Source organism: Uloborus diversus, chromosome 4 (assembly GCF_026930045.1).
Source record: "Uloborus diversus isolate 005 chromosome 4, Udiv.v.3.1, whole genome shotgun sequence".
Lineage (NCBI taxonomy): Eukaryota > Metazoa > Arthropoda > Arachnida > Araneae > Uloboridae > Uloborus > Uloborus diversus.
The window spans coordinates 69,027,009-69,154,231 of record NC_072734.1 but is presented as its reverse complement, the minus strand read 5'-3'; the positions used below and the strand labels follow the sequence as shown (position 1 = coordinate 69,154,231).

Genomic DNA, 127,223 nt, shown 5'->3' with positions numbered 1-127,223 from the left:
ATGATCAACCGGTAGCTACCGTAACGTAAGCATTGAGAGCGTTTCAAAATTCGCCGCCGGGAACATTGGGCGCCGAGCATTTTGGACGCCGGAAACATTGGGCGCCGAGCATTTTAGACCCCGGGAATACTGGGCACAATATGCTCGGCGCCCAATATGCGGCGCCCAATAGTCGGCGCCCAATCTTCCCATTTCGATCGAGACATTAGGTGAGGGGGTGGATTTAGGAATCTCCCTCAAAAATGTTTGAAAATTTAAATTTCCGAATAATTTTTGAAGATTAGGAAACTAAAAACGCATTTTTTCTATTTTTGATGATGTACGGAGAAAGGTCAGGTTTCGGGCGGTGGCCCCAAAACACTTTTTGAAAATAAAGTTTAGAAAGCAAAATATTCTGTCATTTTACATTGAGAAGTTAGAAGAGGAGGGGTGCTCTTCTAGCTCCTTCAGCTGTCCAGCCTAAAATGCACCTTTAGGTAATGTTTGCTTACATTAAAGAAAGTGTGAAGGTGCTTAGAATCCTTCCTTCCTGGAAATATTTTGCCTTTGAGGCTCTAAAAATTCGATATTTATACATATTTTAGAAAGGGATGGAAGATTCGTGAGCTCCTCCAAAAACCTCCATTTAAAGCTATCATCACGTTATAAATTAGGGAGGGAGGGGGTCCTATCAAAAATCGCTTGTAATTGAAGTCCCAAAAAAATTCATTTAAGTTGTGATTTTAAGAAAGTTAAGTGATAAGGGCTGGATAAGCTAATTTCAGTTGACATTTTGCCCAAATAAAAGACTTAAAATGCAATTTTTTTGCTACATATCAAGGCATTTGTGAAAGGGCATGGGAAAATGGGGTTCTCCCCCTAGTTTCGAAATTAAAGCCATAAAAACGAAAATTTAGGCTCTCTTTGGTCTTGTGAACAATAGGTATACTCTGAAAACAGCAGCATTTAGAGATCGTCCAAGTGTCTGTAGTTAGAATCAAGAAATGATGTAAAAGATGGAGAAAAATTTTGGAAATAAAAGTTTTGTTTCGAGGATAGGGATATAATTTAGCTCCCAATTAAGAACTATACTTCTTTTTCAGTAAAACACATGTGTTAAATTTTGTTATCTTCTCATAATATTTTTTCTTTTTTTTTCTTTAAAAAAAATCCTATAATCACAAGGCTTTGGGAGGGGCCATGGCCCCCATGGCCCCCCTATGGATCCACCCCTGATTCGGGATTGAATAAGTAACAAGATATGAAACATGTGAGTCACAAAAATTTATTTCAAATAATATGTTACAAACGTGAGAACCATGATTTTTCCATTTTTAATACAGGATGTGGCAAGGAACTGAATTTGACATATTTTGGCATTCCTCCTCCTCTACCATTTGCTAGAAATTTAAAAATTTAAGGTTTGTAGCCACGCGTTTCCAAATATTCAAGGTTTTCAAGCACTTAAAAATGAAATTAGTTTTTTCAAGCAATTTCCATTTTTTAAGAAACGAATCATGAATTTTTTTTGGAAGTTAGGGACCCACTTCAAAGCAAGGGCCCTAAGCAGTAGCTTGTTTATCTTATAGGCAAATTCGACCCTGTTTGTAATTCACTCTTACCTGCAAATTTTGGTTGATTTTTTGTAATTTTTACGAAAATTCGTCAGTTTTTACGGTTAAAGGATTTTTACGATTTTACCAATCTTTGTTAGATTTTTGTAGACTTCTATAAAATTTCAGTAATTTTTTGCAAAAATTTTGATGACTCAATTATTTAAATTTCAATAATGACAAGGACGGACTCACTTAGACTTAGATGATTATGACTCACCTTACTTTTAAAATTTATAAAGTAAGTAAAATCGTACTCTCCCTCTAAGTAAAAAGAATAATTTAATCAGAAAGTTCAGATAACTGAAATTTATTCAGTTTGCGGTAGTATTTATTTTCTCTCTCTCTCTTTAAAAAAAAGAGAGAGGGGGGGGGGACTATGTTTTTCAGAATTTCTCGAAAGACCAATTAATCTACTAAGAGCATAAATATTATGCACAAATATACTTGAAATGTGGACACAAATCATAACGAGTAGATCGTTAGATTAGCGTGAATGGGGGGGGGGGAATTTTTTTCCCTTTGCTTTAGGTTCTAATTTGTTAAAATAATCGTCAGTTATTATAAGTGTTGCAGCTTAATGTATAGCTCATTTATCCTATATTTTCGTTCATATACTTGTCCAAATGGTTTTCAGTCCAAAATAGTGAATTTAGACACATTTTCAGCACCCCAGTGACAGCTGTACTATTTGTATTCAATGTTCGTTTTTTTCCCCCTTTTTCTTTTCTCCCATCAGAAAAGGACATTCGCTTTTCTCTTCATTTTCATTGAACTATTCAAAAAAGAAAAAGTCATGATTTTTTGTATTAAGATTTTAGAAGATGTGTTGTTACTATATAAAGTCCTCCCAAAACTGGGGGGCATTGCCCCGTATGCCCCCTCCCCCCTATAAACCCACCCATGGTGCCCTTCTGAACTATTCAAAAAAGAAAAAATAATAGTAATTTTTTTAAAATTTTTGGAAGATGTGTTGTTACTACATAAAGTCCTCCCAAAATTGGGGGGGGGGGGCATTGCCCCCTCTGCCCCCCCCCCATAAATCCGCCCATGAGGGTTAGTGCAGAAAAGTTTCGTGTTTCGCCAAATTTACCTTAAATAATATTTTATTTAATTAACAATTCACGTGCAGCTAATAATCGCTCGCAGTGAACAATCACCAAACGCGATAACTCGCCAGAAAAGACAGCAACTCAAATAACATGCGCTCCGATCCAAAATGGCTGATCTTAGCTGATGCGCCGACTCGTATATATAGGGGCCTTAGTGTACGCGATTGTATTCTGAAAAGATAAGAGATAGAAAATTTATCTTTTTATACTTGTTTATTTATTTTCATTTTTACTTTCAAAAGAAATTTCAAACTTTTGATTTTTGGTTAAAAAATATTAAATTATCATGCGATAAATTCCTTTAATGTTATGGATTTTTGTTGAGTTTGCAACGTTTCATATCTTTCACCGTAGTTTCATTGTTTTAACTATAGCTTATAAACAATCTAAAATCTAATTGTTTTTATTTTAATGTATGCACGTATTTTCTTCGTGTGTCATTTGCTTCTGTAATTGTTAGTAGTAAAAGTAAGTGAAATATGGGCGGATTTAGGCTGGGGGTAAGGGGGGGGAGTGTCCATTCAGTCTTTAGAGGGGTTTACACAAAGTAACAACACCCTTTTCAAAATCTTAAAAGAAAAAATCATGACTTTTTTTTTCTTTTCTGAATAGTTCAAAAGTGAAAATGAAGAGAATAGCGGATGTCCTTTTCTGAGGGGGAAAAAACACCTTACACTTTACACTTATGTGTTAAAATCGACTATTTTGAACTGAAAGTCATTAGAGAAAATATATAAATGAAAATATTCGCTGAGCGAGCTATACGTTCCGTTGCAATATTTTAAGTAATCGACGATTATTTGAACAAATTAGAAGCTAAAACAATAAATTTAAAAAAAAAGGAGAAGAAGAAGAAGAAGAAACGGATTTACCTATAAACTAGGCAAGCCATAGCTTAAGGCACCTGCTTTGTTAAAAGCCCTTTCTCCCAAAAATTTCATGATTTGTTCCTAAAAAATGAAAAATATATGAAAAAATTAATTTCATTTTAAAGTGCTCGAAATCTATGAAAATATGGAAAAGTGTGTATACGAACCAAAAATGTTAAAATGTACAAAAAATGGGAGAGGGTAAGGGGAGAAATGCTAAAATATGTCAAATTCAGCTCCTTGCCACATTCTGCATTAAAAATGTAAAAACCATAGTTCTCACGTTTCTGTAACTTGAGATAAATTTTTGTGACTCACATGTTTCATATGTTGCTGTTTATTTAATCCCGAATGCAGTATTCTGGAAATTCTTTTGTATTGCTTACTTTTATCTTACTTCAACTGCATGATGTTAATCTGCTTAACCCGAAAAAAATGTATTATACTAACACTAGAACACTCCTTTTCGTTTTCTGCTCTACTTTCAATTGAAAAAAAGTTGTTTTAATGAGAAATCTATAGTTTTTTTTTCTTTTAAACTTAAAATAGTTGTTTCTTACTAAGCTAGAACAATACTGTAAACTTGCACAATCTAATAATAAATTTCAGAGACTGGAAAGGGCAAATGAAGTGTCTTAAATAATTTTAATTGTTCTAGAGTCCTTGAAAAGAAGTCTTAGAAGTTCCTGAGCAAAGTGTGCTTCAATTATATTTCTTATCAAATGTATAAATTATGAATTATTGTCCAAGTGGGCAGCATGTTACTCTCTTGTTACCTATTTTCTAAATCTGTGCACCACTTCTGTTACAGTGTTTTTTTACTACTGATAATTTTGTATTTAATTCATTGTTGTATTTGTGGGTGGGTTGGGAGCGTGATCGAAAACTAATTGAATTGAACCGACAGACGATGGAAGGAAATAATAATGCATAATATTCTCTTTTCTCTCGCTTTTTCCCTGCTGTCATTGATTTGTCGACCCGAAAACAATTTTTACTGTGTGAATCGTAATTTGCAAAACAGTATGTTTACGTTTGCCTACTTTTTCCCCGAGATTTTTGCTATTCCAATTACCCCTTACAGGGCTTCAAAATGCAGAATTTTATACTATTTTACAAAACTTTCGGCCCCCCTAAAATTGAAGATATTCCATACTCCGTTTAAAAGAGAGTTCTACATCCCTCTCTTGACACTATTTCCTCTCTTAAGTTCAATTCAAGAAGGACAGCAGGCAACACATTAATAAAACGACACAAAAAAGTCGGGCATGGCCTTCACAGAAAAAATGACTACAACATAGTGGGGGTCGCCGCCCACACTATGTTGTATTCTTTTAAAAAATGGCCTTTTTTTGCTACAGACAGAAAACATGTCCGGACTACAAAAGAGACCCAAAACCTGAAATAGCTTAGGGCTACGGAAAGGATAAATCCCACCCCTGTTCCTGGAAAAAAAAAAAAAAACTGCTAATGAAATGTGATATGTTTCAGGAGAGAATAAATGAGTAACAAAAATGATTATCTATCACCTATTAAAACAAAATTTCGCACAGAGTCGCTAAAACACTAAGCACGTCCCTGCTTGCGGTGATTAACAATTTTAAAGAAAAAGGTAAAACATTCCGTTCCACGTGTTTTCTTTGGGGAAAATTACAAGCTTCTTACAGTTTGTGGTGTAACGTAATTTCAGAGGAATAGAAAAGAAAGTTTCCCACAAACACGATGAAAAATTATTGCCATTCATTAAGCTTCAAAGCAAGTTATGGGTCATTCTTCAAAAAGTGTAACTTTTCTGTCGCACGCCTTTTACAGTAAAAACTACAAGGAACAATTCATTTAACAATGATTTTTAATTTCATCAAAAATATATCTATTTAATCCCGCCAACAACTTTTTGATAATAATTTTTATTTTAGTATATTTTGGCTCACAACATGTGAATTCTCACCTCCATGGCATGTCACACACCTTTCTGTGAAGACGCAGACATAACTTCTTTCTGGCTCCGACTCTGTAGTCCTGATTCCCATTACTTTCATCTTGACAGCCGGTGGCGCAGCCAGAGTGAAGTTTTGGGATCAAAAATATTCATTGAATCCTTCGTTTTAACACATAGTGCCAATTCCAATACGGTAGTTTATGTACATATAAGGGTGATTATGACTAAAAAGTCCCTTCCTGTAGGTAATTTCTGGCTGCGCTGCCGCAGTGTTAGCTCTTTTTTTTTTCAGCATTGATCAAGAAGAATAGCAACGATCGTCGTATTTCAGGGAAGAAAAATTATAAAGTTTCCTCCTGTAAAATGGTGTACTGATGTGGGAAGGAAGTACACCATTTAGCAGTATTTGCACAGCAGAAATAAGTTTTTGTGATATTTGAAGAAACGCATATTGGATTCCACACAAGCAATAGAGAAATGTTGGACGCTTGTTTCAAGCTTTATTACCAGCGAAAACCAAACAAACAAGTTTATTCAAAAAAAGATGAAATACAACAAATGACAAAATGCAAGGAAAAAAAAAAAAATTGCAAGTTCTGCCTTTTACCATCCCTCGGCAGAGTTGTTATTATGTTCAAGGGCAATTTGCTGTCTAATCTCTTGATCGAACTGCAAATAAAGTGGGAGGTCTTTTTTCCGTTCCACATCTGAAAGGTTTCTTGCTTATGTGATCGTCATTGCGGCTTTTGGTCCTGCTACGTGAACTTCATAACAATATACCGTCGCATCAGAGCAACATTAAACCATCTAACCTCAGAAATAACACTAAGATATCCTACTGTTGTTCTGAGGCGACGCACAGTGTGGCATAGTGGGCAAAAATCCACCGAACTCGCGGGTTTTGAGCTAGGATCTTCTATTATGGCTCAAAATGCGGCAAAATTCTTCGACTCTTTCGTAGTGGTGCTACAATTTTGAATTTCTTAACCCCCTTAGCTCCGCAGAGCTCAGAATGGACCCAAGTCGCGATTTTAAAAACTAAAAAGTATGACCATATTTTTTCCCTGATATGTGGCTCAATGCTTAGTATAAATCGAGGAATTGGATAATAAGACACGACTTTTGATCGCTGCCGGGTGTTTAGAAATGCTTTTTTCCACCGTATAAGTCATAAAAACATTATTTTTCAGGTTTTTCCGTTGAAAAAATGGGTTTTAACGGTCTTTACACATCTCCCGCGCAAGAACAAATATATATTTTAATTCCAATCTGCAAGTTTTCAATCATTTTCCAAAGTTCAAAAGGCAAAAACCTCCCTAAAACACCGAAAAATTGCTCAAAGTCCGAATTTCAGCTCGAGATTCTACCATTGTCCACGGAAATACATCTGTGCAATAGCGGCAAACAGCTTATTTCATATGTATACATTTATATGTATACATTTTGAGAATAAATCGTCTGCGTTCGAATAAAGACCTTTACATTTAAACTTTCCGAATGCTTTTGATGTTTTAAAAAAAATTAATGTCTTAAAGTAACAGTTGAGCAAATGTGTAGACGCAATATTAGTATGTTTGTCTGTTTCCTTGGATTAATCGCAATATTCGAATTGTAACAGGTATGTTCACTCTTTTACATAAGTATACAAAATAGAAAACTTTGTCCTCTGTTACATAAATAAGTATTTAAACAAATTATGTAAATTACATTTTTTTAAAAATTAGTTTCTGCGTGTAAGACCAACAAAACAATATAAACTTTAATATAAATTCAATAAAACTTTATAACAAAGTTAAAATTACATGTCTTTACTGTTTTTCATACAGAAAGTGAAAGCTAATGGACATATATTTGTAAATATGTGTTTTTTAAATTAAATACAGTGAAGTAAAATCATATAGTTTCATTAATCCTTTCATCCCTACCTTAAATTTTGCTGTATTATAACCTATAAATGATGTTGTTAGGAACAAAACTGGGCTAAAAGGGTTCATCTGAGCATTAATTGTTTAGTTTAAAACACATTGAAATTTTAACATGTGTTTTTACATTTTAAGTTAGAATTCCAACAAAAACACTTACGTAAAAGAGTGAACATTACGATTATTCCGAGGAAACAGACAAACATACTAATTTTGCGTCTACACATTTGCTCAACTGTTACTTTAATATATTTAACTTTCTTAAAAACATCAAAAGCATTCGGAAATTTTAAATGTAAAGATTTTTATTCGAACGCAGACGATTTATTCTCAAAATGTATACATATAAATGTATACATATGAAATAAGCTGTTTGCCGCTATTGCACAGATGTATTTCCGTGGACAATGGCAGAATCTCGAGCTGAAATTCGGACTTAGAGCAATTTTTCGGTGCTTTAGGGAGGTTTTTGCCTTTTGAACTTTGGAAAATGATTGAAAACTTGTAGATTGGAATTAAAATATACATTTGTTCTTGCCCGGGAGATGTGTGAAGACCGTTAAAACCCATTTTTTCAAGGGAAAAACCTGAAAAATAATGTTTTTAATGACTTATACGGTGGAAAAAAAGCATTTCTAAACACCCGGCAGCGATCAAAAGTTGTGTTTTATCATCCGATTCCTCGATTTATACTAAGCATTGAGCCACATATCAGGGAAAAAATATGGTCATACTTTTTAGTTTTCAAAATCGCGACTTGGGTCCATTCTGAGCTCTGCGGGGCTTAGGGGGTTAAGAAATTCAAAATTGTAGCACCACTACGAAATAGTCGAAGAATTTTGCCGCATTTTGAGCCATAATAGAAGATCCTAGCTCAAAACCCGCGAGTTCGGTGGATTTTTGCCCACTATGCCACACTGTGCGACGATGCGAGGGTCATTCAATAACTAAAGAGACAAATTGGAGTGGGGAAAAGACTGTTGGAGGTACAAGTTTGATATACTTAAGATTTTAAGTTATAATCCCTAAGATGAATTCTAGTCCGCTAATTGATCAACATTGCTCTGAACCTCAAAATTAAGAAAAATGATGACGGGTCTTCTTGAAAATTTCACACTGGTTGAACAAAGTTCTGTGATTCGTTTTTTGATTACTGACTAGCCGTCTTCGACTAGTCAGCAAGTCGACCTTACTGCCTACGGCGGCTCGTGCAACACGCCTGCGACGCGTTGGTTTACATCGCCGAAGCCAGTGTACTTAGGGAGCTTCAACCCCTTCTATCCGCCTGCGGCGGTACAAAACTTATAAGGCAGTACATTTATTTTCGGCGCAAAAGCAAGCCGAAACGCGCCTTATTAGGTTTAGATTTTATTTAGGATTATTTAGGATTAGAGCAAGATTATTACCTTTTTTATTTATTTATTTATTTAGTTATTTTTTATTGTTAAGATTACTATTACAGAGGAAACAATAAATTTCATTCCCTTTCGGAATTTGATGAAGCCACCACTTGATTTTAAGAAAGTTCCTAGGAAAACACGTTATTTTCAAAAAAAAAAAAAAAAAAAACACTTTTCTTAAAAGAAAGTGACAATAAGAGTAAGAAGAGAAAGGTCTCAAAGGGTTGGCAATTTTTTGCTCCTTTTCAGGATAACATTGCTGGGTTTCAACAATTGCTTTGATTGGTCATTAATTACAAAATTTTCTTTAAGACAGAATGAATTTCTTGTTCCTTTTATAAAAGCACTTATTCACAATTCAAATAATAATTGCTTGTATTTACTGTTTTATGTCATCAAATTCCTTGAAATAATGAGTTTCCCATTTAGTCATACATTTTAATGAAAGGTTTTTAATTAATAAACTGATGTCTAGGCAAAGCCTTTCACATTTGCATCAAAAGTAATGATTTATGATGCACAGTATGGTTAGTCTAATGTAAAAAGGGCCATTTTATCTAATCGTCCTCGATTAGTGAAAAAGGGAGTCATCCGAATTTGGTAATGTAGCAGTACCATCTAGGGAAGGGGAAGGGGTAAGTCTTGCCTGTGTTCCCTGGGCGGCAACTTCTGAGTTTCTCAACATTAAGTGATTCGCTCAAGCACGGATCAAAAGGGAACTACCTTTAAGAAATCAAAGATACCCTAAATTTGCGTTTCTAAAATTTTAAATAAGGAAAACTTCCCCAACCTTTACGCTCCTTCCTACTGTTACAAAGCGTAAAATGCATTTTCAAGACTTTAAAATTGTAAAATTTCCAGTGGGGAGCCACGTTTACCATCCCTTTCTCCCTTAACTTGGTCAAACATAGCCTCAAACAGAGTTTATGGAAGCTCTATTTTCAACTCCTCCCCCTCCCCTCCTTCGCTGTCTAACGTTGCCAAAGATAGCTTGAAAATGTGTTGTGAGGTCTGATCCACCAAAGACCGCTTAAAATTGCTTTGTTAAACACTTAAAAAATGTCACATTTTTCGGTAAGACAACCGAACTTTCCTATCCCTTAACGTCACCATCAGCCCAATCACCAAACAGCCCAAAAGTGCAGTTTTAAGCCATGAGTCTCGAAACATTTCCAAGTGATAACGCCCACCCCGTACCTTCACATCTCATCTTTTAACCTAATACTAAGTTTTTAAAATTTCAATACCATCAAATTCCTGATAGCAGTCAAACACTTCAAGCAGGAATTAGTAAATAGAGGGAGCAAGTGCAAGCATTGGCTCAGCAAAAGATGACCCACAGACCCCAAGTCACGTGATCTGACAACGGCGAATGGTTGGCACGTTTTGCGTGAACCAAGCAAAAGAAACCTGATTTCTTCCAATGTTTTGCTTTAAAATCTCTCACGTGCCTTGGGGTCTTCGATTCAAAAAACGAAAGTCTTCATTCTCTCTGTTTTATCTCTTATCAATGGTCAAACCCTGGTTCTTCCTGTAACGTGATTAAAGATAGTCTAAAATGTGTATTTAGGACATCAATTTCGAACTTTAAAATCCCCATCTCATTCAATGTCTCCAAAAATAACTTAAAGTTGTGTTTTTGAAAATTCAATTTCAGAAAAATTCTAAGGTATTAACCGCAAATGTGCACGAAATCAGAAAACGTTGTCATAGTTGGCACCGAATTTCGTTTTTGGAAATTTCTGAGGGTAGCCTGCAAAGCCTTTTTTTTCTCTCAATGATGAGGAGCGTAAAATGAGAAACAATTTCGAAAAAGATTTCGAGTGGGAAATCCCTCTCCGAACCCACTCTCATAACGTAGTCCGACAAACAACGACTAAAGTCGCTTTTGTAGGACGTCATTTTCAAAAAGTTTGAAGGGGAGACGGGAGAGCCATCTGATTCCCAACATTTTTGGAAATATTTGCCCTCCCCCCGCTTACGCCACCAAAGATAAAAGTTAATTGACTTAACTTTTGAAACATCGGCATTGAAAAAATTTCCAAAGAACTCCCGAACGTTTCCTGTTTTCTTTAACGTTATCAAAGATAGCCTAAAATTTATTTCAAATTTGAAAGTATTTCGGAAGGAAAATCCAGTCTTTGTTGGTGTTCGGGGGAGCACTTACACCACTAGATACAGCCTACACTTACGTGTTTTTCAGGTTAGTTGAAAAATTTTCCAAACAGAAACCTCTTCCCCAATATCTTCGCGTATTCAAAAATAGCCCAAAAATTGCTTTTATGGCACTTTAATTTCGGAAAATTTCCTTGAGAAGTCCTGACCCTCTGACGTCACTAAAGAAAGCATAAAATTGATTTTAATTTAAAAAAAAAAAAAAAATCTGGTGGGAGCTCCAAGCCCTTTTCGATTAGCGTTACTAAAAATTGCTGAAATTCCAAATTGACATAACATTTGAAATTTTTCGGTGGGGCTCTGAATTCCTTTGTTTTCCTTCCGCATGAAAAATATGAAGGACAAAAAATGTTTATTTTCTTCTTTATTAAAATCTTATTGTTATTTTAAATACTTTGGCTCTTTAGTGTTTTTGCTATTTCCCATCAAAGGGGTGGAAAATTGAGGAACCGCCCCAAGCGGCAGAAAGTGTAGCTTCGTCACTGATGGTTGGTTAGTTAGATTGGGGTTTTTGACGCAAGAGCCTTAGTAGGCTATACTGCGCCAAACGATGAAAGCAGTATGAACCCTTGAAATTTTTACAAGTGGTTAGAGCAGTTCAGAAGCGGTCGCGAATCCGTGTCTCGTTCTTGCCGGCCTCCTCACTTCAAACTCGAGTTGTAACGTACAGTTAACAGCCAATACTACTCAGATATGCTGCTGAGTGCTGAAGACGATGAAGCCAGCCATGAGAGAGAAACGTCGTGGATCTCAGAGGAGAGGTATGATTCACCAGCAAGACAACGCACGTCCTCCCGTTGTTCAATTAACCCGTGAAATAGGCTGGGAGGTACTGCTTCATCTCGCTTATAGCCCCGATTAAGCACCCTTTGATTTCCATTTGTTTGGTCCACTGAAGGAAGCATTTCGTGGGAAGAAGTTGCAGAAAAACTTGTGAAAAATGGATGTCGAAAAATTTGTGGGAAATTGGCTCCGACACCAATACGAAGACTTCTTTGCAGTTGGTATAAAAAAGCCAGTAAATCTTGGGAACAAGTACATAAATGTTGATGGTTATTATGTTGAAAAGTAGGAAAAGTCTTATTTTGTAGAATTAGACGGTTTTTTTTCTCCAGGTCAGTTTATTTCTTTAATTACTGAATGAACCTCCTATTTTCTTGTTTTCAAAAGTCTCCAAGTCATATTCTTGCTGTGATATTAGATGATTTGCGGATGAGAGTCCAATGATTATCTCTGAAATTCTTGCTTGGGTATTATCGAGCATTAAGCCTTTCTAATGCGCATTCCAATGCGTGAAATCAGATTACTGTTGTGTACTCCATGGTGGATCGGATAAGAGTGATACAGGTGAAACAATTTAAAAATTTCGGTTAGTGAAGACATAAAAAACCAAAACATGGCAAAAAAAAAAAAAAAACACACACACACACACACACACATAGAAATAAGATAATATTTTCCAATTCTGTAACAAGCCAGATTATTCAAAAAAAAAAAAAAAAAGAAAAAAAAGGAGGATTTCACTGTTTTTATGATTTTTTTACTGTTGCCTCATTTTTTTAAAAAAAAAATTCTATTGAAAAGAAAACAGTTTCCACGAATACTACACGATAAGAAAAGCAATTTATTTCTCTGCTTACACCTGACCTCTCCATTCCAAAATCCATAAAATTTCACGAAAAGCGCAGTTCCTCCCTCCCTCCATTTTACGTCAAATTTAAGTTTTGTCAATTAATAGGAATCCGCAGTGACGTTCATATGACTATAATTATGAAGAAGAACTTGTTTTTAAGAAACGGTGATTCAGTAGTATGACAATAGTACTGGTACAATAGATCAGGGTTGTGTAAGTGATTTGAATTCACATCGGACTCCAGAATTAGCCATATTAGCGTCACTGATGATCCTTAATAATTGACAAAAGTTTGTTTAAAATTTACGAAAAATGTGCGTGACCGTTAAATTTTATGGATTAGGGGAATCGAAAGGTGATCTGTAAACAGAAAAATTAATTATTTTTCTTGTATCTATCCATTGTAATGTTTTTTTCTCTTAACATTGACAAAATAAAATAATAACATTAATAACAACAAAATAGAAAAAAAAATGGCAGAAAAAAAGTAAAAAATAATTTAAAAAAAAAAACTGTAAAATGCTCATTTTTTTCTAATATTCAGGTTTGCTGCAAGATTGGAAGTTCTTAAATCCGAAGGAACCAAAACACACTATCAGTAAAACTATTTAAACATTTAACAAAACCTCAAAAGCATTGTTTTACAAATGTGTAACAATTGTTATACATATTGTTACGCATATGCCAAATACTCCTTGTTTTGAAATTTCAATTAATATCCACAAAACATAAATGAATAAATAAACACTCGAACGAACCTGCCGGAAGTCGAGATGTCAGTTCAGCTGGAGCTGAGTTCATTTCGTTTTTTCACACCAACCAGCCAAGATAAAAAACACATGAAAAACTAATTTAAGTTGATAACTTATTTCTGAATTTTGACAAAATCAAATCGGTGCTAAATAAATTTTGCTTTAAAAATAAAACTGGTATGGAAAAAGATAAAAATAGAAAAAAAAAAGACGCATTCAGCATTCAATTTATCAAGTACGGGATGCTAATTTTTGTGACTGCAATACCCTCCCCCCCCCACCCTTTCCAAAAAAAATTGCAGCTGCAGTCTTTTTAGAGCTATATACAGCATCAATATGAAGTACGTAAAAAAGAGCCTGTGCTTAAGTTTTTGCTAATGGAAATAAAATAGGCTTTTCGCGAGCACTTACCGACTTCTGAACTTTTGTTAAGGGTGACGGGCAGATTTTTTTTTTTTTTATATCGTTTTATACGCAGCGTGAAATATGGTTTTGTCGTAGCTTGTATTTCGAGAGACAAAAACGAGAGGGGAGGAAAGTACGGTTTAGAACGGCACCGTAGAAAAACTACAAAAGAACGTTTTCAAAATAGAATGCTCCAGTTTTTCAATACAACATCGAGGTACCAAATTTTATTTTGTATGGCAGAGTGACCCGAGTTAATTTTTTTCCTCATTCCCTTTTCAGTGTTTTTAGAAAGTAATATATTTCACAGTTCAACTTTTTTCCCGTCTAGCTAAACTGCTGTTTCGAACCGGGATAGTTGGGCCTGCCAAATGGCGAAGGGAAATAATAAATGAAGTTTTATGGAATTTATGAGGAATCTAGCTTGGGGTGGCTTTAAAAATTCCACGAGGGAAGTAAAATATAGGCAACCGTCATGGGGAGCATTATATATCAGGAATATTTTTGAACTCTTTTGAGAAAAAAAAATTCAGTTCGAAGTTAAAATTCAGTATTGAAAAAAAAAATAGTTATTGATTGAATTAAAAAACGAAAATCTACTCTCTTTTTTTCCCCAAACTAAAAGAAGAAAGAACTGATTAGTTAATTCGAAAATAAATTTTCGAAAGAAGTGCAAGCCTCTTTGACGCATCTGCCTTATTATTGAAAATAATTTAAATTGAAGAAAATCAGGAATTGTAGTGAGTGGCTTCGAAAATTGAGGACTAATTCATCAACAGGGAACATATCCTTTCTCGAAAAATGTTCAGGAGGAGCAAAAAACATGTTAAACCGACAGCGATATAGTTTTATCATAATTTTCTGAGTTTAGAATTGAACACAAAAGCATAACATATGTCTCTGAGTTCGAAATTTTCGTACAAAAAATAAAGGAGATGTCGCCATTTAAGTTTTGGATATGTGCAATTTTGAACGAAAAACCTGAATGCTGATTGCTATAATTTCACTAAAACCCTTGTATATCATCACTTTATATTCTCTTATCGATGTATGTACTTGAACCTAAAACTAAAGGATGCAAATTCAGAGATTTCAAACATGTGCTGGTTTTGCAAAAGAAAAGTTTTCTTTAAGAAAATTCAATCAAGATACATATAAAAACAGATCAAGATACAGTGAGAAGAAAATTGATGCAAATGGACTAATTTTAAGTTTCGAGTAAAACGCGTTTAAAGATAACGTCCTAGGTAGACTTTCATTGAAAAGTTTTTCTAAATCATGCTGTATAACTGTACCTTCCAGAACTGCTAGTACTGTCTCTTGCCCTAAGACAGAGGCGAGGTTCACTTACCATTTGTACTGTTTTCTCCAAATTTTTAATTTTGTCACCTTACGTCCCTTTTTGCTTCTCACTGCCTCATATGTTCTCTTTTGTTTGAAATAGAAACTGTATGGAGTGGATTTCTTGTCTTCAGATTGAAAAGTCAAACTTTATCCTTTAATAAACTAGGATTTTTTTTTTTTTTTTTTTTGGACTTCTGGAGACTAGGGGGATCGATTCGATTAAGGCTACCTGAAGGAAAAAGAAAAAGACAAAACACGAGTTTTTCCTAGAAGAGGATATATTCCCTTTTGATAAATTACTCCTCAATTACGAGAGATATATAAAACAAGGGAAGGAGCACTTCTTTGTAATACTTTTAAACATTTTAAAATAAAAAAATCATCCTAGTTAAACACATACTTGAACTATCGTTTGAATAAACGAATAAAAAAATAAACAAATTAAACGTTTATTGAATTGAAAAGATATATTTATACAGATAATAGTTTATTTTCCATTTCGCTTTGTTAGCTAATATTTGTTAAATCACTTTTACGATTTTACTACCGTTGACTTTTGAAAAAGTTCTTCAAAAGCTTAACTTTACAGAAGTAAAGCTTTTGAAGATTTACTGCTAGTTTAGAAGATTTTTAAAGAAGAATTATTATTTTTCTCTTATTTGCATAATTGTCTTCAATTTACACATTTCAAAATTGTTTGGGAAAAATACATGGTATAAAGAAAAAACAAACAAACAAACAAACAATATAGTTAAAACTGTTTTCATACAATGTTTCTGAAAAAATAATGGACAAAATTTTTCATTTGCATTGCTCCAATTTCGTCATCAATTAGCTCGAATGGGCTATCATTTGTCGTACTTTCAAAATATTTACTACAGTCAAAAATGCTAACAGGGGTTTGCAACAATTTCTCCTCGCCTCCGAATTTTCTTTGGGTTAAGCTAATGGAATCTACGCAGTTAAAGGTACAAATATTTAATTTTTTTTTTAAAGAATGTAATGATTATTTTATAATTCCCAATAAAGGAGATTTTCTTTCCACTTTCAAATCAAACTTTCGTAACTACTTTCACAAGACGCAACACAAACCAGTGCTTCGCCACAAAGCTGCATGTTCTTATTTTTCTTTTCTTCTACTTTTTTATGAGTGATAAAAGAAATATTGTGTTTGTTAAGAAAAATTATTGACTTTTTTTTTGTATAACAGCATGCAGATTAGCCCATAGAATAATATAATGTATTATACAATATCACACATTTATATAAATGTATTTTTTACGAGTTTGAGGGAAATCATTCATGATACTCATTGTCTTGATTCGACCCGTGTTCCATGTACGTCACAAACAGTGTTGCCAGATTGGGGGAAATTTCCCCATTTTGGGGAAATCTGGTGCTCTCTGGGGAAATTTTGGGGAAATGGGTTTTGAGGGGAATTCTTTGGAGAAAAATTTTTTCCTTGGAGAAAACCTGGGGGGAAAAAGAACCTCGGGAAAAAAGATTTTTTTTTCGTATTTAAATTCTCGTCAAGAAATAGTGGGAACATTGTTTGTATCAATCAGCGTTGGGTTAGCTTTGCTCAACTTTATGGAATTCGCATTTCGCATTGTGTGGAATATTATGCTATGGAATTCGCATTAATGTTCTGCGTGAGTAACTAGTTGATACGTGAAACAGGTAAAAATAAGTGTAATGAAGAGTGTTCTTGGATAAATATATACAAAAATCATGGTTTAAATGTACATACAGAAGCAGAGTAGTAAATGCGAGTAGAAAAAATATATTTGGTTATTTCTTATCTCTCGGTCAGGCGCTTGTATTTATAACAAGTGGCACTCGCACGGGTTTGCCCGTAGTAGAAAGAAAGAGGTCTTTTGGTCCCCCTGTATATTTACAAATAATGCATGATGAATTTCTCGCCAATTAGCTTGCCCAGGTTACGTTGCGCGTAGTAGAAAATTAAAAGGTCTTTTGGTCCTCCTGTATATTTACAAATAATGCATGATGAATTTCTCGCCAATTGGCTTGCCTACGTTAGGTTCCACGTTATGATAACTTGGTAATTTACTCGTCCATCTTATGATAATTTTGCTCGGGAAAATGTTCTTAAACTTGTAATAGAAAAAGAACAAAATCAAATTTCAAAAAATCGCTTAAAGGTGCACACCCCCATGCTACAAACTAATTCTTTGCCAAATTTCTTGAAAATCAGTCGAACGGTCTTGGCGCTATATGCGCGTTTGAGATCCTGATAGACAGAAAGAGATCCGGACAGTGAGATATCCAGACAGAGAGACTTTCAGCTTTATTATTAGTAAAGATAAAGAAAGATAAAGACAAAAAAAAAAAGCGAAAATGTGAAGGAAAAAAAAGTTGGAGAATTTTATAAGAAAAGTTGGCTATTTGGGGAAAAAATTTTTTTTTTCAAGAGACAAAAATATTACAGGAAGTCGATTCATTTTATGAAAATATTAGTGGAAAAATAATTTTTGCATTTGGGGAATTTTGGTAGAAAACATCGCTTTTTGGGGAAAAGTTGGAAGGGAATTGGGGAAATCTGGATTTGACCATCTGGCAACACTGGTCACAAAAAACTTATATTTGTATAAGTAGGGTACGCCGAATAGTGAATGAAAGCGCAATTTCATTTCCGAAAATTCATAGCATCGGTCGTTAAGAACTTGCATTTGGCACATAACAGTAAAAAACCTTGAAGGTGATACATGAAATTATTTAACGAAAATGGGAGAATATTTAAGGATCGGCTTCACTTTTTTATGGGGGGGGGGGGTAAATTAAAGTGAAAAAAACAAACCCTCAACCCAGTGAGTGAATATTCTCAAAAGAGGATAAACGCAGTGTGTTCAAGAGGTTTTCTTTTTGGAAATGTATAGAAGTTGCTACTGCCAATCCATATAAGAAAAATGTTTTAAAACCTTATTATTTTAGGAAAAAAAGAAAAAAACGTGCTGTTCATTTATTCGCAACTCCAACGAACTATAGGGGGCACTGCAGTCACTGTCTAATGGTCGACTTAAAAACTAAAACAAACGCATGTGGTAACGAAGAAAATGCCAAAAGTGTTGTGATTTTTGTTCGTATGTATGATATTTTTTGCTTTATTCTTTTTAAATTAATTTTCAAAGTCTTGTGGATATTCTGGCCCACGTAGAAAGAAATGAGAATTCAAGAAGCATTACTAAACGTCAAAGATTAATGCAAACTACGTAGTTCGTAGTTCTAAGCAGCTATTTGCACGATGTTGAATTCGATATTTATCAATTCTTGATAAAACTAAATAATAATTGTGGCCTGACAAGAACAACAATTAATGCCAGAAAATTCAATATGACATTACGAATTATTATCGAAAGAAGATGATACTTCTTTGCCTTGCTTGGCTAGCGCTTATTGTTTTGCATTTGTTGCTGAGTTATTTCTCTCGAATTCCCGAATCGGTTAATTTAAAATTTTTCTGTTTCGATTTTTCTAATTTCTGAGTTACGATTTAATTATGTCAAGTTATGCAAATCATCTACAGAATTCTTACGGATATATGGTGGTAGTTTTCTTTTCAGTTGATTGACCATTACTTCTTGTTTACTTATCGAATTCTGTAATCTTACTACCATTTTATTCCACTCATGATAAAAATTAAAAATGGTTTAACTAAAAACGCGAAATCTCGCCAAGGCTACTTTGCTCGCACAATACTAAAACTATAACCCTAAACAAATTTGGCGAAACCTTTCAGCTGAGAATAAAAGGAATAAAGTAAATTCTTTCTCGGTGAAACATTTTTCATTTTGTTCTACGATAATATATTCAAGAAAATATTTTGCATACCGTCCATTCCAACTAAATGCTGCTGTAAAAGATGGTTAGTTAAATTAATTTAAGATTAAAAAAAACTCATATTCTTACAAATTCATACAAAACAATAATATTTTTTTTACCTTGTATAACGTTATCCAAGTTTGTTAATCCAGTTTTCGCTTTCACCATTTTCAATCAACTCATATTTTAGAAGGAAATAAGGAAAACTAACATTATTTTGAGAAGCTCGAGAATACTACTTAGGGACGAATTAATTTCTGTAGCTGAAAGCAAAATAAGACTCATCGATTGCGTTAATAAATACTCAGAACAAACTGTCTGTGTTTACGTCAACAGACACACGTGGAACGCAACGTGGCAATGTTTTAGTTTCATCGGCAGTTTTGTAAATCACCGCAAGGTAGCGTATTCGAGCGCTGGAGTTCCGAATTAGTGAGTTTACATTGTCACGATATTTTACAATGCTTTTCAAAGAACTGCTAATAAACATTTTGGAACAAATTGTTGATAATTCAAATTTTAATGGCCCATAATAGATTGTTCTTTTATAGTTGAAGACTTTATTCGAAATAATTTTCCTCCATGAAATTTACACATCAAACCTACGCTTATTTTAACAGATGCAATCACTTTTCCAAAATGAAAAGTTACACTGAATAAGGAAAACGCTATTAAAAGGGAAAAGCTTGCATACATTTGGGGAAAATGCTTATGCAGAGGGAAAATGCATTAAGTTCCCCGGTAAAAGAAAAAAATTGCTGAAAAAATCTCACTATATAAAAGGTCGACTTTTTTCTCTCTTTCTGTTGAGCTATTGTTATGTCTATTAGATTCCGTTTACTGTGCCCGACGCCTTACACAAAAGCCATTTTTATGCTTTGCTTAAAGTTTTTCTTTTCAATTTACACAAATAGATTTTGGAATAATTGATGAAACGGAGAAAGATAAACCAATTTATTAAAAAAAGTAATTTTTCTTTCTTTCCATTGAATTTTTCCGAAATAGAGAGAGAGAGAGAGAAAAAAAAAAAGAAGAAGAAGAATTAAATTTTTATGTGTTTAAAATTTTTTCTTGAAATTTACTGCGCTAAAGAAGTAATTACTCCAGAATAGATTTCAGAAAATAATTAGATTTTATAATGTAATTATCAAAGATTTGTCTAAAAATATAACAAGTGCCCCTTTAATGGATTAAGGCATTTTTTGAACAATTCAAAAAATTTCAACACTTGCGGGAGAATCTCAAAATTTCAAGACACCAACAACACTAAAAATTATTTTTTGGTATAACAAACAATTGAAAAGAAATGTAGTTTCTGAATATGTTCTTAATTATTTATTGGCTTCAAAAAGAGGAAAAATTTTATAAAATTAGAAATACCGTCTGAAATTGTCACACTGAATTGAATTGAAATGAATTATCAAGGCGGAAATGTTTTTACTGTGAAGCAATGATTTTTGAGACGATTTTTTTTTTTAATTTTCATTCTAGAGTTTTAATTTATTAATTTTATTTTTGGCAACGGACAAAAAAGAAGGAAATTGCAAGCGGTTTTATTTTTTCTGAAATTTTTTTATTTTTGAGGGTTTTTTTTACTTATTTTTTATTTAACTTTATAAAGTTACTTATTTATTTATTTATTTAGTTTTTGGCAACGAAGGAAACGTAAAATCCGAACACTCTATTTTTACGTGAAAGAAGGAGTTGCAAACGATATATATACTGGATATGCGAAAAATCCTTGATACATTTTAAAAATCCATAAAAAACGAACAAATTGTCGTATGAATATGCAGTTTGCGTCATTTTACATCACAGGTTTTAGAGTTTTTATGATATCTTAAAAGAGAAAAAAAAAGTGTAATTATAAGTAATCGCTGTATTGTAACAGAAAAAAAAAAAAAAACCGTCATGTGAGGTGTTCAATCATTTTATTAAACAGAAAACAATACTTTTCGTTACTAGAGTTCAATGTGTGTACTTTTTGTGCACATGGGATGAACTTGAGCAAGGACGAATACAAGGCAGGGGCGATGGGGGCGATCACACCTCCCTTGATGGACTCTGCACCGTTGGAGGAAGTGAAAAAAAGGCAAATATAGGTCATCTTTGATGATGTTACGGCAACGTATGACAAGTTCGAAACTCTCTCGCAGAAATGTTCGAAATTAAAGTTTCAAAAAGGCAGTTTTAGAAGATCTTTGGTATTGTTTTGATGAAGAGAGGTTTTGCGGCCTTCTCCCAGACATTTTTTAAAATTTAAGTCATAAACTAGTGATTGTAGATCATTTTACGAAGTGTTAGCGGAAGGAATGAGGTTCAGGTAATTTTTCGAAATTGAGGTTCTCAAAAAAAGAAAAAGAAAAAAAAAAACGGAATTGAGGTTTGAACGATATTTGATGATGTTTCGATAAGGGGGTTTCGAAACATTCTCTTGTTCTCTTGAAGTTATTACGATATTAAAATTATGAAAGCGCAATTTTAGAATACTTTTGGAAACGGAAAATGGGTCAGGGGACCTCTTCTCTTCCTCCTAAGCTAAATCTATAAATTTTTGTTGTTTCATTATGTTACAAATTATGTGTGAATCGGATACGTAGTAAGAGGCTTAGAGGTAAGTAAAAAAAATTAATCGCCCCCTCCTTCAGAAATTTCTGGATCCGTCCTTGAACTTGTGTACCATTTAAATGTGGTTCGAGCAACATACGGTGCACACCGTCAACTCCAGTAATGAAAGGTATTGCTGTCTGTTTAACAAAGTGATTAAACACTTCACGACGTTTGTTCTTACTGTGACGATACAACGATTGTTTATAATTAATTGTTTTATTTTTTCTTTTTCGCTTTTCCCTTTTTTCTTTTATTATTATAATTATCATTATCATTTTTTACGATGTCTTAAAAAATTCTTGAACCTGTGAAGTCTTATGGCGCAAACTGCACATACATACAACAATTTGTTTCTTTTCTATTCTAGCTTTACACCGAAAAAGAAGTGGGACAAAAATGTAAAACAAACCCCCAAGAAAAAAACCAAAGAGTCATTTTTACTGATTTTTTGAAACATTTTAGGGAGTGTTACCCCATGAGCGTCCAACTTGCTACAAATGTTCATGCTCTTAAACTTTATACCTCTCTAGCCCCTCGGAAGAATGTTTATCGTTAATATAATACTCCCTTCCCCTCAAATATATATATATATATATATATATATATATATATATATATATATATATATATATATATATATATATATATATATATATATATATATATATATATATATATATATATATATATATATAAATAAAAAATATGAAAGTGTCGAAAACTGAAAAAAAAAAAAAAAAAAAGAGGGATGCTATTTCCAAAAAGTGGCTGATGACCAGTGGCGGCTCGTGCCTTAATTTAGTGGGAGGGCCAGCAGTTATGTTTATGAGTCATTCTTCAAAAAGGAACTTTTCTGTCACAGGGCTTTTACAGTAAAAACTTTAGGGAACAATTCATTTAACAATGGTTTTTAATTTCATCAAAAATATATCTATTTAAATCTGCTAACAATTTTTTAATAATATTTTTTATTTTAGAAAATTTTTGGTTCACAACATGTGAATTCTCACCTCCATGGCATGTCACACAACTTGTGTGACTGTTTTTGTTGCTTAATAACGTGTTTAATTAAAAGTATATACTTATTTATTTATTGTTCCTTTCACAAGTTTCTCAAATACTGATTGTTTAAGTATATTTAATTTTTTAATATTGATTTTTAGTTCGTTTTAGTAGGACAAGGGGTCATAGTAAATTCTCACCTCTGTTACTTAAACACAAAATGCCATCCCTCATTAACACGTGGAAGTAATGAAATCAAATTTTATTTTCCATGATACAAGGGAGTCCCCTTGTTTATTTTCAGCCATAGTTGAAGTTGTGAGATTTTTGTCGAAAAACAAAAAGATAGATTTTGCTTCAAAAACTTGGTATGGTTATTCTGACTTCTCATCTCCGTGAACTTGAATTTCAGGGATGTAAATTTATGTAAAAAAAGAAGTGAACTTGTTTTCATATGCTTAACATGGGCAGATTGTAGCAGCGAAGAAAAAATAATTTCCCATGAAAAATGTATCAATTAGGTTTATATTAATGGAAAGATCCCCACCTCCGTGACAGACCATATCAATGTCATTATTTCTGAGGTGAAAATAACTGATGGGGGGGGGGGAATACATCAATAATAGGCATTCTACCAAAATTATAAATTGCCAGTATATCCTCAAATCTACTAAATACTGTTTTTTAACATACATTTGAAACTACTAATTAAGCCGTACTTTAATTAAGAGAGCTTAATATTATATTCCCACTAATCATTAAAACAGCTGATTATTTGCACAACTAACAAAATTATTACTTTGATATTAAATTGACCTCAATTTTTTAATATTAAAAGTTTTTTCTTTTTTATTTCCTTGAACAAGGCATTTTTTATTTTTTTTTAATTTATGAGTAAAATAATTGAAACTTAGCTGGGCCATTGTTTCTGTTTACTTCTAGAAGATAACACTTTCATGTAAGAATGAAAAAAAAAAAGAAAACAAAAGGCTTCGAAATTGAAAAATATTTGCGTTCCTTACCACTAAAAACACCCCCGCAAAAAACGGAATTGCTAGGTGAATTAAATTATTTTCAGGACAGGCATAAAAAGGTATGCAACAATATTTACAAAAATACTTTAATTACAATATAAGCATCTGGACTTAACAATTCAAGCAACCTTAAAACTAAAACATGGATAACTGACAAATCGCGTCTAAACTGTCTGAACAACAACAAAAATAATATAAAAGAAATGAACAGAATATTTCTATTGCTGCATTTTTTACTTATCAACTTTCAAATTTAACTTTTGTTTTATCATCATCATTAAATAATTTTGAGTAAGAGTGGCTGAAAAATTAATTACGGTCACACATGTACCCTTAACAAAATATTTAATCGACTAGTTATGGACACAATAACTTGAAAGGATCTTAAATATTTTAACTAATGGCAAAATTATACCTATATGATAGAAAAAAAGTTAAGGTACACGTACCAATAGAACTGCGATCAGCTGAAAAACAGCAATATTATTTCTACAGCGTCTCTCGATTTTTTTTTTTTTTTTTTTTTGGACATTCGGACCTGCAAAAGCTTTAAAAAAAGAAAAAAAATTCACGCGGACCTGTGCTGTTTTTTTTTTAAACTTGTAAAAAAAAAAAATGTTCGCGAACCGTTAAAAACTAGTAAAAAAATTTACGAACGGCTGAAGTCCCCCCCCCCTCCTTTTTAAAAAGTAATAATAATAATAAATGAATAAGTAAATACAGAAATAAAACTCTATTAAATAACTGTTACACAAATATTTAAATGTTACGACAAGAAGTAACTATGGTAAAAAAAAATGGACATAAGTAAAAAAAAGTTGCTGAGAAATCATAGAAAATTATGAAAATTAATCTCAAAACTGACGTAAAAGATTTAGTGTTCGATAATATTATCATTAGGTATTATAAAGTTTTCTTTTTTTTTTTTTTTTTTTTGCGTGGGCGACCACCAAAAAATCTGAGGACCAGTCATTTTTTTTTTTTTTTTTGGGCCGGTGCGGTCAGACTACCGGACTGCTCTACTATTCGAAAGTCCTTACACAGAAATTGAGAATAAGCATCTCCAACCCCAAAAACAAACAAATAGTTATGTATGCGTTGTAACACAAATGCACTGAATCTCGTGAAACCGGCAATTTCCATGCTATATATAGTAATAGCTGTTGAAGAGGAAAAAAATTAAGACTAAAAAAAAAAAAACAGAAGCGGAACGGTATGATAAAAGGTTTTCCCTGAAACATGGGCAGGGGGCAGCTGATTCTCTGCCCTTTTACATGTTACTCTATTGAGCGAAGTTGCTACTCTTCCTCGCTGACCTCTACTCTTCCCTCCAAACCGCTATAGACAACTACGATTTCGTTCGGGCTCGGCGAATTTTGCCCACCCTTGAGTTGCAATGAATTCCTTCGGGTGTTGTCACCCGCCGTTTTTCGCTTTCTGATTCAGTCCTTGCGATTGGCTAAGGGCAGAGGCGTGGTTCTTAGTTTCGGGGGCAGCTTCGAGCGAGCCCATAGTTCTCAAAGCTGTGCACAGCGCTAAAATTAATGGGATTTAAAAACTTTCTGGTTATGTTTATAGATATTCGGGGAGGGGGGGGGGGCTAGATGTTGGAAATCTCTTGTTCGCCATACTTTTTGCTTTTTTAAACTGGAACACAAAACCATATTTTTGTTAATAATGTATTTTATTAATTACAATTTTTTTGGGTGGGCCGGGCCCACCCTGCCCATAATGACGAGCCGCCCCTGATGACAGGAGTAATCGGTGATCATATGTAGATTCAAAGGGAAATTCCATATAAGAATCGGCAAGAATGGTGTCAGAAGTATTTTGAAGTTTTTTAATTTTTTAAAAATTGTTTTGTAGCATAGTGTTGTTTTTGTGTGATAAATGCTTCAGGGTTATTTCATTCGAAACAAGAAAAATCATTTCAAAATTTTATAAAGAGCACAAAGATGTAAACTTGCTACGAGAAAAGAAAGAATGCTTGTGGTTGCTTTTGGAACATTTGTGAGAAATTACACGGTCTTTTTCCTTTCTTTCTCTCTCCCTTTTTTATTATTTTTTTCAAAATCCGAATTTTCAGCATAAATGTCCAAATACTTTCTGATCGTAAGAGGAATAAAGTAATACATTCAGGATTGAAAAATTTGCATTATAAGCACCCCATATGTGAGAGTACTACCAAGAGTTGCTAGTATAAGGTCTTTACGAAGATAAAACAATCCTAAAGCAGTAAAACCAACCCGAAGTTTTAAAATTTTCAATTCGTCCAATAAAATCTTTACATACATTGCGCTCGAATAGCAATAGAGCAGTTCATTATCTTTGAAAATAGCGTCCAAAACGCACCTTTTCATTTCAATAAATTCATCTTCTGCGTAGGAGGCCGATAACACTAAACAGATAAATACACAAACGAAAAGTAATATGTTGCTGATGGTAAAAATTGTGGCTGACAGCTCATTCTCAGCATCATGTAGCACCAGTTCACCGACGTAGTAGAAAATATTGCAAACCCAAAAACCAATCAGGGTAAATATGATTGAAGATAGTGCATCTTCCACTGCATCCAATATAGCAGCCATTTTGGATAGAATAGTCAAGCAGTTCGAGTACTTGTAAATTTGTTGTTCTTGTTCAAGGATATTGAGGAGTTGGCGGTGGTAAATTGTCATTATATTTTCAGCCGACGCATACACCAAAGAACAGAATGATACCACCAGAACTGGAAAGCAGTAGAAGGACAGCACCCTGCATATGAAAGTACAGCCTAATACCAAGTACGCAATTGTTTTTGAGATACTTGTACTTTTATCATTTGAAATTAATCCGAAGGAATAGAAATATTCCAAACGAGCCCTTATTTCTGGTTCAGCATATATGTCTCTCATTATTAGACAGCTATAAACTAGCGAAAAAACACCACTCAGATACAATGATATTTTCAATATTTTAAGTCTTTGTTTTTCTTTCAACACTTCGTCAAAGTTTTGCAGGTGAGCCACTACCGTTATCATTTTCAAGGAAGCCTTGTATCTCAGCAATATTAAAAGAACAAGATCAATAGTCTGCATGACATTCCTTTTCCATTTGCCGCCTCTGTGGAAAATAAATATCGAGACTGCAAGAAAGTTGAAAGATATAATGTCCCAAAACACTTTCAAAATTCTTAAAATGACTTTGGGTTCTTTCTTGTTGTGATAAATTCCAAAAAACTTTAACCCAGTAAGAAGCATCTTAAAAAACCAAACATTACTGAATATTCCATGAGTTCGATATGTTCTTCTACACTTTTGCTTGACCGTTAGTACTTCTTTGAATTGTTTCTTCATCTTTTATTATTTATGCAGTAAAGTAATTTCCCAAGTTTATTTTTGGAGACTTTCAATTTGGGATTTGTTTATAGTTTACACTTTGTTATTTAAAAAGCAAATATCTTACCAAGTTGACTTCAGTTCCACGTTAGCTTTCAACTTACGATTTGTTTGAAAAAATAAACGCATTGACAAGGCAACTCCATTTTACTTCAAGATATCCTTCAATGTAGGATTTGTCCTCAGAAGAGTAAATATTTTACCAAGATAAGTTCGGGAATTGGAAATTTATGTCTCATCCAGTAAACAAGGGCATCGGCGAAAGTAAAACTGCAAATGATGTTCTTGCAACAGATATTTGTTTTATATTCGTGTCATCTTCCGTCAAAAAGTAAAGTAGAAAGTCGGTCGCCAATTCACTTGAAAATCGCTTTTCCGATAACTCAATAAATTGTCTCATAATAGATGAAAAAGATAGGATCATGAAAGAGAAGGCAAAATTTCGCTGACAAACAATTTTCACTGAACAATGCAATAAAAAACATTCAGAGAACTGACCAATGATGAATCGAGAACAAATGTTTTGAATTAAAAAAAAAAAAATCGCTCCTACACACGAACCGTTTTGTCTATTATTGGATCTCTTTTGCAATGCTTCAAGTAGTACAATAATATTTTCTCGTAAGGGAACAAATAACTACTCAAAAGTAATGCCTATTGCAATTCAAAGTCACATATTATTGCTGACAGAAAAATTTCTCTTTCAAACACTTCCACTAACATGTATTGCCTGCAGTGGCGTTGCTAGAGTGGGGCGGTCCGCCCAGGACGGCACTTTAGTAGGGACGGCAAAGTGACCCTTTTGGTTTGGAAAAAATAAACGTATTTTCTCAAAAAGTAAATCATGAGTTTAATCTATTACTGCAGGAGAAAATATCTTCGAAATGTAAGACTTTCGTATTACTACCAGAATAAAATTACAACCAGAAAATTACTACCTGATACAAAACAAGAGTTTTTCTCGGTAGCATATCAGTACAATTCTAAGTTTTTCTCCGGGGGGGGGGGGGGCGTGGAAAGTCATGGGACCAATGTTTTTTTCATACTGTAGAGGTTAACTTCAAATGGAAGAAAAGGCAGTGTTTCCAATTATCGTTATGTTGTTAGGTTATAGTTGTACAAAAAGTTAACACTTGATTTTAAGAATTTGAAAACCTGCTCATGAAACAAAAACTTCCTTTTTTTAACTTCAGGAAAATGGTAAGAGTAAGAAAGGGAGGGGGAGGCGTGAAAAGGTACGCGAAACTATTTATTGTCCATCACAAAAGCGGTTTTATCCACCTAACATTTTTCTGGCGAAATATATAACAGCTTTTTGAATGAATAGTTTTCCCGAATCAGCTAAATTATTTTTCGAATTGAATTTCAAGCGTGAATAAATTGAGATTGATCAAGTTAATTTATCGTAAAATTCGTGTAGGAAAAAATACGTGAGTTTTCAGTCTCTAAAAAAGAACAAATAATGATTATACACTTTATCTCAAGAATAATCTATCCCAGAGGTTCCCAAACTTCAGACCTCCGCGGACTCCCTCCGGAAAAATTGCGAACTTCGCGGATCCCCCCCCCCTTTTTTTTCCGGTGCACGCGCAAAACAAAAACAAAACAAAAAAAAAAGTGACACAGTGAAAACTATTTTTTTTCTATTATATTTTTACGCTTTTTTCCCTTCGAATTTATTTATTCATTGTTCTGTATATTTTTTAGAGCTCTTGTCTGGTTTTGAATTCTTACATTATTATTTTGACTTACAGAAGTAAAATTATATTTGAAATTCAATTAGGAGTAAAAAATGTTGTCACCAAATTTCCAAAAGTTTACTAATAAAAATGAAATTCTGAAGTTAGTGAACAAAACACTGTTGACCTAGTTTAAGTGAGTTAATTTTTCATATGAGTTGTATTTTTATGGCGTATTAGAATTTTAATTGTTAACTATGGTTTGGGCAAACCTATCCTGGCAGAGTCGTAATGCTGTGATTAGGATCTGCGTAGTTTTCACAATGCTGCCTATGCCTATAAGTTTGCCTCTATTATAGGGAGCCAAAGCCCTCTGCTCGCTATAGGTCACCAGTCCCCGGAAACTGCAAGCAGTTTCATTCATTGCAATCAATGCATTTTTAATGAATGAGTTGAAAATGTTGGAGCAAAAGTTTTATTTGATTCACAATATCCCAGCTGTAAAAATATGCCTGAATGTTTGCATTTTGCTCAATATAGTTTTGTAACAATATGAACTTCAACATGTGCATAAAAGTAATTAATGTGTAGTGTGTTCAATTCCGAGAGTTCCGCGGAGGGGGGGGGGGAGGACTGCTGTGCCCTGCATGTGCTTAAGCAAGAACTTTTTTATTCCCCATAAATGTGTTTTCTTTTTGAATTAAAATATCGTTACTCGTCCTTGAATCTCAATTATATTTAATGTTTTAGCTTTGATAGCACCGCTGACTCCCTAGCGTGGACTCGCGGACCCCCGGGGGTCCGCGGACCAGAGTTTGGGAAACTTTAATCTATCCTGTTTCATCAATCATAATTAAATATGAATTAAGCATGTAGAAACCACTACAATACCACAGATATTTTTATAGTTTAATCCAAAGACATTAAGCAACTACTTGTGCTTACTCCTACAGGACTAAAAGGCAAAAAGGAAATGTAAATCATTACATTCTGTATGAAAGCCATTCGAACAGGATGCAAGAAATTTGTCAACTAATCACGAGTAATATACCGTGCTTTTTTGTGTGTTTAAATCGTTGCAATAAATTAAAAACAATGTTTTTTTTTTCATGTATAAGGACTTTCTATAAATCTGTTTCGCACTAAAAAGAGAAAGTATGAAATTAAATGAGTATATGATTTCTTGATTACAACACCCAAAAACTAATCTTAATATCCTTATGTTTAGGCTAAGAAGTTAAGGTAACCAGTAAAATTATTGCCTAGAAAAAATTGAAAGAAGAAAAAGCAATCACCTCGAAGGTGTATATCGCCTATTTTTCTCTCAAATTTTTAATTTAAATTTTAGTGGCAAAGTATAAAGATATAAGTAATAAGATTAGAGAGAGTGGAGGGACGGTATTCACTTTTGCTGCAAAATAAATGTATTGCTCAGGGCCCGATTAAAATGGGGGGGGGGAGGGGTGACCTAGGCCAAGAATCGGGGGCACCATGAAGTCAAACCTTGCAGTTGACTGAAAGTGTTACCTCTGGCTAAAATTATTTTAGTCACTTGGGGACCCCTAAGAAGCGGGGCCCTAGGCCAAGGCCTTTTCACTAATCAGGCCCTGGTATTGCTCACTAAGGGAGAATAACATTTACCGCTCACTGTAAAAAATTTCAGAAACGTTGCTCTGAATTTAGAGTAACCTTTCCCTAAATACCACAAAACGACGTACGAAAACCCCTTTCTATTCTATTCGGAAAAGAAACTGAAATAGACTAAAACTCAATGCAGCGGAATTTTTGCGTGGTTGTTTTGCAAAAAAAAAAAAAAAAAAGGTGACAAAGGGCGAAAGAGCGTATAGATTCCAGTAGGAAGCGACGCCATATTAAACGCAAACGCTTTCCAGTATGTATTTGAGTATGTGTAATCTTTAGTTTATTTTGTTTAAACTAAAATCGGATTTGATAAGTTGCGAATTCGTGAGCAGTGCGATGAAAGAAGCCAAGTGTAACTTCTTGATCCGTGTAAACTTCATGACGGAGGAAATTCAAATTCAAGCTAGAACTTACTTCTTCAACCAAATAACAAAGCAGAACAGAAGCCGCTCCCAAGAATCGTATAACTTGTGTAACTCACTATTTGCAGATTGACTTTTTTATTGACAGGATTTGATTTTGCCATAAGGATGATTCTTTTGGTATTAAACATCAACGAAAGGTTTACACAGAATCAGATAACACAGGCACACACGCAAAATGGCTTGCCCCTTTGCAAATTTTCCATCCGTACATTTTTTGTTTCAACTGAAGATTTTAGTGTGTCTGGTTTCTTTCTTAAGTTTCTGCGTTGAAGAACGTCGAAACCCGAAACATATTGTAACGGATTCGGTGCGACTTCCACTTTCTCGAAATGAAGACACAGTTCTTGATAAAAACACAGGAGCTTTATTTACACTATGTACAGGAGAAATCGTTAACAACTGCTAAATTAATCATCAGCAATTAAGCAAATATCACTCAACACCGTAAACTTAACGGTTACACACGTATTTACTTCCAAATACGAAAACAACTCAGCGAAAAGCCTCGCTATAAACAGAGCTAATACACACTCTCAGTACGAAATCTCAATCGAAACTCAAAACTTTTTATCACGCAGGACGCCTTTATAAACATCGAAGAATTTTCCACAACCTTCTTTCTGCTTCCCGAAATGCGTAAACCGTTATCAAATTTTATCAATGAAAAGAAAAGGAAATAGGGGGTCGTATACTTTAGCGGAATGAAAAGGGGTTGTATATTCATTACGGGAAACTATTTACAGGTTACGTTACTACAATAATTACTTTTTACAGGATTTGTAACATTGCCCCCTTCCTAAGGACTGCACGTCCCGGGCAGTACAATCCCCAGAAAGGGTGCCAAACTTCTATCACATGTTCACAAATACACACATTAAATAATAACCAATAATGCATAGGAAACACAATAATAACAAGAAATATTACTAAACATTAAAAGCAAAAAAATTATCTACAACTTTTATGTTATCAACCATGGTTGTTTACGTAATACTCATGAACTATGGCCATAGTATGGGGCTAACCGATCATAATGTACAACCCTAGGTTTTGCATTAGGTGATTTTTGGATCCTCACTACGACGTCATTCAGTCGGTTAAGGACTTTGTAGGGTCCATCCCAATGCGACTGCAATTTGGGTGAAAGACCTTTCCGTCGGATGGGATTCCATAACCAAACCTTGTCGCCTTCGTTGAATTCATGTCCAGTAGACCTTGTGTCGTATCGGGTCTTCATCTTCTCCGCCGCGATGTTGATTCGCTCTCGTGCGAAGTTATGAACGTCTTCCAACCGGGCCTGGAGATCCTGGATGAACTCCTCAGGCGATGCAGGCGCATCCGGAGGATGACCAAAGACGAGATCACAAGGTAGCCGAAGCTCTCGTCCGAAGAGCATCTGAGATGGGGCATATCCGGTAGTCTCGTGGACAGCACTGCGATAGGCCAGCAGGAACAAAGGTAGCTTCTTGTCCCAATCCTGTTGATTTCTGGAAACCATAAGTGAGAGATTATTCAGGATTGTGCGGTTAAATCTCTCCACCATGCCGTCCGATTGTGGGTGTAGTGGTGTTGTCCTAGTTTTCTCAATTCCGAAAATTTGACATAGGCCCTTAAACACAGCAGAGATGAAATTCCTCCCTTGATCGGAATGAATCTGCAAAGGTGTTCCGTATCTCGAAATCCAATGTTGGACTAGAGTCTCTGCTACGGTGGTAGCTTCTTGATCTGGAATGGGATATGCTTCCGGCCATTTGGTGAAGTAGTCGATGGAAACAAGAATGTATTTGTTCCCATCAGCAGTTCTTGGTAGAGGACCCAGGATGTCGATCCCAATTCGTTCGAAAGGAGCTCCAACGTTGTACAGATGTAGCTTCCCTCTGCTTCTCTTCTTCGGTCCTTTACGAGCAGCACAGGCGTCACAAGAATGGCACCACTTCTCCACGTCATCCTTCGCCTTGCCCCAGAAGAAGCGCTCCCGAACTTTATTGAGGGTTTTCAAGACACCAAAATGTCCTCCAGTCGCACTACTATGTATTTCTTTCAGAACATCTGAAATCCTTGATCGGGGAAGTAGTAACTGCCACCTAGATGTTTTGCCGTCATCAGATTCCCATTTTCGGTGTAGCACGCCGTTCCGTAAATGGAGCGAGTTCCATAAAGCCCAGTGTCTTTTTGTTGCAGGACTGAAGATGGAAACGTCCTGCCAGCTAGGTTGCCGACTGTCACTTTCCATGAACTCCAAGATTGGTTTTATGTCGGGGTCTTCAAGTTGATCTTTTCGAACTTGGTCGTCACTCCATGGATCAGGTTCTGATGATATTGGAGTCGCTGTCACCTGATAGGCGGTAGGGCTAGTCGTTGCATACTGTTTCTCGATTCGGGAACAATAGTGGCAGTTCTCAGGACAGGGTCTCCTTGATAAAGCGTCAGCATTACCGTGAGATAACCCTTTTCGATGCTTGATCTCCATGTCATATTCCTGGAGCCGCTGTATCCATCTGGCTATCTGGCCTTCCGGATTTTTGAAGTTCAAAAGCCAAGTTAATGAGGCATGATCTGTCCGAAGCAGAAATTTTCGGCCGCAGAGGTAATGATGGAAGTGTTCTACAGCTTTCACTATGGCCAGTAACTCCTTTCTGGTGACGCAGTAATTTCGCTCCGACTTTGATAAGCATTTGCTCCAGTAAGCGATGACACGTTCATTTCCGTCAATTTCTTGGGATAAAACAGCTCCGATGCCCTCGTGACTCGCATCAGTGTCTAGGATGAAGGATTTTCCAGGCTAAGGATATGAGAGAATAGGCGTTGATGTTAAAGTCTTCTTCAGTCGTAGAAATGCATCTTCGCATTCTTTGGACCATTCAAACTTTTGCTTGCTCTCCGTCAGCTTATGCAAAGGTCGTGCAATGTTGGAAAAACCTTTCACAAACTTCCTGTAGTACGTGCAGAGCCCCAGGAAACTTCGCAGCTGATGGATGTTTTCGGGATGACTCCAACTCTTGACCGCGGATACCTTTTCTGGATCGATTTGTACACCCTCAGAAGAGATGATGTGACCTAGGTAGTTCACTTCCCGGCGGAACAAATTACATTTGGACGGGCTTAACTTCAGATTGGCTTCCTTAAGCCTCTGCAGCACCTTCCTAAGCCAGATGTTCTTCGAAACTGCGTCCCACGATGATGATATCGTCTAAATAGACCAGACAGGATTCGTAGGAAAGTCCTCTTAACACTGTCTCCATAAGACGCTCGAACGTAGCTGGTGCATTGCAGAGGCCGAAGGGCATCACTTTAAACTGCCATAAGGCTTGTCCAGTTGTAAACGCTGTCTTTTCTCGGTCATCAGGGTGTATCTCAACCTGCCAGTAGCCGCTCTTCAAGTCCAGGGTCGAAAACCACTTGTGTCCGGAAAGAGTGTCCAAGGTGTCGTCTATCCGTGGAAGAGGGTAACTGTCTTTCTTGGTGATTTCATTCAGTCGTCGGTAATCGACACAAAATCTGGTGGAGCCATCTTTCTTTCGGACCAAGACGATGGGAGAGGCCCAAGGACTGGATGAGGGTTCGATTACATCATTCTCCTTCATCTCTTTCAGGAGGGTCTCAACCTCTTCCTTCTTGGCGAACGGTAGTCGTCTTGGATGCTGTTTAATAGGGGGGTGTTCTCCAGTGTAAATCCTATGCTGCGTTAAATTCGTACGGCCAACATCCTTTGATGTAGAGGAAAACAGATGCTTGAAGTCGTTCACCAATTGTTCCGCAGCAGTTCTTTGATCTTTCGATAATGACGCACTCCCAATTAACTTCGATGTCAAGGACTCGGAAGACACAGTCTCGGGGGAATTGATTCTTCTAATGATGCAGTTTACTGGAGTACAAGTTTCCAACACTTCCCCCTTTTCGGATATTCCTCGGCCTTTCACTCACGTTGGCGACTCTCACATGAATTACATCCTTAGAAAGGTCCACAAGCGTAGATGCTACCAGCACTCCTTTTAGGCTATTGCTTAGGTTAGGGTATTCAATGAGTCCAAATCGAAAACTATTGCTTTCCTCAATGGAGCCAGGTATTAATGATTCTGACCTTGAGGGAATCGATAAATCTGTTTGGGCTATTATTTGATGAGCGAATTTTACATCATTTTCAACGTTGAAGATGGCTATGTCTTCTCTCATCGAGTGCAGTTCATTAGTCTTGAATCAAGGGTGAAGTCGTATTTCTTTAAAAAGTCCAATCCGAGAATGAAGGGGTCCGTGATATCCGCAACGAATGCCGTATGATGGTAGGTGGCATTCCCAAACACTATTTCCAAGTCCACTTTACCCTCAATCTCAATTTTGTCACCTGTCACAGTCTGGAGACTTACGCGTGGCGATGTCCACAACAGTTTCAATCCAAATTCACGAGCCACATCTGTCCGAACGATTGTCACATTGGCTCCAGTGTCGACAATCAGTTTGCAAGGATTCCCATTTACATGGGCGTAAATGAAAAGTCCATCACTGCCACTACTAGTAGAGGAAATCTGCAGAGCTCTGGTGGAGGTGTTTTCTTTCCCTCGCGTAGCTTGGCGAGCAGGACAACTCCTTCGCAGGTGCCCTTCACTACCGCATTTCCAGCACTTCTGCGCTTGTTTCTTTTGGGCTGTTATGCTGTTCAGATGTCTTGCCAAGTCACCGAGTTGTCTCTCAAGTTCAGCGAGATGGGACGACCTGGAATCAGACATCAGTTTCCTGAGTCCGGATTAGATTGCGATCCACACGGGTTGCTTCTTGGGCGGCCTCGTATCTCATCGCATATATCAAAGCGGATTTCAAGTCGTTTACATTCGCCATCCGGAGGGCCTTCTGGATCCCAGGATTCCGAACTCCGTCGATGAAGTAGTTGAGTGCCAGGTTGTCTCGAACATTCGCAGGACAGTCGCAAAAAGCAAGATGCGACAGTCTCTCGATATCCGCCGCTAGCTCTTGCAGGGTTTCCCCGGTTTTCTGGAAACGGGACTTCAACTGGAGTCGGCTGAAATCTTTCTGGCACTTCTCACCGAAGCGAAGCTCCAACGCAGATGTGAGGGCGGCGAAATTCAGGCGCTGGCTGTCCGGAAGGGTCTGGAGAATGTCCGCTGCGTCACCTCTCAGGGATGCTGCAAGATGACAGGCCTTGGTAACAGAGTCCCATCCGTTCGCTTCCGCCACTATCATGAATTGAGTTTTGTACACCTGCCACGAACTTTTCCCATCAAATGTGGCCAGTTTAATGGACGGTCGAGCAACAGATGTGGGAGCACCAAACTGTACAGAACTGCTTTCCGCGGTCGCCAATCTCCGTTCCATGTCTTTAATTATTTCTTCCTTAAATGAAGTAAATTTCCTGTCTTCTTCTTCCAACTTATTTTCCACATTGGCGATACGCTCTTCCACAGTATCAAATTTTTCTTCCAGAGCATCAACTTTATCTCCCATGTCGGTTAGTTGATTCTCCATCATGGTTTTCATCGACGTTAGGTCACTTTTTATTTCATCTTGACTTGCAGTAATTTTAGCAGTTAAATCACTATTTAACTGTTCTTGGTTAGTCGCCATACTTTCGGTCAAGTCACTTTTCACAGCATTAATTGCTTCCAGAAGTTGTTTTAATTGTTCATCCATTGCGCGAGTAATCACCATAAAAATAAAGTCCAAATTTAAAAAGTCTTTATGAAAAAAATGTCCAAAGTCACACTTACTGCAAGAAAGTTCTGAAGTAGCCCCACGTTGGGCGCCAAATTGTAACGGATTCGGTGCGACTTCCACTTTCTCGAAATGAAGACACAGTTCTTGATAAAAACACAGGAGCTTTATTTACACTATGTACAGGAGAAATCGTTAACAACTGCTAAATTAATCATCAGCAATTAAGCAAATATCACTCAACACCGTAAACTTAACGGTTACACACGTATTTACTTCCAAATACGAAAACAACATAGCGAAATGCCTCGCTATAAACATAGCTAATACACACTCTCAGTACGAAATCTCAATCGAAACTCAAAACTTTTTATCACGCAGGACGCCTTTATAAACATCGAAGAATTTTCCACAACCTTCTTTCTGCTTCCCGAAATGCGTAAACCGTTATCAAATTTTATCAATGAAAAGAAAAGGAAATAGGTGGTCGTACACTTTAGCGGAATGAAAAGGGGTTGTATATTCATTACGGGAAACTATTTACAGGTTACGTTACTACAATAATTACTTTTTACAGGATTTGTAACAATATGTCATTGTGGTATGCTGTTTTTATGCATCAATCCCTGTTTACCATTAGTTGTTTATTGAAATGTAATTTATTGAACATTTATGCATCAAAAATTATGAATTGAATGTTTTAATAGGCAAATTGACAAATTTGATAATTCATATATAAAGTTGAGTGTTTTCACTCTCTTGTAAACAGTATAATTAGGATTAAGAAAAAAAAAGCTATCTAATATTTTGAAAAACTAAAAATATGGCTGCTAACCGACAATGTCCATTTTCGGAAAATCCCCTCCCCCTCCTCCTCGGCCCCAAAGAAATCGAAAACATTTGAATCTTTCGTGATGAGAAACCTATATATAATGTTTCAGTATTTTTTAAATGCTGATATCTAAAAAATATTGACATGAACTTTAACTTCCCACTAGTGATGGGCATTAGATTCGAAACTGAGAACTAGAGTGATTGATAATGCAGATCTTTTGTAATCCAGAATCCAAAACATGAGTGATTGCAATCGATATATTTCGAATTGAGATCTCGAGCTATTGACTTCTCAATTATTTTGAATCGAGATATGTGCAGGGGCGGATTGGGTTCTCCAAGAGAGGGCATCAACCTTGACTCCCAAAAAGCGCGAAAAAAAAAAAAAAAAAGAGAAAAGAAAGAAAAACGGAAGGTGCACAGGTTTGAGGGTTAGAAAAAAAGAAAAACGTTCAACGGCGCAAATACAGTAAAATAAAAAAAATAATAAAAGCAAACAAAAGCGCACGGAGTCGAGAGCGCAAAAAAATAAAGGGAAGCAAGGAAAACCAAGGCGCACAGGTTTAGGTCGAAAAAAAAAGTAAAAAAAAAAAAAAAAAAAATCCGCAACGATGCACAGGTTCGAATGCGTAAAAATAAGTAAATAATAAACGAAAGCGCGCACGTTCGAGGGAGCAAATAAAATAAAATGAAAAGAAAAAGTTCTACAGGGGAGAGAGCAAAAAACAAAAGGGAAAGGAAAACAGAAAGCGCACAGGTTCGAGGGCATAAAAAACGAGGGTTTGAGGTCGCAAATAGGAAAAAAAAAGGAAAAGAAAACCAAAGCTGCACAAGTTTGAGGGCGTAAAATAATAATAATAAAATAATAATAATAATAATAATAAAGTCGCACAGGTTTATGAGCGCAATAATAATAATAATAATAATAATAATAATAATAACTAAGGAAGTTGCACCAAAAAATGAAATACATTAAAAAAAAATTGAAATAAATAATAAAAAAAAGGTGTGTTCAGGTTTGAAGGGCGCATAGGCGGTAGGCCGTAACGGCCCGCGAGCCGATTAGCAATTCCAGAGCTCAAATACGCTACCTTGCAGTGATTAACAATACTGTGGGAAAAGGTAAAACATACCGTTTCACGTGTTTTCTTTGGGGGTAAATTACAGGCTTCAAATAATTTATGGTTTTGTGTAATTTCAGAGGAATAGAAAAGAAAGTTTCCCACAAACACGATGAAAAATTACTGACATTCATTAAGCTTCAAAGCAAGTTATAAGTTACGACATTTGTTTGTTTTACCTATTTCATTCGCCATTAGACAGTGACTGGAGCACCCCCTTGGAGTTGCGAATGGGCCAGTCCATACAGGGACTCTAAGTCTGCCCAACGTATAAGCTCTAGAACTCTGAATTAAGAACTGCCTCGATTACAATGCATTCTCACATTCCAAACTGAAAATGGCAACGCTGAAACAATTTTTTGTTTCCTTTAATGAATTTTGTTTTGCTACGCATGCGTCATTATCAAACTTAAGTAATTTTTTTGTGATAAGCGAATTAATCTTAGATATTTTAGAGCAAATAACAACCTAATAAATATCTAATATTCCACTCTCACAATTTAGGAAGTTTTCAATCGCTTTTATAATTCGATTTGTTATGAAATGTCTTCTGGCAGAACATCTGGAGCGAATACAACCCCTCTAGGACGCCCAAACACTGGGGTGATGAATTCCAAGTCGTCCAGTATGTTGAAACCTAGCTATATGTCTTCTGGAGGTAAACGAGATCGTGAAGACGATTACGACTATCGTAAGTGATTTCAATTTCTTTTAATAAATGAACTAGTCATGAGATTTACGTGCTGTATTGAAATTGTAATTTTCTGTTGAAGCTTTATTAAGCCTACGATGCCGGTATGAATGCTGTTGCTCGCAGTGATGCGGAAGAAATATTTTGATAATTGGTTAAAGATCACTTTAGAAATTGGTTTACATTTTTTCATTTTCTTTATTAATGTGCTTAATGAATGCCTCTAATGTGTGTCTAGAATTTCAGGATTATTGAATTTATAATTGTATCGCCATGTCAAACTAATGAATCAATTTATTCAAAAAAGAGAAAAAATCTTTTTATGTCTCAGTAAATGATGAGAATTTATCGAGTAACAGTTTCTTTTTCTTTTTTTTTAAATTCAATGATTCTTGTGTTTATACTGTCAGCTTGTTCCCTTTTGTGTGCAGATTAATAATTTTTGTAAAAGATACGTTGCATCTCATAAGCAAATTGACCATTGATTTTTTCCCTCAGAACATAACACTGGAAAATTTTTGGCAGCTGCATTTGCATCAAAAATAAGTCTCATATTTTTTACTAATAGAGCTTCTATTACAGAATAGAATTGATGCAATAGACTTTTTTCATCCTCAAATTTGCTCTAGTATATTTGGTGCTGATATATAATAAGAATGGAATTTTCGACAAAATTTCATACCATTTATCTGTGCAATCACATTGCTTTAAGAACTGATTTGTACTCCATTTTCGTCAGTTCACAAATTATTCATAATCGAAAATCAAATACCTATCACATCAAAGAGGGTAATTTTAAAATTCTGTATTAATGCAGCTCAGGGACTAAGGAAGCTGTAGTTAGCATAATCAAAATCTCTGATTTTAGCGTAAAGTAATAGGAAATGAATCTACTTTTGCATTGAAAATTTATTGATAAAAACAACTGAACTGTAATCAACATTCTTTTTATTAATTAAAATAACACTAACACAATTAGAGATTATTCAATGAAAATTAGATTCATATTTTTTTCACGTTGTAGCAGTTTATAAAGAACTACTGCACAGTTTCATATAAATTGTGCATACGACCCATTTCTCTAATCTTCACAAGAATGTATTTGTTGGAAAAAAAAATTCTTGGAAGAGAAAATGCATTTGATTAGAGGGCCATCCGATGAGCTGACGGCGCCCGGGGCGAATGTTTCCTGGTGTCCTCCCCCTATACACACAGAAAAATCAAGTTAGTTATAACATCAGTGATTTTTTTACACATTAATGAAGAGAACAATCAGAAGGCTATGCATAATGCAAATTAAATCACAAGCAATGAATCTGTTTCTAATATTTAAAACATTAATGAACCACAAACTTTTCGAAAAATGGAAATGTTAAAAATTAAAATATTTATCAAGTAAAATGTTATCCCACCAGATAAAAACAAACCATTAAAACTGAATTGGTTACTCATATTGATCAAGCTAAGAACACGAATAATTTGCTGATTATAAATAAAAAATGTTTTTATCAAAGTAAATCATATCAAAATTAAATTTCGATCTTTACTCATCCAATGATTCTTTTCAATAGTTTTCTGGTTTTACTTGTACCAACTTAACACCAGCTTTCATATAAACAAAGATTTATTCTTTTGCATCAAATATTTGTAAGTTTTAGGGAGAAGCCCACAAATACTCAACGACATTGAAAATCACTCAGAATTGCGTTTTTGGAGCTCTAACTTTGAAAAATCACTGGACCTAATATTACAAAACAGGGTCTTACAAACTGCGTTTTTAGACTTGAGTTTAGGAAAATATTCGTGCAAGGGTCTCCATGGCGCCTTTCTTTAATATCACAAGCAATGGGATTTCTATTGACACATTAAAAAAAATTAAGTTGAATAGCCCCTGACTGTAAAACATTGCTTACATTTTTTGAACCATAATTTTGAACAATTTTCCTGGGAAATGTTACAGATCCTCCTATTCATAAAATCTTCAAAGTTTGTCTAAAGTGTTGCATTTTTGAAACTTCAATTTTGAAAACTTTTAGGGGGAGAAGGAAATGATTTCAATCTACTATTCAAAAAAGTAATCGATCGGGAACTGTCTCTGAGCTACCCTTTTCCTTACCCTAACGTCAATAAACATCGCCTATAATCCCGTTTTTAAGGTTAAAATTGCATTTTTAAAACTAAAAGTTTCAAAATTTTGACCAGGCACCTTTTTACTTTTTTTCCCTACCCGATCAAAATATTTAAAATAAATTTTTTTTTCAATGTGCCTCCTTAAAACTTTTTTCTGAGTACGTCACTGCACGCTGGAGCAGAATTTCAGCAAATTTGGTGAGAACTAGACAAAGGAGAAGTGCCTTCTTTTTTATTCTAAACAGTTATATTCTCAGAAATTATATCTGCTTCAATGATATAAAGGAAACTAATGTTTTGGAGACTTAGAGAGAGGAATATTTTTGTGCCCTAGGAAAAAAAATCATTGCAATGATTCTCTTAATGCAATCAGAGCATTTTATATGATAAACGAGAGGCGCCTTGCGGCGCCCCCTCATTTCATGGCGTCCGGGGCGATTGCCCAGCTCGCCCCTCCCCCCTTGGGACGCCCCTGCAATTAACATGCAGTGGCATAAATGGCATGGGTGACACCCAGGGAGGAAATTTGAAGTGACCCTACAAATGCCAAAAAAAAAAAAAAAGTTTTACTATTCTATGTAAACATGAAACTCTTAAAAGTTTCAGATACAAGTATATTTGCTTCATAACGAAATTTTACATTGGCCAATGTATAAAAGACAACTAACTCTCTCCCTCTCGAGTGATAACTAGACTTTCTCGATTTGATGAAGGGAGTGAAAAGACAGATGAAAAGAAACAAATTTCAGAAGCTCTTACCCAGGTAGCATCAACTCATCGGATTTCACTCGGCCGATCATCGACTCCTCCTAAACTCATCGCGCAATGCATGCTGATATCGTTGCGATCAGAATCCGAGAACGGTTTTCGATGAGCTGTTTTTTATTGGAAAACTATATCCTTACGATCAAATTTTCCGATGAAAATTTGCCGACCGAGCTGCATTTCATCGGAAAAAGAGATCGTAACGATCAAATTTTCCAAGCGAAATTTCATCGAAAAACGAAATCGAAACGATCAAATTTTCCGATGAAAATTTGCTGAGCTACATTTCATCGGAAAAAGAGATCTTAACGATCTAATTTTCTGATGAAAGTTTGCCGAGCTACATTTCATCGGAAAAAGAGATCGTAACGATCAAATTTTCCAATGAAAATTTGCCGAGTTACATTTCATCTTAAAAAAAGTAGGTCGTTCAAATTTTCCGATAAAAATTTTCCCAATCTAAAATTTTTGGAAATCTCCCAACTGTTTAAATAGGATAAGTTTTATTATTCGAATATCCGACTATTGATCAAACGTAAGGCTATACGGATCAACATTCAGGGTTGAGAATCGGAGGAAAAATGACTGAGACTGACTCCGAATCCGACTCCTGGATTTTGGAAGGGTTTACTCCGATTTACTGCAAAATCAATTCAACTTTAACTCCACGATTCCAACCCCGATTACCTCACTGGAATTGCGAACAAAATGAGACTCGGACTCTTGAATGATTCCTCTCTAACTCCAAAACAATTCCACTCCGTTCAATTTGACTCCCAAAATTACCAACTCCGACTCGGTTTGCGGGCAAAATGATCGACTCCGACTCTTCACTAGCTGGCGCCACAAGTATATTCACTGAATAAAATTCTCACTTTCCGTTCAGAAATCTGTCATGACCTTGCCACCCGATAGATGGCGCCACAAATAATTTTCTATTTAATACATTATTTTCCTCCTTGGAACGAGCATTACTTGTCTAGTGGTTAGCATATGAATCTCGTATTCCAGAGGTCTAGAGTTCAATTCCTGGCTAAAGCGACTTAGATTGAACTCATGAATCACGTTCATCAAAAGCTGTTAAATTAGAAATTAATTAACTAGTTATTAAAGTATATTAAATAAATGTCCCAAATGACATCATCCGGAAATACCCCACCTGAAATTTTTCAAGATGACGGAAGGGTCACGTGATCATCCAAGTTGGCGGACCCCCCTTCAAACTGTTAATTTTTTTTCCTCCGGCTTGTCCCTATATCGCAGTTGTTACTACTTCTCATCGTATTTTCATCCTAAATTCATCACTTCGAAACAGCACTGCTCGTTTATTGCTCCAAATCTCATCGTATTTTCATCTAAAATTCATCGCCTCGGAGCAGCACTGCTCGTATATTGCTCCAAATCTCATCGTATTTTCATCCAAAATTCATCGCCTCGGAACAGCACTGCTAGTATATTGCTCCAAATCTCATCGGTATAGGGAGCAAAATTCATCGGATTCCGATGATCGGATTCTACTGTTGCCGATGAGACATATTGGAGCAATTTCCGATGAAAACTCATCGAAATCCGATCATCGGCCAATCATCGCCCGATCAAAGTTTGATCGAATTTCGATGAACGGCCGATAATCGGCCGATGAGTTGATGCTACACGGGTTAAATGCATTTTGGGTGTGAACCCAGAGAAGGATGTCAGCCAGCGCAAATGTCACCCTTCCCCCCTTTGAGGAATATTTTGAATGATTTGATATTAATCCCCTTCTAGAGATTCTCCCAGTGAAAGCCCCCCCCCTCCCCATGGTGATACAACTGTGTTTATTAAAGTAAATATAATTATAAATATGGGGGGGGGGAATTTTCTGAATTGAAGTATTTAATTTTTCAAAAACTTGCAATTCCACTTCAGATTTCACACTCTAAAAGGTGACACCCAGAGCGACCTCACCCCTGTAGTAACGTCACTGCTTTGCTGTATGCGTCTCTAAACCATTTTATCCATTTTGAGAGAAATTTTCTATACGATTTCTCTCATGTGCACATACATTTTAATTTTTTCTAAAAAATTTACATCAATATTTCATTACAGGGCTGTCTAACTGCAAAGAACTCATGGGCCAGAATTCCGGTCACTGATCACCTGGCAGGCCACAGTTTAAAAAAGTTGAACAATAACCTCTTAATCTCTTAATACAATAACAATTAATAGTTGAATTTTTCTCTTAAAACAATGAAACAGAAGGATTATAAAACAATTTGCTTACATTTTAATGGGAAAACTGAGGCCAAACCTCCTTCTTTACAGGGGCAGGAATGTCAGCATCAATATCATCAACAGAAAAGACCGGAGAGTTTACAAGAGCAAGTTCTCAATTTCTTTTTCAAAATCAACAAAGGCCATAGAGTTAGTGGGGGAAGAGTCTTTATTTTTAACCAATTGCAGGCTGGTTTTTTTGCTTATCTTAAAGTTTTTCTCTTCCCTCCCTGCCCCCCTCCCCCCGCCAAATCGAAACAATACTGTTTCTAGTAATTCGTTTGAACACCAGTGTGCAGGGTAGGACTTCTTGACCTTGACCTGTAGATGTCCTGTACCTTTTTCCCCCAATACAATGAAAGGAGTAAAAAAGCGAGCAAGAGGAAATTTAGGGGACCCCGGCTTGACCAAGAATGGTAGTCTCTGGTGCTTCTTGATACTATAAAATGTCGTAAAAAGAAATATGCTGAATAAAAACAGGGGTCTGGCCCAGGGGCGGCAAATAGGAGGAGCAAGATAGGGCGGTCGCACACCCAAATTTTTTTGAGCAGAATGATAAAAAATGGGTAAATTCAATTTTTGTTAATCGCAAATCATTCTTCATATCAAAAAAATCGCTCTCATTCTGAGTAAATAGTTTTTGAAACTCGACACATTACCAGGCACAAACAAATGTTCTCCGTTGAATGCATTAAACACTTTCTGACTTTTTCAGCACAGAAAAAAATGACGTAGAACCATTGTGAGCTTTAAAGAAGCAATTTTCCTATATATAAGGCTTAATTCCTCATTGTGTGTGCCCAGTGTAACGATAAGACCTGGATCTATAAATTTTGGACCCCCTGCAACAAAATCTGTAGGGTCTCTTCCCAATGGCTAGCAGTGTATATTTCAAACCTTAGTGGGTTTTTTTTTTCAATTTCTTGGGTCGTTTGGCCCCTTAAGGATGTGCCCTCATCCCCTCCCCACTGCGGGATCTATGGGAACCTAGATCCGGGCCTCGATCTGGAACGATGGTGGATACAGTATGAGAGGCCGTGCAAGCAAGTGGTGTGCATGATTTTCAAAAGAAAATTCCTTGGGACATAACATGGATTTTACGCTCATATCTTAAGTGTATGTTTATTTATTGAGTGTATATTGCTTTCTTCAAGTAGAGAAACATTCCAGCTACTCAATGCATAGCATTCATTCACAGAAACTTCTTAAAAATACACGCTATTTTTGACAACATAAACATCACACATCAAAAAATTCCTTCTTTAACTATGACTCGGAGTGACACAAGATGGTCTTCAATAGTTAAAACAATAAAGCATTTCTCGATAATTTCAAAGCAGTGATTTGACGCCTGGCAGAATTATTGCAAAACAATTCTTTCAATAGTGAGAAAGCTGGTGCCCTCTAACATGAATGGCTTCGTTTAAATTTTATTTAATTTGTTTATATCGTGGAAAGATTTTGAACAACTCTATCAAAACATCTTCAATCCGTTACCTTTATTTTTTGATTATTCAAGTTTCAGTTCAGTCTACAATTGAAACTGTTAATGATTTTAACTTGTATGTTTATTTCAACCAAGCGTGTAACTTTTCAAAAAAAATCCTACTCTGCTCCAATTTTTAAAAAAAATCAATTTAGGATATGTAGCAAATATCTCCATGATGATGAAAAGTTAAACATTGATTTAATATTTTGTATAAACTAATCGATTCATTTTTAATGAAAATAACTCAAGATTTGATGAATATTTTTCTGTATTGTTTGCTCTATATTATCTGGATTGGATGTTGAAAACAAAAAATAAAATATTTCAATGAGTCACGAAGCATTGTTTTGTAGATAGAGGCTAGATTATTCAATGATGAAAACTGAAGTCCCTCGCAATTTTTAAAGTTGCCTGGGTAACTTTGAAGAGCAAGATCTGAAAAGTGTATTTTTATGCATAGCTTTGTTACCTCAATTAATTTCTTAACTATTCCAACCAGCTCAGCTAGTTGAGCAAGATCATTTTTATGTCTCAGAAGGTTACAGAACTTTTATCGGAGCACCATGGATCAAAAAAATTTTATCTTTAGCTTTACTGGAAGAAGAGCACTACCCTTGGCATTGATGGATTAGTGCATGATTTCCTGTTCTTCTGAATTCCGAAAAACATTCATTAAAAATTCACGAGAAGGTAAAAACTGTAGTATCAAGGTGTTTCATATAAAACAAATTAAGATTTTATCATAAATTTCAATACATTTTATAAGTTATCGTGTTTTTAAACATTATTGATTGTTAATATTAGACTAGTTTTATGACCACCTCTTGTTAGTTAGTGTGTGTTTTGTACCATACTGAGGTAACTCATATTTAAAAAGCTCGACCCCCCAAATGTGATGCTGAAATGCCGCCCCTGGTCTGGCCAGAGGATATTTGGGTCTGTTAACGGACCCTTCACAAAAATCCGATCAACCAAAACGGACCTTTCACAAAATTCCGATCAAACAAAACGGACCTTTCACAAAATCTCGATCAAACAAAACAGACCCTTCACAAAATTCTGATAAACAAGATCGGTTCTGTCACAAATTGTTTATTGAAAGAGCAAATCTGAAAGCAAAATAACGCATATTTCTGTGTATAAACCGATAATTTTTGAAACCTTTTTTTAAGTCAAATTAGAGGGATTCACTTGTACAAAATCGGCTAATTTTGAAAAAAAAAAAAAAAAAGAAAAAATCAGCACTCTTGCGATGCTTTTGCAAGCTATAAATATTTGCTACTGCCAAATAAATATAATGGTTGTGTGTGTTTGTTTTATCACAGCTAATTAGCAGCGGTGTTGTTGTAAACTTTTCTGAAAAGGCATTGGTAAGCACTTTTCTCTCCTCATGATTTAATAAACAAAAATAATATATATCTGCGAAATGAACTTAGAACTGCAAAGGGATAGTATGGGTGAGGAAAAAATATGATCGCTTCAGATAGGGTTACCAACTTCAAAATTATCACCACTTAGCGTCTGACGTTGAACCTTTATAATGACTTGATTAGAAAATATTCTCATCTTTTTGCCATCTTGTCAATATTTGCGTTTTTAGGGGTGAGGTGCAGTGCGGTGTTTAATTGTTATTTTGGGAGAAAATTATATGGGTTTTGATTTTTCAATGCTAAAAAGGATGATTAATTTTAAATAAACTCTTTTCATTACCGTTTTTTTTCTTTAGATGTCTACATTTTGAAAAATGCAATCTTTTAACATCCAATATGAGAATCATATTTTGTTCTTTTTTCAAGCTAACTTCGCTTTATTAGTCGCTTTATTTCTGTCGTCGTCTTAAAGTCGCTTTATTTCTGTTAGAACTCTCATTTCAAGTTTTTAAAGCAAAATTCCATTTTCTGTTATGAGTCAAAAATTAAAATGCTGAATAGATGGTTTATTTTATTTTATTTTTTTATTTATTTTTTGAGGGGGGTGGGGGGTCAACTGTGTCCACACATATTAAGGATATGTTTATCATAGGACTCTAAAATGCAATTTTAAAATAATTTTATCAAAAATATTTTTTGCAAACCGTTTTTATACTTTTGATGCCTTCACTTTGAAAATTGCGATCTCTTTGCATCCGCTATTTGAATCCGATTTTTCGAATTTTTGATGATTATTACGCTTACTTAAGAGGTAAACAATTGAAATATCTTTTTATTTTTGTTAAAATCACGGAATTTATAAGTTTTAAACGAAATTCTGTGCTTTTTAAGAGTGTCTTGTGTCAAAAAGTTGAATGCTGAACCCTATTCTATACGGATACGGATCATGATTTTTCTTCGATGGAGAGCGTGAGCTCTTTTGCCGGGTGTGAGGGTATAGGGTCATTTATGGAACAGATCATTGATGGTATGAGGGGAGAGAAGGAAAATATATAAAAAAAGGAATCTTTTCAGGGCCACTTGAGTATATATACAATATTTACAAGCATATATGAAATAATTGACAAGTATGAAAAACGAAGGATAAATATGAGCGGATAAATAAGGACTAACCCTATTCTGAATTTTATTTTATTTATTTATATTTTTGTTAGTTATTTTAAATACTGTACAGAAATATTTCTAGTATAATTTCACATAATGTAGAATGGTAGATAAATATTGATACTTGAATGAGCGATGCCCCCCCCCCCCCCCCGGCCAAATATCAGAAAAACACTCCAGAATGATTTTCTCGACATAGAAGAGGAAAACACTCAACTTTAAGTTTGATTGATGCAGTTTGTGCCATCTCTAAATTCTAAAATTTTGTTTTAACAAAAAAAAATTTTTTTTTTTTTTTGCGAAATGTTTTGATTTTTCACAACATTAATTCATTTTTCACAACATTAATTCATTTTTCACAAAATTATTTGATTTTTCACAAAAAACGGACCCTGTGAAAAATCCTGGACAGACCCCTGAAAAAGTTGGCAGGCTACACAATATATGTGTTGGCGGGCCGTCAGTTGGACAGCCCTGTTTTATTATGAAGATCTCATGAATTTAGTATTTCATTTTTTCATCAAGCTTATTAATTCAATTAATTGACTGAAGATGAACATTAACATTTTATTGCTTATTAGAATCTACAAAATGGCCTCCAGATGATAGTTGGTCATCTTCTGCTGAACAAGATAGAAATGAAAGAGAAAGGAAAAAGAAAAGGCGATCTAGATGGGGTGGAGATGAGAAAGAAAAGGTTTTCATACCTGGACTTCCAACTGTGTTACCAAACAATTTGAATCCACAACAGGAGAGAGCATACTTGTGTAAGTATTCATAAAATTTTGTATTTTACTGTAAAGTGAGTATTTTATGCACAACTTTTAAAGTGTTAATTTTTCATTGTTTGAGTGATATGCAGTGTAAAACCTCTTTTAAGCTACTGATTTTCCACACCGACTTCTTACAGGTATGATTATTCAAAGCACTTTTCATTTGAGGACATTCTTTAATTGTGTTTATTTGCTGGTTGCTAAAATCTGGTGATGGCAATGAAGTTTTTGAACTTAGTTTCTATTTTCTGAAACATTTCATTGCTTCAGCATTCATCTAGTTCTCTGTTGAAGCTTTCATTAATTTTAGAATTGTACGAAAGGCACAGTAATTTTTGAAATTTCATTAATCAGGGGTCTGGCCAGAGGAAAAGGAAATTTGGGTCCCTTAACAGGCCCTTCACAAAATTCCACAAAATTCTGAGCAACCAAAACAGACCCTTCACAAAATTCTAATCAACAAAAACAGATCTTTCACAAATCACTTATTGTAAAAGCAAATCTAAAATCAAAACAATGGCTAATTTTTCAAAAGAAATGTCTGCATATTTCTGTGATGCTTACTGTTTCTTTTATCACAGCATAATCAAAAAAGCCAGCAATGATGTTGTTATTATAGATTTCTCTGAAAATGTTATTTTACCTGCAGCTCAATGTTGCTGCTTCAGCACCTTTCTCCCTGCTCTCAATCTAAACAATAATAATACATATCAGCAGTGATGTCCTCATCAAATTTTCTGAGGGTATACTCCCAGTAATCAGTTATGCACAACATGTGTATGCAATCATATACATAATATTGTCACAATATGAAAATTTTTGAAGCTTTAGGGTATACGCTATATGTCTAAAAAGTGTTTGAGCGTATATGGCGTATATGGAGTATTATACCCTATGGGAACAACACTACTGCATATCAGTGAATTGAACTTGGTACTGCTAACAAATAGAATAGCTATGGGATGGGTAAGAAATGTGATCTCTTCAGATATGGTTACCAACTGTAAAATTAACATTAACCCTAAATAACCTCTAGTAAACCTTTTACAGGGACTTAGAAAATATTCCTAACATTTTACCAACTTGGCAATTTTTGCGCCTTTATGGTGTGATGTTTTAACATTATCTTGAGAAGAAATTATTTTTATTTTGAATTTTTTATGCTAACAGGGTGCTTGTGTAACGGTTATAAACCGGAATTCCTGTATTTTTTCCTGTTTCAATATCAGGAATCTGGTATTGTTCGTTGTGCTACACATATCCCCACCTCCTTTTTTTTTCTTTTCATACTCCGAAGTTTTGGCGAAAATGTCGGTGGTTGTTAATTATATTCATCATGTAAACCTTTTGAAATGGTTTTTATTTGCTGATTTTTTACTTTTGATGCCTTCATTTTGAAAAGTGTGATCTCTTTGCATCCGGTATGACTATGGAATCTTACTAATTTTTAATGCTAACTAAGCTTTGTTACAAGGCAAACAAATAAAAATTCTCTATATTTTTAGTGAAATCATTAGTTTAAGTGGAATTACGCATTCTTTTAAAAGTGTCAAGAAGGTTTAATGGATTAATTTTATTTTTGCTTCAACTATGTCGACAGACATTAACATGTTTATCATTAACCTTTAATCTGCAATTTGAAAATAATTTTACTAAAATAAATTTTTCTATGTGCCATTTTTATACTTTTGATGCCTTCACTTCAAAAAATTTCAATCTTTTTGCATCTGCTGTAAGAATTGAATTTTTCGCATTTTTGATGCTTACCACGCTTTATTCAGAGGTAAACAAATAGGATTTATACTTATTTTTGTTAAAATTACAAATTTTAAAAGTTTTAAACAAAATTCCGTGCTCTGTAAAAATTTCATGTTCCTAAAAGCTAAATACTGAACCGCTGCCTGAATTTATTGTGATTTCAATTAATTTAAGTTTTTACTCTCCATACAACATCTTCGGAGAAAAATTTCTAGCACAATTTAACAAGATGTGGAACGGTATATAGATTCTGATACATCAAGGTTGACCATCCATCCTCTGGAGAACGATGCCTCCCCATTGCTATGAAAGCCTTCAAAAATGTCCCAGAAAAGAAAAAAAATACCATAAAACTCCAAACAAATTATTTCAATGCCGCAGTTTACGCCATGAGCCTCCCCCTCCTCTCCCATCGCATTTATTAATGTTTATAAATTTAAAATTTTCGTTTTTACAAAGTAATTTTATTTTTCACAAAAAAAAAAAAAAAAAATCACATAAACTTTTAATTTTTCACAAAATTGTTCTGTTTTTCACAAAATGATTTGATTTTTTCACAAAAAAAACGGACCCTGGGCAGACCTCTGGTAATATTTTCAAGACTTTTATTTTCATAACTAGAAAGTTGCCCATCAGGTATGACTGGTAAAAATTTGCTTCTACATTTGAATGCAGCAAATGCCTGTTTGGTGATATTCTGATAGTTTAAGTTTTAACCCTAACTCCAGCAGATTAACCCTTAAGTCCAGTAGATGGTGGTTATTGTTGACCATTTTTTCGTTTCTTCATTCCCTTGAAATGACGCAGTCTTACCAGTAAAACAGTTAAGTTACCGTATTGAGTTCAACCTTGTCACAATAAAGCATTTCCCTGCATGTTAAACATCACCAAAACATATTATCATGCCGTAGCAAAATTTTCATTGTTGAAACACGCGGGTTACTTGATCATCCGCTATTATTAATATGAGGATAACAGGCTTTTGTTACAAGGTTTCATGCTACAAATTTAAGTGGCATAAAACTGAAATTTTTGTGCAAATAATACATTTAGTGGTTTTCTTTTATTCCAGTACTGTAAGCATGTTACTTTTCTTATGTTTCCATAAATTATGAAGAATGATTTTGTTTCCATAAATTATAAAGAATGATTGTGAAACAGTTCAACTTTTTAATGCTGGATTTGTCTGCTAATGCATTTTGTGCTATTGTATGCAATATTTGTCGAGAATTACTCATGTTTTGAAAGAAAAAGTGCAATTTAGACTTAAAAGATGTTTACTTTCTACTAGATGTTAGAGTGGATATTTTCTATTGAAAAATGATGCATTGTATTTTCTCCATTTCTTTCTTGTCTGGCTGTCAAATGTGGTTTCTGTTTCATTTTTTATGGTAGCTGTGTGTTAAATGAACAAATATGGTAAACATGGTTGACTTTGTTATGATTTTTTGAATTAAAATTTTGTTTTAAAATTTAACTTCTTTCAAGCACGTCATGTTGCACCATGTAGGGGGGCAGTTAAGGTTCGTCAGACTACGTGGTATGTTGGACCTGTCTCAATAATTTTAATACTATTAATATTTTAAATTTTAATTTATGACTAACAAATAGCACCTACAGTCTTTCAAATTATATTAAAAAATCCTATGGTAGAGTTACATAGAACATTTTTTTTTTAAATCATTTTATTGCAATTTTTTCAGTGCTGAGTAATATTATAAATCTGCAACTTTATTTTTTGAAATGGTTTTCATGAAGAATGGAGTAATAAATTGAACTCCTCTCTTAAAATAAGTTCTTTTAGTTCATAATTATATAAAGTTTCTTTTAGAAGAATTAAAAAAGTAAAATTCTAGTAATAGCTACAGCAAAGTTGATGAAGATCCAAGTTGTTCTGATTCTTGATAAAATGTGGACGGTTCTGGCATAAATAGCCTAAAAGTAGAAGTTGGTCAATTTAATATTTTTATATCTTATATTGATCTCAACTTCATTTTTTCATGCTAAGTCTAAAAGAAAGTAAATTAGTTTCAATGTTTGATACATTATATTTATCATAAAAATAGTTACAGAAGTTGTTTTCGTAATGTAAACCAACGTATCCCAGGCTTGGGACACAGTGACCCACATCACAAAGTTTTAGGAAAAAATTAATATAAAAAAGTCAATGAGTTGAAAAATTTTCAAAACATCTGGGATGATGGGAAATATTTAATGAAACTAATGGTAAATAATCAAACTGTTAATTTAATTTTTTGATTGAGATAAAAAACGAAAAATATAAAAGCGGACCAACGTATCCCAACGCCCCCTACTGTGGTGAGGCTGTGGGAAGCGAAGGGATACACACACAAGTGGACATTTTCAAGTTTTGAGTAAAATGCATTTAAAGATCAAGTTCTTAGTAGGCTTTCATAGAAACATTTTTCTAAACCATGCTGAATAACAGCACCTACCAGGGCTTCTAGTACTATTTTTTGCCCCAAGATAGGAGAGGTTCACTTACCATTCGTACTGGTTATCTCCAAATTTTTAATTTTGCCTTTTATATTTCTTTGCTTTTCACTGCCTTATGCATGGAAAGCTTGAAATATATAGCCATCCAAGCTTTGAGATCATATGCTGCCATTTGTGCAAAATTTCATCAGGTAGTTTATAAATCCACCCTGATTCATTTTGTACCAGAAGTTACAATAGCATGAAGAATGGCATGTACGTTCTAGGTGCTGCAGCTGTTCAGATAGTAGCTTTAGAAACAAATGCCTTCCTTTGCTGGATGCAAGGATATAAAAAAGGCTGGATATAAAAAAGAAACTTTTTTAAGCCATACTACTTCTTTAATGGCTAAACAATACCTATTCAGTGTTTAATGTTCATATTCTTTTCATGTGAAGTATTTAAAAATATATTCAGATTTGTTTTTCAAATTTTAAATAGAATACAGTTTAAAAGTACACTAATATAATTTTACAATAAACTGCTACTTAAAAAAATGGACCTATTTGAAAAATATTGGTTAGCCTTCTATTTCATATAAAGCATACATATAACTTTAAAAAAGAGGTTTCACTGTATGTATTTATTCTTGAATTGAAGTTTCTTTTAAAAAGTTACATCTTAATTTGAAATTTCCTATTTTGTGCATTTCATCACTACTTTTTAAATGCATGGTAGGTTAGACCGATCAGAGAATGAATTTTTTTGAAAAAATAAGGTTTCAAAACATTTTTCTGGATGAAATGGCAGTAGTAACTTCTTTCCATACATTTCCAGAAAGAAAATGAACATAAAATACTTTGTTCATTGTTTGGGGTGTTCATTCACTGGGTTGGCGAAATTTTTTTTTTATTTCAACCTCCCAAGAAACCTGATGTGGAACCATACTCTCCCAAATTAAAAAAAAAATTACGTACTGTCAGCCCAGCTTAATCGGGTAACGGATAAACAAATGCCCCGCTTATATGAATAAAAACTCCCAGAACCGAATAGTTCCCCATTGAAGCAATGCTTAAGTTCCCCGCTTAATCAAATAATTTTCCCGGAAAATAAAATAATATTGATCAGCTTTCGTAAATAGCTTTGCTGGGAAATTTTTTTAATAAATTAGAAATAAATTAAGTAAGAATAATTATTGACTTAAAAATATAAAGTAATATTTTTTGTCAGCAACGGGCAAGAAAAACATCATTCATGTTCCATCAAAACATTTTCAGTATTAGATCAAATTCCTTTTGTCTTTGCAATTACAAAAAAAGACAAAAGAACGCTGTTGATAGTTTAATTTTATAACACAAAGAAATATATATACACATTTAAGATGATAATAAATTGATAAATATTAAATGTAAAAGGTTAGACGAGGAGGGGGAAATGGGAGTCAGAAAAGTGTTCCCAGATGACCTCAGTGCACTATTATGGTATTTTTCCAAAAAAAAAAAAAAAACAACAATGCATTGAAAAAGATGCCAAAACAAAGATTTCATACGTACTTGTAACATACAGGGTGTTCCGTTTTAACCTGCAAGACCTTTATTTTTGCAACCGTTAGTCCTAGATGCATACTTCCAATTGCAAAAATGTTCAAAATCAGATGCAAAGTTAAGACATTAAAAGTTTGAAGCAAAAATAAAAATAAGTCAAAGAATACAAAATTTAACTTTTTATACGGGCACCAGATCCCCTAACATATATCCATGGAAATAATCTCCATTGAAAATTATTACTGACACAAAAATCTTGACATTTGTGCGACCAAAACTCAAGGAGACATTCCAGTTTAAGTTTTAAGGGACCATACAGGAGATGAGATTGGAAATTATCGCCCTTTCAGAAAAATGACAGGTTGTCATAGTAAAAAAAAAACAAGTTGTTTATATTTTTCATTGCTATTCAAAAATAAATGCCATGATACGCAAAAACACACTGCAAAACCTCGTACAATTTGAAAAACCACTCTATGCACACATTAATTTTGCACACTTGTTAACTGCTATATTTTCCCCCAAAAGGTGTTATTGATGGCAAGTGTTAAGTGGTGTAAGTCACAAAACGCTTCTTTTCATATCTTGGTGAATGTTTGTCGTACTGATTTCAAACCTTTTGTGTTGGAATGATTTTTCAATGGAGATTATTTCCCTGAATACAAGTTAGGGGACCTTAGGCCCGTATAAAAAGTTAAATTTTGTATTTTTTGACTTATTTTTATTTTTGCTTCAAACTTTCAGTGTCTTAACCCTGCATCTAATTTTGAACATTTTTGCAACTGGAAGTATACATCTAGGACTAACAGTTGCGAAAATAAAGGTCTTGCAGGTTAAAATGGAACACCCTGTATATGCTTATTAAATTATTTTATTGTTTAATTTGCTTACGTCAAAATCTTTTTAACCAACAACATTAATTATTTTTATTTTATAGCAATTGGTTCAATAATTGTGTTTTAAAACAAATGTTGTCAATTTAGGCAGGTAAAGAAAGTTTCCTCTCTTTATCAAATAACCGCTTAATCGAATAATATTTCTTGGACTGATGATATTCGATTACATGGCCGGCAGTATATCACCTTAAATGTTTTTCCTGTCATGGTGCCAAATGCTACTTTTTTTTTTTTTAATTGATGCTAGGAATTTTCGAAAATGAAAGTTTTGTTTACATGTTCATCCACTGGTCAGTCTACCCTATGCATTTTATTTATAAATATTTGTTGCAATAGTTCTCATAATTATTTATATTAAATTTTAGTTGAAAGAATATTACTGAAGAAATGTTTATATATATTTTTAATGGTATTATATTTACAACAGGATTGCAATTCAAACAGTAATGTTCGTATCAAGATATTTAAAATAATTTAAATGGGTATTAAAATAAATAACAGAATTTATAATATACTCACAAAAAGAATATAACTTAAATATTGTATCTTGTATCTCCTTTTTGTTGAAAAAAAGAAATGCTTTGTGTAAAATAATATTCAATTGAGCTAGCTAATTTTTTTTTCTGGTGCTATTTTAGAATGGTTTATAAATGGTATGAAAATCTGATATATAAAAACTAGTCTGATTATTCACAGTTTATTTCCCTTTAATATTTGTGCTTCTTGAAATTAAAAAATAATTGTATATCTTTTAAGTGGCGATGAAATTGTTATTCGGTATAAGTATTTAAGTTTGTAAGACTCACCGCTGTTAACAGCTAGGATGACAGTTAGTGACTATTATTAGTAATATGGACTTCATTCGTCAAATCTGATCATTTGTTTTTTACTTTACTCTTTTTTTTTACTTTAAAAATATGTAACCTAACAGTTCTAATAGTAAGTTTTATTTTCAATGGAATTTTACTAATAAGTTATTACCATTTAAAAATATTATTAAACATGGAAAGAAATAAAATCAACTAGAAACAATTAATATGCTGGACACACTGCAGCACTAGGATATAGAATAATCTGACCATACCTGGGGAGGGGGGAGAGGGGGTGCTCTATAAAATGGTTTTTGAGAAAATATTTTAGATTGCATTCCATTCCAAGTTTATGAAGATGTTTAGTCTCAAAAAAAAAAAAAACACATCTACGGAAGTGTAGCTCAAATGTGTTCCAGTACCTTGTTATTTATACTCAAAAGTGTAAGTTAAACTGGAGCTATTTCTTTCAAAGAAAAAAATATTGCAATTTAAAGACAAAAATAGTAAAGATTACTTTAAAAAGTAATCTTTACTATTTTTGTCAATAAATTGCAATGTTAATTTTTTGCACTATTTCACACAAAACAATACACTTGGTTTTGAAATATTGCAATATTGTTTATTTGATTATGTTATGATTTTAAATGTTGTTGATGATATTGATATTGTTAATGATTTCAAAATATTTTATTTAATTGAATTTCTGTGAAATGTAAATATTTAGTCCACTTGTTAAACTTTTGAAAATCTATTTAGCTCTGTTTTACTTCTACAACATTTTTTATTATCAGCATTTATTGTGACTGTTTTCTTTCAAATTCTTATTTAATGAATCTATTAAAAACATTTGAATATGGTTTAATTTTCACTGCGTGAATTAAAGAGCACTGCATCCTCTAAGCGGGCAAGTAATTCTAGCTATGGTTTGGGTACTTTTGAAAATTATTGAGATCCAGAAAAAAACCCAAAATTTTATATTATCCATTAAAAACTTAAATGAGTCACAAAATTACTTCTAAAATACTAGAAAAAGTAGTGCTTAAAAGCAGAGTTTGTTGATTTAAATCAGCTTGATTTAAATCATGATTTAAATCAATTGATTTGAATCTAGTGATTTTTTAAATCAAAATCCTTAATTAAAATCAGTTCATTTTATTTTTATAAATTAATTTTGCATTTTTAGAAATGTGTTGCTCTAAATTTAACTTACACTGCATTATACCATCTTAACTTCAATAGGCAAAACTACATAGATCCCTCTTGAGGTGTGTGTGCAATATTGCTTTTACTCCAAAATTAGTTCAATTCAGTATAGAACCAAATAAGAATTTTCAGTTTTTCTCATACACCATCACTGATATAATTAAGAAAAGTAATTGGTCAACATATTCTTGTACACTAAAACGTACATGATGATAGAAACCATATTTTAAAGCAAAGCATAAAACAAAATTACTTCTTATTGAAGTATTATAATGTATTTATAAATGTTAAAAGTTTGTTGAATAGTTAGAGAACTTATCTTAGTTTGAAAAGTAAGCTGAATAGATTCATCTACTGTATGAAATGTATTATGTTTATAAATGTAAAGTAATAAATAATTATAAATTTAATAAAAATAAAAAAAAATCTGATTTAAATAAAAATATCCGATTTAAATCAAAACAATCCCACTTTTTTGATTTAAAAAAAAAATACGAACCTTGCTTAAAGGTATTATTGTCCACCTAACAATTATTTAAGCAACTTATTTGAAATGTGTGATGCTTTTGGTTGGACCGGACAGCAGTGCTGTAGTCGGCAAAAAATGTTTGAGGGAGCATTTAAACTGGCTAGGAGTCTGGGGGTAGGGGGGGGACTCCACAAAAAGAAAAGGTGGTTTGAAACCAATTTGCATTGTTTTTGGGCCATTTAACAGAATTTTGGCCAATTATGTGGAGTCTGTGACGTGTTTTTTTTTTTTTTTTTGCCATAACTATTTAATTTCGTGTTTTATTAGCACACTAGGGGCTCGTCCCGAACTTGTTTGGGTTCGAATTAATATCTCTTAATTAAATATATATTCTGCAATTTTTTTTTTGTTTTAAAATATGGTATACATGTTATCATGGTATACTCATACATACGCTTTTTGTTTCATTTTATAAGGTTTTAAAAGAAATTGATTCACTTCATTTCCTAATCAAAAGACACCAACCTTTACTTCCCCGTTAACAATATAATCTTCCCATATGTAACGTTGTACGTATGACATTCAGTTTTAATGATGGTGATGTCATAAGAAATTTTCATTGGATATTGCAATTACTTATAGTAGAAATGGAAATGTGCAAGGATCATGGGATTTCGAGAAATATTCCTGATTGACCTGCTGCTGATCCAGTAAGAATAATACGGTAAATCATATTAGTCCATATTGATTTTACTTGGGGTCCAGTTACATTGCATGCATAAGACTAAAGTTTTGCAACAAAAGTTTTGGAATACCGACTTTAGTTTTAATAGAATGAATATGGGCTCTGAAAAGTATTCCTAAGATACAGAGATCGTACAGAGAAAAGGAGACGACTTTAAACAGGCTTAAAGTATATCTGCGCCATTTATCAAGAGAACAACAGGAATAGTTTGGTAAGAGTCGCTAGCAAATGCGAAAATGACACCTATCTCAATATTGTCTTAATTTTTAGTTCGTTTATCACTGCTTCTATATACAAACAGTGACTCATCGAACATCCGTAATACATTATGTGGCAGACCTTTTGAAGACGCTATTCAAATTTCCCATTTTTTTCTTATGAAACATATGGAGTCTTTCTGAAGGGAGCCATTCAAAGTAGTTTAAACCTGGAGTGGTCAGCTTTTTGACCACTAAGAAAAGTTGCTGCATTTAAGTTTTAAAAAAATAACCACAAACGCATCATCAGTCTGCCTGTTGATTTTGGTTAAATTTATTAAACTTTTTTTAGTTCCACCGGGTATGACGATAAACATTAATTTACGTTATGGTACCTCAGGTGAGTTGCTGATCGGTTATTATTAATTTAATTGCTTGATTGGAAACATACTCATTCGTAGATTGCAATCATGTATTAAATTTTGTCTGGAACATATAAACATACAAAGTAATCCCTCTCTCTTTATAATATATTAGTATAGATAAAAAACTTCAAAGGGTAGCCTGAAATGCATGCACGAGTTAATATCATCTATTTGCACTACTTGAATTCAAAAATTAATTTGATTGAAGCAAATCCCAGTTATAATTCATTTGAATATATTTGGATGCATTAACATTCTGTGAGTCCAAATATTTCGCGATGTCCAAGGCTAATAGAATGGTATATACCTTATCCTCTGCAGCCTTAATTACATGTATAAGTTACGCGGTTCTTATGCCATCATTGTTATTTTATTTCACTTGTTTCTATTTCTTAGCTATAAGTTCATAAGGAACCTTCAACTATCAATACAAGAACGAGACAATCATCGCTTGTGTTTACGTATACAACAATAGATCAGTACAAAACAAAAACTGGTTGCGAAGACAAACTATTGGTTTAAAAAAATAACATAAGTACATATATGCATAATTTATAGCCTATGGTGACAGACATGACACATAGGCTATAAATTCCTATGGTTCCATTTGTGACAGACATGACATAAGACAACTTTTTGTTGGTCTTCAAGTAGTAAATATTAATTGATTAGGAAAAACTTGCCACATGAGGTGATGTGATTATTGACCTCAGTTTTAATAATCACTAAAATTTTGACTCAATAAAAAATAATTAAAATTTATTGGGTTAAAGCCTGCTGCGAGAGACATGACAAAATTTCGACAGATTTTGAGTGACCATTACATATGTATTACCATTTGCTATTAATTGGTATGCATGTCAAGTCTAAATTTTTTGGGAATCAAGGTTAGACTTTGATGTGTGAAGCAGAAAGAAAAATATTAAGAAATTTGTAATCAGTAAAATAATATTAAAAATTTATCAGCGTGACGGACATGGCAAGGTTTTGTGACGGACATGACGCATGTGCATTTTTATATTAACTTAAACTATTTGTTCTTTTAATATCACTCTCTTTATTTTTCACTGCAACCTAGGGATTATATATGATCAAATAGCGATGTATTATGTCATATGAGAGGCAAAAAAAAAAAAAAAAAAAAAAAAAAAAATTCAAAACTTGAAAAAAATAAAAAGAAAAAAGAAAAATCTTAGAATTGACTAATGTGGGAGCGTAACAATTGCTAATATTTGTTGCCTCTCATACCAGACAACATGATCTTAAGGTTTTCATTTAAACATGTCGTTTATTTTAGTTGGTTCTAAGCATTAATTTTATTTACCTGTTCTGCCTAAATTATCATTATTATACCACAAAAAATATCGTATTGTACATTTGCTATGTTACATATTGTGAAATGTTGCTTTTTCCAAGAGAAAGCTTTTGTCACCCTCACAAGTATTGAAACTGAAGAGAGTAGACTTTTTGAACTCTGAAGTGTACTATATGTATAAACATACCCAAAATTAGAATTGTGTCCCAAATTTGGAGTGTATTTTCGATTTTTTTAAACATATAAATAAGTGAAACTGAATTAGTGTAGTTAAGTGAAGATGAATGCACGAATAATGCACTAGTACATAGCCACGAAGCGTAACAAAAATTCAATTCAAAATGCTGCTCAGTCAACATAGGTAATCAAAATTATTTCCATACGTACTAATCATATTTTGTCAAGGTTTGAAAACTAATTCAACTTTGCCCATATAACTGCTAAAGAAGCAAAGTTTAACTCACATAGCTTCAAAATGTAACTATTAATTGTATGGTGCAACATCATCTACCTTCTTATTAGTAAAGCAGGTGTGCAAGCAGTTAAAACAAACTTGGTCAAAATAGCCCAATTACGGTGCTGTCCCAATAATGGTAACTTGGCTGTAGTCACACGTAGGGTCTGTCTATCACATGTATTCTTAAAAGTTTTTTTATTTAGTTTAGTAGTAAAAAATGCTGCTACTACCAATACAAAGCTAAATAATAATAATAACTTTAAAAGCAAAGCATTCAGGCAAAGTTGCTTGAAAAACTTATTGTAACAGACATGACAAAGTTTAATGTTCTATATTTCACTTAAATCTTATATATATATATATATATATTTCAAATTTTCTATGAATTATTACTTTTGTCATTTAGAAAGAGTAAATAAAGTGTTATTGATTTTTATCAAGTAGGTTTTGTTTAAAAAAAAAATCTGCATTTTCTTTGTCAGACATGACATGAAGACGGGTACCAAGTTTGGGGGGGGGGGGGGGGGAATAGCAAAATAATGAAATGGTTTCCTGTTAAAATTTAGGCATTTTTAAGAATAAAATGAACCGGTCTTTCAAATAAATATGCTTGTTAAAAAAAGCAGTTAGGTATTTATATGCATCAAGAAACATGAAACTAGGAGTTAAAATAACAGATTTTCAGTTTCTAAGTAAGTCTTGAAGTAATTAATTCTAAATAAATTTTTATACAATTATTTTATCATTTTCTTAAAATTTGACTTATTTTCTATCAAATAAAATAAAAAACAGCTGATTTAGTTTAAATTTAAAAATTGATGTCTGTGTCACATTTTCACGGAATTTACCCTATGTCTCTGAGTAAGAATACACCTTTCATACAGTGAAAGAATTTTTCAAATAGCTGCAATGATTCCTGAGATTACCTCGAACATATAAAAACACAAAAATCTGCCCTCTCTCTGACCGCTGCTAGAAGCTCTTGTTTCTATTAAAATGTAATGTAAAGAATTGAAATTTTACTTATGAGTTTTAATTTTTTACTTCTTTCAAATAACATAGATTTGGGGGGGGGGGGGCAAATTTGGTGACCTGTTGTTGGTCAATGAGAATGGAAGTTTAAAAATTGGCTACCTTGTTTTTATTTTGTATCATTAGTATACAAAACTGCTTTCATGTTCTTTTTTGTTTTGAGTGAAGACAAATATCTAAGGATAAATTTGGCAAGGGAAGAAAGTGTTTAATCATTTGTGTTGGTTGATTATTCAATTTAAGTAATATATGGAAAAAAAAACCCTAAAGATTCAATGCATTTTTTTAACCTATGGAAATTATTATACTTATGCTGGCTAGAACTTTCAGGTCATTACAGTTGTAGTTATGTGTTTTTCAATTACATAATTCTTCTTTATCCTGAATGGTAATGGTGATCTTGTAGTTTTGAGCTCTTTATTTTATGAATTGGTTTAGTTTGTTTCTGAAAAATTCGCATTCACATTAGTAGTTAGCTATTTGTACCATTTCAAAACAACATATAAGTCAAAAAAAGGAACATTTTCTCTTGAAAGTTTCTGTTCATTCACAGCACTTGAATAATATGCACAATTTTGCTCCACTTGGAAGAGTGTTTGATGTAGCTACTAATTGATTCAAAACGCATTTTTTCTAGCCCTATTTTAAAGTTCAGAAATTAATAAACAATATTTTATGTTTGTTAAAATAAATAAATAAAAACCTTAAAAGCTTGACAAAACTGTATTCTTATGTAATGTCTCAATTCAAAAAACTGAATTCTGGAGATAAAGACTGCTGTGTGAATTGTTGAATGATAAAAAAGAGTGTAGTGTGAAATTTAAAAATGTTTTTAAATGATTTTTGAACCCATCTTGATGATGTAATGACACTCAATCTTCCAGTTCCATAGATATTTTTTGTTTTATCAGAAAGTTTTTTTTGGAGGGGTGGGGAGGGGGGATTGAAAGCATTTATGCAGTGCTTATTGTGTTGTAGAGCTTTTAATAGTATTATGTGTCTGTATTGTTGCACCCTGTCTTATGTTTTGTATTTTAATTTCATTTGGCAAATTCAAAGAAGTGCATAAATTTAACGTAAAATTAAGCTATTTTCAATAGTTAGGAAGCATAAAAGAATGAGTGTTTATTCTAGCTTTTGATCTGAAACAAATAAACAAAGTATGTCTGAGTGCTGAAAAGTATAAGTATTTTTGTCATAATACTCTTGAATTCCACTTGAAACATTTCAGATATTTAATCCCACAAACTATTAACATTGTGCATTTTTGTTTTCAATTCTCCTACCTGCTATACCATATGAATAATTTTATCATTTATTTTTGACAAAAAATGTTGATGGAATATTTATTCAACCATATTTATAAAGCTTTTATTACTTTTTGGAATATTTTTTATTTTGTACATCAATAAATAGGCAGTATAATAAATATTTCTTTGTAAGAAACTAATTTGCTGCAATGCAAAGTTTTTTCTGGTTGAAATGGGTGGTTGAATCTGCAAAAGCATGATGTTTCCAATTTCTTTTTTACAGTTGACATTACAAAGTTTTTTTAAATTTTATTCTACATTAAATTTTATTTCACATATAGTAAAACTTATAATATCATCTGAAGGCTCAAAATATTTATGACACTGTCACAGAGGTTGCGGAGTCGGATGGAAAATGACCCGACTCCAGGAATTTCAGAGCTTATGACTCCGACTCCTTTACCCTAAATTCAATCCTACTACTGCTCTGACTCTTGGAATTTTAAACCTCCAACTCCTTTACCCCAATATTACTCTGCAGCCCTGGCTATAAGCAAGGAATGTTATAGTCAATCATATTTCCTATTTTTAGGTGAATGAAGGGACGGAAATTCTTTGACTTTATAACACGGTTGTTACTATAACTAAACTCATCTGTAGTTGTGTATATATTCATATATATTTGCAACAAACCTTTTATATTTGCTATATATTTCCACATAGACTGAATACAAAGCTAAAGATAACAAACAACAAAATTGTGAGTTCACCTGATACAAAACTGGTGATGCTGTTACAAAACTGATATTTTTCCTGGTTTAAATAACAAGTTTCATTTTAGTTTTCAGCTGATAGTTAATCTGAAATCTGAGAGTTTAGCAAAATTGCCAGTCACTTTAAACTGTCGTGTCAAATGTTATTTACAGTATCTTTTAAACTCACAAATTCCATCATTTTCTGAAATGGAAAAATATTTTTTAAAATGAACAGTGGATCATTTTCTGGATTATGTTCTATTTATATTGCTTTATTACAAATATTTGCAAATTTTAATTTTTACCACAGGTTCTTAAGGGAAGAAGTATCAAAATTCACCACAGGAAGTTCTATGCATTTCATGTTAACATTGCATTTATGTCATGATGATACAGTGTTATGTTTCAAATTTCTTGGTCTTACTGAATTTTCCCTGCTCAGATTTTAACAAATTTCTATTTTAATTTAACTGATTCAATGTTCACTAACTTTTCTCTGAGATCTGTACATATTTATGCACATTTGTATGTAGAGGCAACCAAAAAATCTATTTGGCCACCTCTGTTTATTTTGAAGAGTTTTATCATGACCTTTGTACGTACTAGAGGTGGGCAATGTCGTTCTTTTTAATGATCCGTTCATCAGAAGACCATTCATTCTTTTGATGCGTTAGTTTAACTTGTTCATTTGAACGACTTCGTTCACTTAAAAAGTTACAAGTGTTACTCTGCATGACATACTCACGTACATCTGAAATGTTTCATTAGATCAGTATTATTCTTTGAAGGAAAATTAACTAAAATCATCAAAAAGTAGTAAAATATGGCTATGAAAAGTGAATCAAAAAAAGTTTTTTCAGGTGTGGATGAAAAAGCAATCAAAGTTCATTTTTTAAGATAATTCTGAGTTGCCGAACAGTAAGATATGTTTTCCATTCGAAAAATCGCAGGTTCCATTTCAGCACGTCACAAAATTAAGTTATTAAATTTTACTATAAAAAAATAAACTTTTTGTTATGGTAGAAAATTTGACTTACGTAAAATAGAAATTGAACTTACGTAAAATAGTGCACTAATTCCAAATAGAAATATATATCCAAGTGTAGTATGATCACAAGTGAAAATAAAAAAATAATATTTAATCTGTACTTTATATTACATTTTAGAAAATGTAAATCCCAAAATAAATAACAGAGAACAAAAAAAAAAAAAAAAAAAAAAACTGGCTACAATATTAAACACGAGAATAAAGAAATGTTTATTAAAACTATGTACTTTAAATAACATAAACTTAAAAGTATTATAATCATAAAACATCTGCTTTCTACATATAAACTGGCATAAATTGTCGAAACTGACCTTATTTGACCCCAAAGCAAACATCTGTCAGCCATGGCATCTACCCAAAAGAAAGAGGTGCAATCCTTCAAATATTTTTTTACAGCTACACTTCTGTGTAGGTACATCAGGGTGGCGACAGATCAGGGAAATCAGGGAGATCAGGGAAAAGTCAGGGAACTTTATTAATCAGGGAAAAGTCAGGGAAATATCAGGGAATTTTGAAAAAATTACAAAAAATCAGGGAAAATTGATTTTATGAAGAAAAAATTTTTTTTTTGCTTTATAAAATTAAGTACTCGAATTCCCTACGCATTTTCTGCCAATTATTTGTTAAAAAAAAGAGTAAAATTAATGAGGTGCGATTATACACTGCCGCATATTTGTGCATCTTTTTTCCTCAACGTCAAAGTATTGAATCTTACTTAGTAACCACAGAATGAACTTCCTAAGATTGCTTCTGTGTCTGTTAGGTTGTTTATTTTACCTAGCTTGAAATTTCCTTTTACGCTTTCAATGCTACGTAAAATAAACAACCATACAGGCAAAGAGGAAGCCTTCATTAATATCTTAGCTCCTTTGCCTTTATTTCATTGTCTCGAAGTAATTAGCATAATGTAATCACGATTTCATAAAGAAATCTTTGGTTTTTGAATTAATACTATAAAAGCTTAAACGTTATTACTTCTTCGCGTTTTTAATTTAATTGCTAAAATTGAACTTTCAATTAAAAAAACTTTGTTTTTTGCCGTTATACAATTTGTTGTCACCGCAGATTATAAAGGTTTTCTTTTCTTCAGACTTAAGTGATTCTTTAATTTTATAACCAAATTGTATTCTTCTTTTATATATTTTGAAATTAACTAATTGCTTTTTTTTCCCTTGCATTTCAAAGTTGTTTGTTACAAAAGCAATCTAAGATTTTTTTTGTTACATACTGAAATCGTTTGGAATAGAGTTAACTTGTGTACTTAAGTAAATATCTTTATTTTTTTTATTGTTAAAATGCTGTATTCACTCATTAAAACCTATGTTCTTGATTAGAGAAAAGCTGCCTATGAATGGATGTCAAATAGTTTCATCTGTTTTGCATAAATATGTCAATTAGTTATACAAGAATGACTACATTACTTCTATTCTTTCACTATTACGTGTTATTCTTGCAACAATTATTATACTGTTAGTTCAAAGTAATTTAAATTACTTTTTAGTTCTATCATAAATACACATATGTTTTTAAGAGTAATTTTAAGTTTCTTAAAATTTTTATGCTAAGTGGTTTCTGGAAGTAAAGTATTTTTTTTTTTCTAATTTTCTCTAATCTTTCCATTTAGAAAAATTTAATATACTGTTTTGTAGGCTTTTTTTATCAAAAAAATTGACTTGATATGTTTTTTTTAAACCATTTTATTAAAAAAGTAGCATTTTTTAAAAATATATCTTTAGTTCAACAACTTTACACAACTTGAAACGTTTAAAATACTGCATTTTATACAAACATACAATGGATTTCAAGTAGAGCCAATAAAGAAAACCATTATTATTGGTAACGTAAATCAGGGAAATTTGGTGAACTTAATCAGGGAAATCAGGAAAAAATCAGGGAACTTTTTTTCACAGTTCCTGTCGCCACCCTGTACATATAGTATTACCAATAGGTATAATGAAAATAATAACAACAAATAAATTGGTAGCTCAGCCGGAGTACCATATAATTTAATTTTAAAAAAAAAGACTTGCCTACAACATATTAGGGAGCTTCGAAGCTATCCCATAGTACCAATGAGAACAGAGAAAAAACACACACACAACACTTTTTCAAATGGGGAAAAAATTAAACAGTCATAATCCTTATTAAAAACCTCTGGATAATGAAAATGGAAAGTAAAATTAAGCGACTTGGAAGAACTGCAATGGTTAAAGAAAAATGATGAATAAAGCAGAAAGTAAAAAGGTTCGGACTGAATATATTGTTCTGCACTGACAAAAAGGAAATTTGAGATTTATTAATGAGTTAAAAATTTGAAGATGTATGTATTTCTTGTATGTATAAATCAAAAAAAGAAAAGGCGATTTTATCACAAGTGCATCAATGCAAGGGCCCAAACTGCTCACCGTTCAAACGAACGGTCGTTCATTTTTTAAGTGAACAAACAGATCCGTTCATTTTAAAGTTTCGTTCTTTTTGACCCGTTCATTCATGAACGACACATCCCTAGTACGTACCTAATAGGGGTGAATTAGTGCCGGAACATAAGAGAATGATGTTCCATTACTGCTTTTCCAAAAAAACATTTTCTTTTCAGATAAAATGTAATCTTGTTTAATTTTGCATTAATTTTCGCTTAACATTAGCATTGATTGTATTTTTTTCCTTCCCATAACACTTAAGTCTATAACATTGTCAAAACCGAAGAAAAAAAAATGGTTATTATTTTAAAGAATCAATAAGTCTTAAACTTCTATGACCAAAAAAAAAAAATTGTGTTCTATTGCAGCCTAATATCCTCTGCTTATGAGAACTGAAGGAGTTCCAAATCTGAATCGTTGCCGATTCAAAATACAGCTGTACAACCAGTATTTTCTCCTGAATAAGGAGGATTGAATATATTGCTTGAAATCCATGTTTCTTGGAAGTGGTTAACTCACTGCCTGGTTGCACCCCGATTGGGTCTGAGCTATTGTTTATTGGCCATCTGGTACTGAAAAATGAAAAATTTACCAATTTACCCCTGATAGGTAGAGTATATATAGATGCCTTTAAAGCCCCTTGGAAGAAAGGGGCAATTTTTAAGGTACTTAGAACTCTTTAAATAACCAAAATACTTCTTGACAACTCATTACATCATTGAGATTCAAAATTGATTCAACTTTGATCATGTAAGATTTCAACTGCTGTGCCATGCTAAAATGCATTTCATATAGCAAAAGAAAAATTTCTCTAGATTTAAGGTGAATGCACCAGTAGTGGCCAGTACTTCAGTAACTACTGGCCATTTCCAAGGTTTATACTTGAAAAAATAGGATTCCATTCCTCCCAATGGATTCAAAAGTGCATCAAACTTGCAGGAAGTATTACCTCTTGCACGTTTGAATACATTGGGAAACCTGGAATCCTATTTTTTCAAATACAAACTTTGAAGTGGCCATTACTGAAGCATTATTAAGCATTGGCCACTACTGGTATGTTTAGCTAGTGTTTCATCCTATTTTCTCCGCCATGCCCCACTTTGTAACAATCTTAATACAGTGAAATTCTCAGACCCCGAAGAGTTCCTATTTTTCCTACTTTTTCCTACTTTTTAGAGCTCTCTCCTTATTTTCCTACTTTTTCCTTTTTTTTCCTACTTTTTCTTTCTTTAGTATAGCATTTCTAATTGTGCATTGATTCTTATTTTTACGATGCCGCACCGATAATTTTCTGCATGTTTCAATTTTGAAAAGCAAAAGAAACAAGTGGATCGTGAGCTTTTCATTGACTTGATTACAGTAATTTCTGGAAGGAATGCCGCGGCGTTTGCGTGTTTAAAAGTTAAATTTTCGTTAGTGACTTTTTTGCCGTTGCGGCGTTTATGATAGACTTTTCTTTTTATCGATCAGACTTCAGTCCTACTGTTTTTACGAAACAATAAAGAAATAGATACTGGCACATTCTGATGCAATTATATATTATTTATCCGTCAATTAGAAGCTTTAATTAAAAGTTAACGGCCGATTGTTCAAAAAATGCGGGAAATGCCGAATTTCCTATTCGCCAATTTTTTGTGCATATGATTGCAAGTGAAATGGAGCTCTATTTAAACAGAAAGGCAATGTAAAACCTTAAAAGGAAGTAAGGAAGCCAAAAAATGAAAAACCTGTACGCTACATATTTTATTGATGTTACTACAAAATAAAAGCGACAGATACCAGAAATTCGCAAAAAGGAACCGCTTCAAAAATAATTGCGGAAACTTTTTTTCATACATAAATATGATTATTGTTCATTCTAAATCGGAAGCATGATTATAAATTTATAAAATTTCATTTTCTTTCCTTGCAAAGAGTGTATTTGCAAAAAAAAAAAAAAAAAAAGGGCAAAACCTAGATGGGCAAAACGTTTCCTATTTTTGGAGAAAAATCGGAACTCAATTTAAATGCGAGATTCCGTTTTTATTTCTTCACATTTTTAAAAGTTGAGGAATGGAGCCACAAGCAAATATATACTGTATTTTTTTTTAAATGGGTATTTTCTACTTTGAGGAGTTGCTCATCATTTTTATGTGCTGCGTTTATGGTAATGTGATTTTTCTGAACATTTAAAATTTTTTTGACAGACTCTTACTCTTTAAGGGGTGCGGCAATTATACCGATGCGGCGTATCTACTGTAAGTTATAGTATTCAGGGCGCCTGATCAAAGGGATCAGGAGAAAGAGATATATGCAGGCATTTGATGCCAGGTGCTCCCCCCTCACTCTCAATTTCGTGAAAAATTTTCAAATGAATATTTTTGTTGTATGGTGAGGATTGAGAGAAACTTCATGACTTCCCTTTCATGCACAGAGAAGCATTAGTAACTAATCTTTGTCTTTGATAAAAATGTTATGTTTACCGTGCATGGATTTTTTCCTTTTTTTCCGTGACAAAAATTTTGGAACAAGGAGGTAAAAAATCATCAAACTAATAAAACAATATTCGTTTTTATTGCTTGATAAAAATTAAAACTGGCCCGTCATTTTAATTTTTCCCCCGGGGTGGCAAGCGAAGGATGTATACTAAATGCAAATTTTATCTGAAAACAACAAAAACCTCACAAACTTGTATAGTTAAGCATTAATTTTCCAAAGCCAGGGAGGGGAGAAATTGACCCCACTGATCCCCATAAATGATGTGCCTGAAACAAAAATTTATGTTGAATGCTTAAAATGCATAACATAATACCCTTTAGTTTACTTATTTCGTTATTTATTTAGTTTAATTATTTTATTGTGAGCTAGTGGTACCCGCACGGCTTTGCCCGTAGTAGAACACTAAAGGCTCTTTTGGTTCTCCTGTATATTTACAAATAATGTATGGTGAATTTCTCACCAATTGGCTTGCCCATGTTATGGTTTCACATTATGATAACTTGATAATTTACTCGTCCATCTTATGATAATTTTGCTCGGGAAAATGTTTTTAAAATTGGAATAGAGGAACAAAATCGAATTTTCGAAAAACCGCTTCGAGCTGCACACCCCCATGCTACAAACTAATTTTGTGCCTAATTTCATAAAAATCGGCCAAACGGTCTCGGCGCTATGTGCGTCACAGAGATCCAAACAGAGTTACAGATATCCAGACAGACATCCAGATATCCAGGACAGATCCAGATATACAGAGAGACTTTCAGCTTTATAATTAGTAAAGATTTTATGTCCCATATTTAAGAACAAATTTATTTTAGTTCTGCATTTTCAGTCTTTTTCCATTTTTTTTTTTTTTTTTTTTCAAATTCATACATCTGCCCCTGCTTATACAAGAATGAATGTCAGCTGCTGATTATTAATACGCTTTTATTAGCTTCACCTGTATGTATGTATCTTGTAACGGAATCTTGCAGCTCAAATTTCGCCCACTTCCTGCGATCGTATTCTTTTGATACTTGGCACGCGACCTCAGACCCGATGACAATGCAATATTCTATAATCAAATTAATTAATTAACTCTTGTAATTGTTAGTTTCCTCCAATTTTAATATATATTTTGGCATAAATCCAACAATGTGAAAAAGGAAATTTTTTTAAAAATACATTAAAAAATGCTCGCAAAAATTATTTAAAAATATCTATAAAAACCTTTACTTTTTCTGCATCAGACAAAATTTGTTCCAATGTTCCAAGGTAATTAGAACATGAAATATAATTGTTTTTAACTAATTTCATGCCAAAATTTAGGTGAGCCTTCAGTTGGAAATTCATTGCTGATCAGACCATCGTTGAACAAAACTTTTATTCAAATGCATCTCAAATTTTCAAAGTAATATAAATATGATTTTCGCCAACATACATTGATGACTCACAGTAGCTTCCCATCGGGGTGTCCTTGTCTTAACCTTAAGATATTACCTCGCACTCGTTTTATAGATAATTTCGCCGTCTGATAATTCTCCAACATAAGACTAAAAAACAGAAAAATAAAGTAATAGTTTAAAAAACTAAAAAAAAACACGCTTTCGTAGCAAAATGAACTAAAAAGTGAAAAATAATCTTTGGATGATAGTAGTTGACCAATCACTTAATTTTAATGTAATACAAAAAAGCGTGGGGGGCTTCTTATCAGTTGTCTTGAATTTCTTCCATTTGTTTGTCCAAGCAAAAATGTAAATAGACAGCACCCCATGCTGTTTTGTTTTACATTAAAATTAAGTGATTGGTCAACTACTATCATCCAAAGATTATTTTCCACTTTTTAGTTCATTTTGATACGAAAGCGTGTTTTTTTAGTTTTTTTAAACTATTATTTTTTAACTAAAACTAATTTATTTGCTTTGCTTTTTGTATCGTAGTTTATGACAACAGAAATTGAAAGTGTATTTTCAAATGATAAATGGATGCTTTCGATGGAATGTTTTTGTTTTTGACAAAACAAATCTTTCACAAAAATGGTTTTATTGCACCAAAATATGAGATTTATTATCATTATTATTAATATTTTGCTATCGCTATATTGCATTTTATTCTTTCTCATTTAAATTTTTTATTACTGTATTGTTGAAAAATGTTTCTTTGTTTGGATTTTATTTTCATATTTCTGTAATTAATATCTTCGTTTCCCCCCCACCTTTTTTTCATACTGATGATTGTCAGCTTGTTTCTTTCGTTTTATTTTTGCGACTCGGTCTTTCATTAAATCCCTTTAAAACTTCAAAAGTGCAGTTTATTTTTGGGACAGTTTTAAATCAAAAATTCTGTTAGTTTGTTTTACATTAGAAATAAAATTTACGCTAAATTTGTTTCCTCTTGACGTGTGTGTAGTCCTATCTCTTCCTATTTTTTCCTACTTTTTTAAGTGATTTTTTTCCTACTTTTCCTGCTTTTTTAATTTTTGATTCCTTATTTCCTACTTTTTTCCACCAAAAAAACCACTTCGGGGTCTGAATTCTGTTACAACAAATACCAATACACCACGAAATATCCGTTTTATTGAAATAAATTTTCAGTCCCATTTACTATCCATAACATTGCTTGAATTCCATTACAACAAACAAAGTTTGTGGTCCTTTCAAGTTCTTTGTAGCAGGATTTCACTGTATTATACTTGTATAATTTATTAGAAAAAAAATGCATTATTTCACACCAAGAAATGTAGTAGTAGTTAGCATTTGGCATCAATCGCTCCAAGGTGCATGGCAAATTCAAATGTTTTTCTCACCGAGCCTGACTGCTGCCTCAAAAAATGATGCATTGATGCAAAGAAAATCTGTTGTGCAAATGGAAACTCCTGACAGAAAATAATTCCTTTTTAGTTTTTGTGTCAATCACTCTAAGAAAGTGGTCCACTGATGATTTCAAAAGATAAGAATTCTTATATAAGAGAAAACAATTGTGTAGGCATAGCTTTTTGTAATACTTGTTTTCTTTTATAACAAAATTTAGATTTTAACTTCATGAAATAGGTAACATTTTAAAAAAGTTCTTATATTTGTATTGAAGTGTATTTATCTGTTTTAAGTTACATTTATTTGCATTTCACAGAAATTTTTTTTATGTATAGATAAACAAGTTCAAGTTGGTTAGAAAAACAGCTTTTGTTTCAAGAAATTAGCTTTTTTGTTTGTTAAGTTTCAGGTTTATTTTTGTTAAATCTTACTTAAATGCATATTTTATCTAATATTATATGTGTGCTTAATATTGATCCTTACATTGCAATTTGTGTTTGTTTTTCATACCTTTTCATGCATTACTTCTCATAATCTTTATTATATTTACTGAAGTGCCTTATGATAGTTATATCTTTTTGGTTCATGTTTAACTTATTTATACTTAATGAAATTCTACAGGTACTCTCAGGTGAGGGTAAAGATTTGATTGTATTGAAAAATATGCGTAATGTATGTTTTACATAATCTTAATTAGGGGCTATTGCCCCATTTTCTAACCCACTTTCTTACAGTGCAACTGCAGATTGAGGAAATAAGTAGACGTCTTCGTACTGGAGATCTCGGAATTCCCCCTAACCCTGAAGAAAGGTTTGGCTGCATAAACAGTAAAATTTCTAACTAATTTTTCATAGGATTGACCTGTGATATTTAAAGATGTTTTTTAAGCTTTTTATACTTCGTTTGTAAGCATAATTTATCTTTTTTTTTTTTTTTTTAATTTTTCTGCAAAACAAGTGCTCTTAATTTTTGAGAACTTTTATTTTTGTTTTATTAACCATCAGTAAAACCTTCATGAACATGTTTTGCTTTTTTTTTTTAAAACTTTCAACTGGATAATTGTCAACCGGATAATTATCTAACAAAGTTATCATTTCTGTTATTTAACCTAAGTCCCTATCCTTCAAGATATTTTTCTTTTAGTTTTGTGATAATTTTTGTTTTAAAATTGATCTGTTTATTTTTAAGTATATTTTTAATTGTTCAAGGGACTCTATTGTTTTAGTTTCTATTTTTTTTTAAGTGCCATAAAATAGTTTTTCTATGTTTAATGTAAAACTAATTTTAGTTTTTTTTTTTTTTAAGCAAGGTTTGCTAATAACTCATTTATATTCATGTTTTCTGTATTTACTATTTATAAATGTGTACCTACTCTTCCATCTATTTACATTTTTTTTTCCTTAACAGTTTGATTAAATGTACAACTATTAGTCAACAAAAGATGACCAATTTGTTTTCCGTAGTTAGCATACCAGTATTCTTTGAAAATGCTTTTAGTTTGCTCAATTAGTCTGCCTCAATTAAAATCTCCCCTTTCCTACATTTCACAACAGCTGAAGGCATATCGGCTTTCCCGAGTATGAAAAGTGTGGTTACTTCTGTCAAAAGATGTAATTTTTTCTCTGAAATTTGTAAGTAAAGAAGCGTTTTAGGATGCCATTTTGGGCATTATAAACATTTTCTCTTACAGCTACCTTTTTGTAATGATGTTTCACTATTGTGATCATAATAATTAATCCCTTTTTTTAGCTAATTATTCCTCTTTTTAGGTTTGATTATATTTTAATGAATCATTCATTTGAATCAAAATTTTCAGTCATTTCTTTTCCCAAGCTTTCTAGCACTATTCCAGTCTATTTGGAATAGCTTTTCTTATAGCAAAACTAATCTTTTTAAGTACGAAATCTAGGCCTATATGGAGCTGTTTAGAATCTTTCCCTTTTAAACTAAAAGCATTTTTGTTAGAACAATTGAAATTTTTTTAGATCACCATCTCCAGAGCCTATATACAATAGTGAAGGAAAACGCTTGAATACTAGAGAATACCGAACTCGTAAGAAGCTGGAAGATGATCGCCATAGTTTGATTCAAGAAATGTACAGCTGTAACCCGGAATATAAACCTCCACCAGATTACAAGTAATGCATTCTACTAACTTGCTCTTTTTGTTATAAAAATTAAATTGAATGATTGCATTGGATTGCAAGGATTGCAAATTGAATGATTACCCTTTTCATGATTAATTGATCCAGAAAGCAAATAAAGTATATGTACTCTAAACACAAGTATTCTGTTGTAATTTATACAAATACTGAAGGAAAATATTGCAGTTAATGAATTAGTTTTAAAAGCGAAAACATAGGAATTACTAAAAACATATGCACCTGGGAAAACAACTGGACAGAAGGTCAAGTGCATATTCAAGGCAGGGAGTGGGGAGACATGTAATATGCACCCCAAAATTTTCCGCAGATTTTACTGATTATTATCAGATTATAGGCAGGAAATAATGATACTTGAAAAATTTAATAGTAAAAGTTCTTGGGTAGGACATATTTAGAACCAGTGTATGTGAATACCAGAGCCATTTAGCAGTCATCACTTTTGTATTTATTTATATTTCTATTTATTTATCAATACTTTTGACCATGTACTAACTGCTAAGGCCAGTGTCAAAAGAGTTTATAGTTAGGTAAAACAGACATTGAATGACAAAAACACATCAATAATGAAAGACATTCGAAAACATAATTTTCATCAAGATGCTTAATCAATCTCTCAAAGAAATAGCTTGATGCTTTTGGCATCTATTAATTTGTGGTGGAAAGAATTATATGAGAGTCCATGAATTATTCAATACATTTTGAAGTTATCTGTAACTATTCATAAGTATTTTAGATTAGGTCCATTTAGTTCTGTTTGTATAATTTATTTTATAACTTATTTTTTTTTGATTACTAAGTGGACTTGGTGTGAGACTTTTATGTCTGGAGACTTCTTTTATGAATTTTTAATGTAATTTATCTAAGAGAATATATACTGGTGAAAACTTGTTTCATGTAACATTTATTTGTTTAGGCCTCCTTTGGTAAAAGTCAGTGAGAAGGTTATGATACCTCAAGAGGAACATCCTGATATCAACTTTGTTGGACTTTTGATAGGACCTAGAGGAAACACTCTGAAATCTATGGAAAAAGAGGTATAATGGAAATAACTTGCTGATGTTCTAATTAATGTTTCCTAATATTGTATAAAAGCTCTTTTTTTTTTGTTATCTTATGCCTTTTTTTTTGTTTGTTTGTTTGTTTTCATTTTGGAAAAAAAAAAAAAAAACACACACACGAACAGAACTTTTTAAAAACAAAACTACAGATGTGTTGGTTGCTCATAAATATTAGGCATCAACGTTTCTTGACAATGGAGAAAAAAGCTGAGACTTAGCAAAGGAAGTAATTTCCAGCATGGCGCCCAAATTTCAAGTGAAGATAAGACACGTTGCTTTAGAAATCAGATTAGTTTGTTGAATAAACACATACAGTCAGACTTCCATATATGGAAGTAGCAAATTGCCGGAAAAAATTTCGATATATAGAAATTTCAATGTATAGAAACTACTTCAAATTATTTTATCCTGAAAACCTCCTAACACATTAAAATTAAAGCTTATTTTCGGTTTTGAAACCTAATTTCTAGTTTATATGAGCATTGAATTAAATGAGAATTAATAATTTAAAAAATAACAGAAATTACATTTTTGCGCCTTTATACATCTTAATTTCTCGGCAATTCAACTTGATCCGCAACATTAGGGGATCTCATTTTGACAATGTGATCGAGAGAAAAGTAAAAAATCAATCTACTTAACGAATGATTTTTTCTGCAGCTAAAAAGACTAGGAATGATAATCAACAGACAAAAGGGATAACTTGAAACTGATTTTACAAAGTTACTGGTTACAACTAAGATTTGAAATTAACTTGAGGGAATTTAAGAACTTCAGAACGAAACAACAACCTATCTACACACCCCTCAACCCCAAATTCCTTATGAGTTTCGTAGCAATTTTTAGTAAACATAATTTTCTCCCCTAACCTTCATTTTTCATGAGACAAACAATCTAAAGTGGAAAAAAAAATGTACGAATGTTTCGGAAAAAAACTGCATCGAGATTTTTTCAATATATAGAAACAATTTTTCTATGTAATGAACATAGAAATTTGCTGGGATTTCGATATATAGAAAATTTCGATATGTGGAAGTTCGATATATAAAGGTTCGACTGTATGTAGCCTTTTATTGTCATAATTTCTGTTAAAAGAAAATCTTTCGAAAGTTTCCAGAGTTCGCTGGGTGTCTAAGTCCGGGTCTCGCTAGCATAGTCACCATTATAATCTTAGCATCTTAATTTTTTTTCAACACTTATTTAATATTTAATAATCTGACATTCAAAGTGCTCTTGATGTTGAAGCTTTAAAACGCCACCATCTCTTCATCAGAGTAAGAAAGTAATTGAATTTTTTCAGAGGTATTGTGCTAATCACTTTTCTACTAAAAGCTATTGTCTAATGAAAGTTGAAGTATCAGAGCAAGTGAATATTGTCATTTTTTGTTATGCAAAATTACTTGAAATGAAAAAATGAGTTTAATTAACAGTTAAAAAATCCATTCTTGTAAATTAGAAAATCTGAAAAAATTAAAATCCATGAATTCTCACAGTCTACTATTTTTCCTCCTATTTTAGACTGGTGCGAAGATAATCATTCGTGGCAAAGGTTCAGTTAAAGAAGGAAAAGTTGGAAGAAAAGATGGACAACCACTTCCTGGTGAAGATGAACCACTTCATGCATTTGTCACTGGAAACAGCAATGAAAGTGTAAAGAAAGCAGTAAATAAAGTATGTCAATTTTATTTTGCATAAATTAATTGTTAATCAATTATCACTATAATTCTGTATAATTCTGTGTTGACAAAATCAGACTATTAGCTATCTTTTCCTATGAAACAGGGCTTCCAAATGGTCCACTTTTCCCGCGTAAGTCCGATTTTTAGAGTAAAGTCCACTTTAGACTGCTTTTTAACATTTTCATCCGATTAGTCTGTCTTTATGCTGATTTTACTTAAAAACCAAATTTTAAAAAGTTTTCATTACAGTAAAAGATACAGTGTGTCTAAGTTTGTTATGCCCAAACACGCGGCCACGGCGCCGTTTTTCTATTGAATCTGACTTTCCTGTATTCCTGTTCCTTCAACTGCTGGAATCTAGCAAATAGAGAGGTTTGGAGGAGCATTACGACGTCAAATCGAAGCACGGTGCTACCGTTATTCCTACTAGTAGGGGGGCATACTACATTCCGTGGGAAATTTCGTGAGGAAATTGTGAGACCAATTTTTTTATATTCCTTATGGCCTGTGTAACTATGCCTCACCGGGTGTTTTGCTTGAATTTGTGTCAGACGGCCTGTATGACGTCATCAATCCAAGATGGCGGGTTTTGATGAGTTTTGCAATTATGAGTTAATTTTTGGGTATTTTCTGATAATTTTCTGGTGAATTTACTTGATTAATATTCAATTCATCTTCTTACTATAAATTAAAAGCAAAATAATTGATTTATTTGTTTATTAACTTACTTTAAAAAAAAATTCTGATAAATCTTCTGTTTTCACTTTGACTCTCAGAATTAGCTGCTTTAAAAGTACCTCGAGTGAGATTTCGCGGTTAAAAATACTTTTAATTTTCAGGTTAGGATCACTAAACATTAGTATATAATCGTTTAACAGAATTCTAACAACCTGTATACCCCCTGATCAGTCTTGCATAATATAGACGAACGCGCGAACTGAGTTCGCAGAAAATTTTTGGCTTTGCAGAAATTTTTTTGCAAACTGCTAACGTTGATTTAATTTTTTTTAATGGAATTTTTAAGAAAATCCCAGAGTTTATTTCTGTTAAAGTCTTTCTCCAAAAGCCTTTTGAAGCACATGTGTAAAAAAAATAATGGTTTCAGCAGTTTTCTTCAGTTGGTGAAAAATAAGAACTAACTTATGTATAAGAACTGTTATTGTAAAAAAAAAAATAAATGATTTAAAGCACTTTTTTTTGTCTCTTTCATATTTGAATACAAATTAAATTTTTTATTCAAGGTGAGTCAGGCAAAATAATTATTTGCAGAAAATTTTCCAGTTAGGATTTGTGTTTGCAGAAAGCTTTTCATTTTATCTAAGTCTGCCCCTGATCCCCTAAACTCTTTGACTGGATGAGAATATCGTACATCACGGGTGTCCTAAGGTATTTGTAGGGAGGGTAGAAGATAAAGCTTCTGAGTAGAGAAAATATTGTTTGCCGGTTCGTTGGTGAATAGTCTGCGAATCTACAAGTATGGTTATTTTTCCGTAACTTATCACTGCTATTTTATTCACGATGTCTTCTCTCCCAGAAACTCATTTACAAGTTTCTTTGCCTCCATCTTCAAAAAAAGCAAGGCTACAAATTAATTATAAACTATGTCTTTTTTGTCAGATTAAGAAGTGCCCATTAGTTAAACCCATTGGTTATGGTAAAGTATTAGAATATATCAAGAAGAAAGCAGAATGAAATGACAAAGAGTATATACATTACTTACTGATAGATTAACGAATGTGACCGTAAAAGAATTGAAAAATGAAAACGCATCATGGCATACAGAATGCTACCAGAAGTGCACTCATAAAGCAAGTATGGGCAGAAGTAAGAAATTACACGAAATGTAAAAGAATAACCCATCTTATTCTACTTCCATTCATGAAGAAAATGTTGTAGGCTACACACAACGAGATCCAAAATTGTCGTTGGTGACAAAAATAAGTGTTTTTTCTGCCTCGGAAAAGGCGGTGTAAGAAAACCATTGGTGGTGATAAAAAACATTCTGCAGGTCAGCAATTAAAAAAAGCCATTGAAATTTCCAATTTCAAAATTAAACTCAATGACTGTTCAGATCCAGGAGAGAACATTTTATACCATAAATCTTGCTGGGCAAAACATGTATTTAATATTTTACGAAAAAATTGCAATCCTGATGTAGTAACATATTCACAAGACGTTTCTAATGAAGCAACAGACGTAGAATTTCTGTGTGCATTAAATAATTTTCTTGTTCAGGGAAATGTTATTACAATCACAGACTTGAAATGAGTTATCAGTCAATTGTAAATAAAAATAGAAGAAAAAATAAAACGTGAAAAGAAATTAAAAATCTCATTCAAGAAGAAATTAATGACGCTATATTTAGTAATCCAAAAAGGGTAAATGAGTCATAACGCGTATCTTTAAAGGCAACTGTAGATATTACCCTATCTAATGCAGAAGATGATTTTATAGGCATTGGAAAAAACATGAGAATTATCTTTGAAGCTGCAAACATTTTACGCAAAGCAGTTTTATCTGATCAGAAATGGACATTTACAGGATCTCTTGAACAGAATCAGATAGTTGATGCCGTTCCAACCGAAGTTGATCATTTTGTAAATGGTACTGCAGCGTAAAATTCGAAATTAATTCTATTTATGAGGTGCAGAACAATATCGTGCTGAATAAAGCTAAAAGACTATCACACATATTCATGTATAAAATACTGTCTCCATACCAAGCTTCGAAAGAAACTGTTCATTGACAAGCCCAAGATATGCCTTTGCAAGTTGGTGCTGGCCTTAATATGCACTCTGCTACCCGAAGCAAATATGTAATTGATTTTTTTACATAAAATAGGTGTTTCGATTGATTATGCTTAGTTCTACGCTTGGAATCACAGATAGCGAATGAGGTAATAAAGGCGCATGGATGAGAGTGCGGAATCTATACTCCTCCTGATCTGATAAAAGCAAGATTATTTTATGCTGCAGGTAACATTGATTTCCTTGAAGACACATCTTATGGGAAGGGTACTTTGTATGGCATTGTAATGGTACCTTATCAACAGAAAAAAGACTCGGATAGAAAATTCCACTTTCTCTTACCACACCATCAGCAGCCCGTTTCCTTTTGACATTACCTCAGTCCCTGACATTTGGGGAAGTATTAAAAGATAAGAAAACTGAAAGTGAGATATTAATGGAATTACGACTGCATTAGAGGACCAGAAAAAACTAAAGGAATATTAGGACTCCATGCTCTATCAGGATGTGATACAACAGGTTCACTTGCTAAGAAGGGAAACCATCTTTTTTGAAAATGTATAAGAAGGCAGACAAAAATACTCTTGATGCTTTGAGTCATCTGGGGAATCAACCGAAGAATACAGTGCAAATAATAAAGTTGCTACTGAAGGATTTATTTGCTCCGTGTATGTGCCGCTGACCAAGATTTCAGATATTGAAATACTTCGTTGATTCATGTTTACCAAGCAAGATGCTCAAAATGAAAATTTGCCTCCAACAAGAGTATCTTTGTCCCCATACATTTTAAGAGCACATTATCAGGTATTAGAGTGGTGTCTTGCTAACCAGCAGCACCCGAAATCACCATCACCGTTAGACTTTGGATGGGAAAAGAAAGACAACTTCTATGCTTTAGTTATATGTATACTTCCTTCTGCGTCTGAATCCATCTTGAAACTAGTTCGATGCAGCTGTGTAAAAGGCAAATGCATTGTTTCATGCAAATGCAAATCTTAAAACATTTCATGCACTGAACTTTATGTGTGTGGAGATGATGGGACTTATGCGAAAAGCATCCCCCCCTCCCCAGCCAGCAAAGCGATATTGATGACACTTCAGATGAAGAACTTTAAGTGAGGACTGTTTGTTTATTTCTAAATCTATATTTTAATAATTAAAAATAAGAGTAAACTAAGAGTTTAAATAAATTATTCATTATTTAGAGTATATAAAATGTAAAAAATAAAATTGTCATTGCTTCCGATATTAAGTAACGGAAGTTGTAAATATTTTCTACATTAAAAAAAAAGCTTCTTATAACCCCAAAACACGTGTATGTAAATAATTTTACAGGTTTCTTTGGAATAATAAATTTGATTTAATCGTGCAAGCTTTCCAAAATATTTTTTAACTGCTATTGGTTACTAAAAAAGTTCATAAAATCTGTATCAAAAATCAAAAATAGCAAAATAAATAACTTTTTTTATATAAACAATTTCTTTTTAAATTTGAAATGTAATAGTATTAAAGTGTTAAATATGTAATATAAGTTGAAAACATTTCATAATATGCCTCAAAAATGAGTTAAAACCGAAAATTTTCATCAACATCTAGTGCAGCCGCCATCTTGGATTAATGACGTCACACAGGCGATCTGACACAAATTCAAACAAAACACCCGGTGAGGCATAGTTACATAGGCCATAAGGAATGTATTAAAATTGGTCTCACAATTTCCTCACGAAATTTCCCACGGAATGTCTTTTTCCTTAAGTATGCAACTGGACTATACCCTGTTTTGTACGCCCTTGAAAAGTGCTTGAAAAAAAATTTCCTTTTCAAGTGCTTGACAACCTTGAAAAAGTTTTAAAACCTTGGAAAAAAGTGTGAAAGTTTTTTTAGTGCTTGAAATTGGTAGAAAATCATTGGATTATGCTTTAATATTTTTCAAGAATATTTCATCAGTTCAATTTTCGGAACTTGTGTTCGAAATGCAGCATCGGGAAAAATTGCTTCCTTTGTTTCCGAGTTTAATCTTTTTGCATCTTGTTAATATTTTGATATTTTTGGCAATCGGAAGTTATTTTGACATAACCTACCTTAGATTAGCTTATTTTATGTTTAATTTTGAAAGATAACAAAGTACTTTTTTTTTTTGGAACCATGGCAACATCAAACTTACTCGGACTTTGCCGAAAATTGCTTGTTGTGTTTGAAATTTCAATCTCTTTGCATCTTGTAAATATTTTGATATTTTGCGCAATCGGAAGTTAGTTTGACATACCTCACCATAGATAAACTTATTTTATGTTTAATTTCAATAGATAACATTTTTTTTTCAGAACCATAGCAACATCAAACTTTACTCGAACTTCGCCGAAAATTGCATGTCGTGTTTGAGTTTTCAATCTTTTTGCATATTGTTAATATTTTTATATTTTTGGCGATCGGAAATTATTTCGACATACGCTACCATAAATTAGCTTATTTTTTGTTTCGTTTTAAAAGATAACAAACTTTCTTATTTTTGGAATCATGGCAACTTTGCACTATTTCGAATTTCGCGAAAAATTGCTTGTTGTGTTTGAGATTTCAATCTTTTTGCATCTCGTAAATATTTTGATATTTTAGGCAATCGGAAGTTATTTTTTACATACTCCACCCTACGTTAGCTTATGTTATGTTTAATTTTAATAGATAATAATTTTTCTTACTTTTGGAACCATGGTAACATATCACTTACTCGGACTTCTGGGAAAATTACTTATTGTATTTGAGCTTTTAATCTTTTTGCATCTTGTAAATATTTTGATTTTTTTGGCAATCGGAAGTTATTTCCAAATACGCTACCGTGAAGTAGCTTATTTTTTTGTTTCATTTTAACAGACAATAAACTTTTTTATTTTTGGAACCATGGCAACATTGCCCTTTCTCGAACTTCGCGAAAAATTGCTTCTAGTGTTTGAGATTTCAATCTTTTTGCATCTTGTAAATATTTTGATATTTTGGGCAATTGGATGTTATTTTCACATATTCTATTTTCAACTAGCATATTTTATGTTTAATTTTAGTTATGCTTAGTTAAATAATAAATTTATTTTTCAAAAACATGCCAACAGCGAACGTACTTCGCGGAAATTTGATTCTCGTGTCTGAAATTTCAATCCTTTTGCATCTTGGAGTTAATTTATATTTTTTTGGAAACTGCAAGCTATTTTGACATGTACTGCCACACATTTTATTATTTAATGTTATTTTTAAAAACTGAATTACTTTTGTTTCTTTGTATCCTTATTTATTATCAAAAATGTTCATAATGAGTATTTTGAATTTGAAAATATAGCTCTATGAATCTGAACTTGCACATTTATTGATTACATTAAGTTATTCAGTAAATTAGGCTCAAATTTACATTCAGTGTATTTATCACTTAAACAGCATTTGCATATTTTTGGGTGTGGTGACTTCAATGAGATTTTTTCTTTCTTACTATTTTTTATATGGATGCTTCACTTGCAAAATCGACTAACTCCATAAAACAAAAAGTTGAGAAAAGTGATGAAGAAGATAGTGTTATGCATAGGAGTGAATGGGTCCTCGTGTTACATTTTGTGCCATCGCAGGATAAGAAATGTTCTGAACCAAAATTTAAATATAAATTCACATTCCATGCATTGGTTAAGCACTATTAAAGCAGAAATAAGGATTTTTTTTTAAAGCAGAGTTTAATTGATTTGGCAACTGAGGCATCCATATATACTTGAAGACAGTTATAATACTTTAGTAGCAGAACAGCTATTACATACATATAAAGAAATGATTTGGATACTTAGTATACTAATAAATGATGTGGCAAACCTATAATATTTTTGAACTTAGGCAGTAGCATAGCCAGATATTACTTCCTGGGTTGGGTGTTTGATCATAAACTCTCATATGTATATAAACTATCACATTTAGGGTTGGATATAGTGTAAAAACCAAGGGCTCTGGGGGGGGGTGGGGGGACCTCCCGCCTGGTCTCTAAACCAGAGGCATGCAGGGGGGGGGGGTGGAGGGCAGGAGGGACACCTAAAGGGAGTCCAAGATTGGTGAAATATATGTAGAGTCATAGGAGCAAACTACTACCTTAAAAATCATTTGTATCAAACCCCAAAATTTCTGGGTACGCCCCTGCTCTAAACTATACATTCTTGTCTTGCAGGACGTTACATCAAAATAAATTCTGTTTAAAACTGGTTATGTGAAAAATTTTGTAAATGATTATGTGCTAAGATGTTTACTGTAATAACTGTATCTAAAAGGTCTCAACTAGGTATGTGCTGATTCATCGGTCACTTAGCTGAATTTATAATCAGCCAGTTCTCAGTTTGCTCTGTAAGATCATTAGTTTCATGCTTGCTGTCACTCCCCCCTTATCCAAATGTTTGTAAATAATATAATTCAAAGGTAAAAAGTTCATGTGTACAGAAGGTGATAAGAGATTGTACACTGCTCGACATTGAAAATGCAACACCAAGAAGGAGTGTTCAGAAATTTATGCGAATTTTAGAGTAGACGTACATCACTAAGTTACGTAGATGATGTGAAATGCGCAGCTCTCTGACACACATGAAGTAAGATATAAGGGAAGGAACTTGCAGAATGGGCAATATTCATGTTGCCCATGTTGTTCTTATCAAAGAAATTTTGTTTTTGTCTTGGAGGATACGTGTAACACGAGAGAATGCCAGGCCGCCGTCAAACGAAGGCACTTCCTGCATATAGACGATTTTACGAGGGGTATGGTGATCGAACTGAAAAGGGGAAGTTGGTCCGTACGTCAAAGTGCAGCTGATAACCACATGGATGCAGCACGGTTGCATTGGCTGTGCCGAAGATGGTTGGAACAACGAAATGTGGCAAGATTGAGGGGTACAGGGGCAGCCAGAGTGACGTCAGAAAGCTTGGATCCACTCATCCACCGACAAGATGTAGCAATCCCACAAGTCACTTGTTCCTCAGTTCTGCAGGTGCAAGATACCCTGAATGTTCCTGTGTCAACCAGAACCATTTCCCGTCGTTTGGTCGCACGTGGTTTGCAATCACGGCGTCCGCTAAGAAACCTGCCATTGACCCCACAACATAGACAGCAACGTTTAGTATGGTGCCGGACTGGAGCGACATGGATGACAGAATGTCAAAATGTCATGTTCTCAGATGAATCCCGCTTCTGTTTATCCAGTGATAATTGCTGCATACGTATGTGGCGCCGACGTGCAGACAGATCTAATCCGGCAGTAACTGTGGAACATCCCACCGCACGACAACGTGGCATAATTGTTTGGGGCGCTACTGCGTACAATTCCATATCACCTCTAATTCGTATTCAGGGCACTATGACGGCTCAACGATACTTGGATAATGTGCTGCAGCCGGTGACAATCCTTTACCTTCAAGGGCTACCTAATGCATTTTTTCAGCAAGATAACGCCCGACCACACAGTGCTCGCATCTGCCAACATGCTCTCCAGGCACACAGACGCTTGCCTGGCCACCATACTCTTCCTACCTGTCACCAATCGAACATGTGTGGGATGAGATTGGACGCCATTTGCAGACTCTGTCCCTGCCTCGTTCAGAAGAGGAACTGTGACAAATGGTTGAAAGGGAATGAAGAGCCATCCCTCTGGACACCATCCTCACCCTTATTGACTCTATGCCTAGACATGTTGCTTTGTGTATCGCTGTCCGCGGTGGTCCTACATCCTACTGAGCCGACGCCATCCTCACTCTGTATTCTGCCTATCATTTTGAAATTAAGGTCATTTATTATTCCTTGCTGTCTCTGTCTTTTTTCAAATTTCATCCCTTTCTGAGCACTCCTTCTTGGTGTTGCATTTTCAATGTCGAGCAGTGTATTATTAAAAATCATTATTATGGTAAATTAATGAATTATCTTCACGGATTTAGCTTGCCTCTTGGTGCTTCCCTGCGTTTAACTATGAATAGTCCTCTCAAAAATTAGCAACTTGTTGATTTGTATTTGATATTGGTTGTTTACTATTGTTCATCTTTTCTTAGTTATAAATCATTGACATTTGTATGTTGTGAATTGCTTGAAGAAAAAAAAAAATGTTTAATGCATAATGCAGCTATATGTTGACCCCCCTCTGTCTTTGTTTGAAAATCTTGGAACAAAATAGTTACTTCCTTAAAGCCAGAGATCATTCTTTAGTTCTGCTTACTTTCTGAGCTGTTCTACTTACCGTAAAATCCCGAAAATATCCCCCGCCCCCTTTTCAAAACCAAATCGATAAATTTCAGGGGGGGGGGGGGGTTATATTCGAGATTTTTCACGAAAAGATCGTTTTGAGAATGTCAATAAATGAAAACATGATACGATATTCTTGTAACAATAAATTGAATGGTGGCGCCATCTGTTAGCAGAAAATCGACACATTATTTACTAAGCAAAACCTCAATTTTGATTTAAGAGGGTATTTTAGCCTAAAAATTCAAAATTGCTGCCCTGTAGACGGTTAGTAATTTTTTTATTTTTATTATTTTTTAAAAATATAATCAAAGTTCAAAAAAAGGAGACAAAAAAATGAACTTTTTTTTTCAAAAAGGTACCACTTCGTAAAAAAAAAAAAATTCCAATCGGCTACTTCCAGAAAATTTTACATCCTTATTTAATAAGAATTTACCTTAACTGTATGTTTCAGATCACCTGGAGGATTAAAATTACGTCAACCTGGACACACCTCTTTGTCAGCCACCACCAAATACGATTTAGAATTTTATTTTCAACTGTTATGCACACACATTTTTATACTTTTAAAGTATCAATAAAAACTGATAAAAATGGAGAGTGAAAGTAGTTCCTGATTTTTTCCCTATTATACCCATAAAATCAAGCCTCTAGACCATTAAAACCTAAAAAATATTGTAAACAATAAAAATCTGCAATTAGTTTAAAATATCCTGATTATTGCACCTAAAATGAGAATAAGAGAACCGAAAATAACAATTATAATTAAAAGCAAAATTTTATTTTATACAAACGAGCCTGGAATATTTTAGTTAAAATTTTTAAAAAAATGGACATATTTAATCATCGTCTGAAAATCCTTCAAAATCAGATTCCATATCATCTTCTAATAGAGCCAAATCCAAGAGTTTGAGCACAAGTTCGTCAGCCGGAGCGCGAAAAGCACGGGCGAGTTCCGAATGGAGTTCCCCATTTTCGGACCCATCCAATTTGATCGATATCCCACAACACTTGAACGATTTGACGATTAATTCCTCTGGAACAGCTTCCCACGCAATCGACACCCATTGTAGCACATCTTGTCGGGAGGGCTGTTTCAGGTTTCCTTTTTTTGTTTTCTCTTCCTTTCGGAGGTAATTCCCCCATAGTTCCTGCAATTTAGCCTTGAATGGCTTATTCCAGCAAACATCTGCTGGTTGTAATAAGCTAGTACAGCCAGCAGGTATTAGAAGAAGATTTGTGTTAACATCGGATAGCGCGGATGAGGCCTCCGATGATTTATGAATGGGTGCGCGATCCAGGATGAGCAGCAGCTTGACATCATCTTCGTCGGCTCCCCACACTTTGCGGACCCAAAGCTTCAAAGTGTCGGCATGCATCCAGCCGTTGGTAGTTGCAGTAACCCGAATATTGTCCAGAACTACCAGACTAGACCAGGCTTTGGTTGGAATTTTGCCCGAAGGCTCTTTCAGCACGCACAATGCTGGTAATTTGTGCCCAGAAGCGCGGGCGCACAACGCAACGGTGAATCCCCGCTTCTTGCACCCTGTATTCGTTATTCGGATTGTTGACTCGCCTTTCGGGTTGTTCGTCCGATTCGTCGGCATATCAAAGCGGCACATCGTTTGGTCCATATTACCAATATTAAAATCGGTGTAATCAAAAGTTATACGGGATTGTTTCACACAGTTCAAAAAACAGGAAATTTCATCCCTGAGGTCTTCTGGGGATTTTTGAGAGTCGGTCGTCCCAATTCTCATGCTAACGTTGAAACGCTTTTTAAAATTGGCTACATATTGAGCCCTTGCTTTGAAATCCTCCAGTCCGTATTTTTTACCAATTTTTCTTGCTTGCTCTGCAAGGAGTTTGTTACTCACTGCTCGTCCGGCTTCCCGCTCCTTTTCTAAAAACTCGTAGAGGTCCTCATCCATTTCATCGGATAATGGCTTTCGGCTGCTACCAATTTTCCGGATCTTTTTATTTTTTCCAAATTCGTTGGTTGACAGAACATCTTTCTTTTTGATCCAGTCCCGTAAGCATTTTCGATCAAGTTGAAACTCGCTCGCCATTTTATGGAGAGAAGATCCATAAGCTTCATGCCAACGCAGTATTTCGAGCTTTTTTTCTACTGTGAAGCTCCTCCGAGACATTGTCGAACAATAAATAGCAGCGTGAGAGAACAAGATAAACAGACGAAGAGAGAGCGACGAGATAAATGTGGGCAGGTGCAACGAATTCTAGCTGGGTTTATCACGTGACACGAACGGAATGCAGCGGCGTTGACCTTGATAATCTAAGACCGGTTTGGATGAATGAAGAAACTGGGTCAGGCTTCCGGTCCTTCGCTGCTGGCGTGCATGCACTGTACAGTGAGTTTCCAAAAATGAAATGTGCGGAATCAGGGGGAGGGGGGTTATATTCGGGATTATTGAAAAATTTCCCTTTCGGCGAAAAGGGGGGGGGGTTATATTCGATAGGGGGGTTATTTTCGGGATTTTACGGTACTAAATTTGATGGCTGTAAGGAGTTATTTTAGCTACAGTTTGGTAGAATTAAAATCTTAATAAATTGACTTAATCAAGATCTGAAGATGTTTTATCTATTTATTTAAATTTTATTTTTTAACTGTAACTGTAGGTCTTTTGTGGTAATTAAAAGATTTTTTTAAAATCATTAACTTAGTAAAATATAAAAGTTTTTGTGATCAAAATATTTTCACTCGGTAACATTACATTTAAAAAAAAAAAAAATGAATACATAAATAAAAATGCATTTACTGCAAATATTTTTTCTTGGTCATACTTTTAGTAGCAAGATGTATGTAAAGAAACACAAAAAATCTCTTTGCTGAGGAACTTTAGTTTGAAAACTTTCAGTTGAGGAACTTTAGTCAGTTTAAATCATTTCAAGTGCCTTAAATGTATAATGTTTAAAATGCATTGCTCCCCCCCCCCTTTTTTTGCTCAGTATGAATTTATTGTCATAATATTTAATCTTGGTTCTTTAAAAATTCGTTAGTGCAGATTTTTTGGTAATGACAATGAAGATCTTTATTTGTTATAGAACTTTATTTCTTCTTCTAAATGTATTTTTAAAGTACACACACACACACACAAAAAAAAAAAAAAAAAAAAAAAGACTATCTAAAAAGAGTTTTTTACACAAAAGTTATAATAATGATATATAAACTAGAGGTCTTCTTATGCATGTTAATGTCAGAACATTAAAATTAAATGGTATTTATTTTGGTCATAATCTGAGATTTTTCACAACATTGTATCAAATACTTTTTTACTTTAATTTTTTAATAACTTAAACCTTCCTTAAAGAAGTTTTTATTTCTGTAGATCAGAGAAATTATCCGACAAGGAGTTGAAGTTCCTGAAGGGCAAAATGATTTACGGAGAATGCAACTTCGCGAGCTGGCTCTCCTGAATGGAACTTTACGAGAAAATGATGGCCCTCGTTGTACGAACTGTGGTGCAACAACTCACAGAAGCTGGCAATGTCCTGATAAACCAAATGTTACAAATAACGTTATATGCACAAATTGTGGATCTGCTGGACATATAGCAAAAGATTGCAGAGAGCAAAAAAATCCGGCTGGAGCGATGGGTGCCCCAGATAAAGCTAAGATTGATGAAGAAGTATGTAGTTTTATGTGTATATGTTATGAGGTGCTTGAATTATCATTTACGTATTTGCCTTAACTGGGGACTCCGTTTTTTCAAATCATTATCCCAATTTCTAATCAAATTTTTCTAATAAATCGGCAAAAATTTCACTTCTAAATAGGTGGTGCTTGTTATTTCCATTCATCCACCATTTCCCAAACAGATTAAAATGTCTTGAGTTTTTGGGGTTGTTATTCTGCTCCAATTGCGCCAAAATTGGTTTTCTCGCACCAACTTGCTACATAACTACATTTGAGGTAGTGAGAAGCAAAGGGATGTAAGTGGCAAAATTAAAAATTTGGAGAAAACCAGTACAAATAGTAGGTGAACCTTTCCTCTGTTTTGGGGGCAAGAGATAATACTAGTTGCCCTGGTACATTCTGTTGTACAGCATGATTTAGAAAAAATTTCAATGAAAGCCTACCTAGGACTTGATCTTTAAATGTGTTTTACTCAAAACTTGAAAATGTCCACTTACAACCCTTTGCTTCTCGCTGCCTCATTTACTAAACTCTATTTATTTGTAGTACAAAAATTTGAGTTTCATAGAAATATCCAATTATTTCTGACCCCCCCCCCCCTTTTTTTCCTTTTTCTTTTGGAAAAATTGATGCCATAGTTAGTGTTGTGAAAGTAGTCACTCATTAAAAATTTTAACTTAAATGAATTTTCAAAATTTTGAACAGATTAGTTGCATGCAATGTTCGAGATTTAATCTTTTTGCATCCTGTGTATGTGTCAATTATTTTGAAAGTTAGAAATCATTTTAACATATGCTATCTAATATCTACTTATTTAATTTTTTGTTTAACAATTTGTTTTATATTTTGGTCTTGATTTTAGTTATTAAACTCAAAGTTACTTTTTGCTGGGAAATGTGCTAAATTTTAAATGAACAGACTCTTAATTATTCAGTTTTTTGTATTTTTCTAAAAGGTACCAATTACTTTATCCCTCAAAAATGTCTCTGTTTCATTTTTTTTAAAAAATCTGATGTTCATAGAATTTAAATGCATAATATAGTAATCTTGTAGTACAATATGTTGCTGGTGAATCATCTATACAACTTAAATAAAATCTCTTGTATTTTCCCCCTCAAAGGTTGGCAATTATGCATTTTAATGTTTCTATGTGTTATAATTTGTATAAATTACAAATTTAAGTCATTGAATATTCAGAAACATTTACTTAAAGTATGATGATGTTCTCATCATAGATGGCCCAAGCAGAAAAAATAACCTGAAGGCAGCCATTAGCAATTTCCGAGAATTGCTAATGGCTGCATGACTATTGCTAATGGCTGTAGTGAAACATTGGAAGATATCCTCAATATTAACCTTAAGTGCAGTTGGCTCTCTGTTTAACGACGCTCCATTTAACGACAGCTTTTCACGGCCCCAGATAGGCCACTTTAGTTTTAAAAGCATTCTATTCAAAGACAATTTTTGTGGTCCCTTGAAAGTCGTTAAACAGAGAGCCAACTGTATTTTGTACTTAAATTTAAAAAAAAAGTTGTCTATTTTATTAAATGCATTTAGCAACAGCAATTTATGAACTGATTTTGAAAACTGACTTTGAATATTTTGGCAATGCTCTCCCTAATTCCGTAACTAGTGTACATGATTATTCTTTTGCTCTTGGTAAATATTAATCATTTTAACTGAAAGCAAAATCATTTGAGTTTTAGAAATATTGAAGTTTGAACTTTCTTAGCGTAGCTCATATTTTTACTAACTTTCAACTTTGATATCCTATAAGTAGTGGTGTGGGCTGAGGTCATGATCAATGGCCATATGTCACTCTATGTCCTTCCATCAGGGCTATGACTGGCAAACGATACATTATTGATGTTCTGTTGCCTCACGTTTGCATGTTCCATGGTGCTGTCGATCATAAATTTGTTTATATGAGTGATAATGTAACATGTCAATGTCATAAAACAGTCACTGTCCTAGAATGTCTAGAGAGCAAAGATATTCAGTTCTCATCTGATGGCCATCACTTTCTCCTGATCTAAATCCCTTTGAAAATGTTGGGGATGCTTTAGGATGGATTTTGCTTAGGATGCTGGTTAATGCCCCCTAATCCAAGCAATTGTCCACCAGTGCTGTAATTATGTACTGTATCTTTTTTTCTGTTTGTGAGGCACTATTTTTTTTGCAAGATAATGCAGGAAGTCAATATTATGTCAGTATTATAGCACTATAACTTTAAAAAAATGAGTTTTTACCTTTTTTTCCCTTTAATGTCTTCATCAGGAAGTAATGGCAAAGCCCCAAACTAATTAAGACACCTCCCTTAAATCTTTTAAACTTAAATGCTAATAACATGTTTTATATTTATCCCATATTGTCTCATTACTTTTCTTGAAAGATTTACTGTATATTAAAATTTTTCTAATTCATCATTATTTGTATCTCAAAACATATTTATTTTATTATTATTTTTCATCAAATAACTTTTAATTTGTAACTTAACGTTACTTAACTTTACTTGTAGTATATGTCTTTGATGGCTGAACTTGGTGAAGGTCCGCCTCCACCCACCAAGATGATGACTTCTATGGTTTCAAGTACGCCATCTTCTGCAACACCGCTGCAAGCTCCCCCTGGACCACCTCGTGCTATTATGGCTCCGCCTCCTCCGAATTCAACCACACAGTTTCAGCCAACTGTAAGTTGATTGCTAATCAAAACATGAGAGGTGGCTTTATGATTAAACTGCACAGCTTCTTTGTATATTTTGCATATTTATACTTTCATAGGGAATAATTGATAACAATTGAAAATCTGTAGACCAGTATATTTATAAATCTTTAAAAAATGATTTATAAATATACTGGTTAAGTTGTAAACTCATGCATATTTTCACTTTAATGAAGTGCAATAATTTAGCTAGGTCAAGTGTACTAATAATTTAAAAGCGCAATAATAAATAAGTAATAATTATTTTTCAACATGTAAAGATACAATCATTTTTAATATTAAAAAGTTATGTATTTTTTTTTAAAAAATAGATTGCAGTTTCATTAATTTTTCAATATGTATCTATGTAATGATGCTTGTTTAATATAAAATAATTTTATTTAAAACTTAATAGCAGCTTTGTTAAAAATCAAACAGGAATAGTAAAAAAAAAAAAAAAAAAAAAAAAAAAAAAAAACATTATAGAAACTTAAGGTACAGAAGGAATGCTTTGCCAATACCACAATTTTGTGCTCCTACTAAAGAGCTCCTATTTTTTCTTTTATCTTAGGATTGGCAGTTATTAGTTTTTGGTTTTCTTATCTACTTTTTTAAAAGTTTTTGTTTTGGTCAAATGCACGTTATTATTTGAACATTAAACATTTTGTTCCATTTCAGAACACTCAATCCGTTTTCAACAATGCCCAGAACAAGAATACGATGATTCGTGCTTCTCTTCCTCCAACTACCATGATGCAAACTTCAATGTTTGTTCCGCCTCCAGTGATGTCCCAAATGCCCCCTCCTCCACCTCCAGCTACATCTATGGCCCCCATGGCAATGCCACCATGGACACCTCCATTCCAAGTTCCAGCAAGTGTTCAGCAGACTGTGTTAACATCACAGGTGTGTTGGATTCGAAGGTGTATTTTCAAAATGGTTTCAGGCAATCAACTTATGTAACAACTCTTTTTGAAGAAATTTAATTTTCTGCGTGCAGTTTCTTAGCTGCCAACTCTTTTGTTTCATTTGTCAGACTCCTTTTCTCGAACCCCATGATCCTCCTAGTTTTAATCAAAAATCAATACATTCTGTAGGATGTTTTGTATAATTGGAGAGACATTTTTTGAACAATTTCTACAGTAAAGCAGTTTATCCTGAATTATTTTTATAAAATTTAATTTTGATTAAAAAAGAGTTTATGCAGGAAAATTTTAAAGTTTTTTTTTTTTTTTTTTGAGCAATCACGATTGCTTATTGTTCTCACTTGACCGTCTTTGATGTCTGGTTCCTTTTTTAGCTTGGACCAGGGCCTCTACATCCTCTGGTCCTGAGCACTGTCCCCCAGAATCTGCTTCTGGGCGGTGGTGTCCATGTCATACACACACACACGCGTATTTTCACCCATACACACACGTCTTTGTGCATACACACACAATATACACACGTAACCGCCCAGTAGGAGGGGCAGGCTTGGGGGGGACAGGAGCTGTTTCTAGTAACAATAACCCCAATGAGTAGGGTTCTGTCGCAACTCGTGATTGCGAAACAATTAACTTGAATTCAAAACTTAAGAATTCAAATCATTATCTTTATATATATATATATATATATATATATATATATATATATATTTTATAGTGGTTAGTACCAAAGCTAATTGTTTTTCTAATGATTTTGTTCCTAAGTATCATTTTTACTAATCCTTTGCATAACGGCTGAATCTGTTGTTTTGAGTGGAAGCTTCCCACTTTTTTAGGTTGTCTCCTGATTTCCCTCTTAAGTATAATTTTATTCCATTTTTAAAAATAATTTTTCTAAAATTAATTTAAGATTACAAACTGTCGAGTAATCAAGTGACATAAACTGGCAAGATATGCAAAAATTTCCTAAAATTCGAAACTTTTCATTAGTTTTTAATGTACCCAAAAGTTCCAAAGACCGTTTTAAAAATCATTAATATTGGTTTCCATAATTTAAATTAAATTAAAATTCTAAAATTATTTTATTCATTATGAAGTTCTTCTATTTTCTGTTTTCATACTTTTGTATAAAAATTCGATTTTTCTGCATCTGTGTTGAAAATGGAATTTTTATTATTTATTTATTTATTTATTTATTTATTTTGTTACTTTTTTTTTCATTTTTGATTATTATTTAGTTTTGCTAAATTGTTTGTGTAATTTTCATTAAAATTTTGAAATACTTAAACAAAACTTGGTGATTATTTTGAATGTGAGTTTTAAACTGTCATCAAGTTAAAATATCAAACCAAATATACATCAATTCAGAAAGCTTTGTTTTAAACTATTTCATATGCTAAATCTACTGTGTTCCTCCTGTTTTTTTAAGCACTTTAATTGTACTTGGTCTGATTGTCACGAAAAAATCTGAGGCCAGCTTTTGCTTATATCTCAGCAACTAGACTACTTAGAGACATCTGGATTTCACTAAATGATTTGCTTAATCTTAAGGTCCAACTTAACGCTAAAACATTCTATTTTAAAATAAAATTTTTATTTCAGTTAAGATGGAAAACAGCAAATTTCATGTTCTTTCCCCATTAAATGTTTAAATCCATTGTTACAAATTTTGTTGCCTTGCAATAGCAATGTTAATAGTAATCATAATAAAAATTTGAATCAAGGCTTCTCGAGAGCAAGCATGACATTTATCCACTATCATTGCTTATGACTATCATGCTATTATGAAAGTAACGAGCATTTACTGGCAAAATATATTTATTGATCGTAATTTGTACAAATGTTCAATATTCTTCAAAATACATTTCTCCTGCATCAATACACTTGGGGAGACGTGTTTGCTACGCCTGAAAGGCACCCTGAAACTCTTCCAAGGGAATGCCTCTCAGGAACGTTGTAACATGGTGTTGGATGTTTCCCAAGGTTCCCCAATGTTTTCCTTTCTTCTCTCTCTCTCTTGAGTCGCGGAAACAAAAAGAAGTCACATGAAGCTAAGTAGGGACTGTAAGGTGGTGAGGGATCACCCAGGGGGGGGGGGACATCCATAACGGGGTTCGTTGGCAACCTCCTCCTGGCTCTCTTTGAATGCCTTGTGCCACTTCCCAGACTGTGATCTTGAAATGCAATCGTCCTTGAAGGCTTCTTGCAGCATCTGGAATGTTTCGGTTGCATTTTTTTCCAAACCTCACGCAAAACTTTATGGCGTATCATTGTTCAAGCGAACGCTCCATTGCGTTATGTTACAAAAGTTGAAAACATACTTCAAGCGGAGGCACTTATCTCCGCTCACACTGCTCGAAAGCACTGACGACTGGATGCATTGAAAGGGCATATCCCGCACCACATTTCCCAGCCGGTTTTACCGTGCTGCCATCTATTGTCGCGTCACAATAACATTATGCTCATTACTTTCATAATGGACCCTGTATTTTTATCCTCATTCATGCCAATAATCGAAAACGGGGCTGAGTAAAGAGACATGTTATGTTGTGAAATATGAATTAGTTTCGCAAACCGTTGATAATAAAATGGTTTTAATTAAATTAGCACACAAACAAATCCTAAAGGGGAACAAGGATTAATTTTTAGTGCCAAATGCACACTAAAAAGAATAACAATTTTTTAAAAAATATACTAAGTACTTTTCATAATGCACTCAAAAGGACAAAATAACTTTTCTGGAGCAGAATGGACGATTAAGTATTCCTGTAGTTTTCAAAAATTCAAAGTAAATGACACCACAAATGAAGAAAAGTGCGGTTTAAGTCATTTCAAAGCAAACTTTCCCGAAAAAATTTGCATTGTTTTACCAAATTTATGATTGAAAGCTAAAAAGATAATAAAAACTCTCTACCTGACTTGAGCAACACTTTTCTTCGTTTTTGGTGTCATTTTCTTGGAATTTTTGAAAACTAGAAGAATACTTAAATTGTCCATTCTGCCCCAAAGAAGTTATTTTGTCCTTTTGAGTGCATTATGAAAAGTTCTTAGTATTAAAAAAAATAAAAAAATCTGTTATTTTATTAATGTAAAAATCTACTATTTCCCTCTGTTTTAAGCAGTAAAATCTACTGTTTGTGATTTGTTCAAAAAACGATAAATATGTGTAGCACATACAGTAAAACCTGTAAAGTTGACCACCTTTGTAAGTTGACCACCTGTCTATGTTGACCGCTTTTGTCAGGAATGGAATTATTCCTATGTTATATAATGAAGGAAAACCTCTGTAACTTGACCACCTCTCCATCTTGACCACCTGTCTATCTTGACCACTAATGAACACCAAATTTGGTTTGGAGCATTGTAAAAAACCCCTTTGTAAGTTGACCACTTGGTTTATTTTTCTTAATTTTACTTAGCAAATTGTTTTATTTTATTATTTTTTTTATAGCTTTCCAAGAACATTTTTGATACCAGACCAGCGTTTTACTAACTAAATGAAACAGTAGCATAACTAAACCTCCTTTTGAGTTGAACCACATGGGAAAACTATTAAGAACCCTTTTATTCCCCAAACTTGTTTTTCTTTATGAAAACATGTGTCAATAGAAAAGTACAAAGTATTTTTTTCCAGTTGTAAAATTTTATGACAACAATGGAATTGTGCTAAAGAGTAAAGTTACTTGCATTGAAGTATTTCTGGTGCAAGGGATTAAGAGATACGACATTTTCATTTACAACTGCTTTTTTAAACTATGAGAGTCCAGCTTGTTGCTCTTTGTGTTATAGTTTTACATAAAATGGCTTCAAAAAGAAAGTTAGTTGAACTTGAGATTGATAAAAAGTATGAAATATTGAAACTAATTGAAAAGGGAGAAAGCTAGAGAAAATTAGCTGACACATATGGAATTTCTAAAACTAGTGTCTAGTAAGTGCGCCAAATTCAATAAGGAGTTATTTTGTTGAAAAGTAGATCATCATGGAATTATAAATGTATATGAGAAAAATTTGCAATTTGAGAAGCTATGAAATTTTAGGAACTATTAATATCAAATGAGTAACTTTTCATAAACAATAAGATATTTTTTTTTTGATCAATTTACTGAAATTTTAAATTTGCATGACACATTATACGTCATTCTGGGAAAATAATCTCTAAAAATATTTGAATAACATTTTAAAATATTGTTTCAAAGTAATGCTAAACAATGAAAGTGAGTTAAACAGAAAGAGTAAGTGTCAATCATTAAAAAAATGAATACATGGTGCAAGAAATGACAAAAAAAAAAAAAAAACATTACTCCCTCTATAAGTTGACCACCAAAGGACTGCACCGCAAGTGGTCAACTTACACAGGTTTCACTGTATTTTTATACATCTTTTCTGAAATTAAAAAAAATCTTCTTAACCTAAAATATCCTTATTTAAATTTTGAACAGTCCTAATTTAAAGTTAAAATATTACTTAAGCGATTTACATTTATGTTCTAATATCTCATGTGTACTTAATGTTTATAGGTCTCGCTTTGTGTACTTAAAATTTTGTTCATAAATGCATTTGCTCTTTCATGCAAAATTTCTTTTTATGTGGTAAATTTTAAAATTAGCTTCTTTCATTTCTTCCACTTGAAAAGCACTTATTTTTTTTCCGGACGGCTTTTTCCATGGTTTTTTCTACTGTGAAAGAAACTTGCCATCCCTTAGCCAAAGGTATAAAATAAATGAGCTGAATCTGGCATTTGAAGAATGATCCACAAAATTTATGTACAGGGCAGATCCACATTAAAAAATTGGGATTTGAAAACCTCAGTTATTATTACTACTATTTTGCCTTTGATGTTAAACATGTGAAAACATATATTTATATTTGTTGGTTATTAATTGTTGCATTTTGTACTCAGGGCACAACTCCCGTTGTGGGTATGCTTGCTCCCCCTCCACCACCCCCTAGTTTGCCAGCGACAGCACAGACACAAGTTACATTGGCAACTACTACATGGATGACTCCACCAGTAGCTACTCCAGGTAAGCATATTAATCAATTTTTTTTTTTAATATTAAGTTTGACATTTGCGGACATGTGGAATCTGAGAATTTCATACTCTGATATGCTTATCCAAGGGGGAAAAAAACTAAAATTCTAATAGAATTAGTTACTACAAATTATTAATTGGATATTCAATCTATAATCTACCAAATAATAACCTATTTTGCTCTCAATATTAAAAAAAATTGAACCAAAAAAGCAGAATACGTGTTTATATGCAAAAGTAAATCACACCCTTGTAAGCAAAGATTGGAAACTCCGTTTATACGGCTCAACCTCATAATTATCATATTATACATAATGTTTTTTCATTAGTTTAAATTATTATTTCTTAACAAAAGGGACATGTTTCTTTTACCTTGGAACCTTAGCTTTCGAAAACTACAATTTGTTTCGTCATTGCTGTATTAATAGAGCAAAAATATTAAGTAATGCATACAGCAAACAATAAGAGATTGACTTTGGATGCCCCGCACATGATGCATGCAAATAAATTAAATTTTGAACAACAAAATAAAAATAATACTGTGTCAGGAGTATCTTTGTATCAAATGTAAAGATTAAAAAATTCCCCTCCATTATTCCATTCATAATTAAGCTGTATGAATTTTGCAATGGACTGTTTCTTTTATGCTATGTTTTTCCTTTTATGAAAGTGTGCATTGAGTTTGTTATAAAATAAAAAAAATGAAAAATTTCAGTTTTAGAAGGTCAATCTTCAAACAATATTCTGAAACACGTACATCAGAGATAGGTTATACGATCAGGGTTAGGGGGGGGATCAGGGGGGATCACGTTTAGATCGCCACTCAAAATAAACCAGATGCAGCCGGAGAGAAGAATGAAATATCTCATTTTTACTTCCTTTTACATAGTAAAGGAAGTATTGCAATTTTGTTATGAAGGAGGAGCATATATATATATTACCCTAGGATAACATCTAAAATGACTTTTATTGTGTTTGTCACAAACTCACACTGTTCACAATACATCATGCAAAACATTTTTTAACAGTTGACACTGTTGCAAAACCTTCTACCACAGCTGTTTCAAAATTATAAATGTAATGCTCATTCCTCTTTAAGGGTTACATGGAATTAAAAAGTACATTGATGTGCATTGTGATGCACTTTTCTGCCATCATATAATCTTAACTGTATTTTATTTGTAAAATTCATTTTAGGTGTTCCATGGCCAATGCCACCTCAAATGCTGGGAACGGGACCAATGCCTGTGCCTCCTCCACCAGGAATTGCACCTATTCCACCTCCACCTCCAGCTGTAGCTGCTACCATGTATCCCTGGGGTGGATTTATGGGTGTACCACCTCCTCCACCCTCTCTTCAGGCAAACCTTCAAAATCTTGCTGCCCAGCCACCCCCTCCTCCACCTGCTGTCAGCTCTGTGCCATCTAGTGGCACTACTTCAACTACAGTTCAGAACGTTAGTCTACCAACCCTCTCCCTTCCTACTGCACTCTTGGCGGCACCACCTCCACCACCACCAAGTTAAATTTGACTATTCCAATGACCTCATTCATATCATATAATGTCACTCTTATTTCTTACAGCTGGTAGATTGAAAAACTATGTATAAAAATATAGTTTCATCTTCATATAGTTGGCTCAATAAATTTCTTTTTTAAGATTTTTTTTTTTACTCATCTTTGGTTTTTGTTTTCTTCTATCCTAACTATTATTATAAATGCGAAAATGAGTTTGTTATGTTTTCATGTCTTAAATTCTCAACCAATCATCATGAAATTTTCCACAGGCATTTTCAGGAGTGCAAAATAGAAAATATGGTGGTACCTTTCATCCAGAAAAACAAAACTGTTTGAATTTTAATTTTAGGATGCAAAAATGTCTTAAAATGGCAACCTAACGAGTGACTGTAGTCACTAGTCTGGTGTGCTAATTCTACATTAGCTACCAGTTTGTTTGTCTCTCCTGGCTCCATTAAGGGGTTTTTCACCTCCAGCTCAGTTGCTTTCTATTCTGGGTTGATGAGTGCTAAAAAGCACAAAACTGCAGTCCTCGGATGGAATAATTGAGCTGGCGATGTACTCAGGGGTGGCATTTCACCATTTCATTTGCAGGGCCGATCCTAGCAAGTGTGCAGAGTGTGCGCCGCACAAGGGCGGCCAAAGCAAGAGGCGGCCGCAGGCAGCATCATATAGTTCTTATAATCAAGCGAAATTCCTCAAGAATTTCTCACAACTTATAATAAGTAGAATAAATATGCTGATTTTTAAATGTTCAATTGTTAAAGTATGTATCGATTTCCCGACTGCATAGAATATTTTAAGAAAAATAGAATGTTAGGGAACATTGTGTTGGTTTATTGTCCATTAATATCTACTCTTTACACACATGCTTCATTTGGTTGCAAAATTTGTGACATAACCGGTAATCAGGCATGATACAGGGGAGGGAAAAGGCCCCCTTCTGACGCATGAAATGGTGCCGTCTAAAAGGAGCACCGAGGGCGGCCACTAATGTTTACCCCCCAAGCTTTTATGGACCTAAACAATGAAGACATACTTTATTTATTAAAAAAAGCTATACTGATTAGATACTCGCAAGCATTTCAAACAACAAAACAAACTATGTAACAAACTCTGTGTTTAACAATCGTGGAGAGAAAGTGGAAAATTGCGACTCCCATGAGAGTAACATATATGAATGACTAACTAAAGTGTTGTACTTTTCCCCCTTTACGACAATTTTTCTGATTAAAATCTTGAATGAACTGCCCGGTTTCAGATCAGGTAGGGGGACAGGGCCCTTGCCCCGGGAAGCAAATGTAGCTCCAAAACGAAGATCCAAAAGGATGCCATGATCTCCTTGACGAAACTAAAGAAGGCTTAAAATTGCGTTTCTAGGACTTTACTTTCGGAAAATTTCGCTGGTTGAACCATCGATCTTTAGGACCCAATTAAGTCTCTGATTCACCTCTTCCACCTTAACTTAATCAAACATAGCATAAAAATGTTGGCTCCAAAATCCAAAACGTTTTTTCAGACGACAGCCCATCCTATTATCAAACGTCATATAAAATTGCTTTGGCAGTTTTCGAAATTTTTGCAGTGGAAGACCCCGAAATCCATTCGCAAACATTACTACCAAAGACAGTCTCACTTAGCGTCTTAAGAGAAACCCATAATTCCACCCCCTCTCACTTAACGTATTGAAAAACAATCTAAAATTGCGATTCTCAAACATCAGTTTCAAGAACTTTGGGGGAAAGACCCCGGATCCCCCTTTTTTCCAATGCAATCACTAAACCTGAAAATTTCCTTTTTAGACGGTTCTGTGGAGCCACAGCTTCCTGCCTAAACTAGCCTGAAATTTACTTCAGTTTCAAAAACACAATTCATGAGGGCACACTGGACCCCCGTCCGCTCTTAGTTCCATCGTTATCAAACAATGCTTAGAATACGATTTTGGGACTTATATTTCTAAAGGATTCCGGAGGAGAACTACCAGGCTTATGTAACGTTTTACGGCGCTAGGGCATATCCATCAATCGTCAAGGTGGTCTATAGTTATATTTTTCAGATATTAATGTTGAAAAATATCTGAAAGATCCGTAGAAGCTTCCCGGTTTTGTTAACGTCACCAAAGATGATATAAAATTGCGATTTCAGAATTATCCGCTTAAGAGCTCCAAAATCCTTCCTTTCCAAAAATAGCCTATAATGGATTTCAGTTCCGAAAAATATTTTGGTTCGGAATATTTTCACGTTTCCCCTATTGTTTTCAAATCTAGCCAAAAACGGGTTTTTGAAAAAATAGTGCCGAGAAATTACCGGAGGATAGCCGCCAGATCCCCTACCGTCACCAAAGACGGCCTAAATTTGCGTTTTAAACTTATATTTCGAAATCTTTCGATGGGACACGAATGAATCTCCCTCCCTCTTGCAACGTCAACAAAGGTAACCCAAAATTGCGGGTTTAAAATTTCAGTTTCGAAGATTTTTCGGGAAGAACGCCGATCCTTCCTAAGCTACGGTCTTAAAAAATAGCTTCAAATTGATTTCAATTTTGAAAGAATTTTAGGAAAGAACTGCAACATTACTTTCACCTAAAGTCTCGAAAAAGTTCCTAAAATTGCGATATTTGACGTCAATTTCGAAAAATTCTCCATGCACCTTGAATATACTTGACTCTTTTGTCCTTGCAACCAAACACAACTAAAGATTAACTAAAAATATTTTTCATACACCAATTTCGATAATTTTCTTGGAGCAATCCTCCTCCCCTGAACCCCTGACACCTCCCCCCATGCTCCCCCTTCCTCCGTCCCTTCTCTGATGTCACCTAAGGAAGACTATAAAATGCGTTTTTACGATTAGTAAATTTTGGTATCTATTACTTTCTTCAAAGATATAAATTGTACCTAAGGAATTTCTTACTATAAAAAATTTCTTCCTTTTTATAAGATCATTCTTCTGTCCCCCCCCCCTTTTTTTTTAGAATTCGAACTTGGGATAGAAATTTAAAGAAAGATTTATATAGACTTTAAAGATTAGTCAAAATATGCAAATTACTCTTGAGGGGCGGCACAGTAGATCTTTGCACACGGGCGGCCGACACCCTAGGATCGGCCCTGTTCATTTGGGGGGTCAAGTTTCTTAAATTTGTATAACTCCAAAGCAAAACCAAACACACATTAGCTAACAAGAAGTTGTCATAAAATCGGTTTAGTATAAATAAAATTGGTGTTTAGAAACAATTAAAATTTTGGTTCATTGACAAAAAAGTTATCATACAAAACATCTCGCTACTAAAGGTTTTATACTTTTTGGAAAAGCTATAATGCATGATTTTTGGAATTCAGAAAAGCAGGCAATCGTGTTACTAATCTATCAGAGCCCAATGTCGTGCTGTTTTGCCAGTTCAGCTAAATGGAAAAGGTATATAATTTTTTCCCCCTTTGTGCTTGGAAAATATTTCTCTAACCTCCTGAGACATAAAAAAAATCTTTTTCTGCTAGCTGAGCTGATTGTAATAGTTAAAAAATAATTGAAGTAACACAAAGTTATGTATGAAAACACTTTTTATATCTTGCTCTTCAAAATCACCCAGGCTACTTCAAAAACTGTGAGGGGCTTAAACTTTTCATCATTGAATAATCTAATCATGTCGGCGCTCTCAGCTTCAATGAGATATCATCTGCCTTCAGGTTTGTTATTCACTATTCCAGACTGATGAGTTCATAACAAGGACGAAACGGCAGTCTCTGGATGTGATAACCGGTCTGTCATAATATTGCTTGTAATTTTTATTGCCTCATGCTAAAAATTTTACTCACAGGTGAAACATTTTATTTTTCGTTTTCAAAATCCAATCCAACTAAACATAATCCCAGTTAACCATACAGAAAAATAATTATCATCAAATCTTGGCTCAGAGGAAGAATTTTTTTGAAAAATTTCACGATTATTGAAATATACATCTATAAAAAATCTATTTTCAGTTTCAATTGTAGATTGAACTGTGGTAGTATGGTGCACAGATCAATTGTAGATTGAACTGTGGTTTGAATAGTCGAGTAACAGATTGAAGATATAGATTTTGATAGAGTAAAGCATTTTTCAAAAACCTTTTCCCGATGCAAACAAATTAGATAAAAATTCAAACGAAATCATACATGCTAAAGGGCATGAGCTTTTTCACCATTGAAAGAATCATTTTGCAATAATTCTTCCAGTCATCAAATCACTGCTTTGAAGTTATAGAGAAATGTTTTTATCATTTTAACTCTTGGAAGATTAACTTGTGTCACTCCGCAATTGCATGATTATACTGCCCCATAAAAGGTATTTGGTTGATATGTCTTTTTTAATTCAATAATCACATGCATTTTTAAGAAGTTTCTATGAAAGCATTTATAAAGTATTGAGCAGCTGAAACGTGTTTCTAGCAAAAGAAAGTGATGAACACTCATTAAATAAATATACACTTAAAAAATGAGCGTAAAAGTGAATGTGAAATATCAAGGAATTTTCTTGTAAAAACCATGCTGCCACACCACTTTTCACGAGTCTCTCATATTGGACATACCATCGTTACACTGGGCACAAAAGTGTGAAATATTTAGCCTATGTGAGGCAATGTCTTCTTTACTTAAAATTAACCATGGTTCTCTATCAGTTTTCTATGTTCTCAAAAAGCCGAAAATACTTCATGAATTTCTAAGTCATCATCCAAATAACGAAAAAACTTTTTCTAGTCTGAGAATGTGTCGAGTTTCATCAAATAGTTGCTGAGAACCAGCAAGATTCCCTTTAATGAACATTGATTTCCGACTTACATTAATTGATATCACCCATTTTCTATCATTCTGCTCAAAAATTTTGGGGGTGCGACCGCCCCTCTTGACCCCCCTATTTGCCGTCCCTGTGTGTACTTAATGTTTTTCTGACTTAGGACGGTAACTTACTGCAAAATTGGAAATTGGTTTTGAAAATTATAGTACATAAAAAAATTGTATTTTTGCATTGAAACATTATTTTTTATTTTTTGCAGTAAAATTGAGCTTTCAAAAAAGTGGGAAATATTTGCTTTTTTTTTTCGTGGGGCAAAGTGAGAAATGAAATATTTTCTATTTGATTGAAAAAAGCATTTTTGAACAAAATAATGAGTAAATAAAAGGATAATCAATAAATGAAAAAATAATGAAAGGATTAATTAATATATGAGGAAATCACTAAATTGAGTAACTCGGAAAAATTAATTAGAAATCAGTTGGTACGTTTCAACTTAATGGTTTAAGCCGTAGACTCTCTCATAGAATTGTAATTGGTCGAAGTGCTTGTTAAACCATACATGTTTCCAGTAGCATTCAGCCGCACTTTGAGATATAACTTTCTATATAATGCTTCGCCTAGAGGAGCGATTATCTTAGTATTTCAGCTACCCTATAGTTGATTCCATTTTCCTTTTTGCACTGTTGTAATGGATGCCATCCGTGAAAGAATCGAATTCCTGGAGTTTGTGATTCACATGCATGAAGAAGTCGAAAGGTTTGAACAAGAGCTAATAAATATTCCGCAGATAGAAAACATTATAAACGAACTGGAACCGATAGAAGAAGAATTTTATGATTTCTATACTCAAGACATGCTGGACAAGAGATCGTACTGCTTGTAAACTGCTTGTTGAATTCAAGCAGAGTTGCCACGCACCTTGAAAATATGGAAAACCCAAAATTGTCAGGAAAAGTCAAAATCCCCTGAAATGGTCAGGGAAATATCAGTTAAAATCATAAAAATTTCCGGAATAGTCGGAGAATTTCTTCCCAATTTTTCTATCTAATGGGTGAAATTGCTGCGTAGTGTTCCAGATACGTGTATTTTCCTGATAGTTGAAAGGAAGAAAATTCAAGCTCATTTTTAAATATTGAATGTAACAAAAGCATGTTAAAAAAGTGTCCATACAAAAATCGTAAAAATCTTAGTTATGTTCTTACATTTTATTTTGCTTTTTTTGAAAAAAAAAAATCCAAACCATGCTTGGCTGGAAATTACTAGTTATTAATTAACAAATACAGACACATTCAGATCTAGTATAAAAATAGTTTTTAGAGTTTATTATGTATGAATATACATTAGAAAAGTTTAATGTTTTAAAACATCAATGTTTTTAGGTCAATGTATGGATACCATCAATGTTTTATTTTGAACATTTTTTTGAAATCAATGTTGCACCATTAGTTGAGAGTGTAGTATCAACAAGGATATGTATGTCAAATATTTGCATGAAAAGTCTCGTAGTGTTTAAAGAGCGACTACTAAATGCTTTTATTCATACGTGGGGTGGGGGACTTGAATCAATTGAAATTTTTAACAATGTGCTCAGTTACGCTAGAATGGTCCATAACACATATCATCTTGCCTTAAAAAAGGTTGCTAAGTAGGAAAAGCGAGTTAAAAAAAAAAAAAAAAACACTCAGAAAAAGATTTGAGTAAAATGAAATGTTTGCATGGAAGGGCACAACTGTAGAAATTAAAAAGAGAAAAAGTGTTATTGTTGATCTTTCAAAATGCATTTGTAATCTATGTTATTAAATTTTAAGTTTGTCTTAACCCAAATTTTGATTACAATTATTGATAATTTTTAAAGTATTATTTGAAAAAGCAAGTAGGTGTATTTACAGCAAAAATTATACTGTAACGTATTCAGTCATTCTATAACCTGGAATTTTTTCTAAAATTATCTGGAAAAGTCAGGGAATTTCATTTTTGAACTTTTGTGGCAATCCTGTCAAGAGAAAAAAGAAGTTTTAGTTCAAATAAAAATTGGCAATCACACAAAATTCAAATGATATCAAAAAAGGTTTAGCTCAGTTTCAACAAGTAAACAACAGAGGAGTTAAAAGCGTGAATTTTAGGAAAAGGATGTCTGGGATTTTGCGTTTTTCAATCTTTTCTTTTTTAATTTTACTTTCTAGCCCAAGGAATATTTATTTATTTCGTGCAGCACTTTTGTTCGCGAGGAAACGGGGGGGGGGGGGGGGAGATTACAATAAAGTTAGTTTTACAAAAAAAAATAGATCCGTACGCTGTTCTGTTTTACGGTTAAAAAAAACTTTAAATTTCAGTTTCAAAGTGCAAGCTCAACCATGGGTGCCCATATCAGAGGGCAAGTGGGGGCTCAAGCCCCCCCCCTTAGAAATTTGAATTTCCTTGCTTTTAGTACTTTTTCTTTGCAAAAATATATCTTATACAGCCATTAATGAATAAGTTATTAAAAATGTCAAGTTTTAATAATTCTAATCTGTACTGAAATCTTTTTCCATTGTTAAATATCCTGCTAAACCATGGGGAAAATATTTGAACCCCCCCCCCCTTTAAATTTTGCATATGGGCGCCCTTGAGCTCAACGGTAACGCGGAAAGTCCCTAATCAAAACCTGCTTTATTCTTGGTGTGTTCCTCCCATTTCGGAAAACTGCACAAACATTGGCTTCTCTGCTGGAACTGCAAAAGTTCGGCTCAGTAGTTTGCTAAATTGCGAAACTTGTTTTTCTCTCATGACTCTTACGAGCAACACGCAACGGGTTTCTTCTCTTTGTAATGTAAGAAAAAAACTTTCCCTTAGTGTCTACAAATTCGGAGCGGAAAGTAACTATAGGTGGCGCTATAATTAGGCTAAAAACGAAACCCGATTGTCTACTACAATGTTCTGCTAAGGTTCTGCTGCACAAAAAACACATAAAAAAAAGACTGCATGAAAACAGGTTTGATTGTACAATTATTTTTATAGACTGAAGACATTTGCCCATCTTACCAGAAGAGCATTTGATAGAGGAATGAAAAATATTTCAATAATTCGCAATCGAAAGATCGTAGTAAAACATGTTTTATGTGCATAAAATAATTGCCCTCCTTTTCCCACTATCAAAATGTCCAGTCTTGGGGGAAACCTTGAATTTCTCGCAAACTTTTAAACGCGACACTTGAACACGCGCGGTAGAATGCAAATATATTTTGCCTCAACAAATGTCTCTATAAATTCTTTTGGTTACTAGGTATATTCATTTATTTCATTATTCATGTGATTCCTTGGTCAGATATTGTATTTTTAACGTAGCAATTTTTGTTACGTTCAAAATGGAGTGAGAAAAAATGTTTTAACTCACAACAAATTAGTATAGTCTCAAAACCAAAATATAAGCAAGGATAAGGGGAAAAAACTTGGTTTCCAAAACAAGGAATCAGAAAATTTCTGCACGAATCGTATCGTTTTATTAGTAATTGGCAGAGGCACGCAGCGGGGTGGAAATGTGAGGGTCAGAAACCTTAATTTTAGCGTTACTACCAATCCTAGTGTGGTAGTTTATAAACATGTAAGCACTAAGATGAACCACCTCCACGAGGTAAGTTCTGGTTTCGTTTGAGAACTGGGTAATGAAATGTTGTCCTACTTTAACATTCGTTTAGGAGTATTTAAAATCTGTATTACTAAAATTGATGGGAAATCAGTTGGTACGTTTCAACTTAATCGTTTGAGCCGTAGACTCTCTCACAGGATTGTAATTGGTCGAAGTGCTTGTTAAACCATACCCATTTTTCCAATAGCATTCAGACGCACTTTGAGATAACTTTCTATATAATTGCTTCGCCTAGAGGAACGATTATCTTAGTATTTGAGCTACCCTATAGTTGACTCCACTTTCCATTTCGCAATGTTGTAATTTATGCCATCAGTGAAAGAATCGAATTCCTGGAGTTCGTGGTCCACATGCATGAAGAAATCGAAAGATTTGAACAAAAACTAATTAGTATTCGGCAGATAGAAAACACGATAAACGAACTCGAAGCGATGAAAGAAGAATTTTATGATTTCTTACTGAAGACATGTCGGACAACAGATCTCGTTTCGTGTAAACTTGGAGTGGAATTTTAAAAAAAAGGGTCCTTTTCAGGACCAACTACATATTTTAAAAAAGAATGTCTATGCTAAATTATATCCTGCGATAAACTACGTTTATGGTTATTCGGGCATTATTCAAACTTTAAACCTTCGCACTAAATATGCATTAATCGCTATTATTTTCACTTTTTAGGAATGTTTAGCTCAGTTTTAAGAAGTAATAAATCTTAAAAAAACAACCGACGCATTAAAGGCAAAATTTCTACGAAAAAGAGATTAGGGATTTTGCGCTTTTCACGCTTTTTTTAAATTTTACTTTGTAGCACAAAAAATATTTAGTTATTTAGTACAGCACTTTTGTTCACAAGGGGAGGGGGGGGGTAATTATTATGAAGTAGGTTTTGCAAAATGTACCCCTCCTTATATTGGCCGAATAGTGTCTGGAAGATTTTTCCGAGTTTTCAGTAATCCGAGGTGACATAAGTTTAACTCGGATTTTCGAGACTCTACTGTATTTATTTAGGACATCACATTTGTTCGCAACGGGAGATGGAAGGGGGATTATTATATCAAGACAGTTTTGCGAAATAAGACCGTACGCTGTTCTGTTTTACTATTAAAAAAACTTTAAATTTCAGTTTTTAAGTGAATGAAGAGAAGAACACGCTTTCCTCGGGCCAGCAGCAACTGCATGAAATGATAGCTCACAGATAATAAATTAAAAAAAAGTTCCTTTTCAGGACCACACACATGCTTCAGAATGGAATGATTTTGCTAAAATCTATTTATCCTTTTTGATAACAGTCTCTTGGTATGAAATGGAAATCGGCAATTCCTTAGTTATTTATTTCCAGATGAGAGGGGGAAAAAAATTATATTAATTTGAATTTTTGGCATTTTGAATTCAAATTATGTTTTTCGCAATCACGAGCGTTTGTGTGTGTATGAATGCGCGCGTGTGTGTATGAATGCGGGCGTGTGTGTATGAATGCGCGCGTGTGTGTATGTATGCACGTGGCACGTGCGTGCGTGTTGTGTATGCAGTGCTGTGTGTACGCGCGCGTGTGTGTAGGCGTTCGTGTGTGTATGTAGGAGTTTTTGTGTCTGTGCGCAAGCATGAGTGTGTATGCGTGTGTGTGTAGGATATGGACGCAACCTGGAGACGATTTTCGCTAGAGGAGCAGCATCGTGAGGCCGGTCGACGCGACGGTGGTGCTGGCAGAGGGTGCTGGTGAGAAAATAAAATGATAGGAATTCAAAACAATCAAATTAGAACAATAAGCAATCGTGATTGCTCAAAAAAACTTGCATGAAACATTAGAATACACATGCTCTATTCCAGTGGTGCACAACCATTTTTTGCCCGAGGGCCGCACCTCAATTTACAATCATTCTCGCGGGCATGAAGACAAATAAAATTTAAACAAAATTAAGTTTTTAATTTGATGCATTCGCAAAGTCCACCAAAGTAGACTTGGACGTTTACTTGGGATGTTTACTTTCTATCTTGGCGGGAAAAGCAAATTTTTTTTAAATTTTGACGCCGTGTTAGCGTTCATTTTGGCGATTTATTTTGCACTTTAATGTATCAATTTTTTTTCTAATTTGATAGCTCGTTTTATTTATTTAGCGGGAATGCATTTAAATGAATAATTTTAAGCTTTTTCTTTCTTTTATATTTTTCAGAAATATTTATTTAACGAATATTCTAGACATTAGCACTTCGTTTTCCAACACAGTTGTGCCAGAACGCCATTACGGTACTACTTTTCTATAAAATTAATTTTCCTACACGTAAGACAAGCTATAGTTTAACTTATCTCAAAAGTTTATTAAAAACTAAGGCACAAGGATTAATTTTACTTTCATTTCTTTGTGTAATATTTGTCACATAGCCAAATAACTTAAATCTTTACAGAGGGACATACTACAGCCTGGTAGGAGAATACGAAAAAGTCATGTGTGTATAGTCTCATTCTCTTAACTTGAATAACTAACATTGTCGACTCAAGGCTTCGTGATATCAATCGATTTCACTCCTGCACGGGAAAAGCGAGCATAACAAGACTTATCTACGCATATTTTTGTACTAGGACTGGCAATAACGTTTAAACCCTAAGCTTTGCACCTCGTCGGGACTCAGCTACTTTTTAGTACCGCTTTACTACTAGAAGACGCACGAAAGCATTCTCATAAGAATTTCATAAAAATTGATTCAAAACTATACTAGGTTCAAAGCTATAGATCGCATATGATTTTTTGATCAATAAGTAAGTTATAAATTTATAGTTTAAAAGGTGAGCAAGAGTCTGATTTAGCAGCTTTAATGAATATTTTGAGCCTCTAAAATCTCAGGGTGAATATTAACTGTACAGCAATTCAAATTAGTTTCTTTCAGCAATTGAAGTGTAACATTATAAATAAGTAAAAAGTGTATTTTTGATATCTATATCCCAACAAAACATAAATGTGAAAAAGAAGCCAAGTTCGGTCAAAATGAGGTTCGAGGTACACGGTGCCACCGACAAAAAATAGTTCAGATCTAAACTGTACAACTCAAACAACTTCTCTTCTGAACAACAGTGGCAGTCTCGAACGATGAATATCAATATCAATAAGCAATAAATGCCGCAGGGTAGGGGGGGAGGAAAGAGCCCAGCCCTAACTAGGTCATCTGAACTGAAATATTATTGACTTGTTGGTCAGCCTCACCTCGAAAAATTTAGACCGTGACCCCTGGCAAGAGACCCCTGATCTTGTAAATATATAAAATTTGTAAAGTGTATGAAATGCAGACCCGGAATCGGAGATTGAGGTTGCCAAAACATATCTTCTCTATTTCATGCGAAAACTCTTCATATAATTTTCCCGTTTTACGAACTACACTCCTCCAATCACAATCGGTTTTTTCTCTCAGTATGCTCCGCCCCCCAGCGAAGTGTAAGGAGCTATTTATACGTTGGTGGAACTACTAATAAATACAACTTCGCTGCCCTCTGAACTTTATTCTAACTGACTTCAACTTCATCAACGGACCAGAAAATTATCCAGTACTTTGTCTCTTCTTCGCATCGTCTGGACGTCACTTGTGCGAATATCTGGTGCTCCTAGGATACTAAATAGATTATCCTCGTCTTGACTTCCACTATACCTACCAAGTGAGAAGATGGTCATCCACAAAGGAAAAAGAACCGACAAGCTCACATATCTTCGCTGGTTGACGGACAAAAAGATCCGGAGGTGCATTCGATATGGAATGGATGATTTAAGAAAATATGCAATCCTTAATTGCACTAGATCTTTACTTTGGTGGAAAATTGTCGTGGAAAAAAAAATACATCATGGTGGCGTTGGAGCGCAGTCTAAAGCCGTCCTTGGACCCAAGATGAACTCGAAGATTTCTTAGACATGAGCACCAAGGTACACGAACATCATAAAGATATTTTCTCGTAATTAAAAAAAAAGGCCCTTTTCAGGGCCACCAACATGTTCATGAGAGGAATGTTCTTGCTTGATTCGAAAGAACCCTAATTGATTTGATAACAGAAATTTGGTATGTTAGATTTGCTCGACCGGACCAAACTCATGTGTTATTAATAGGAAGAAATTCAAACTTGTGGAGGAGTTGAATACGATCCGCGTACGGGCAGAGATGGCCAACAAAATTTTTCGCGATATGGATGAAGAAAACGTTTTCCTCGAGCCAGCCTTACATTATTCACGCCAATAACATTATTTATACATGCTTACTAAAATTATTTTATTAACCTTCTACTTAAGTGAACTACTCTTTCAATAGTTTAAATATTTAATTCCAAAGTTGTATATGAAAAAATGCATGGTTTTTTGTAGAAAAAAAGAGTGCTCTCTTCCCAACCTCAGCTAATCTTTTGATTCTAAATCATTTAGCCGAGGAGTTTCCAAATATTTTTTTAAGTTTGAACTAAAAGAGGTTTGCTTAATCCTATACGGTTGTGGACGGAGAAGAATAATCATAAAGTCTAAGTGGCAGTAAGAAGGTAGCATGATCCTACACAGTAGCAGACAAAAAGGTATACCATAAATCCTACAAGATAGTGCAGTAAGTGGGGTAGGAAGTGGCCAATGAAAAAAGGGAGAGGAGCCGAAATCGAATAATTATAGAGCGGAGAATTTCTGGTAGAATGTTCTTTTTACGACTCACATAACGCAGTACAAAAGGAAGCTCTCTTCCGAGATGCATCCCCCCCTACTTTAGCAGCGTGTAAATAGCAGAACGCAAGTTGTGGATAGCTTCCGTTATCCAATAAAATGTAATGTAGGTGTAGTTTCTGCGAGTCAAAAAGTAGAATAAAAAACAACTTCAGCAACGTCTTGTCGGTTTGTTCACTTTACTTTCAAAACTATTCTAATCAAAACCTTCCACTCCGAAAAACGTTTTTAATAATGTTTTTGATTTCCAGGACACATCCTCAGTTTAACGAAATGTTTTAAAAACTTACATTCACACCAAATATATGATTTATACTTACTGGAATTATTTTATTAACCTGCTATTTAAGTGAACTACTCTTTTAATAGTTTAAATATTTAATTCATAAGTTGTATAAGAAAAACTACATGCTTTTTTACTAGAATAAAAGAGTGCTCTCTGCCTCATCTCAACTGGTCTTTTGATTCTGAATTATCAAGTGCAGGTGTCTCCAAACGTTTTGGAAAGTTTGGACGAAAAGAGGGTTGCTTAATCCTATACGGTTGTGGACGGGGAATAGTAATCATAAAGTCTAGGCGGCAGTAAGAGGGTAGTATGATCCTACACGGTAGTGGACAAAAAGGTAAACCCTAAATCCAACACGATACTGCAGTAAGTGGGGTAGGAAGTGGTCGACGAAAAGGAGAAGAGGAGCCGAAAATCGAATAATTATAGAGCGGAGAATTTCTGGTAGAATGTTCTTTTTACGACTCATATAACGCAGTACAAAAGGAAGCTCTCTTCCGAGATGCATCCCCCCCTACTTTAGCAGCGTGTAAATAGCAGAACGCAAGCTGTGGATAGCTTCCGTTAATGCAGGTATAGTCTCTGCGAGTCAAAAAGTAGAATAAAAAACAACTTCAGCAACGTCTTGTCGGTTTGTTCACTTTACTTTCAAAACTATTCTAATCAAAACCATCCACTCCGAAAAACGTTTTTAATAATGTTTTTGATTTCCAGGACACATCCTCAGTTTAACGAAGTTTTTAAAAAACATTACATTCACACCAATAATATGATTTATACTTACTGGAATTAATTTATTAACCTGCTACATAAGTAAACTTACTCCTTTAAAAGTTCAAATATTTAATTCATAAGTTGTATAAGAAAAACTACATGCTTTTTAGTAGAATAAAAGCGTGCTCTCTGCCCAATCTCAAATGGGCTTTTGATTCTAAGTTAGCTATCCTAGGGTCTTCAAACGTTTTGGCCAAAGGGCCATACTTGAAAACTTCTCAAGATTCGTGAGCCAATACCCCCTCCCCCGGGTAGAGCTTTCTCATCGCACAAATTATGATTCATCATCATGTATTTTTGCGTTGGAATTAATTAAGTGCACAAAAAGTGCATTTTTAATTGAGTGTTGTTACGGCATTCATAGAATTTCAAAACAATTTTCAAGTATTCCTCCAAATCTTACGTTCTCATGGGCCAGATGCTGGAAAAATTAACATGGGAAGTAAAACAATTGTCTACTAACTTTGTTTATCACTGGGTTGAAAAATTAAGTAACCAAAACTACTTAATGATCGATTCTAAACAGTGTTTACTTCAGTACTTACCGAATCTATAACATTAAAATTTTGTTAATTAATCATTAACAGTTATTATTCGTGAAAATATACCATTCATTACCCGTTAGGAACATTTTACACAACCTTATTAATCCATTATTGAATTAGGAATATTATCCAACATACTTTCTTCAGTCAGGAGAAATGGAACAGAGTTGCATTCATGCTGAAATAAAATGAAAAAACATTTCCAGCTTGGTCCAGTAGTTGTAGCAGCTTTAGACTCTCACTGCGACATTTACTGGACAAGTTTAAAAAGCTTTTTCACATTTCATCTCAGAGTAAATGCAGCGAGGTTCCATTCCTCTCGACTCTCCCCTATGAATCGAAGATATATACCGGAACTGGAAAAATATTTTTCACAAAAGTAATGAGCCTTCATTCATGTAAACATTTTCCCAAAGAATAAACTTAAAGGAATAAAAAAATAAGAAAAACAACATGAAAAACACCAAAAATAAAGAAAAAAAATAATTCGACATTGCTAAACTCACAAAGTAAGCGTTAGGTAAGGCATTCGATTGGATTGTGATACTTCTCGCAGTAAACACAACTATCAAAATAACAACCTTTTGCGCGGGGCACAACTGGATCTTGAAACCATAAGTGGGGTTATACTGCGGAAAACAGGGACGAATTTGTTCTCAAAACACTGTCAACACACAAGCAATCCATGATTATTGACTTCTTCAAAAAGTATAAACTGGGGGAAAATGTGCCAAAACAAAGGATTGTTATTCAAGTTCGAAGTTGCTTAAATTTTTAAAATCATCGTCCATACTTAAAAACATATATTTAATTATTATGTTACTTTTTCATTTACTGTAATTATCAAAAAAAACTTTTCACCACACTAATATACAATATTTTTTTGAAAAAAAAAGAAGTAAATTAATTCCGTTTTCAGATAAGTTTTATCAATTTCTTAAGGTACAGAATGATCCACCCCCCCCCCCCTCAGATTTAAATACCTTGCCTTATCGAACATTATATGCTGAAATCGATGGTATTCGTTTAAGCGGTAGCGAAAATACTTTCTTTTCATGTTAAAATTGGTGGAAGCCAGAAACGTTTCGAAATTTTCTTACAGTACCTCTGATTCAAATCCGAGTACTGTCTCCTAATACGAGTGTACTGAAATTAATTACACAACCCTCAATGTTCTCAATGCATTCTTTTGGCTTTTAAACGTGACCTGGACAAGGAAATTCCCACGAGTTTTGTCCACTATAGTATTTTGCAGAAAAAAAAAAAGAGCAGTACTTTACTTTATATAACCCTAAGATATATGAGGGCACTTGTGTTCGAATTGAACTAAAACTTGTACTATAGACCGCTCGTATACAAATATTATAACATGAATCTAACAAAGGCATTCCCCTCAGATATGAGTGTGGTCCTGAAAAGGACCTTTTTCTTTGTGAAAAAAAAAATTTAAAAAGGTTTCCTCAGGTTTAATCACCTTGAACGCTCTGTTTGAAAAAAATCTGTTAGCTCATCAAAGTGAACTATTTCCTCCACTTCAACATGATTTCGAAGAATTTCTTCCATCTCATGAAGATTTCTTTCCAATTCCAGTAAAATTCTTTCCACTTCTTCATTTATCCGAAAGTCTTCAAAAACTCTTTGACGAAAGGCATCCATTTGACCAATGTCTTCGGTAAGGTCATGAAAAAGAAATATGGAATCGAGGAACCAAATGGGTTTATATGCATTTTCGGAAGAAAATGTTTTTTATTTTTTTAAATGTCATTGGATAAAAATCTATCGCAGAGATCAATCACCTCGACCAATCAGAAATTACTATAAGGGGAATTAAAGGAGCCTGAAATTTTCACTAACGAATGCCAGCCGATCAAAGCTTCGCCTTCCCAGTGCGATTTGGCTAATCAGAGAAACGGAACCGATCAAGAAACGAACATTGCTACTGTGTGAAAACCATTTTTAGAGAAACGTGTTTTCTTCTAATTTACCTCCATTTTAGTGGATTAAATTTATCATTATCGAACTTAATTTCTTCTTCTCGTTACACAAATTTCTAAAATTTGCAGACTTTCTTATTTCTCTCTGATTGTTATTTTGCAAAAACTTGGCAAACATCTCAAATGTTTGATATTCGAAACTACATTTTTCTCTTCTTGCCATGGAAAATGATTTTGTAAATGTTGTTGTACTACGAATACTTTTCCCAATAAAATGTAAACAAGAATTTCGTCAATTACTAAGTGAACCAGTGTTGTAGCTTGGGGGGGGGGGGGGGGGAGCGGGTCCACTCCGGCGGCACTTTTCTAGGGGCGGTAAATATGCCCTTTTGATGTGCAAAAATTAATTGTATTTAACAAATAAGGAAATTATGGTTTTAATCTATTACTGTAGGCAAGAAAATCTCTTCTTAAAGCACTCAAAAGGACAAATTAACTTTTCTGGGGCATAATGGACAATTTAAGTATTCTTGTAGTTTTCAAACTCCACAAACGGAAGAAAAGAAAAGTGCGGCTCAAGTCACTTCAAACGAAACTTTCCCAGGAAAATATGCGTGTTTCAATACTCATACTTATGATTGAAAGCTCGATAATAATAAGAAATTCTTTACCTGACTTGAGCCCGCCCTTTTCTTTGTTTGCGATGTCATTTTACTGGAATAATTGAAAACTAAAAGAATTCTTAAATAGTGCTATTCTGACCCAGAAAAGTTATTTTGTCTTTTTGAGTGCATTATGAAAAGTGCATAGTATTTTTCAAAAAGTCTGTTATTTAGACTGTAGAGGTTAACTTCAGTAAGACGAAAACAATGAACTGTTCTAATTTTTGTCCACAAGAAAAAAGCTAATACAGTATTTTAAGTTTAGAGTTTCTTTAAAGATTGCTAGTGAAACAAAAACTTCCTTTTTTTTTTACTTCAGGAAAATCGTGACAAGGGTAAGAAAAAGAGGGGAAGGTGTAAAATGTTACACAAAACAATTTATTGCTCACCACACTTTATATGCTTCAGAGTTTCCTTTGATTTCCCACTGTTTACGAGAGTTCTCTTCTTCAAACGAAGTATAAGGGATTTTCGTTTTCTCACTTTTGAGTGTAGATAATCTATCCGACATTTTTACGCCACATGTTAATCTATCCGAGGGTAAGCGAATTTCATTTTTCAAACATTTGGGTTGGACGCTAAACTTATCCAAACATAGTCTAAACGCGTTTTAAAGTATTCAGTTTCAAATAATTTCGGTTGGGATCTCTCTCCCACCCCCAATCTGTAGTCGAACAGTGCGAAAATGATTTTAGGTGGAAGAGCGCTTTAATATCTTATCCCCTTTTCCTGATATCACCAAAGGTAGTTTAGAAATACGTGTTTTAGACCTCAATGCTGGAAAATTTCTGGGAAGAAACCCTAACCCTACCGTTTCCTTCTAACGTAGCAAACGCAGCCAAAAAGTATATAATTAGGCTTTTAATTCTGAAAACTTTCCTGGAGAACACTCCCACCCTCTCTTCTAAAGTTTCAACATCTAACTTAAAATTACGTTTTTAAAGCTTCGATACTTCAATATTAATTTGTGAAAACCAGCATTGACTGTTCTTGATCTCCTAAAGTGATTAAATATAGCCTAAAATACGTCTTCAGGACTTCAATTTTGGAATTTTTCCGAAACAGATATCCTTAGTCGCCCTCTCCCTCTCACCTTACGTCTCCAAAGATTAAAACTGCGTTTTTTAAAACTTCAATTTTGAAAAATTTCCGAGGGAAGAACTCTTCACCCCTTTTCCTTACGTCCCCAAAGATAGCCCAAAATTTTCGTTCTTATAAATTTGCGTGAGTAGGAGAGCTCGCTAACCCTTCCTTTTGCCAAATAGTGTAAAATGAGCTTCAGCTTTAAGAATGATTTTTAGAGGTAAACCTCCCTCTGTACCTTCTTCCTTCTACATTATAAAACAAATCAAAAGTTGGGACGTCAATTACGGAAATTCTTCAGGAGCGAACCACTTGGATTAACAACATTTTTTAAACCATTAGGGAACCTTTCAACGTTACCAAAGACAGCCGAGAATTGAGTTTTTGAGACTTCGGGACCAAAAAAATTTCCAAAGAAAGAACCCGAACCTTTCTCTTTCAACCAAACCACCAAAGATACTCTTAACATTGATTTATATTAGAAAAACATTTCAGTAAGAAACCTCAGCGCCCTTCTCTCACCTAAGACCTACAACTGCGTTAGAATTCGCATTCAATTGCGCTGCCAAAAATAGCCTAATAATTGCATATTTCAGAGCTTAAAATTTGAGTATTCGATCATTCCCGACTTCCCTGACTTCTTCTAAGTAGCTATATTTTACAACTTCGTAAAATTTCCTTTTGTTACCCACCCATCCCCTAACGTCAACAAAGTAGCACTAAAAAAGACTAATTTTGAAAAAAATCAGGAGCAAACCCAAACCGTCCTTTCAAATAACTTTACTAAAATTGTGATTTTTGACTTTAATTTAGCAATTTTCTCCAAGTGAAGACCACTTCCCTTATCCCTCCCCTTTTTTCTTTTGAAAGTATATACAGAAAAATAAGGTCCTATTTTTTCTGCAATTAAATTTCTAGTTTTAATTTAAACACGTTTGACTGTTTTGTGTATTAGCTATTTCGCAACGAAAGAGCGGCAAATTGAGGAACCGCCCCGGTCGGCAAACGTTGTAGCTACGCCACTGAAGTGAACCCGCATTCTTTTTATACTAATCTAGGGTTTCTATAACACTAACAGAGTCTCCTCATCAATTAATTTACGGCAACGATTCAAGTCGAAAAAGGGTATTGAATCAATTCAATCATTCAGATATAGCTTTAGACAGTTTTATCATTTTTATCAGGGCCGATCCTAGCAGGTGTGCAGCGTGTGCACCGCACAAGGGCGGCCAAAGCAAGGGGCGGCCGCAGGAAGCATCATATAGTTTTTTTAATCAAGCAAAATTCCTCAAGAATTTCTCACAAGATAACTTATAATAAGTGAAATAAATATGCTGAATTTTAAATGTTCAATTATCAAAGTAAGTGCTGATTTCCCGACAGCATAGCATAGTTTAAGAAAAATAGATTGTTAGGAACATTGTGTTGGTTCATTGTCCATTAATATCTACTCTTTACACACATGCTTCATTTGGTTGCAAAATTTGTGACATAACCGGTTATCAGGCATTGATACAGGGGAGGGAAAAGGCCTCCTTCTGAAGCATGAAATGGTGCCAGCTAAAAGGAGCACCGAGGGAGGCCACTAATGTTTACCCCCCAAGCTTTTATAGACTTAAACAATGAAGATATGTTTTATATATTACATTAAAAAAATGCTATACTGATTAGATACTCTCGCAAGCATTTCAAACAACAAATTCTGTTTTCAACAATCACAGATGCGTGGAGAGACTGGAAAATTGCGCTCCCCTGAGAGTTAAACATATATGAATGACGAACTAAAAATTATGTAATTTTCCCCCTTTAGAGCATTTTTTGGAATTAAAATCACGAATGATCTGCCGGGTTTCAGATCAGGGCTCTTGCCTAGGGTAGTAAATTTAAACGTAGCTCCAAAACGAAGATCCAAAAGGATGCCATGACCTCCTTGACGAGACTAAAGAAGGCGTTTTTAGGACTTGAATTTCAGAAAATTTTGCTGTTTGAACCACTGATCTTAAGGACCCAATTAAATCTCTGATTCATCCCTTCCAGCTTAACTTAATCAAACATAGCCTGAAAATGTTGGCTTTAAAATCCAAAATGTGTTTTCAGAAGACAGCCCTTCTTAATGTCATCAAAATTTGCTTAATGACATTTTTCGTATTTCTTTTTCGAAATATTTGCAATGGAGGACCCCGAAATCCATTTCCAAACATTACTACCAAACATAGTCTCAATTAGCGTCTTTAGAGAGGCCCCTAATCCCTCTCCCTCAGTTTGAAATTGACGTTCAGTTTCAAAAAGCAGTTCGTGAGGGCACACTCAGAGGCGTAGCTAGACCCGACTTTCGGGGGGGGGGGGGGGTACTTCTTTTATACTCTCTTATTATCTCTTATTTCTTTTATATATATATATATATATATATATATATATATATATATATATATATATATATATATATATATATATATATATATATATATATATATATATATATATATATATATATATATATATATATATATAATATATATATGTATATATTATATATACATATATATATATATTGTAACGGATTCGGTGCGACTTCCACTTTCTTGAAATGAAGACACAGTTCTTGATAAAAACACAGGAAATTTATTTACACTATGTACAGGAAAGATCGTCAACAACTGCTAAATTATTCATCAGCAATTAAGCAATTATCACACAACACCGTAAACTCAACGTTTACACCCGTATTTACTTCCAAATACGAAAACAACACAGCGAAATGCCTCGCTATAAACAGAGCAAATACGCTCTCAGTTCGAAATCTCAACCGAAACTAAACTCTTTATCCAGCGTAACCGTTTATATACACACCGAAAAGAGAGCTCTCAAAGATTCTAGAAAATGCTACAACGTTCTACAACTACACTTTCATTGATAAAATTGAATGAAATAAGAAAAAAAGAATAGGGGGTTGTATACTTTAGCCATATGTTAAGGGGGTTGTATATTCATTACGGGAAACTATTTACTGGTTACGTTACTACCATAATTATTATTTACAGAATTTGTAACAATATATATATATATATATATATATATATATATATATATATATATATATATATATATATATATATATATATATATATATATATATGTGTGTGTGTGTGTGTGTGTGTGTGTGTGTGTGTGTGTGTGTGTGTGTAAACTTATTTTAGTATTAAAAAAATAAGAGGGAGGTGAATCTTACATACTTTGGAATGGAATGCCCAAAGTCCGATACTTGTGTCAAACAAAACAAAAGCAAAGAAATTTTTTTATATTTTCTAATGTTATGGAAAATTCAACTTTTTTTTCTTTCCCCTCCAGTTTAATTTAAAGTGAAATTTTCTAGCAACGGTCTTGTGAAAACCAGTCAATCCAAACCAATGAACGTGTTCCGTTCATTTCAAAGTGACTGCTTAATTTATAGGCTAACACAAATCTACAAAAGCTAGTATCCCTGAAGGCTAATAGATACTTCCATTTCCGCCTGTAAACTGGATGTTTGACTTTCAATCTCATCGGTGGTCAGACTATAAAGACTATTTTTACCAACTTGGTTTGTACTATAAGTTTGAAAAAATAAAAAAAGACTTCTTGAATTATAACCCTCAAAAAATGAAATTGCTTTTCATATCGTTATATATATATGTTGCTTTTTATGTATTTACATTTATGCTAATTTTAAAGTAGTTATTAATATTTGAATAAAAAAAAATAGGGAAGAAATATAGGTGGTAGAAAGTTGTTCGCTCAAAGCTGCATACTATCTGTTCTCCTCTCAAGTTTCTATTTTTAATTTTATTATCTGCTTTAGAATTTACATAAATATCTATTTGAGAGAGGCAACAACAATTTTCGAATGTTACAAAGAGAAGACTTTTTTATTTTCTACTTTTTTAATGCGAACCAAGCTGACAGAAATAGTCTAGATTCATTTCATTTTTTAACATTTTATTCGCGCACTTTCTTGGAAGAAGAGTAAAGAGGTGAAATTCACAGGTTTGACTTTTAAGATGAACATTTCAAAGTTCATGGTTAAAGATCATTCAATTTAAAAGCCATTTCACTTTGTTATCTGTATTAGTACTAATCTTTGGTTGATCTCTTTCTTAAAATTTTAAAATTGTGATTCCTTAGAAAACCAAAATAATAGGAGTAAAAAGAAAGTATAAGATTTTTTCAAGTGTTGAAAAAAGGAAAATCGTAGAATATTGGCCAAGTTAGATTTGAAGCAATTGCTAACCTCAAAAGGATAAGTAATGAATCCAAAAAAAAAAAAAAATCAGGAACCAAAAAGCAATAAAGCTTTTTCTTGAAAAAGATATGTTTAAAGTTTCTTTTACCGTCAAAATGACTCCTTAAACTTGCAATAAAGCACTTAATAATGTAATAATAGAATAAATACCTAACAAAACTAATACAGAGGAATTTTAATCAAGAGCCCACATAGTCTTTAGTATCGATTTCAAATTTTCACTATCATATTCCAAATTTCTATAAAGTTTCTTAATGCTCCTGTATCTCAAAACCTCTTTATCTCGATTTTTTCTTTCCTGTGAAATTCGAAATATACAGATTCGTCTGTATGCAATATTCCCACTGCGCCACTCATAAAATTAAATATATTTAGTAATTTGCAGAATCGATGACGAAGAAAGGCTACATATACGTGGATTTAACAATTCAATCTCATTTCTAAAGCGAAAAGTCAAATTTCAGTCAATTATCAAAAAAGTGTCCTAGCAGAGGGAGGCGTATTTATGCTTGAGGAGCAGATTTTCAATGGCATTGGGGAGTGGGGGGGGGAAGCCAAGTGAATTTTTGACCTTTGTTACTCAGAAAAAAGTCGTTTTGATTTTTTTCTTTCTCTTCTCTTTTCTTTTTCTCTTTTTCTTGAGACACACATTTCAGGGGGGGGCGGGGTTGTCCCCCAAACCCCCCTTAGCTACGCCCCTGGGCACACTAGTAGTATTTATGTGTTGACTTCTGTCCACTAGTTGTCATCCATACACAATGACAGGCTTCTGTAATGTTAAACACGATAAAAAAGTTGTTGACATCCATACACCCGTTGACTTCTGTACACCATGGCATGTTCATGAGACGTGGCATGGCATGGTACGATGGGAATACTTGAGCCTTATGATACAACGAAGTATCCTATCAATGCAGATGATGTGAGTAATAAAACACGCCCGAGCAATTGGTTTATAGAAAGCGTGTACATCGGAAATATTTTGAAATCTCACGATAGCTAAAATATTAAACACACCAGCTGTGGTGGGAGGAGACGGTGTGTGTCGTATTGTAGAAAGCGATATGATTCAGCAAAGCATCTGATTCATAGAACGCGTGCTTACGGAATACTATTTAAAATCTCGTGCCAGACTCCCCAAAATATCAAGTGTATAAGGTAGGTGCGGGTAATAAGGCCTACCTAAGGGAGATTTGGAATAAAATGGGAAGAAAAGGATCCGAATCAGCAAATTGCAAATTTAATTAAAGTACCATTCAATTACTACACGAAAATAACAAAAAACGGCCTTTCTTGCCGAAAACAAACATAAAATTAATTATTTAAAAAAACCTTGCAATTAGGCCTTATTATACTACGGTAGGGTAATAAGGCCTAATATTTTAACACTCGTAAATAATCAAAATAAGCTATTAACATTGGTAATTGAAATCATTTGTAATATCCTTAAGCATTACTCATGCTGAAAATCTTCAAAATAACAAAAAAAAAAAAAAAAAAAAAAAAAAAAAATTGAAAAAAAAAAAAAAAAAAAAAACAGCCGTCAGGGCACTCAAAAATATCTTTGTCATCGGCTGTCAAACCGACGCATTGCTCATGATACCACCTGTTGCATTTTGAACAGGGCCTCATGTCAATCATTTTATCCTCCTCACAAGCGTGACAGTACCAACTAGCATCGTTTTTTTTTTTGGTATTTTTTTTATCGTCTTTCTTTGAGGGTTGACGTCATTTTTTGCTTTTTTCTCTTTTCTATATTCATCAAACAGTTCTTTGGTGACTTTAATTCCTCGATAATTAATAGATTTTCTTCTTAAAATTGATGTTTATTCAGTATTTTTCACTGGAGTACGCATAAGCTCCTGAAATGCCTTTTTTTTTAGTGGAGCTAGTGGTACATTGTCCTCTTCATCGTCCGAACTAGAACCGTAAACCATGCCGTACGTCGCTCCAGGAGGTTTGTTTGGGGGGTACTGTTAATTATTTCATCTTGTGCTGTCGATGTGGAAGGCCTTGGGGTTATTGGCGTGAGGGAGGTGCGAGGTTGCGAATTTTTTTCTTGAAATTTGTCAGCTTCGGGAGCTGGAATTTCTGTTAATACAGACGGAGCAAAAGCTGTTTCTGAAATAGCCTGTGGATTCAATGGATACAAACCAGTGGCTTTAAAGCCGCTTGTAATGTTACTATGTGTCATGCATTTAGACCAGACATTTGAAAGAATAACATTAAACCGTGCCTTGTTGAGCATTTTGTCTGGGTTTTGTTCCATAAATGATAAAACTTCTGCATCCCAGTGGTGTTCAAATGATCGATAGACGGCTTTATCAAGGGGTTGGAGTTCATGAGTGGTGTTCGAAGGTAAACAGTATAATGATATATCGAGAGAATCGGCGACTTCAACGATTGTTAAGTCTAGGTGACAAGCCGCTCCATCAAATATTAAAAGGGACTTTCCTGCACTTTTAAATCTAGATAGGTGTTTTAGAAATTCTGTAAAAAGTTCATTAGTCATGTAACCCTTTGTAGATTTTTCTACCAAAGAACCCGGTGGCAAATTATCATATAATTCTGCCTTCAACCGTTTGCCTTTAAATATTATCATTGGTGGTATAGCAGTACCAACTGCATTTACACATCCAGCTATTGTGACACTTTCGGCGTGTTCCGAAGACTGTAAATGCACTCTTTTAGTCCCCTTCTTTGCCAAAACAGTCTGCTGGTGGTGAACTGTGAGACGGCAGCCTTTCTCATCCATGTTGTATATTCTTTCAGGATGACTTCTCAAGTCCAGATTATCATAAATTTCATTCAGTCTGTTAAAGTGATCATTAACGATAAATTTGTTAAGCTTTTGAGCTCTGGCCGGGTTCATAAATTGAGCTTTTCGTCTAGATATTTCCGGGTGTCTTTTCATAAATGCTTTAAACCAATCTTTACCAGCAACTTTAGCAAGTTTATTAAAATTATGCTTTATGTTATTAAGCTCACAAAATTTATAAACCAAGCGTCGGAGAATACGTGGTGTCACAGGCAACCCTACTTCAGCAAACCTCAAAATTCTGATGACAAGATCAGCTTCCTGGTCATCACTGAGAATAGATTTTCTACCAAGTGTTTTTTTCAAACTTCCGGTCTGGAGATGGTTTCTAATGGTTCTCCTGGGAACATTATACCTCACAGCTGCTTTATATGAGCTCAGCATACCTCTTCTTACTGCTTGGACAGCCGACACTAAGTCATTATCAGACCACAGTGCTCGTTTGGGGGGCATCGTGATGTAGGCACTAAAATAAGAATGAACCAAGTCGTAAACAGCCGCAATTACTAATAAACACTCATACCATGTTGAGAAAGGTTCAAAATAAGATGCACAGCTGAAAAACTACGTTGCAAAGAAAAGGAGTATAATAAGGCCTACGGTCAACTTTCGTAGGCCTTATTAGCCGCTGACGTCGAATTTAAAAAAATACAAAAAAGTACAATAATTCGATAATATTATTTCCCTCAGACATGAAATATCGATAGAAGCATTCACGACAGATAACTGTAGCGCAAAACTATGCATAAAAGTATGATATTACAAAAATTACTTACATTTCAATCTGACGATTTTTTATTATTCGTGTCTTACAAGCGTTCCGTGAAAATGAATCTGGGTTCGCTGGTCAAAACAACTGAGCATGGCGTTGCGACCAGTTTGAGGTGCCATCTGGGAGTGTAAACTATCTACGATAGCGTTTTTGAGCGGCCACAACCATTTTAAATTATATTTTCGCTGTTTAGGCCTTATTACCCGACAGGCCTTAATACCCGCACCTACCTTACTACACGTAGTTTTTC

General features: G+C 33.8%; 1 protein-coding gene across 2 annotated transcripts; it reads left to right on the top strand.

Annotated features, from left to right (window-relative positions):
- Window positions 1-38,741: 38,741 nt before the first annotated feature.
- On the top strand, window positions 38,742-100,871 carry LOC129221386 (splicing factor 1-like). 2 transcript variants are annotated; one of them, XM_054855856.1, is made up of 12 exons: window positions 38,764-38,783; window positions 38,875-39,061; window positions 48,814-48,999; window positions 73,772-73,847; window positions 75,023-75,175; window positions 76,116-76,236; window positions 77,779-77,931; window positions 90,269-90,568; window positions 93,095-93,268; window positions 93,958-94,185; window positions 99,103-99,226; window positions 100,432-100,871. In XM_054855856.1, the coding sequence occupies exons 2-12, from the start codon at window positions 38,914-38,916 to the stop codon at window positions 100,758-100,760; spliced, it is 1,992 nt and encodes a 663-aa protein (XP_054711831.1). In that variant the 5' UTR covers window positions 38,764-38,783; window positions 38,875-38,913; the 3' UTR covers window positions 100,761-100,871. The 2 variants fall into 2 exon arrangements, with proteins under 2 accessions (XP_054711830.1, XP_054711831.1); XM_054855855.1 differs by having other exon boundaries at window positions 38,742-39,061.
- Window positions 100,872-127,223: the final 26,352 nt, after the last annotated feature.

Coding starts and splice junctions, on each gene's coding strand:
- LOC129221386 (XM_054855855.1), top strand. CDS start 38,914: ATGTCTTCTGGCAGAACATCTGGAGCGAATACAACCCCTCTAGGACGC. Junction 73,848..75,022: donor CCCCCTAACCCTGAAGAAAG/GTTTGGCTGCAT, acceptor AAATTTTTTTAG/ATCACCATCTCCAGAGCCTA. Junction 99,227..100,431: donor TCCACCAGTAGCTACTCCAG/GTAAGCATATTA, acceptor AATTCATTTTAG/GTGTTCCATGGCCAATGCCA.